Source organism: Theropithecus gelada, chromosome 9, assembly GCF_003255815.1.
Source record: "Theropithecus gelada isolate Dixy chromosome 9, Tgel_1.0, whole genome shotgun sequence".
NCBI classification, from domain to species: Eukaryota; Metazoa; Chordata; class Mammalia; order Primates; family Cercopithecidae; genus Theropithecus; species Theropithecus gelada.
Genome location: NC_037677.1, coordinates 34702278 through 34805465, shown reverse-complemented (window position 1 = coordinate 34805465; position 103188 = coordinate 34702278). Strand labels below are relative to the sequence as shown.

Below are 103188 nucleotides of genomic sequence, written 5' to 3'. Positions count from 1 at the left end.
TTTTACTTTTTACAGTTTTGTTTAGTTTATTTCTTTTCCTCCAACAAACATGTTTTTCTTTTGAAATTAAAAGATCTCTTTAGGGCAGGGCACGGTGGCTCACACCTGTAATTCCAACACTTTGGGAGGCAGAGACAGGTGAATCACTTGAGGCCAGGAGTTCCAGACCAGCCTGGCCAATGTGGTGAAACCCCATCTCTACTAAAAATACAAAAAATTATTTGGGTGTGGTGGTGTGCACCTGTAGTCCCAGCAACTCCGGAGGCTGAATCCCTTGAACCCAGGAGTCAGAGGTTGCAGTGAGCCAAAATCATGCCACTGGGTGACAGAGTGAGACTCCATCTCAAAAAGAGAGAAAAAAGAGAAAAAGAGAGAGAGAGAAAAAAAACCTCTTTAGTTTGAAGAGAAGGCTAGCCACATTCTGTCTACCAGAGAATATTCACTAGAGCCCTGAGATCCTCAGTGGGTTCCAATGAAAACTTATTCATGTTGGCTGCTATGGAGTTAGTTGGTAGTACTCTTCTAAAAGTTTTTAAAGATCCAGAAACAAAACTTAAATTTTTTCATCATTATTTTACATCAAATTATTGACAGAACTATGAAGAGAATTCAGATATGATTTTAAGTCCACAGAGTCTTTAAATACAGAAGCAGCTTTAAAGGTGTACTCTTTGTCCTAAGTTAGTAGTTATTTCTTAGGATCTTTTTCCAAAGTTATAGAAAATTTGAAATAAAAGTGATTTTGGTATAAGCAATTCAGTGGCTTCAGAACATAGGAAAACACCAACTGAACTAGTTTTACTGCTAAGTCTACATGCTTTCAATTATGCTTTGAAAAACTGTTTTAGGATTTTATTTTGTGGTTATTGTTAGCTTTTAAAATAGATCTGGGATGCCAAACTATGTCCAGTGATTCAGATCTATCTCACCCCTGTTTTCGTAGATAAAATTTTATTAGAACACAGTCACACTCTAATTGTATATGTGCTGGCTGTGGCGGTTTTCACATTACAGTGGCAGAGATGAATAGTTGCACAAAGGCTGTATGGCCCACAAAGCTTAAAATATTTACTGTCTGGCCTTCTGTATAAAAAATTTGACACCTGAAGTAGATTATTGAAACTTATAGAATAAAATAACTTATTCTAAAGTTTTCTTCCATATTTATTTAATGCTTTACTTACTTGGCTCCTTTCCCCACTAGATTATTAAGCATTTGTGAGAGCAGAGACTCTGAGTCTTAATCACCATTTTGCCTCGGCCCCTACAATAGTACGTGAGCATAGTGGGTGTTCATAAGTGCTTATCAAATAAATGAATTATATGGAAGAAAAAATAATGTCATCTTTGTATGCTACAGGACAATGGCCAGTGAGTACATCTTTTGTATATTTTATGGTTTGTTTAGAAACATAAGGAAGGAAAGGAATAGCACTGCTGACCTTATTGGTCAGCTTTGCATGTTTGTTTGGTTGTTTTCCCCTAGACTTACCCAATTTGAAATTGTCATCAATAAGTCCTCTACTGCCTAATGAAATTCTTCCACATTTTTTCGTATCCTCAGGTGACAAGCTTTTTCCTTGTGAATTTTTGAAAGATTTGCCAACAAATTTTTCTAGTTTTTTTTTTTTAATTTTTCAAGGTGAAAATAGCTTTAATTTTTTTCTGTTTATAAGAATGATATATAGTCAATATAAAATTCAAATTCCAAAAGAAAAAAGTATAAAACATTCTTTATTCTACCATCCAGAATAGTAACTGTAAAAATTTTTGGTGAGTACCTTGATAATCTTTTCATGTACTTCCCAGTTATCTTGGTTACATCATATGTATGTCATAGCAAAGATAATTAGGAAGTACATGAGATACATGAAATTTAAATATATTCATGAAATGCAAATGTATTTCATGAAATTTAAGTATGTATATATTTAAATGTGGGGAAGTAGTCAAGTAAGTGAAGTATTACATAAATATGGAAGAAAATTTTTGAAGAAGTCATTTTATGTTAGAAGTTTCAATAATCTACTTCAGGGGTCAAATTTTTTATATAAAAGGCCAGATAGTAAATATATACATATTTAAACTTAAACACTTTTACCACCAAAAGGTTATGTCAAATTATAGTTTTGCCTATTTACATCTGACATTGTCTGAAGAACAGAGCCAAATATAAAAATAGGAAGAAATACCTGATGTGAAAGTCTCAGAACGTGTCTTAGTTTGGACTGCTATAATAAAGTACCATAGTCTGGGGGTGGCTTGTAAACATCAGAAATGTATTACAGTTCTGGAGGCTGGAAGTCAGATCAGGTGCTGGACCAGGCTGGAAGCGTGGCTGGGTTCTGATGAGGGCTCCCTTTTGGGTTGCCAGCTATCTTTATAACCTCACACGAAGGATAGAGGGCGAGAGAGCTCTGAAGGGTCCCTTTTGTAAGGGTGCTAATCCCATGCATGCAGGCTCCACCTTCATGATCTAATCACCTCCCAAAGGCCCTGCCTCCCAATACCATCACCTTGGGGGTGAGGATTTCAACACTGGAATTTTTCAGAGATGCAAATGTTCAGTCCTTAATAGGAGGCCACAAAATATTCATCACAAACTGAAAGCTTTTATAAGTATAAGAATTCTTAAAAGTACCAGAGCATAAAAGTTCTATGAGAAAAATCACAATATCTAAAATGATGAGTGACCATATAATATAATACTGTTATTTGCTTGAATTCATTATCTCATTTTAAAATTTTGATCTCATCACAATTCCATGAATAGTTGTACTGTGTAGAGAGTAATATGGCATGTGTTATTTCTCTTTTCCAGATAATAGATTCAGAGCAGTTAAGTAAGTTATCCAAGGTCTCACAGTAAATAAATGGTGGATTTCGAACTAACATTCAGATGCTTATTTTGTAAACTTAATTTTTCTTGATTGCTTACTATTCTAAGCACATTACATGCATTATTTCATTTAAATTCATATTCTTAATCTAGTGTTCATTCTACGATTCTTTGCCTCTCAGAAGAGAACGTTTATTTCAGTAGAAGAGGAGACACTCCAGAAATCATGTGATTTTTGTGAAAAAAATACTGGGAAAGGGTCATGACTCTCTACTTTTCCCTTGAGGACTCTAGTGTGTGTCTCTCAGTGGCTTTTTATTTCTCTCTCCATTTATAGCCAGGATTTACCAAGACCCTCAAATATTTCAGTCCCAGGACCCCTTTACAGTCTTAAAAATAACATTTGGAGAACCCAAAGAGTTTTTGCTTGTTACATATACATAAAATGTAATTATATAACTATATAAGTAGTTACCATATGGAAATTAAAACCAATTTTAAAAATTATTTCTAAGTAACAAAGTTAATATGAATAACATTTTTATGAGAAATAACTTTTCTAAGACAAAAATTTAGTGGCAAGGGTGATATCTGGGGTTTTATTTTTTGTTTTTTGTCTTGAGACAGGGTCTTGCTCTGTTGCCCAGCCTGGAATGTAGTGGTTTGATCATAGCTTACTACAGCCTCAAACTCCTGGGCTCAAGCGATCCTCCCATCTCAGCTTCCTGAGTAGCTGGGACCACAGGCATGTGCCAACACGCCCAGCTAATTTTTTATTAGGGTTGCCCTGGCTGGTCTCAAGCAGTTCTCCTGCCTCAGCCTCCCAAAGTGCTAACATTATACGTGCGAGCCACTCTGCCTAGCCAAAAGCAGTATTTTGTATTTTTTCAAGTCTCTTTAATGTCTGGCTTAATAGAAGATAGCTATGTTCTGGTATCTGCTTCTTCGTTCAACGTGTTGCAACATTCAAATTGTGTAACCTCTGGAAAATTCCACTGTGTACTCATGAGCCAAGGCAGGCAGGGAACATGTTGGTCTGAAAATAGTTCTGTGTTCATGAACCCTCTGAAGGGTCTTGGGGTCCCCATTACCATACCTGGAGAATTCCTGCTCTAGGTAGTAAAAACATGGTGCTGAATGTTGGACAGACAGGACCTCATCTATGCGCTGGAATGGATGAGATTCAAGACAAGAAACAAAGGAAACACTGAATTTACAAAATGGTGCGATACATTCATTACATAAGTTTTTACTGAAACTAATCAAGACCAAAGAACAAAAACTAGACAAGATAATTGCAAATTTTGATAAGTGCTTTTTAAGGATTCAAAGTAGGGCTAAAGAATTAGGTAACATGCGAGGCCTCTGTCAATAGGTGGCGTTTAAGCTGAGACCCAAGTGATCTGAAGGTAGCCATGTAAGGAGGGGAAGGAGCCTGTCCTCTGAACCGGAAAGTAATTTACAGCTGCCTTCAGTGATTTGCTTTATCCGCTGCTCCTCTCACTGGGAAGTCAGCTCCCTGAGGACTGGGTCTTTTGTCTTTCTCATCCGCTGCTATATTCCCAGCACCTATCAGATGCCTGGCACATAGAAGATGCACAGTAAAAGATTTCTGGGTGAGTGGGGCCGAGGAAAGGCCTGGAGAATAATGAGTAAAGGGGAGAGGCACAAAGTGAGGTTAGAGACAGGATTCCAATCACTGGAGGTTTGAGTTTTATTCTGAATGTGCTGGGAAGTACTTAAAGCGGGGGAAAAGGCCTGTTCCTCTTTATATATTCTAGGGTCATTTTTTCAGCTGCCTAGAAAATGGATTGAATGGGAGCAGTGGTGGAAGTGAAAACAGTTCAGCTGTTGTAGGACTTCAGTCGAGCAATGATGGCCTGGACTAAGGTCCAGAAGTGTATTTTTCTGGATATGTTCAATTGGAGATGTTTGTGCAACACCTAAGGGCATATGTCCATTAGGCACCCTGGATATTCTAGCCTGGAATTCAGGGCAGAGGCCAGGGTTGGAGACAAAAAGTTAGGAATCTCATGTCAAGATGCAATTTAAATCCATGGGAATCGGGGCAGTCACATAGGGAGAGGGCGGAAGAGAAATGCAGTCCCAGGGCTACAGTCCCTTCCTTGAGGAACCCAGGCTGGACTGAGGAAAAGGAGCCAAAAAGGGATTCAGGAATGACCAGTGAGTAGCGAAGGCCGCTCCTTGGAAGGCTCTGAAAACATACAGGAGAGGCAATGAGTGCTTGGGGTCGGTTAGGAAGGGAGGCTGTATCTTAAAGGGCCTGAAGGCATAATCCTAGATAGACTACGCCTTAAAGGGCCTGGATGCTCTTCCAGGTGATAGGGTTGGATAGGGCCTTTTATTCCTTATATCAAGGTAGTGAGATGCTCATCGTAGAAAATGATTAAATATGTAAAAACGAGAAGTTAAAATCTCTTCGAAAGGCTGTATTTCGTTATTTTCCTATACATTTTTTTTCCTAGTTAAAACTATATTTCAGGGGGATTTGTTTTGTTTTTGCTTAACACTAAAAGCTTCATGAACATCTTTTTAAGACGGCTAGACAGTATTTCATAATGGAATCAAATAACCAGTCCTTTAATGGTCTGCGTTTAAGTCCTTAGTAGACATCAAATGGCTTTCTGCCAGTTTTCGTTATTTGCTCTAAGATTTCTGCTTTAGGTTGTTTAAAACAGTCATATGGATGCAGCGTCAACAATGGCTGGGGGGAGGGGGTGGAGACCAGGTGGGAGGCCCCCGGAGTCGCCCTGCAGCCTCCTTACCAACATGTCCTCTTCCTCCCGGCCCCCACCCGTCAGCAGGCCGAGCTCAGGAGCTTGTCAACAACACGGGAGGGGGGGCTCGGGTCTCCTTACAGACCTACCCAGTCCCAATTTACATTAAAAGTTGAGCCCAGGAGGTCGAGACTGCAGTGAGCCGTAATCGCGCCACTGCACTTGAGCTTGGTGACAGAGTGAGACCCCATCTCTTAAAAAATTCCAAGTCCGCACCTCCCCCCCACGACGATTCGTTAACCCCTTTTAAGTGTGAGAAGCACTGATGGAGACCGGCGGTTTCAGCTGTGCCGCACATTAGGATCAGCTGGGAGCTGGGCAGCACAGGCCACACCCCACACCAACCAGTCGGAATCCCGGCGACTGCACCAAGCCAGCGGAACCTCTCCAGCCGTGCCCATGTGCGGCCGCTTCCGAGGCCCGGTGCTCTAGGGAAGTGGGGTCGGGGGGAGCCTAACCATGGCCCGCCGAGCTGCGGTGGCTGCGGAACCGGACCCGAAAGGCAGCGTCCCTGGCCGACGTCCTCCCGAGTGAATGCGCCAAACGGGCCTGGCGCAGGGTATGGGCGCCGGACACCGCAGAGCATCCCACAGCACACGCGCTCGCTCCGCCCCGTTCGGCTCCTCGCGTTTGGGGCCGGGCCTACCCTTGGGGCGCAGGCGCGCTGACCGCCGCGGCGGGGGGTCGGCCGCCAGTGACGTCAGGACGCCGTGCGGGTTCCATCCCCCCCACAAGCCCCGGCCCCCAAGTCCCGCGCGGGCCGGCCAGGGGCGGGGCGTAGGGCCAGCTGAGCTATCCCGTCAGACCGCGCCAGTTTGAATGAAAGCTCCACAAGATGGCGGCGGTCGGGGCCGAGGCGCGAGGAGGTGAGGCTGGAGCGCGGCCCCCTCGCCCTCCCCGTTCCCAGGCAAGCTCCCAAGGCCCGGGCGGCAGGGCCGTCCCGCGGGCCAGCCAGACGGCGACGTGGCGGTTCCCCGGCCGCCGCGCCCCCGACTCCGGGACGCACGCTGCGGGCGCCTACCCTCCCCCAGGCCGCTGACCCGCCTCCCTGCCCGGCCGGCTCCCGCCGCGGAGGTGGGCACCGCGCGAGCCCGGGGCGCTTCGGCTGCGGAGCGTGGCCTCTCCGCCCGCTCGGCCCGGCCCCCTTGGCGTCTCCCGTGGTGGCTTCGGGGGTCGGGGCCGCTCCCCGGCGGTCCCCGGCTGGAGATCCCGGGGGCCCGGCTGCGACTGGCTCCTTTGTGGTGGTTCGAGCGCGGCGTGCGGCATGCGCCCGGGCCTTTGAAGTGGGAGGCGGGAAGCGACGCCCGCCGGCGTGAACATGACCTTAATATCAGAGGGGGAGAGGAAATCGGGGCGCCTGTGTGCTAAGGGGATAACCGAGGAACCCCCCCCCCCCACAAGGCGGACACGCTAGGAGGTTGAGTGCCTCGTTGGAGAGTCGCCCAGAAAGTGGGTATTTGAGGTTGCAGCCTCTGGCTTACGGTAACTCTTCCACCCACCGGGAGCTTGGTGTTATTTCTGTGGACGCTGGGGAATTGGGCACCGAGCGCGCGTGGGTGTGGGCGTCGGGGGGTGTTGGTGTCGCGCACGCTTTGAGAGCCTGAAACTTTTCCGTGCGTTCTGGAATGTAAAGGTGTTTTCAAGCTCGCCTCCTCTCCACTTGGATTATGACCTCATTATCCCCGAGTTTTTCTTCCTTGGAGAATGTCAGGGGTTACTGTGAACTAAGCTAGCGGAAGGTGTTTGTGGTGGTCATGAACTATTTAATTTTGTCAGTGAAATATTTTTCTACATTACTGGAGACTTGAGAGATTGTCGTTTTGCTTTTTTTTTAACCACGTGTTTGCAGTTTTTCATGTTCACTTTTTTTTTGTTTAAATTCTCGAAGAGCATTTCCTTTGCGGGTTGTGTTTTGAATCCTCAACTAGATAAAAATGTTTAGGAAAAGCACACAAACACACCTTGGGTAGATACTCAAGAGGAACCACCTTTATACGTGATCCCCTTAGTGAGGTCAGCTTAACACAAAACGTCCTCTAGTTTTTTTAGATGGAAGGGACTTACGGGGTCATTTCTCTCCTATCACTGTCCTACCCCCAAACGACCACTCCAAAGCAATCGGCCTCTTCCCCCACGTTTTCTGGAGGAAAATACCTTTCTCTTTACTGCTTTAGGATGGAGTCGTTTGCAGCCAGTGAGATGGTGGAAATTATGCTTAAGGGTTTCTGACAATGAAGTCTCTGTGTGAGGTGGGGAGGATGAGGAAAGGGTGCAGGAAAAGTTATTGCCGCTAACAAGTGTTCTCCCTTTCCTGAAATTACCTCAAAACATAAAAGGTGATCGCAACTACCTTGGAGAGCTACCAAGTAAAGCTTGAGTTTACTGATAGATTTTGTTTGGTAACACCAGTTTTCTCCATTTTTTTCCAGTGAATGTGACAGCCAGACAGATTGAGACCTCATTAAAGTCACATAGCTCGGTGGCTGAGCGATGGGTAGGGCAGAGGACTTTTGATCCTGTCTAGTGCTTACCATGACACTAGCCCTAACACCAAGTTTGTTCCATTTTCCTAAACGTGTTTGTTAATTTACACTTTAAATTCAGTGTGGTAACATGCTACTTACAGAAATTTGAGGGTCAAATCTTCTGGAACACAATTAGTTTCTGGCTTCTGGAGGGTTGATGATAAGTATGTCTAATTTTCTTTGAGTTTAGTACATGGCTTATGTAAATTGAACACCGTTTTAAAAGTTTGGCTTTAAAAACAATACAGTCAATAAGTATTACAAAATATCAATATACTCTCCATTTTTTTAATAACTCGAGTTTATTCACCTTGGTGATAATATATTGCAGTATGGGTAAAATAATAAGTGGAATTAAAGCTTCATGCAACATTTCAAAGAGAAAACTAACATATGAGTTTGTAACATAGAAATATATTTTAATTAGATTTCAGTTCGTTTTGTCCAGTTAAAAAAAATGAGTTATGTGTTAACGAATTATAATGTTGTTTTAAAGTATATTTTAGATGTGTTTTTAAGAATAAGTGTCCTAGAGATTTACATTTTATTAAAATAGTGATGATAGCCTATGTAGAATACAATGAAAGTAAGAAACACTACCTCTGTTGACCTGCAGCTGCATATAATTTTTAAAAAGCTTACAGACATGAAACATTTTCGAGTGACTTAATGGAAATCAACTGATGTCAGTTAAACATAGTGGAGTAGAAATCCATGAGAAAATCCAAGAACACCAATTTAACGAAATAGTTCCTTAATGTTTAACTTTTTCTTGAAGATGCATAATTGGTTTCTTGTCATAGGAATTTTTAGTCTAAAATTGCCAGTTGAAAGTTGGGGAATAGAGGGTTTTTCTCTTTTTTATTTTAATTGAATAGCTATTTCATTAGTAAAGAATTCTATTTTCTTATTGTAGCTTGGTGTGTGCCTTGCCTAGTTTCACTTGATACTCTTCAGGAATTATGTAGAAAAGAAAAGCTCACATGTAAATCGATTGGAATCACCAAAAGGAATCTAAACAATTATGAGGTGGAATACTTGTGTGACTACAAGGTAGTAAAGGTAAGGCAAATGTCTAGCCCCTTACAAGAGACCTAATCAGACTTCAGTATTTCATATTTCTGTAACGAAAAAAGAACCTTAAAAGTAAGAAAAGCTCTTCTTAATGTTTAAAAAATTCTAAGCCATAATAAATTTATGTGTCCTGTCATCTGTGTTGCCAAATAGCATTGAGAGGATTTTGAAGCTTACAATGTTCTTGCATTAGAATATTTTAGTGCTCGTATTAGTGCTCATATCACTCTACATCCAACTCTTGATTATCTCCGTGTGGGTTACCAGAGCAAATGTTTGATCTCCAATTGTCTTTCGTTTTGTTCCTGGATCATATTTCCCCACTATCACCTGAAATGAACCTACCGTTTCAAACCAATTTTAGTGTTATTGAATCTCAAGAACATCACCATTTGCATTTCCTGCCATCCTGTCAAACTCCAGATTTAGTCAGGTTCTAGGTTATAACAGAATGGCCTGGATTACGAAGTCATTTCCAGCTTTTGTTTAGTACCTTAGAACTTAAGCAAACTCGTTTCACTTCTCTAAGCCTGCCTTTATTGCTCTTAAAAAATGGCAGAGTTGTTCTCTAAAGATATTTTGATCTAAACTTTATATTTTTGAGTAATTCATCTGTCTATAGCCTACCTCTCTTTCCAAGAACTGTTTTGGTCATTAATCTACCAATTCTATTGATAAGTGAATTGGGAATCCTGTTTAAGTCTTTGTTTTCCTCCTTCATCTTCTATATTGAATCAGTCACTAAATCCCATTCTTTCAAGTTCCTTTAGTATCACTGCCTTCCCCGCTCAGTGGGATCTTATGCTTGTGCATTTCACTGGCACTCTCAGCATCCTTCAGCCCCTGAAACAGCCCCAGTCATCTGCCATCTCAGTTTACAACCTATGGACTGACCAATCCAGCTGAGCATATTATACAGTCATGCATATCAGCCCCATTATAACTTATTTCTGTTCTCACACTGCTCAGTTCTACCTGATGAGCTTTTAATCTTGCTTGCTTTTCCCATTCTTGTCAGCAGGTTTTCCAACTTGTATTACTTTTCTGGGTTTCTTACTCTACCCATTTCTTGTTTTCTGCTGAAGACCTCCTACCTCAATGAAAAATAGGATCCTTCATGTGTAAACTCTCAACTTACCTTCACCGCCAGCTGTTCACTTATTCTTACTTCCAGAGGTGTCACCATTTTTCTTTTTTCTTCCTATCTACCCCTTCTAGGACTTTCTTTTTTTTTTTTTTTTTTTTTTTAAAAAAAAGACCCGGAGTCTCGCTCTTGTCGCCCAAGCTGGAGTGCAGTGGTGTGATCTTGGCTCACTGCAACCTCCACCTCCTGGGTTCCAGCGATTCTCCTGTCTCAGCCTCCTGAGTAGCTGGGATCACAGGTACTTGCCACCATGCCCGGCTAATTTTTGTACTTTTTAGTAGAGTTGGGGTTTCACCATGTTGACCAGGCTGGTCTCAAACTCCTGACCTCATGATTTGCCCACCTTAGCCTTCCAAAGTGCTGGTATTACAGGTGTGAGCCACTGCACCCTGCTGCATTTTTTTTTTCTTCTCTGGTGTCTTGTTTATATCAAGCTCTCTTTTTTTACAGATATATCTCAGTCAGTAAACATATTCAGATCTTCCCTAACCTTCAAAGAATCTTCTTTGGCCTTGCCTCTCCACTCATGCAAGTGTTTGTCTTTTTCTACTACTGCATGTCCCATTGACTTTTTTAACGGTTTTGTTGAGATATAATTCACATGCTGTTATACAACTCACCTATTTAAAGTGTACAATTCAAATTTTTTAAACCGGGCACAATGACTCATGCCTGTAATCCTAGCACTTTGGGAGGCCAAGGCAGGCAGATCACTCGAGGTCAGGAGTTCGAAACCAGCCTGGCCAACATAGTAAAACCCTGTCTCTACTAAAAATACAAAAATTAGCCAGGTATGGTGGCGGGCCCCTGTAATCCCAGCTACTCAGGAGGCTGAGGCAGGAGAATTGCTTGAACTCCAGAGGTGGAGGTTGCAGTGAGTTGAGATCATGCCACTGCACTCCAGCGTGGGCGACAGAGCAAGACTCAGTCTCAAAAAAAAAAAAAAAAAAAAAAACCCACAAATTTTCTAGTGTACTTTAGGAGTCAGTTTTAGAACACTTTTCGTTATCCCAAAAAGAAACACTAAACCCCTTAGCTACCACCCCTTACCCCAGATTTCCTCAATTACCCTTCTACCTCCAGCCCTAGGCAACCACTACATCTGTCTGTCCATTTGCGTATTTGGACATTTCATATAAAAGGAGTCATACCATATGTGGTCCTTTGTGATTGGCCCCTTTCAGCATGTTTTCAAGGTTCATCCATGTTGTAAAATATATCAGTATTTCATTCCGTCTTATTGCCAAATAATATTTCATTGTATGGATATAGCACATGTAATTTATTCATCACTTCGTGGACATCTTGAGTTGTTTCCATTTTGGGACTATTATAAATAATGCTGTTCTGAACATTCGTCTACAGGGTTCTGTGTGGACATAAGTTTTCATGGTTCTTGGGTATATACCAAGGAGTAGAATTGCTGGGTCATATGGTGACTCTGTGTTTAACTGTTTGAGGAACTGCCAGACTTTTCCAAAGCACTGCATTTTACGTTTCCACCAGCAGTGTATGAGAGTTTCAGTTCTTCACATCCTGGCAAATACATGATGTTATCTGACTTTTTGATGATAGTTGTCCTAGTGGGTTTGAAGTGGTATCTCATTGTGGTTTTGATTTGTATTTCTCTGACTAATGATACTGAGCATCTTCTCCTGTGCTTATTGGCCATTTGTATATCTTTGGAGAAATGTCTGTTCAGATCCTTTGTGCATTTTAAAAAGTGGATTGTCTGTTTAAAACATTCTTGTAATCATTCTTCACATAGTCTGGATACAAATCTCTTATTAGTATGTGATTTGCAAAAATTTTCTCCCATTCTGTGAGGTGTCTGTCCACTTCCCATTAGCTTTTTAACCCACCTTATTCTGATTTTTGCCCCTCAGTAACTCTTTTAGATGTCAGATTTGAAGACCTTGCATCTTATTCAACTTTTCCCCATTTAACACCATTGGCTACCTTTTCCTCTTTGAAACTCTCATCTTTGGAGAGATTGTCTAGGTTTAAAGTTTACCTCTTTTACAAGTTGTGTGATCTTCAGCAAGTTACTTAGCCTTTCTTTCATTTTCTTCATCTTTGAAACAAGGATCATTATTGTACCATTCTCACAGGGTGTTACTAGCATTAAATGAGTTAATATAGATAGAATGCGTGGAACAAAGGCCGGCATAGTAATTATACTATATGAGCGTTTACTGTGATTATTGTTACCTCTATTCCTACTTCTTTTCCACCTGTTTTTCTTACTGTTCTTTATGAACCTTCTTTACTATCTCTTATCCCTCCCTCCTCTGAAACGTTGATAGTCTTAAAGGCTCTGTTCTTGGCCCTCTGCTCACCTTGTAGTTGCTCTGTAGGCAGCCTCTTTCCCAGTGGTTTCTACTTGTATGTGTTTGGCTCATCATCATTCAATCTTTCTGAGGCCTTGAACCCTTTCTGGGCTTCATTTCGAACTGGATACCCTACAGGTATCCAAGTTCACATTCAAAACGGCACCTGTTTTCCTCCTTCATACCTGCGTTTTGCACTAGTGTTCCCTATCTTGGTTAACGGAAACGTAATTCTCCCACTTACCTAACCTAATGATTGCATATATCTTTAATTCTTCATTTCTTTTTACCCTCTAAATCTAATGGGTTATCATATTATGTTATCTCTGTCTCTTTGTCCTTTCCTGTTCATTCCTGCTGTACTTTCACAGAGAGAATTAGTAATAGTTACTTACGGGTCTGTGCTTACATTAAGGGAGCTACCAAGATTCTTGTACAGAATCCTGAGTTTCATAGTTCAGTTTCAGATCACTTTTGCTGTTTAGTTTCTCCTTAGTCTTTCTCATCAGTTCATCTCTTTTCTTGCTTCGGAATAAGTGACCTTCCTTTGCTCGCTTATGTCCTCAGTACCCCACATACATCCCCCATTTCTTCTGCCTGGCATAGATATTGAATCTCTAAGCCAGCATTAGTTCAGCATACCTCTGCCTTTTTTCTTCTCTTTCTCTTTTTCTTTTACAAATTCAGAGTAGGTGAAGGATCTTATGACCTTGTCCTTTTCTTGTGTGGCCACCTCCACTTAGCTCATGAAAGACACTGTCTCAGTACCATATTCCACCATGCCATTATAGTTGTTCCTTAAACCTAGCTCTGATTGCATTCAAGCCTTGCTTTAGACCTTTTCATGGTTCCCTGTTTACCAGTCTCATCTGAGACACGTTAGCATAGGACCAAGGTTTTTTGTCATCTGGCTACCCGCCGCCTTTCCAGCCTCATCTCTTGTCATCTATCCTATTTTCTGAAATGGAAATATTTATAGATTATTTCATTTAGCTAAGATGTACTGAGCACCTTTATGAGCTAGGTACTGTTCTAAGCATTGAAAACATAGCTCAAAAACAGACACAGCTTGCATTCTAATGCCTTGAACATATGCACTTTTGTGTCCCCTTTCCTTATCTAATTCCCTCTTCAGAATACTACCATTTCTCTTCCCTGCTTCGCAAAATCCTACACAGCCTGCACAGTTCAGTGCAAAGGTCACCACCTATTGTAGAACCACCTGCCGTTTCTCACCTCCAACAAAATTAGTTGATTTATGTTCAGGATTTACAAAGCACCATTCTTGCCATTATTCTAGAACTTGTAACACTTTATGGTCTTATTTGTATCAGATCTTCCCTGCTAAATCATCCACCATTTGAGGGCCAGGACTGTCTCATTGTAGTCCCGGTACAGAACGGGTGTTTAGTCCGTGGTCATTGAATTGAATTGTCTTTTGCTTCGGTCATGTTTCTAGGGCATACATTCACTATTAGACTAGGCCTTCCTGGCTTCATGCTTAGATGATAGCAGCATTCTGTTGACTCGTGTCTCCTGTTTGTTTTTCTCGTAGACTTACTCAACAATTATTTGAGTTTCTTCTGTTTGCCAGGCATTGTGTTAGGCACTGGGAATCAAAAGATTAATAAGAAACTCCCTCACTATAAAGAACTCACAGCCTAGTGAGAAAGTTTGACAAATAGCCCGTTGCAGTGTAGATGTATAAAAAGTGCTGTGGCACACATCATTACAAGATCTGTGGGAGGTGCACCTTGGATAGGTCACAGAAAGCTTCCCAGAAGTGATGTCCAATTGGAGCCTGTCCAAAGATGAGCATTGTAATTGTCTGTGGCTTCTGTCTGGAGAATGAGGTGATAGTAGATGGACGTGGGAAAGAATGAGAGGTGAATGAAGGACTTTTCAGCCATCCTAAGGCAATGGGGAGTTAGTTGGCAGGTTCTAAAGAGAGTGACACATCAGGTTTGTAATTGAGAGAATTTTCTCTCTGCAAAAAAGAAAGGGGATTGATAGAGAGGGGGATAACACGTGCACGGCTGCATGTTCTGAATGGCTGTCATAGTAACCAGGCCAGAAACAGTGGTGCTTGGACTAAAGTATTAATGATGTTAAGGAAAAGTAGGTGTGCGGTTCTTCTGTTCTTTTTTAAAAAATAAGGATGTAAAATGTATGTCTGTGGCTTGTGGTCACAGGGTTGGGTGGGGGTATGGCAGTGAGGGTGCCAGGTCTAGGGAAAATACAGGTTTCTGACTTGGGCAGTGGTTTAGACAATGTTACTGTTCCCCAGGAATACAGGAGTAGGAACTAGATTGGGCTTGGGGACCCATTTCTGGTGGGTTTAAATTCTACTTAAAATGTACTCAACTTTCTTGAGTACTTTCAAAATGTACTTTCTTGAGGACATTTTAAGTGGGACTTAAACCAACTGGAAGTGGGGCTCAAATCAATAGTGAGATCTAACTAGAAACATAGATCCTAAAGTAATTGGCAAAAAGATAGAGAGGGAAGCCTTGGGAGTGGATGCAGTTTCCTATTCATGAACTCAGCTAATATTTACTGGCCATCTACCATGTCCTGCACTAGGAATTGGGAATCTGAGCAATGAGTGATATGAGGGTATGGTCCCTGATACTTTGGAGTTTATTTTTCAGTGAGAGTAGAAATACCTTAAATGCAGTTGGACAAAGTACTTACTGTAGTTGAGGTAAGTGTTGATGTGACAGAAGGATCTCACTTATCCTGGAGAGACTGGGCAGGTATCCCTGAGGAACTGATGTTTCAACTTAGTACTAAAGGAAGAAAGGGATACGTGGGAGGGATTTCGAGGCAGAAGACAACCTGACTTCAAGGAGTAGAAAGAGGGCCTTCAAGGAATAGAGGATATGAGTGGAACAGAGCAAGTAGGAGGGAGCGCGATGAGGCTGGCGGGATGGGCAGGCCCCAGAGAGTGCTGCTCCTCATAGGCTGAGGACAGGATTTTGGACTTCCTCTTAAGGGCGTAGAGTACCATTTAGTAGTTTTAAGCAGGGGAGCGGTGTGCTGAGATGTATGTGTTGAAAACATGACTCTGGCTGTTGTGCCCTGAATGGGTTGAGGGTGGCAAGAGGCGATTGCAGTAGCCCAAGCAAAGCAAATATGAACAGAGAACAAGGACTGAGGATGAGCTCTGAGAAGTAGGTGGGGACACTCGTAGGAAGGACTGTCAGAGACTGAGACACACTGGCAAGAGAGGTAGTCAGAAAATAGGAAGAGTTGGCCGGGCGCAGTGGCTCACGCCTGTAATCCCAGCACTTTGGGAGGCCGAGGCAGGCGGATCATGAGGTCAGGAGATTGAGATCATCCTGGCCAACATGGTGAAACCCCATCTCTACTCAAAATATAAAAATTAGCTTGGTGTGGTGGTGCTTGCCTGTAATCCCAGCTGCTCGGGAAGCTGAGGCATGAGAATCACTTGAACCCAGGAGGTGGAGGTTGCAGTGAGCCGAGTTCGTGCCACTGCACTCCAACCTGATGACAGAGCAAGACTCGGTCTCCAAAAAAAAAAAAAAAAAGGAAAGAAAGAAAATGGGAAGAGTAAATCATGGGAACCAGAGGAAAAGATGATGTCAGCAGGAGAGTATTAAACAGTAGGTCAAAGAACTGGAAAGAATCCACTGGATTTAGTAATGGAGGGTCACTCATTCCCTTAGAGCACCTCTGAGAAGAGCCAAAGGAATGAATTAAAGAATGAACCAGACCGGATGCGGTGGCTTACGCCTGTAATCCCAGCACTTTGGGAGGCTGAGGCAGGTGGATCACCTGAGGTCTGGAGTTTGATTCAGCCTGACCAACATGGAGAAACCCTGTCTCTACTAAAATTACAAAATTAGCCGGACGTGGTGCATGTCTGTAATCCCAGCTACTCGGGAGGCTGAGGCAAGAGAATCGCTTTAATCTGGGAGGTGGAGGTTGCAGTGAGCTGAGATCGCGCCATTGCACTCCAGCCTGGCTACAAGAGTGAAACTCCATCTCAAAAAAAAAAAAAAAAAAAAAAAAATTAACTGGAGGTGAGAAAGTAGAGTTAAGTAGGATGGACAATTCTTCCATGAATCGTAGCTTTCAAGAAAACGAGAGGGCTACATGGGTATAAGGGTGTTTATAATTTTTTTCAAGTTTTTTTGAAAAGACCATTGTGATAGTATTTTTTTTTTAATTTTGAGGAAATACTATGCATGTAGTTTTAAAAAGTGAATGTTATAAAAGGTCAGATACTGACATCTACGCCGTGACCTAGTTTCAGTCTCTCATTCTTAGCAACTTAATATGTCTTTTAGAAATTCCCCACATATACAAGCGTTTATATCTCAGAGGAGGTTTAGTTTTATTTTGCTTTTTAAAAATGGAGCCTGTTTAAATGCTTGTGAGAACCAGCAGAGATACTGAAGAGACAAGAAGAATTGACCAAGGAAGTGCGTCTCTCTTTTCATGTCTGCATCCACCTTCTCTCTAGCTCCATGGCCATGGAAGGCTGGAAGTTAAGGCAGTTAATGCCTGGTGGTTTCCATTTTCTCTTTGCATTAGGAACACAGGTCATACATCACTGAAAATAACACAGGATGTAGGGATGGGAACCTTGAACAAAGTGGAGGAGGTCTGAAATAGCCAACTTGAGAAATGGAAAGAATTCTGTGGGGGGAGTCAAAAGGTTGTTACTATTATAAATTCATGTCAAGGGTCAAGTTGAACTTAAAGGGTGTTAATTGTAGTAGTACTTAGTCTCAATGCAAGGCGATTTTTCTGCAGCATTATTGTTACTACATCACCCCTTCACACAGAATAATTTCTGACAATACGAGTATGTAAGATAGTTCAGTGAAGAACAAGATCCTCTGTACACATTGATGGACATGCACATAGCTTAGTAAGCTAAGCAATAAATATTGCCTATAGCTTTGGTTTCTTAAAGTATACAGGTACTTTTGTGTTTCGAGAACCACCCCTGTGCGGCATGGCACAAAATAATACTGGTCCACATCTGACAGTAGATTGATATTCCTAAAACACTGATTGAACCTAGGGTGGTTAAGAACTAGAATAACATAGAAATCATTATACTACAACCTGTATTTGAGAGATCAGGAAAACAGAGCTCTAAGAAAATACTTTAACAATGTCATGTGGCTCACTTTTTTCAATTCTGTGTCTCTAACCCGGCTGTCACAATTCCTACTCTTACTGGCATGAAAATTCAGTGATTTTCCGTGACTATAATAGTTCTCAGACTATGCTCCTGTGGAACCGTGTGTTTTCATAATCAAATTCCAGTTATTTATTTAGAAACAAGGTCTCACTCTGTTGCCCAAGCTGGAGAGTAGTAGCGGCTGTTCTTGGCTCACTGCAGCCTTGACATCCCAGGCTCAAGCGATCCTCCCATCTTGGCCTCCTGAGCAGCTGAAACCACAGGCAATGTGCCACCACAGGCATGTGCCACCACATGCTGCTAATTTGTAGAGACAAGGTCTCACTATATTGTCCAGGCTGGTCTCCAACTCCTGGGCTCAAGCAATCCTCCTGCCTCAGCCTCCCAAAGTGAGCCACTGTGCCCAGCCAGATTCAGGTTATTTTAACACTGATATTGAATATGATGATTATTTCAAAATTGGTAGAAAAAATTAGCTAGTGGAAAGACACATTTTTTTGTTCTTTGTCTTCCCATATGTTTCTTTTAAAGTTTTGGTGTTTGCTGCCACTTGTTGGCTATAGACAGCAGGTGACAAATACTGAGAAACCATGAATTGCTACCTCCAAGTTTATCAGCTTGTATTTCCTTTAAGAATTCATACAGTTAGTGTTGTGATTTGTATATTGCATACCCTTTGGTATTCGTATTTTTTTGTTATACATTCAGAAACATTTAGTCACAGCCTAAAATACGGTGGGCAGTTGTGCTCATTTGGGGGCTATAAAGAATAAGATTCCATCCCTTCCCGCAAATACCTTAGAGTTTAAATTGGAAATTGGAACAAAAAGGAGTTGGTGGTGATCAGTTCTTGGGTATGGGGACAGGAAAGACTTCATAGAAGAGGTGATATTTACGCTGTTTTAAAAGATGAGACAAGCATTCATTATGCCAATGGGAAAGGCCCTCCTAATTAGGGAGAAGTTTGTGAACAAAGCAGCAGAGGCATCAAAAGGCCTGGCATGTTGTTCATTGTGGCTAGTGTGTGTTGTGTGAATGGGGCCATCATGAAAGATGGAGCCAGAGGCGCATTAGGAAACAGTTCCAGAGTGACTTGCTTTCTGAAAAGAGGAACTTTGAACTTCATTCCCTAGGCAGGGTGGAAACCATTAACAGTTTTTAAGCAAAAAACAACAGTAACTGCTTCTGTGGATTTTTTGTTTTTACAAAAAAACTATAGTAAAGAAGGATAGAGTGTTTGAAGCTGTAAGTCTGGAATAGGGAAACCAGTTGGAAGATTAATGTAAGAATGCAGGCAAGAATTGAGGGCCTGGTGTGACTAACGCTATAGAAATAGAGATCGACAGGAAGAAGTCCATCTCTAAAGAAACTTGGTGATGATTGGATTGAGGAGAAGAAGGAATTGAGATAACCTGGTTTCTGGCTTGTGTGAGTAGGTGGACAGGTAAGATTCACCATGATGAGGAATACAGAAATAATCTGATGTGGAAGGACAGTGGTGAGTTCTGTGTGGTTAGATTGCTTTAAGAAGCATCCGGTAGGCTATTGGATATATTGGGCTACAGATAAAACTTGGAGAGTCATCAGCATATAATTAATAGTTAAAACCATGGGGTGATGAGGTTGTCCAAAGAGATCGTTTATAGTAGGAATTCTCTAAACCTGGAATCTAAATATCCTGAAATTACCCAAAATGTTTTATATGTGGTTTTTGTTAGAGAAAGGTCCATTGCTTTCATCAGATTCTCCAAAGGGATAAACATGTTCATGTGAAAAGGGGTGCCAGACAGGGTCCTGAGTGTCTCCATTGTGTAAGTGATGGGCAGGGGAAGCAGTCTCAGCAAGGAAAATACAGAGGAGCGAGAAGGAAGTCTGAGAAATGGTTAGGTGGTGGCTGTTACCTTAGAGAGGCCAAATAAGAGGGGGTTGAAGAGTCCATGGGTTTGGCAATTAATAGATTTGTAAAATTGTTCCTAACTAACAAGATGGAGTTAAATGTACTTCATGAAGCTCCCCCAGAGGCACCATGGTTTCTGAGAACTTTAAGAACCACTGGCCTACAGTAAAGTTCAAGTGTCTCAGCCAAGTAAGTGTTACGGTTGTCTAAAATTTGCTCTTGCCTTACCATTACAAGTTTTAGCTTGTTTCAACATTCTGAACCTTAAAGCTAGACAGATCCATCTCTTCACTATTTTTTTGATACTTCATGCAAATCTTAGCTTTCAGCTTTTGCCCATGTTTTTCATCTTCCCTGCCATGTTCCCTACTCAATCACTGCTCTCACTCCTTCAGAGTGTAGTGTGTACTGCTTTCTGTCTTCCCTTTTCTTACTGTCTGAGCTGTATTGATTTCCCTCTATATTCTGGTGATAATGTCTTACGTTGCTACTTATTTCACGTTATTGCTGCCTTTTCCCTATGAGATTTTACTCCTAAAGGCTAGTAATATATTTCCCCATACCCCCTAGTGACCAAACTTTCATATACTTATTATAGATACTAAAATACTGGAATGGCTAACTGACATCAAAGATAGTTGGGGGAGATGTCTTTTATTTTTTTTGGATACAGGATCTCACACTGTCACTCGGGCTGGGCTGGAGTGCAGTGGTGTGATCTTGGCTTACTGCAACCTCCGCCTCCCAGGTTCAAGCAATTCTCCTGCCTCAGCCTCCCAAGTAGCTGGGATTACAGGCACCTGCCCGCCACTATGCCCAGCTAATTTTTTGTATTTTTACTAGAAATGGGGTTTCACCATGTTGGCCAGGCTGTTCTTGAACTCCTGACCTCATGATTCACCCGCCTCGGCTGGGTAATGTGATTAAGAAAAAATTCATATGATGTATTCCAAATTACATAGGAGTGATTTATGGATCATTTTTGCCACTGGGATTCCATTTCTATAGGTAATCAAGAGTTGATTACATGTCAGAATAAGATACTGATATAATAAGCTTATGAACGTTTTGGCCTTTATTTGGCATTTTAGCTTATTGAATTTGTTTCTTAAAGTGGTTTTCTGTGTAAAATTATTTTTCAAAGTGGAAATATCTTAATAAAATATGCTTATAAAATATAAGTCTACCAAGTTGACACAGAATCTTACTAATATTTCTATACTAGTCTGCTATACGTATTCATGTTTTATAAGCATATTTCCTGTTCATAAATTCAAGTAGGTACCAATGTGATTAGCATATAAAACTTGTTCATTTAAAATGCAAGTGATTCATGTAAGATTAAATACAATTAATTATTTTGGAAATAACGTCAGTGGCCAGTGTTTTTGATGTTCCTGGATGATTTAACCATTGACTTAAAGCCACCATTTCTGTTTCTTTCATTGTTTACTGGGAATATTTGGCATAACCCGGGCTATGGTAGGAAAAACTGTAGCCAAAAAAAGAAAAAGAGGACTAGGGTTGCATTGCTTTATTCTAGCATCTGAAAAATTTAAAATGTTTAGAATTAAGGGGAGTAGCAAAGTTAGATGCTGCCAGTTGGATCTCGTATCTACTACAGTGTGAACAGATACCCGCCAACAGCAATCCTGAATTGTAGCGGTCACCTGAAAGGAGGAAGAAATCCTTAGGCCTTAATGGGGCTCAATTTGACAAATACTAAAATGTACATCAAAGCTTTTATTTTTTTCCTGGAACCATAATATGTATTTCCACAGAATGCAGTTTTTGTGCATATCCGCACACTATTTAATCACATTTTTTAAGAGAAAAAAACTTTTGACCAATTTTCAAAAGAAAGCAAAGTTCTTTTAATTCACAAGGATTACTGCTTGTTCAATAGAATATAATGAAACAAAACATTAAGATGCAGATAGTGGGGATAAAATAAGCACACTCCTGGGTGGGCGCCTGGTTCCTGCACAGCTGCCTCATGGTGTCCCTCAGCTCAATTTGTGCCTCAGCAACATGGCAGATATCACATGGCTTAGACCTTTAGTCATTAATGCATTATAACTGTTAAAACAACTGTCATGGACATCTGTACTTCATATAAAAACTTTCTTAAAATTCTCAGGGAAAAGCAGTTATCTCAACAAGATTTTTCAGTATCTATGACTTAAAATGATAATGTAACTGTCCAATGCAGTTTAATCCCCTTTTTATTTCAGAAGACATTTTATGATCTAATGTTACCCCTTGGGCATGTGGCTATATATTATTCCAGAAGAAAAAAAAAAATTACTGAGACCACTTCAAAATTTATTAGACACACAAGTGTGTTTTTTATCTTTTATTTTTTACTTTTTTTTTTTTTTTTTTTTTTAACATGGAGTCTCGCTCTTCTGCCCAGGCTGGAGCGCAGTGGCTCACTCACAGTCTTGGCTCACTGCAACCTCCTCCTCCTGGGTTCAGGCGATTCTCCTGCCTCAGCCTCCCAAGTAGCTGGGATTACAGGTGCCTGCCACCACACCCGGCTAATTTTTTGTATTTTTAGTAGAGAGGGTTTCGCCATGTTGGCCAGGCTGGTCTCGCACTCCGGGCCTCAAGTGATTCACCCGCCTCGGCCTCCCAAAGTGCTGGTATTACAGGCATGAGCCACTGCGTCAAGCCTTAACTGCCTTTTTAAAAAGAAACTTAAACATGGCATTTCCTTACCTTAAGGGAGGAAAACAGAGTCACTGGAGTGAAAAGACAAGATACCGTGGTGCCTTGTTGCCAAGGCATTGTGGCCAACAACAGTGTGAGGGATAAATTAGAATAGTTGCTATTAGGTGGCATAAGTGCCTGCTACCTCATCCAGTCATGGTTGAGTCTGAATCAGCATTCTCTAGAAGAGAGCTGTCCGATAGAAATGTAATGCGAGCTGCAGACGCCATTCAGCATCTACTAACCACATTGAACAAAGTAAAAAGAAACAGCTGAAATTGCTTTCAAGAATATATTTGATCCAATATATCCAAATATTATTTAAACCTGTAATCAAGATTTTAAGTTGAGATACTTAATGTTCTTTTTTTTTTTTTTTTTTTGTATAATACTAAGTCTTTAAAATTCAGTGTGATTTTTTTTGCTTTGTTTTTTGTTTGTTTGAGACGGAGTCTTGCACTGTGTCGCCCAGGCTGGAGTGCAGTGGTGCAATCTCAGCTCACTACAACCTCTGCCTCGCAGGTTCAAGCGATTCTCGTGCCTCAGCCTTCCTAGTACTGGGATAACAGGCACGCACCACCACACCCAGCTAATTTTTGTGTTTTTAGTAAAGATGGGGTTTTCCCATGTTGCCCAGGCTGGTCTCGAACTCCTGGGCTCAAGCGATCCATCCACCTTGGCCTCCCAAAGTGCTAGGATTACAGGCATGAGCCACTGTGCCCAGCCTTAGTGTGTATTATATTTTAAGCATATCTCAATTTGGATTGGCTACATTTCAAGTTTTCAGTAGCTACATGTGGCTAGTTATAACTGTATTGGACAGTTCATCTCTAGAACATCCAGAGAATGTGTGCCCATGCTGTTGAGAAATGAGTTCCCTCGTGTCTGGTGTATGATATTAAGTTATGGACATTAAGAATGCCTGAATCTATTGCTGGCCAAGTAAGCCACTAACCTAGGTCATAAAGAGTTAGCTTTGAGACCATCTATTTCCATGATCAAAATAAATACATCTGGGTTTAACCTACATCACCATTTAGTAACATAGTCATAAGTTTCAGTACCTTCATCTTTTTCCAGGTAAAACTCTATAGCCTCTTATCAAATATGTTATGCCACATCTAAATTCCATATTTTATGTAATATAAGGAAAAATATTTTTATTTGTATGATTTATACTTCATGTGTTAGGAACCTGTGACTACATGTTCTGAACTGTTAGTAATAAAAATGGTAATGGATACCTTACTCTTGAAGATTTTTAATTATTTTCGGTAAAACTGGGAAATAGCCATCTGATTTGCATTTTATTTTCTTTTGTATTTTAAGGATATGGAATATTATCTTGTAAAATGGAAAGGATGGCCAGATTCTACAAATACTTGGGAACCTTTGCAAAATCTGAAGTGCCCGTTACTGCTTCAGCAATTCTCTAATGACAAGCATAATTATTTATCTCAGGTAAAGAAAGGCAAAGCAATAACTCCGAAAAACAATAACAAAACTTTGAAACCTGCCATCGCTGAGTACATTGTGAAGAAGGCTAAACAAAGGATAGCTCTGCAGAGATGGCAAGATGAACTCAACAGAAGGAAGAATCATAAAGGAATGATATTTGTTGAAAATACTGTTGATTTAGAGGGCCCACCTTCAGACTTCTATTACATTAACGAATACAAACCAGCTCCTGGAATCAGCTTAGTCAATGAAGCTACCTTTGGTTGTTCGTGCACAGATTGCTTCTTTCAAAAATGTTGTCCTGCTGAAGCTGGAGTTCTTTTGGCTTATAATAAAAACCAACAAATTAAAATCCCACCTGGTACTCCCATCTATGAATGCAACTCAAGGTGTCAGTGTGGACCTGATTGTCCCAATAGGATTGTACAAAAAGGCACACAGTATTCGCTTTGCATTTTTCGAACTAGCAATGGACGTGGCTGGGGTGTGAAGACCCTTGTGAAGATTAAAAGAATGAGTTTTGTCATGGAATATGTTGGAGAGGTATGTATAATTTGCCACGTAGTAAATGATGGGCATGTAAGGTTTATACTTTTGGAAAATTGCCTTTTTATCTCTGTAACAGATACTTGGTACATTTTGAAATTTTCATTTGCAGATATGTAGAAATTTATTTTCTGATTTAGGAGAAGAGTTCACTGGCATGTTTAGAAATAAAAAACTTTTATGTGAACAAAACAATATGTTAAATCGATATAGTCATCTTTCAACAAATACACATTCCTAGTAGTCAAACCTAGCATTTGTAAAATTTAAAATATGACAAATGTTTTTATCCAAAAGTCCTAAGAAGAAACTCAGATGTAACACATGCTGCTTTGAAACTTGAAAGTTTTAATTTACTTCATCTATTTGACCAAATATGGTTAAATGTAGTTGGCAGAACTCTATTTTGGATCAACATGGAAGATACTATATTTGTAAGTATTGTAAAATATACACAAGCATTTGTTGCATCCGTAAGAAAATTAGGCTCTGTGCATCTGTAACTTACTTTTGAATTGTGAAGACCATTCTCAAAACTACCATACAAATACTAGCAAATTTATTTTTATACAAATCATATATCTATGTGTATAGATATATGAATGTAAAAAGTATTTGCCATGTGTCACATACTATTCTAAGCACTTGATGTATTAATTCACTAATCCTCTCCAAAACTCAGTGAGGTAGTACTATTTCTTTTTTGTTTTTTTTTTTCTTGAGAGGTAGTACTGTTATGTCCATTATTATAGAGAAATTGAACACCTTGCCCGAGGTCACACAGGTCACATAGTAATAAGAACCAACATTCAGAGCTCCAAAATCAGTCGTCTTCACCATGACACCACACTGCTTCAAACTGAAGGGTAGGTTGAGCTGTGACTAGAAAGACAGGAGCATGGCTACATATCCGGAGTTGTCAACTCTGGATTTTTTAGTTGGAATTGGGTCACCTATAATTATCTGTGTTCATCTAGAATTCTGAAACTAAACTAGGTGTCTGTTTTGATTCTTATACTTTTAGACAGTGGTAGGTTATTATAAATTATTCAGTATACAAGATCTTACATAATCAAATTATTCTTTTTGTTAACCAGAAGTTTTTAAGTTGCATTCTTAATGAGTGCAGCAGCCAAATTTGGTTGGTAACATAAAGCACTTTAGACACTTTCAGTTTCTTAAGCTGAGCGTGTCATAAAACTGTGTTCTTAAGAGCTGAACTGTGGATGACGATCTTAGACTTACAGAATTGCATGAAAATAATGTATTCTACAAAAACGAAACCTTCCATTCCAAAGTTAACATAGCTTCTCCCCTGTATTTTTAACAATTTTCCATTTGTAACTGCATATAGATAAGTTACAGGAAAAATGTGTCTGGATCATAATTTAGAGCATATACTTGCAGATTTAGTCTTTAACTTTCAATTTTGTCCTGTAGAGAGCTATGGTTGTAGCTTTTTGAACATCCTAATTATAATGAAAGTAATGCAGTGTTTCAACTTACTGCTCAAATCCTGTTTAAAAAGTCATAAATCAACTGGGTACAGTTAATCCCAGCACTTTGGGAGGTCAAGGCTGGAGGCTCACTTGAGCCCAGGAGTTCCAGACCAGTGTGGGCAACAGAGTGAGACCCCACATCTCTACAAAAACTAAATCATTAGTTGGGCATGGTGGTATGTACCTGTGATCCAGCTATTCAGGAGGCTGAGGCAGGAAGATCACTTGATCCCAGGAGTTCAAGGATGCAGGGAGTCATGATGGCACCACTGCATTCTAGCCTGAGTGACAGAGTGAGACCCTGTTTAAAAAAAAAAAAAAGTCATCAATCTTTTGCATTATCATTTTGCTTCCCCTCATTTTCCCACCTCTTTCCATCTGACTCCTAGTGTGAATGTTTGCTTTGATGACACTCGAATTTCTTACTTTTTAAATATTTGTAGGTATTTGCATATTAATAGACATGTAGATGAATGCTTCTTTAGTTCAGTAGCTACGTAATATACTGTAGTTTTTTCTGTTTAGGTAATCACAAGTGAAGAAGCTGAAAGACGGGGACAGTTCTATGACAACAAGGGAATCACGTATCTCTTTGATCTGGACTATGAATCTGATGAATTCACAGTGGATGCGGCTCGATACGGCAATGTGTCTCATTTTGTGAATCACAGCGTAAGAAGACATACGTAAACTTTAGACGCGACTAACAATTCAACCTAGTACTAGTTTCCATAGCTAAAAAATAATTCTCTTTAAACTACATATCCTTTTAACATTTCCAAAATACGTATTTTATAATGAGGGCAGCTTCTGTTAAGTTATGGTATTATTGCTGTACTAGGAAAAGTAAACATTGAGGTGCCTACCGAGTATTAATAGCATGTATTTTGCAAGAGTCTTTACATATGTTACTTCATTTAAACTTTCTAGTAACTTTGTACGGTAGGCATTATTTTCATATTACAATGAGCAGAGCAATTAAGAGGTAAAGTGTCCAAGAATTACACAGAACTGTGTCTTAATGGAAGTTAACACGACTAAATTTTAGGATGTACAAACTAAGGTAAATGTATTTTCTTAAAATGTAAACATGTTACAACTTTTTATAAAATTTAAATATTTGTAGAGTATTTATGTAGGGCTATTTTTCTAAATTATAAATTAGTATTTTTCCTTGCCTTTTAATGTCTGAAAACACTTAGAATATAGCTGGAACTTAACTGCAGAATTCTGGACTCTATAAAAACTATTTCCAAAAATTAGGGAAGTTAATAATTTTGGGTTACCTACTAAGTACTAAGTGGATAACATTAGGCTTGTTAGGTTGACATTATCTTCATTTTGTAGATAATAAGGATAGTGTGTCTCACAAAGTTATATAGCTGAACATATAAAGGAAGGTAGACCATGTTAAACTTTTGATGGATTTCATAGTAAGAAATTAGTGTATGATTAGCAGACACCTTCTGGTCCCTTGTTTGTTGATTAACATTGAAGAATTTTTTTCTTAATGATAAATTCGAGATAGTCTCAAAATAGAGATATTCTATCCAAAGACCATTACACAGTTTTGATTCCTTAGTATGACTCACTACATCTTCTTTCTTGCATATTCCATAAGTTTTACTGTTGTATTCTCAAAACATTGAAGAGTTTGGATCAAAAGTTTAAGCAGTGAAACTCCATACAGTGTAACATTTGATTTCTGTAGTGCAGATTTGATTTTTTAAACACAGTTATTCTAGTTCTTTAAAGTATATGCCTTACTGAAATAGTTACAGGTGAAATAATAATGTAATCTGGGATTTGCATTGAAATTCTCCAGGAAAAAAAGAAACTTGGGACTAGATGACTAAGATTGGCAAGCATGTTACTAATTGTTGAAGCTGCATAGTGGATACATAGGGATTTCTTATTTTCTCTATTTTATACTTGTCTGAAATTTTTATAAGGGAAAACAATCTTTTTAAATGTGCATGCCTCAAAGACCTCTAAGCAATAAGCAACTTAATTTCCAGTGGAACTTAAATCTCTTGGAAAGTAAACATTTTATATGGCATGTAGAAGGGCTTGTTCACACCGTTTTTACTTAAATGGATTCTAATGTTCCTTTTTAGTGTGACCCAAATCTTCAGGTGTTCAATGTTTTCATTGATAACCTCGATACTCGTCTTCCCCGAATAGCATTGTTTTCCACGAGAACGATAAATGCTGGAGAAGAGCTGACTTTTGATTATCAAATGAAAGGTATGCTTTTCAAGTACAGTTTATTTGTTGTCAGTTTCAATATGAAGAATCAAATCCGACTAGGAAGAGACCTTAGATATCTGAAGCAAACTAATACTAAAGATGAAAAGTTGAAGCACTAAGTTGGTCATCCTAAGGTCCAAAGCTAATCCGACAGCTAATACTACAACCCAGGTCTGCCTGACCTTCAGCTGAGGAATGGTTCTACGTCGTGTTTTCTCAGAACTTCCATTTTGGAAACTGATTTATTTATTATAGAATCTTTTCTTAATACTGTACTACTTGTATTTTTTTTTTTTTTTAACTGTGGGCTAAGCATGGTGGCTCCTGCCTATAATCCCACCACGTTAGGCTTGAGCCCAGGAATTCAAGACCAGCCTGGGTAACATGGCGAAACCCTGTCTCTACAAAATATGAAAAAACTAGCCGGGTGTGGTAGCATGTGCCTGTAGTCCCAGCTACTCAGGAGGCTGAGGTGGGAGGATGGCTTAAGACAGGGAGGTTGAAGCTACAGTTGAGACGTGAATAGCACCACTGCACTCCAGCCTGGACGACAGAGACTCTGTCTGGAAAAAAAATATATAAGCCTACAGTTTTGAATTTTTACTAAGAGATGTATATTCAAAAGATAGAAAATATGATTTAAATCACATACAGATTTATTCTACTCCTACTTAAACCTGGCTTTTAAAAAGAACATTTAATTCTATTTGCTTTATTGTGACAGTATAAATGTTTTCTTTAAGAATGACGGCCTTTACATATTGTCATTGCTTAACCTCTTACATACTGTGCTTTTATATACTGTGTGAAATGAGTGTGTATTAGATATTCCCAGTAAGTTTCATCATTTCAGAAATCCTTTCTCACAAATATGGGCTAATAACATAAACTTTACCTATTATTAACCCGCACCATCCTTTCAAGACAATTCATTATGATTTGAATCTGAATATTAACATTTATTTGTAAATATTTCAAAGGGAACTAACTACATTTCCTTGGGAGTTAACTTACTCTAAGGGTCTTGACCATGTAAGTACCCTCTAACACTGATAATAAAGCTAATATGGCCGGGCGCGGTGGCTCAAGCCTGTAATCCCAGCACTTTGGGAGGCCGAGACGGGCGGATCACGAGGTCAGGAGATCGAGACCATCCTGGCTAACACAGTGAAACCCCGTCTCTACTAAAAAATACAAAAAAGCTTAGCCGGGCGAGGTGGCAGGCGCCTGTAGTCCCAGCTACTCGGGAGGCTGAGGCAGGAGAATGGTGTGAACCCGGGAGGCGGAGCTTGCAGTGAGCTGAGATCCGGCCACTGCACTCCAGCCTGGGTGACAGAGCGAGACTCCGTCTCAAAGAAAAAAAAAAAAAAAAAAAAATCTAATATAATAGAAAATTTGAAATTTATTCTAAATTGTCTTAACTCTCTTTCTGTATTTCTTTTTCTGTGTCTTCAGGTTCTGGAGATATATCTTCAGATTCTATTGACCACAGCCCAGCCAAAAAGAGGGTCAGAACAGTATGTAAATGTGGAGCTGTGACTTGCAGAGGTTACCTCAACTGAACTTTTTCAGGAAATAGAGCTGATGATTATAATTTTTCCCCCAATGTTAACATTTTTAAAAATACATATTTGGGACTCTTATTATCAAGATTGTACCTATGTTAATTTACAATTCATGTTTCAAGACATTTGCCAAATGCCTCTGAAGAGAGGGTCACTGGGTCTCATAGATTGATTTGAAGTCTACATATCTATAGTGCTTAGAGACCAAACTAATGGAAGGCAGACTATTTACAGCTTAGTATATGTGTACTTAAGTCTATGTGAACAGAGAAATGCCTCCCGTAGTGTTTGAAAGTGTTAAGCTGATAATGTAATTAACAATTGCTGAGAGATCAAACATTCAGCTTGCCATAAACCTCAAATTTGGAGAAACAGTTAATTTGGGCAAATCCACCAGTTCTGTTTTTGCTACTCTGTTGTCATTCCTGTTTAATATTCACTGTACTTGTATTTGAGACAAATAGGTGATACTGAATTTTATACTGTTTTCTACTTTTTCATTAAAACATTGGCATCTCAATGATACAGAAATTTAAGGTATAAAATTAAATGTAAAAATTAATTTCAGCTTCATTTCATATTTTGAAGCAATCAAGACTGTTGTGATGAGTGTATGTCTGAACCTGTAATTCTTAAAAGACTTCTTAATCTTCTAGAAGAAAAATCTCTGAAGAGCTCTCTCTAGAAGTCCAGAATGGCTGGCCATTATGCTGCTTTGAAAGGACAGGATAATGGGACCAGGACGGTTTTTTGGAGTACCAAGCAAGGGGAATGGAGCACTTTAAGGGCGCCTCTTAGTAACATGAATTGGAAATTTGTGTCGAGTACCTCCGGTCTAAACAGTCTAAACAGTAAAACAAGCTGCCTGGAGAGCACCTGTACCTAATGATACTGTAATGTACATTAACATTACAGCCTCTCAATTTCAGGCAGGTGTAACAGTTCCTTTCCACCAGATTTAATTATTTTTATATTTCCAGCAGGTTCTTCTTAAAAAGTAATCTATATTTTTGAACTGATATTTGTTTTATACATGAATTTTTTTTAGATGTGATAAAGCTAAACTTGGCCAAAGTGTGTGCCTGAATTATTAGACCTTTTTATTAGTCAACCTACAAAGACTAAAATAGAATATATTAGTTTGTAAGGGGGTGGGAGGGTTCCAGCATAGTGTCGAATCTCAATCAGGAAAAACTATGCTTTCATGTCTGATTCTGAGATTTCTCATCGTGTTGTCGAAAATGATAAATGCAGCAAATCTAGCTTTCAGTATTCCTAATTTTACCTAAGCTCATTGCTCCAGGCTTTAATTACCTAAAATAAGCTTGGGTAAAATTGAACCAACTTCAAGAATGCAGCACTTCTTAATCTTTAGCTCTTTCTTGGGAGAAGCTAGACTTTATTCATTATATTGCTATGACAACTTCACTCTTTCATAATATATAGGATAAATTGTTTACATGTTTGGACCCTCAGAATCTGTTAACCAAAATTGCAGAATGGGGGGCCAGGCGTGCGTGGTGGCTCACACCTGTGATCCCAGCACTTTGGGAAGCTGAGGTAGGAGGATCACCTGAGGTCAGGAGTTCAAGACCAGCCTGGCCATCGTGGTGAAACCCTGTCTCTACTGAAAATACAAAAATTAGCCAGGCGTGGTGGCACACGCCTATAGTCCCAACTACTCAGGAGGCTGAGGCAGGAGAATCACTTGAACCCAGGAGGCAGAGGTTGCAGTGAGCCAAGATCACACCACTGCACTCTAGCCTGGGTGACACAGTGAGACTCCGTCTCAAAAAAAAAAAAAAAAATTTTTTTGTTTTTTTTTGCAGAATGTGTCAAGACAAAATACTTTCTTAATGGCATTTGTGTTTTATGAAAAATCAGTCACATAGTGTTAGTGTCAGTGTTAAGAAAGGGTCACAGGTTTACAGGTTGCCCCCAGTGGCCATACTTTGAATTGTGATTCTCACAGGTTTAAAGATGTGATTTTTAAAAAATCAGTGTTTTACCATCTAGTTATTTGATCTTGTCCACTTTTTTTGTGTTTAACAAAAGTGTAAAACTGGAAAGCAAAGAAAAAAAGACTATTTTCAGTAAACATGTAGTTTTGTTTTGTCTTTATTAATAGAATGTAATGGGCCTTTGGGATCTTAAGTACTACTTACGTTACCTTTTTTATTCAGATGCTGAACTTAAGCAGTGAAATAATAGAAACTAAAGGATGTTATTAAGGGGTTTAACTATTTTAATTCAATATTTAGCTATTCATCATTGGTTTCCTGAAGACGTCAGAATTTTTCAGTGTAAGACAACTATCAAAGGTAATCCAGTTTAAAACATAAATCCACTGTACATTTTATATTGATACCATCATTTTCAGGATCTACATAAGAGTATTGTGATACATAATTAATAATCTCAGGGTTTTTTCCCCCATATCTAAAATGTAGACAATACTTGTTTCTCTTTTAGTTCATCAATTTCTCTTAGCAAAATAAATTAGGTTGGGCATTTAATGTTCTATTTACCATGGCTTAGCTTTGTTTCTGTTTTAGTCATTTCCAGTAAGACTATAAAAGGGGCAGAAAAATACTGATATATTCCTCACTATGTGCTAACAAGATTAACCAAAGATTTATATTCAATTCCTTGAAATGTTACTTTCCTTTTAAGATAGCTTATCAGGATTTGATACTACACTTGATCTTGGCCAAAAGGCCAAGGAGTTATGGTTCATGCATTTGAATATTAAAGGACAATTTGACATTTCGCTAGCATAATGTGGATGAATACTTCAGAAGTTTTTGAGCATTATCACTCCCAGGTGCGTAAACATACTACGGTAAGTACTGCCTGGAAATGCAAAGGAATTTTGGAACTCAGAGCTGATATTCGTTAACCAAGTCTTTTATGCCTTTTATATGTATTCATGTGCTTCTAATGAACCTGTCAGGTTGGTGTAAGGTAACAAACTTAGACTGGTAAGATAATGTCAACATGCCAAGATCACCCAGTGAACTTTTTAAAGTATGTAATCTTCAGCTTCAGGCAGTCTTTTAAAAAAATTAGTTTATACTCTTTAAACATTTAAGTCCTGGAACTCCTCTCCAAGATAAATGTGGCTGACTGCTGAGTGTCTTCTGTGATATATCTTGGCATTTTGAAACTTCATGTTTCAGCTGGACACGGTAGCTCATGCCTGTAATCCCAGCACTTCGGGAGGCCGAGGCGGGTGGATCACCAGAGGTCAGGAGTTCAAGACCAATCTGACCAATATGGTAAAACCCTGTCTCTACTGAAAATACAAAAATTAGCCAGGTGTGGTGGCACGCATCTGTAATCCCCGCTACTTGGGAGGCTGAGGCAGGAAAATCACTTGAACTTGGGAGGCAGAGGTTGCAGTGAGCTGATAGGGCCACTGCACTCCAGCCTGAGTGACAGAGCGAGACTCCATCTCAAAAAATAAAAACTTCATGTTTCCTCTTGTAATTTATGATTCTTGAAGTAAAAACCAAGTAGCTGCTACAATTAACCCTGCCCATGTTTATACTCTTTTGGAGAGACATCAGAACATAGCAGTTAAGAGCATGGTCTCTGAAGCCAAACTGCCTGTGTTTGAATTCTGCCTGTGCCTCATAGCTATGTGACCTAACCTCTGTGCCTTTGTCTCCTCATTTGTACATGGGGATTAGAAATGTATCTACCTCAAAGGGAGGTTGTGAAAATTAAAGGAGTTCATATATAGTCTGTAAAAAACTTACGAGCATGATCAGAGTGAGCACCAAATACAATTTCTGGTAATCACTCTGTTTCTTGATCACGTGTCTTGTAGTTGTCTTAGCCCTTAGCCCAATTCATTCAGCCAGCATTTATAATGGCAGACTCTCACATAAAACAAATGTAACAGTATGTAATATTAATGTGATTATAAAATACCAGGAATATACTCAGAGGAATGTTTATAGGCATTTTTTGAACACCCACTTTGGATCACAAGGTACACTGTTAAAACTGTTTTAGTTATCAGCGAATATATACAAATGTGTATGGTTACATCGATACTCTGAGTCTTGTTACCCTAATTAGTCTGGTGGATCCAATACTTTTTGGTCTGATTGCCATGCAGCATCATGATAATGCATATCAAGTGTTTAACTGGCCTGCAAATTGTTTTAAGTGATGTCTGCTTTTGCTTCCATAATCTGTGAAATGTCAGAATAACAAAGTGTTCATGAATATTTGTTAAAACTTGTTAAAAATCCTCATACATAACATAAAGGCCTAACACATTGATGGATTTTGAGAATGAATAACACAGAGGTTTTTTTATTTATTTTTCTGGGGTTGCCCGGGCTGGGCACAATCAGCTCACTGCAGTTTCAACCTCCTGGGCTCAATCTATGCTGCCACCTAAGCCTTTCAAATGGCTAGGACTACAGGTGCTTGCCACCATGCCTGGCTAACATTTTGTAGAGACAGGGTCTCCCTGTGTTGCCCAGGCTGGACTCAAAACCCTGAGCTCAAGCGATTGCCCTGAGCCTCCCAAAGTACTGGGATTGCAGGTATGAGTTACTGTGCCTGGCTGCCATTTAATTCTTGAGCATTTTCTTTTACATCCTAATTGTCCACTTCTAATTTTGCCACCATAGTCACATCAAGGTTAAGTGGTTTAATATCTTTGGGGATAAATAAGGTGCTGATTTTGTCTACAGCCATCAGTTTATCGTAATAGATCCAAGTTTGTCAATTTAAATCAAGCATGTTTATGATCAAAGATATGATCTATCATGCTGAATGTTCCATGTGTACTTCAGGAGATATATTCTGCTGTTTTGGAGTGGAGTGTTCTATAAATGTCAATTTAATCCAGTCAGCTTATGATTTTCAGTTCTATATTCTTACTGATTAATGTATATATACTAGTTCTAAGGAGGGATGTTAATCCCTAACTGTAATTGTGCATTAGTTTGTCTCTTTTCAGCTGTTTTAGCTTCATAAATTTTTGGAGCTGTTAGGTGCATATACATTTAGGATTATTTTGTCTTCTTGGTGAACTAGACCTTTTATCATTAGGAAACTGTCTGTATAACCACTCCATCTTTAATCGTGTACATGGTTTTTTTTCCGTCACTTGAGTTTCTTTATAGACAGCAGATCATCGGGTTATGTTGGTTTTTTTCCCCATGTCTCTTGTCATTGATGTGCTTAGACCACTTACATTTAGTATAATCATTGAGCTGTACAGGTTTAGTTCTACCATTTTTTTTTTTTTTTTTTTGAGATAGAGTTTTGCTCTTGTTGCCTAGCCTGGAGTGCAATGGCACAATCTCAGCTCACTGAACCACCACCTCCTGTGTTCAAGTGATTCTCCTGCCTGAGCCTCCTGAGAAGCTGGGATTATAGGCATGAGCCACTGTGCCTTGCCTTTTTTTTTTCCAACAGGGTCTTGCTCTGTCACCCAGTCTACTGGAGGTACAGTGGCACAGTCACGGTTCACTGCAGCCTCAATCTCCTGGGCTCAAGTGATCCTCTCACCTCAGCCTCCAGAGTAGCCCACCATCACGCCTGGCTTTTTTTTTTTTTTGTAAGTAGAGACACATCTCACTGTTGGCCAGGCTGGTCTCGAACTCCTGAGCTCAAGCGATTGCCCACCTCAAAGTGCTGGGATTACAGGTGTGAGCCACCACACCAAACCAGATTATTTGAACATTTTTAAGTATTATATTTTCTCTATTGTAATACTGACTATCATCTCTCTGCAGGTTTTTTAGTGGTTGCTCTAGGTTGAAGCGCTTTGAATTCTTAGATATCTAAGAGTGAGCATTTTCTTTTTTTGACTGCTATACTCTCACCAGTTGCCAGCTTCTCATATAAATATTGTAAATCCTCTCGTTTAGGTAACTCAGCTTCTGGAGTTGAGGGAACTTCAAAATCAGAAGAGCTCTGGGAATCCACATTTGTGCTAAGATTTAGCAAACTTTTTTCCTCAGGTATATGTTTCTCACTGCTTAGAGTAATTGGTTCTCCAGTACTAGGAACTGTTGTTACATCTTGAACTCTGCTTTTCAAATCAGAACAAGTATCCTTTGGGCAAATTACATTTTGTTCCATTAGAGAGGCAGGAATATTCTCTTTGATTGTTGGTCTGTAGGAAGTAATATCCCCACTGTTTCTCTCTTGGGAGGATAACAAAACAGTATCAGATTGGCTGTCCCAGCCTTGACTTCCTTGTTCTGTTATGTGTGTTGACTGGGAAGAATTCTGGGAGGAGATGTGAGTTGATTCTCCATCAGAATCACTGAAAAGCTTCGGTGACTGAGATCCCCCTGCCTCTATGGAGGAAGGGAAGTTTTCCAAGTTCTCATCTGTGATTTCATCATTTCTTTTAAAGAATACTTCCCACTGGGGTACATTCCCATCAGCCTTTTGCTGGTGAAGTACAGAGCCCAGATCTCCTTGCAGTGAAGCTGGGATTCCTAATTCTTCTTCACTTTCACTGTTGGATTCTTCACAATCTACAAAGTTTGTGAAACGAGAGCTCTGCGTACTCTCTGTTCTGCAGCATCCTGGAGTTTGTCTCAGTTTTTCGGGCTGCTTTTCTGATACTGCAGTCATTGAAAATACCTCAGGTTGAAGAGTTTCCTGGTATGGAAGTTTGTGCCTTAAAGGTATTGGCAGAGGATCATCAAAGAGATAGTCATCTTCTTCCTCTGTGGGACAAACAAAACAGGTTTATAGGAAACAAGGCAAAGGGAGCCAATTTGTACCTACACTTTTAATTCTTGGAATTGCAAGGAATAGGGAGGCCACTCTTCTTCAAAGGGAAAAGATATTCTTGGGATACACTGAATAATTTAATTACCATCTTTCAATTTTTTTATAATGCCAGACTATCAGTGGAGAATATAGAGCAGTCACTCTGCTCTATATATAAGCCTGGCTGATCATTACAATCATATGCAAAACTTTAAAAAATAAAAACCACACAGGTTTCTGTATCTCATTCCAGACCTACTGAATCCCTAAAAGACAGGACCAAATAATTTGATTTTTGTGTTAAGTTCTACAGCTGATTTCTGTTCATCAGCCAGGTTTGCAAAGCCTGTGTGCTCTGCAAATAGTAGATGCTCAGTGGGTTGTGCCTTAAAGGTATTGGCAGAGGATCATCAAAGAGATAGTCATGGGAAAATTAAATGGCTTTTTATTAAGGTTTTTCTCTTTTATGAGCATCTTATTGACATGCTTTATGCACAAAGTTGCGACAGGTTAAATCAACTTTAAAGCAAAATACTGAATAATCAACATGTGTCAAGAACTTAAAATTCAAAATTAAGCATGCTGTGTCAACAAATGTTCTTAAAATGAAAAAAGCCTTACTTGGAAAAACAAATATTTTCCGTCCTCTAACGGTATCTAGCCTAGGAAGGAAATTAAATGCATCTGAAACTACTGTGTATGGCAACTTCGTGTTCTACTGCTGAATCTGGTTTTATAATAATCCACTTAAATGATGTGGCTAAACACTGCATTTTTAAGACACTAATATAATGGACCATAGAGACCATCATCCAGCTCCCACCTTCCCAGTGTAAAGCTAGGCCCAGAGAAAAGGGTATGCCAATACATAGGACCCAACCTCATTCTTAAAGTCCAGTGTTATGACTTGTAACTGATCTTAGGGCTTAAGGTCACTAAGGTATCTAATGACTATATTTGGAATCATCCGAGACTATAGGATATAGATTTTAAGCCAAAGATTAAATGTATGTTTTAGGTCCCTCACTACTATGCCAAAGTTGTTTTTTATGTTTCACACAATCACAGTTCAACCTTGACCTCCCAGGCTCAGGAGATCCACCCCCATGCCCAGCTAATTTTTTTTTTAGAGACAGTGTTTCCCCTTGGTGCCCAGGCTAGTCTTGAACTCCTGCACTCACTGAAGAAATCCACCTTGGCCTCCCAAAGTGCTAGAATTAGAGGCATGAGCCACTTTGCCTGGCCCCAAATTACCTTTTTATGAAATATTTTTGTATGATCTCTAAGTTGAACTGTTCTGCATTCCAAATCAGTGACTGTGCCTGATCCCAAGAAACATTTATCAAAAACAAGTGTGGATTGGGTAGATGCATAAAAGGCACAAAAGATTAAAGGAAGAAAGGACTTTTGCTTCCAGGTAAGATAGAGTAACAGAGACTAGATTTAACCTCCCACTTGAAATAACAAAAAATCAGACTACCTCTCAAAATGGACATTGAGCAATTAAGGACAATGACGTGTGAGAAACAAGACACAGATGAGTCCTTTGATTGCCTGACTCACTGCTTCGTAACAGATTCCAGTCAGGGAGGGAACATCTGGTTAGAGCCCATGGACATCCCTGAATTGAGATGGAACCTGAACGTTGAAGAAATCAAGGTACCTGGAATTTACAGAGCAGAAGACCAGAGAGGAGAGTGCTGCACAGAAACTCTGAAAAGCTGCAGAGGAGTCCCTACCAAGTGTTCAGTGTACTGAGCAGCATGTGCTTGTCAGGAAACTACCAGAAGACAGGCAACGAATCAAACAAAAAGAAAGTGCCCAGAACTCACTGTGCCAGGAACAGTGCCTGGTCCTGGTCCCAACAGCCAGAGTGGAAAACCTCATGATCCATGGGCATTTGTAAAAGAACCAAGAAGAGCCTTGCCTCAGTAGTGGGGAAAATTAACTATACACTAAATGTTACTCTGGTCCTGCATAACAAAGGTAAAAGACATGAAAAGATCAAACTATAAACATGCTAACCACATGCCAGAACAAAGCTCAAGAATGATTTTAGAAATCCAAAATTATGCAGGACCTAAAAAGGTAAAATTCAGAATGTACGGCATTCAAAAACAAATTATCAGAAATTCAAGAAGCAGGAAAATACAATCAAAACTGACTGTGAAATTACATACCATGGGAGTCAATTTTCATGATCTTGGATCAAACAATAGTTTCTTAAAGATATGATACCAAAGCACAAGCAATAAAAGAAAAAAAAGGCAAATTCGACTTAAAACCTTTACACTTCAAGACACCATCAAGAAGGTGAAAAGACAAGTCTGAGAGAAAATATTTCCTAATCATATTAGATAAAGGACTGATACCAGACTATTTAACTCTTAAAACTCAATATGAAGGTCAATAATCCAGTTGAAATAGGGGCAAAAGATAGGAATAGACATTTCACCAAAAGTTACATAAATGGCCTATAAGCACATGAAAAAAAGCTCGACATTAGTCATTAGAGAAATGCAAATCAAAACTGCAGGGTACCACCGTACACACACTAGGACAGCTATACTCAAAAACAAGTCTTAGCTAGTATGTGAAGAAACTGGAATCTTTACATATTGCTGGAGGGAATGTAAAATGTATTCAGTTTGGAACTGTTTGGCAGTTCCTTGAAGTGTTAAAACAGATTGACATATGTTATGAACTGAATGTTTCCTGTCAAAATTCATATGTGGAAGCCCTAAAGCCAGTGTGGCTGTTACCTGGAGATGGACCTCTAAGGAAATCATTAAGGTTAAACCTTCATAAGGCTGGACCTTTGATCTGATAAGATTAGTATCCTTAAAAGATACGTCAGCTCGCATGTATGCTCTCCCGGCCACCCCACGGGCATGCACTGCAAAAAGGCCATGTGAGCACAAAAGAGATGGCAGCCACCTGTAATCCAAGAGAAGAGGCCTCAGAATGAAACCTGCCTTGCCAACACCTTCATCTTCCAGCCTTCAGAACTGTGAGAAATACTACCTGTGGTTTTCTCTCATGGAGTTTCGCTCTTGTCACCCAGGCTGCAGTGCAGTGGTGCAGTCTTGGCTCACTGTAACCTCTGCCTCCTGGGTTCAAGCAATTCTCCTGCCTGAGCCTCCCAAGTAGCCGGGATTATAGGCACTCAGTATCATGAACAGCTAATTTTTTTTTTTTTTTGAGACAGAGTCTTGCTCTGTTGCCCAGGCTGGAGTGCCGTGGCGCAATCTCGGCTCACTGTAACCTCCACCTCCAGGGTTCAAGCGATTCTTCTGCCTCAGCCTCCTGAGTAGCTGGGACTACAGGTGCGTGCCACCATGCCTAAGTTTTGTAACTTTGGTAGAGATGGGGTTTCAACATAGTGGCCAGGCTGGTCTCAAACTCCTGACCTCATGATCTACCCACCTCAGCCTCCCAAAGTGCTGGGATTATAGGCGTGAGCCACTGCGCCTGGCCTAACTTATTTTTTAAATTATTTTATTTTTTATTTTTTATTTTTTTAAGCAGAGACAGGTTTTCACCATGTTGGCCAGGCTGGTCTTGAACTCCTGATCTCAGGTGATCCATCTGCCGTGGCCTCTCCAAGTGCTGGGATTATAGGCGTGAGCCACCATGCCTGGCCTGCTTAAGCTACCTAGTATGTGTTATTTTGTTAGGGCAGCCCAAGCAAACTGTGACTCCAAAATTCTACCCCCTACAAGAAATAAAACCCGAGAGAAAGATACGTAAAGACTTGTACACAAATTTTCATAGCATTATTATTTAAAAAGGGGAAGCAACCCAGATATCCATCAACTGGTGAGTGGATAAACAAAATGTCATGTGCCTGTACAATTGAATACTGGTTGGCAATAAAAAGTATGAAGTACTGATACATGCCACAGTATAGATGTACCTTGAAAACATGCTAAGTAAAAGCCAGGCACAAAATAGCACATGGTGTATGCTTTTTTTTTTTTTTTGAGATGGAGTCTAGCTCTGTCAGCCACACTGGAGTGCAGTGGCGTAATCTCACTGCGAGGTCCGCCTCCTGGGTTCACACCATTCTGCCTCAGCCTCCTGAGTAGCTGGGACTACAGGCGCCTGCCAACACACCTGGCTAATTTTTTGTGTTTTTAGTACAGACGGGGTTTCACCGTGTTACCCAGGATGGTCTCGATCTCTCTGTCCTCATGATCCACCCTCCTCGGCCTCCCAAAGTGCTGCGATTACAGGCGTGAGCCACTGTGCCCAGCCGTATGAGTTATCTTATATGAAATGTCCAGAAAACACAAATCTATAGAGACAAACTCTAGATTAGTGGTGGCCTAAGGCTGGGAATAGTAATGGGGAGTGACTGGAAAGTTTCTTTTTTGGGTAATAAAAATGTTCCAAAATTAGATAGTGGAGATGATTGTACAATTCCATTATACTAACAGTCGTGGAATTGTTCACCTATACAGGATGAATTTATGGTATATCGATTATACTTCAATAATGCTTAAAAGATAATTTTGTATTGTGGAGTTTATAATAGATGGAGAACGTATGATGATAACAGCACAGACTGGGAGAAGAGGAATGGAAATACACTGCTGTAACATTCCTATGCCATACTTGGAATAATGTATCATTTATCTTTTCACTCTGATATGTTAAAGATGTATACAGTCAGTCCTTTGTATCCACAGGTTCCACATCTGTGGATTTGACTGACCACAGATCAAACATATTTGGAAAAAAGCAAAAATTAAAATACAAAACACAAAAATTGATACAGTATAACAACTATTTACCAAGCATTTACACTGTATTTAAAGTATAAGTATTCTAGAGATGATTTCAAATATAAGGGAGGATATGTGTAGGTTATATGCAAATGTAACACCATTTAATATGACTTGAACATATGCAGATTTTGGTACTCTTTGGCGAGGGGGTCCTGGAACCAATCCCCCAAGGATACTAACTGCGTTAGAAGCCACTCAAATAAGAAATCAATGAGTTACACAGCCAATAAGCCAACAACAGATTAAATACAATCAATCAGTAATTACTTGATCCGAAAGAAGGCCAAAGAATAAAGAACAAATAGCTAAGAGGATAAATTTAAACCTGACCATATCAGTGGGTACAATAAAACTAAGTGGTCTAAGCACTGCAGTTAAAGGCCAGAAATTACCAGATTGGCCATAAAAACAAGATCAAACAACATACTTATGAGAAACCCACTTTAAATATAAAGACAAGTTAAAAGTGCAGAGTTGGAAAAAGATACATCAAGCCAATACTAATGAGAAGAAATTCAAATGGCTCTGGTAAAGTAGATTGTAGAACTTAAGAATATTACCAGGGAATAGACTCATTTCTTAAAGGTATCAATCCCTCAAAAGGATATAACAATGTTAAACTTATGTATACCTATTAATAGTGCCTCAAACAGATGAAGCAAATGCCAGTAGAACTAATCAAGGCAAAATAGGCAAGTCCACAATTACAACTGGAAATTTCAACACCCCCCTCTGGCAATAATTGATAGAACAAGAATGTAGAAGACCTGAACAACACTGTGAACCTAATTGACATTTATAGAACACTTCATCGAACAACAGTAGTACATATATTTTTTTAAAGTACACATTAAACATTTACCAGGTTTAATTTGCTCCACAATTGATGGTCCATAAATATTCTGGACCATAAATCTCAATAAAAGTACAAAGCCAGGCGTGGTGGCTCACGCCTATAATCCCAACACTTTGGGAGGCAGATGGATCACCTGAGGTCAGGAGTTCAAGACCAGCCTGGCCAACATGACAAAACCCCATCTCTACTAAAAATACAAAACATTAGCCAGGTGTGGTACCACGGGCCTGTAAATCCAGCTATTTGGAGGCTGACACAGGAGAACCACTTGAACCTGGGAAGCTGAGGTTGGAATGAGCCAAGATTGAGCCACTGCATTCCAGCCTGGGCGACAGTGAGAATCTGTCTCAGAAAAAAAGTCATACGAAGTATGTTCTCTGACCACAATAACATTAAATTAGATAACAACAGAATGATCTCTGGAAAGTTCTCCAAAATTCAGAAACTAGTAACAAATTTCTAAGTAACCCATGTGTCAAAAGAAAAATTAGAAAATGTTTTGAATGAAAATGAAAAGACAAATTTGTGGGATGCTGCTAAAGAGGGAAAAGTATAGCACTAAATGCCTACATTAGAAAATAAGGTCTCAACGAACTCAGCTTCTGTATTAAGAAACGTAAAGAGCAAATAACATTCCAAATAAGCAGATGAAATAAAGATCAGAGTGGAATTCAGTGAAATGGGAAACTACACCCTGCCAAAAAAAAAAAAAAAAAAGGAAAATAAAACCAAAAACTTATTTGAGAAGATCAGTAAAACTGGTAAACTTCTAGCTAGACTAATCAAGAAAAAAATGAGAGAAGACACAAAGTAATATCAGGAGTAAGAGGGTTAATATCAGTAGATTCTACAGATACTAAAATAATATTAAAAAGTTTATGCCAAAAAATTAAGCAACATGGATAAGACAGATTCTTCGACAAATTCAAGTTACCAAAGTTTACTCAAGAAAAAAAATAACCTGAATAGTCCTATGCCTATTAAATCACATTTGTAGTTAAAAAAAAAAAAAAGCCTTCCCACAAAGAAAACTCCTGTCCCACCCAGATGGCTTCACTGGTAAATTCTACCAGTCATTGAAGAAAGAGAAAATGCCAATCCTTGAAAAATTTTTCCAGAGACTGAGAATAAAGAAACCTCACAACAATGAGGCCAGCAGTATCCTGATACCAAAACCACACAATTACAAGGAAAAGAAAAGACAATACTCCAGACCAATAGCCCTTCTGAACGTAAATGAGAAAACTGTTACCATAATACTTAAGGATAATATGTCAAGACTAAGAGGGATTAGAGAACTGCAAGTTTGGTTTAATACTCAAAAATCCATGTATGTCACCATATTAACAGAGTATAAAGAAAAACAATAGGATCATCTCAATAAATACAGAAAAAGTGTTAGACAAAACCCCTTATCCATTGTTGATATCCATCCACCTACCAAGAACAAAAAGGAAGTAATTCTGCCTGACACAAAGCCTATACTTATCATTATACTTAATGGTGAAAGAATGAATGCTTTCCCCTTGAGATGGGGAACAAGGCAGTGACACCCGCTCTTGCCACTTGTTTCACATTGTAGTGGTAGTCTAGACAAAAAAGAGAAAAACACCCTGGCTGAAAAGGAAGAAGCAAAATTGTCTATATACACAAATAACATTGATAATCTATGTAGAAAATGCAATGGAATCCACAAAAAAGGCACTAGAACGATATGTGAGATTAGCAAGGTTACAGGATACAAGATCAAAATACAAAAATCAGTTGCACAGGTTGCATATCCCTAATCCAAAAGTCTGACACCTGAACTACAAAGGAAATCCTTATTGCAGCATTTTAGATTTTCTGATTAAAGAGGCCCAACCATCAAAGGCAAAGGCAAATGTTCCAAAATTCAAAAAAGTCCAAAATCCAAAACACTTCTGATCCCAAGCATTTTGACTAAGGGAAACTCAGCCTATATTTCTATATACTAACAACAATCAATCAGGAATTGAAACTTAAAAAATAATACCATGTGCAACAGTATCCCCAAAAATGAAATACTTGGGGATTCATTTACACAGACCTGTACACTGAAAATCATAAAACACTGCTGCGAGAAATTAGAGAAGACTTAAATAAATTGAGAGGTATATCACGTTCATGGATCTGAAAAATTCGATATTGTTAAGATGCCAATTCTTCCCAAATTGATCAACAGATTTAAAACAATCCTCATCAAAACCTCAGGAGGGACATTTTTGTACAAATTGGCATATGATTCTAAAATTCATATGGAAATGCAGAGGACCTAGGATAACGAAAACAACTTTGAAAATGAACAAAACTGGCTGGGCATGGTGGCTCACGCCTGTAATCCCAGCACTTTGGGAGGCTGAGGCGGGCAGATCACGAGGTCAAGAGACCGAGGCCAGCCTGGCCAGCATGGTGAAACCACGTCTCTACTAAAAATACAAAAATCAGCTGGGCATGGTGGCACACACCTGTAGTCCCAGCTACTCGGGAGGCTGAGGCTGGAGAATCACTTGAACGTGGGAGGCAGAGGTTGCAGTGAGCCGAGATCGTGCCACTGCACTCCAGCCTGGCAACAGAGAGAGACTCCATTTCAAAAAAACAAAAAAAAAAAAGGAAAAAGGAACAAAGTTGGAGAACTTAAATCATCTGACTTCAAGATTTACAAAGCTACAGTAATCGAGATAGGCGATATTGTTTTCAAGATAGAGATTATGGAACGTAACAGAGAATCCAGAAATAAACCTCCACATTTGTAAAATGACTCAACAAAAGTGCTGAAGCAATTCAGTGAATAAAGATAGTGTTTCCAACAAATGGTTTAAGAACATTTGGATATCCATACACAGACACACACACACACACAAAATTACCTTGGATCTACATTTGAACCATATTTTTAAAAACAAAAATGAATCACAGATCTAAATGTACAACCTAAAACTGTGATAACTTCTAGCAGAAAACACAGGAGAAAATCTTTATGCCTTTGGATCAAAGATTTCTTAGATATGATACAGAAAAAAGTAAAACTTAATAAATTCACTTGATCAAAATTTAACATTTCTGCTCTTCAAAATACTCTGCTAAAAAGATTGAAAAGATTACCTACAGAGTAGAAGAAAATATTTCTATACACCTCATATATTTTTTTTAAAAACTTGTATCCAGAAACGTAGGCAAACTTAGTAACACGATGAGTGCAGTGGCTCACGCAGGTAATTCCAGCACTTTAGGAGGCCAAGGTATGCAGATTGCTTGAGCTTAGGAGTCTGAGACTAGCCTGGGCAACATAGTGTAACCCCATCTCTACAAAAAATATAAAAATTAGCCAGGCATGGTGGCATATGCCTGTACTACTTGGGAGGCTGAGGTGGGAGGATCACTTGAGCTTGGGAGGTTGAGGTTGCAGTGAGCTATGATAGTGCCAGCCTGGGTGACAGCAAGACTCTGTCTCAAAACAAAACCCAACAATTTAAAAAGATTTGAATAGACAGTTGACCAGTGAAGATACATGGATGGCAAATAGGCACCTTAAAAGATACACAACCTTGCTAGTCATTAGAGAAATGCACATTAAAACCACAAAGAGCTATCACTGCACACCTATTAGGATATTTAAAATTAAAAAGTCTAACCATACCAAGTATTGGCAATGATGTGGAGCAACCAGAACTCTCATACACTTCTGCTGGGAACACAAAATGGTCAAACCACTTTGGAAAACATTTTGGCAGTTTCTTAAAGATAGAGCTACCATATGACCCATTCTTAGGTGTGAAAACCTATGTCCATACAAAAGTTTGTACATGAATGTTCATAGCAGCTTTCTTTATAATAAGAAAGACACTGGAAACAACCCAAAAGTACATCAACAGGTGAATGGATCAGCAACTTGTAGTATATCCTTGAGGTGGACTACTACTCATCAAAAGAGAGTGAACTACTGATACACGCAACAACATGAATGAATCTCTGATGTGCTAAGTAAAATAACCCAGACATACTATATGATTCTATTTATATGAAACTCTAGAACATGCAGACTATAATGACAGAAGGCAGATCAGTGGCTGCCTTGGCATGGGTGAGAACAGGAGGGAATGACAAAGGGGCATAAGAAAACTTGGTGATAATCTCACTATCTTAATTGTAGTCATGGTTTCTCAAGTGTATGCATATGCAAAAAAATTTATCAAATTGTGCGCCTTAAATGTGCAGTTTTTATCAGTTATGCCTCAGGAAAGCTGTTTTTTTTAAAAAAAACTAAGTAAATTTCTGAGGATTAGAGGATGCATTACATAATAGAGTTAACATTTGAAATTCATGGAACAGTTTTTCTAAAACCTTTTAATTGTTGAAACAAAAACAAATGTGCTTTTCTTCAGGCACCAGTAATAGACTTACTTTATCAGTCTTGGAATTGTCATCTAAATGTTTTAAAATTAGATTCTCCATGAGCAGAAATGTAGAAGCAAGAGATGAGAGACCGCCCTAGATTAGAATCCCAGGCCCATCACTTGCTTCTTGCTAGTCCTTAGGGACTTAAGTCTCTAAACTTCAGTTTCGTCATAATTAGAACTGGGATGGTACCCCTTGTAAGTTGGTTTAGAGGCTTAGCTATAGCATAGGTAAAGGACCTAGCACAATACCTGCTATTAATAGGTGTTCAAAAAATAGTATCATCTTTATCTCGTGAGTTTTGGTCAAGTATTTACTGCACGGCAGAGTAACTGACTTTCCACCAAAGGAATGAAAATCAAGAATCCTAACCATGAAATAGGGCTGCTGGAAAGCCCCAGAGCTTTGCTCAGAATCTAACATTCTGATTTCCACTACAGAGCCTACCTCTGTCCTTCACTAGAAAAATCAATGTAGCAATGAAAGAAGGTACAAGGTATAGGGGAAAATCCTTCTGTATAAACACTACTGATCAATTTGATCAGAAATGATAAGAAAAGTCTCCATTATCAGCATTTACTAGTATCTTAAGAAAATGTCCAAGGATAACAAACCAGCCTCTCTTTATGGCCTCTACTGATCTTGGGGCGTATTTCCAGAAAGCTGAGAACACCACACACGATGGCACAGTTTTCACCACTTGTTTTAACCCAGGGAAGGAGAGCAGACTCAGACTCTTGGTTTTACAGGCTGAAGACAGGAGGGCAAAGTACTTCCTGAGACCATGTGACAAGTCTGACCTGTGGTGGGTCCCGGGTCCACTCTGCCCAAGGCGACTTCCCCCAGACCCAAGCTGCTTGGAAAGCAGTGTTTGCGGGGAGCCCACCCCTCTAAACCCAGGACCATTTTTCTTACCTGAGTCTCGGTGGATTGTTCTAGCTCTCTTCAGTTTTCCCAGTGGTTTATACTTTGGCTCCATACTTTGGGAAGACCGGCATAAAGGCTTTAAGCTGAAATGAATCAGAATATTTGATTTTTCCTTTTGGGGAAGTTGTTAGAAGGTAGGCATCATTGATAGTGTTACAAATTTTTTTTGTTTTTATTTTTTTGTTTTTTTATTTCTTGGATCCCTGTGTTTTTAACAAAATCTTGACCATAAGGGAAATCAAACAACTACTCTGGAGGATTGAAAAGCAGTTCTAAACTGATTTCGTAGTTAAAAATCACTTCGATGTAATAAAGTGGTAAATATAAGCACTTAAATGCAACCTGGTAGGTGTGTATCTTATTATTACATCAGTAGACTAAGGCAAAACTTAAGATCTAATGCAAAAAAAAAGATGCAAAAAGAGCAGGTCCCTATCCTGAAAACCATTAATACAGTGGCATCCTCTGGCATTCAGGATACAGTATAACTAGCTGCTTCCCGTAGGGTTTTACTTATTTCTCACAGGAATCTCCGCAAATTTATCTTGTCATTCTAGGTCCTTAGGCTGAAAGCTAAGGCAAAGTGGAGATAAGATACAAAAAGGCAGAAAAATAAGATTTGAAGATGTCCCACCCCTTTTGAAGGCCTCACTGCCAACGGCCGCCTCCTGGCAGATTCTGGGAAGCCTTTAGGATGATCTACAACATACCATTTGAACAGGGCCATGAAGTGCCCAACCTGAAACTTATTTACAGCCACCCCCATTTTACATCCCTGCCCCTGTTTCCACAGCTGTTCTCTGGATCCATCCCCTTCAACCTTTCCAGGAGTTCCCATCCATTACTGTGTCTCTTTACAGTCATTTCAGCTATTCTTCTGGGTTAACTTTTCAAAGTAAGGTCGTCTTCCCCCACCTACCTACACCAGAATTGTCTGCTAGAAATGGAGGATTGGGGCTGGGCACGGTGGCTCACGCCTGGAATCCCGGCACTTTGGGAGGCCGAGGTGAGTGTATCATTTGAGGTCAGGAATTCAAGACCAGTCTGGCCAACATGGTGAGACCCTATCTCTACTACAAATACAAAAATTAGCCAGGCCTGGTGGTGGGCGCCTATAATCCCAACTACTCACAAGGCTGAGGCAGGAGAATCGCTTGAACCCAGGAGGCGGAGTTTGCAGTGAGCCGAGGTTGCACCACTGCACTCCAACCTGGGTGACAGAGCCAGAATCTGTCTCAAAAAAAAAAAAAAAAAAAGGCAGGGTGAGGAATATGCATTTTAACAAGCACCTCGGCCGGGCGCGGTGGCTCACACGTGTAATCCCAGCACTTTGGGAGGCCAGGGCAGGCGGATCACGAGGTCAGGAGATTGAGACCATCCTGGCTAACACGGTGAAACCCTGTCTACAAAAAATACACAAAATTAGGCTGGCGTGGTGACGGGCACCTGTAGTCCCAGCTACTCGGGAGGCTGAGGCAGGAGAATGGCGTGAACCCGGGAGGCGGAGCTTGCAGTGAGCTGAGATCGGGCCACTGTACTCCAGCCTGAGCGACAGAGCCAAAACTCCGTCTCAAAAAAAAACAAAAACAAAAACAAGCACCTTAAGTGATTCCTGAACACGTCCAAGTATATATGTATTCAAGTTTAGTTCTACAGACATATTGAAGTCTCAGCTGTTTTAAGATCAAGCCTTCTGATTGTTGCCTCCTGTTGCCATCTTGTCTCTAACTTTCCCTTCACTGTCAAACTTTTTATACAGTCTGTCCTCAGTATTTTCCATTTCCTCACTTTTTACCCATTTCTCAACTAAAATCTGGCTTGTAACTCACAAGTCCACTGAAATTGCTCTCACTGAGCACACACAAATGACCTAATTACCAAGGAAACAGGACACCTGGTAGTCACCATATTATTTAACTTCTCAAGACACTCCATGGGCACCCTCTGCTTACCCTTCCCTTTGCTCTCATCCTGCTGTCTGGGCCACTCTCTCCATCTCAGTCCAGCTCCTCCTCCTCCACTTCTCCCTTAAATGTGCTGCCCAGGGTTCTGGCCTCAGCTCTGTGATCCCTCCTCCCACTCCTGGTGACTTCTTCTGTCCTCATGGTTTCAGTTCTCACCTGCACTGCCAACTCCAAATCTGTGTCTCCAACCCAGACCTCTCTCCAGAGATTGTCCATCCTCCTCTCCATCGACATCTGCAAGCCTGATCCTGTTATGTCCTCATCGGGGTCTGCGAGGCAGATTCCCTGACAAGGGGCCTCGTTCCTTCTGCACCCATCGAGCTTGTGTGCTGCCTTTGCACCTGGCCTCTCCATGAGACTGGAGCTCTGCTAGGACAGGGGGTGTCTCAGGCAACCTGGAACCCAAGCTCCATTCCCACCATATGGCTGGCACTAAAGAAATCATTTCATGGGCCGGGTGCAATGGCTCATGCCTGTAATCCCAACACTTTGGGAGGCTGAGACAGGTAGATCACTTGAGCTCGGGAGTTCAAGACCAGCCTGGTCAACATGGCAAAACCCCATCTCTACTAAAAATACAAAAATTAGACAGGTGTGGTGGTGTGCACCTGTAGTCCCAGCTACTCGGGAGGCTGAGGCAGGAGAATTGCTTGAACCCAGGAGGTGGAGGTTGCAGTGAGCCGAGGTCATGCCACTGCACTCCAGCCTTGGTGACAGCATGAGACCCTGTCTCAAAAAAAAAATTAAATAAATAAATCATTAATGAATGCATAAATGAAACCCAAAGAAGAGGTAAGAAAATGGTAATACTGTAGTAAAAGACATCTGTGAATACTATTGCACCTCTCCTTTGGCTTCAGTTATCCATTCAGTAGACACTTGACGACCTACCTGGCATGGTGCTAGGTGCTTTTCTTATACTATCTCCCTATATTATCTCTTTCTTTTTTGAGAAGCCCAACAAGTAGGCATCAATATTCTCATTTTGCTGATTCAGAATGACTAGCTCGGAGAAGTGATCTGGCCAAGCTGACACTGCACTGTTAATTAATGGTGGAGCTGGGTTGCAACCCAGGAGAAGCCGACAACACTACCTATACCTTCTGCCACATTGTTGAACTAAAGGAAACACTACAGGAAGAAATGGAAATGAGTATCAGTTCAGAAATGTCGCAACAGAAACAGATTCTAGATTTGGAAACATTCAGACAAACTCTCCTTTGTGTCCTAGCCAAGAGCCACAAAGGGAGACAGACACCAAGTCCCACAACCAATGACTACTCACATTTCGACAACTTTATCCATAGTTGTGCCAACTGGAATGACATTTGGATATGCGTTCACAGGACAGACGTAGCTCAAGAAATCTTTAATCTAGAAAAAGGAAAATCACATGGATCAACGATCTCTATAATAAAACAGGTTGTTAGGGGAGATAAAGGGAAGCTGGGGAAGGAGAAGCAGAACTCTCTTATGGTTGTGGTTCTCAATGCTGGCTGCACGTGGGGATCACCAGGGACCTCTTGGGGAAAAAAAAATCCAATACCCAGGCCTCACTCCCAAACATCTCCTGAACACTGAGTACTAGTGGGCCTAGAAATCAGTACATTTAAATGTTCCCCAGGTCATTTTGATCCACAGTAAGAGCTGAGAATCACTAATGGGACTCAAAGTTTGTTTGTTTTTTTTTTTTTTTAATATATTGCTTTCCTTGTCCAAGAAGGTCAGTTGCTTATGTTTAACAAATCCCCTTTCAAATGAGAATTTATCTGGGCATTAAGTATAATATACACACACAAAAAAAAAACAAGGTCTTAGAATTGCATTTCTTAGCTGGGCACAGCGGTACATGTCTGTGGTACCAGCTACTCAAGGCTGAGGCAGGAGGATTGCTTAAGCCCAGGGATTTGAGGCCAGCCTGGGCAACACAGAGAGACCCCATCTCTAAAAACGAACAACAAAAGAATTGCACTTATTTACTTCTACAAATAATCATTAACGATGCCAAGAGTATTACACCTTTGAGGTTACTTGATTTGTTCAAATGGTTCATTCTCATTGGGCAGAACACCATGCATTGGTCACTGATTCCAGGGAAGGAACCAAACACTGCCCATTGTATCTTGGTGTCAGAGTCACCAAGGAAAACACAATGCAGTCAAGCACTGGATGGAGCAATGCTTCACTTACTGAGAACGGACCAAGCCAGATCAAGTCCAACAATGTGCACTGGTCCTCAGTGACCAGCATGTCTCTCCCTGCAGCCAACACAGGGCTACCTGCCTACATGCAACCCTCTCCTGCCACACAGGAAGGAGCCCCCAGCATGCTGTCTGAAATAAGGACAGCTGGGGTGTGCCTAAGGGCCATTGACACACAGGCTTAAGTAGAACAAAGGGACACACATCAAGTACAAAGCAGAGAAAGATGTTTCCACACAAGGCACTGAGCTGCCGCAGGCTGTGTGCTCACGCTGTCGGGAGCGCTCCTCTCTCCCTCTCCCCCTTTCTCAATAAGGAAGTGTTCCATTCTTATGTGGCCAGTGAGGGTTGAAAGACTGTGCACATAGACTGCCTGTCCCAATGATTAATTCTAAACAAACAATTACATGCAAAAACTTCATGAATACCTTGATTTTTTGCAAAGTTCAGAATGCTAAAGAGAGGAACTCTGTCACTATTCCTCAAAACATCTCTACAACCTAGAGGAACTTCAGCTTTGTCTCTTATTAGACCTTGGTGAGCTTGTGATCTCGGTCAAGTTAGAACCTAATGGTTCTAATTTTAGATTCTTCATTTAAAAGTATAAATGAGATTATGCATGTAAAGTGCTTAGCTTGGTACCTGGTGAAAAAAATAAAATCATCCATTACTAAGTTGATAATGACAACACAAAGACTTTTATGCCCTTCTGCAAATGGACAGACTAGAACCCAATGTAATTATTAGTATACCACCAAATTGAAAGAGGCAGGAACCCAAGAACTGCCAATAACTCCACATAAAAATAAAAGGGCTACTTTAAGACAGGGGAAAGGCAGGAAGATCTGTTCTTTAGATATTTTTCACAAACAGTATCTTTTGTACCTTCACAGTAGGCATGCAAATAGAAAGCATTACCTGCCCGCCCAACACCTATTTGATTTGCACGAAGTTGAGGCTGGTAGAAATCAGAGACTTTTGAAGGGAATAAAGGATTAAAAAAAAAAAAATTAAAGTCAAGCCTTTACCAGAAATGGTTCACTACTAATTCTCAGAGATGAAGTGGCCCCAAGGAGATAAGAGACACCCAATAAAGGAGCACCCCCTCTCACTTATACAAGTTGACTCCCTTTTATCAAATGCCTGCCTTAAAATAAGGCATCAATACAGCCAATTCTCTTTATTTGCAGTAGTTATATTCTATAAAGTCACCATAAATGCTGAATTAGCAAATACTGAACCATTGCTGCTAGGGGTTCCTGCCATCCTTCGGTGACATCGTTTTCATCAGCCAGTTAATATATAAGCTTGTTTTATGTGTGTTTCTGTTGAAAGACACCTCATTTAATAGATACTTTGATTCATTAACACTGAACTCATGGCCAATAGCCCTATAACTCATTCCTATCTAACATACATATTTTCTCTAGAAGCCATGTTACAGTCTTCCCGTGCTTAGGAACACTGGATAGGACTTCAGTACTATGATTGGTCACCACTTTAAATAAGATCACCAACAAAAAGCACCAAAACATGAAAAACATGGCACTGAATAGATGGCAAAAAGGACACTTTTGATATGGTTTGGCCGTGTACCTATCCAAATCTCATCTCGAACTGTAGTTTCCATCCCCATGTGTTGTGGGATGGACCAGTGGGAGGCAATTGAATCATGGGGGCGGCTACCTCCGTACTGTTCTAATGATAGTTCTCATGAGATCGGATGGTTTTATAAGGGGCTTTCCCCCACCTTCACTCTGCACTTCTTGCTGCCACCAAGTGAAGAAGGATGTGTTTACTATGATTGTAAATTTCCTGAGGCCTCCCCGGCCCTGCAGAACTGTGAGTCAATTTAACCTCTTTCCTTTATAAATTACCCAGTCTCGGGCATGTCCTTAGAGCAGCAGGAGAACAGACTGATACACTTGTTGACAGAATAAGAGCTGAAAGAAGGCAGAGCGTTTCCTTGTTCTACCTGAGCTGAGAATGTGCACATCAGGTGACTCAAATTTTTCACCACTCTCCACAAGTCCACGAATGATCACAAAAGCACTGTAAATATTGATACTGCAGTTACAGGTCAGTTTCAGCGAGTAGGCCAACACATAAAAATAGAATCCATGAGGCCAGGCACAGTGGCTTACACATGTAACCCAGCACTTCGCGAGGCCAAGGCAGGCAGGTTACCTGACATCAGGAGTTCAAAACCAGCCTGGTCAACATGATAAAACCCTGTCTCTGCTAAAAATATGAAAATTTTAGCTGGGCATAGTGGTGGGCACCTGTAGTCCCAGCTACTCAGGAGGCTGAGGCAGGAGAATCACCTGAACCCAGGAGGCAGAGGTTGCAGTGAGCCAAGAACACACCACTGCACTCCAACCTGGGCAACAGAGTAAAACACTGTCTCAACCAAAAAAGAAAAAAGAAAAAAAAGATCCGTGAATAATGAGGATCAAATGCATTTAGGAAAAAAAAAACTAAAAGGAAATGAAACTTAGGTAGAAACAGAGATGCTTCTGAGAGTCAGGGGACTACTGTCAACCACCAAGGCTGCAGAACACTGAGCAATAAGGGTTATGAGTACATGGGATCCTCTTACCTCACTGTAGGAGGAGTGAAAAGAAAAACAAGCTCTGTATGAACTCTCTCCAGTCCTAAAGGGAAATGAAAACACAAAATAAAAAGATCACTGAGCAAAACTAGAACTAAGCGAAGCTGGCCCTTCTCATTTAGGCTATTCTAGCATGAAACTACCCTAATGGGCTTGCTTCAGCAGCACGTGTCCTGAAATCACCCTAAATCAGGAATTTCTTCTTGGGATAGCAGGGAACTTTTTCCAGAAGTGGAAACCTGTTGTAGACCACGTGTGGTGGCTCACGCCTATAATCCCAGCACTTTGGGAGGCCGAGGCACGCAGATTGCCTGAGCTCAGGAGTTCGAGACCAGCCTAGCCAACATGGTGAAACTCTTGTCTCTACCGAAAATACAAAAAGTTAGCTGGGCATGCTGGTAGCACATGACTGTAATCCCAGCTACTAGTGAGGTTGAGGCAGGAGAATCACTTGAACACGGAGGCAGCGGCTGCAGTGAGCTGAGATCACACCACTTCACTCCAGCCTGGATGACAGAGTGAGATTCTGTCTCCAAAAAAGAAGAGAGAGAGAAGGGAGGGAGGGAGGGAGGGAGGAAGGAACCTGTTGCAGATATTCTGAACAGCCAAAGTTAAAGAAATGTTGCTGGCCGGGCGCGGTGGCTCAAGCCTGTAATCCCAGCACTTTGGGAGGCCGAGACGGGTGGATCACGAGGTCAGGAGATCGAGACCATCCTGGCTAACACGGTGAAACCCCGTCTCTACTAAAAAATACAAAAAACTAGCCGGGTGAGGTGGCGGGCGCCTGTAGTCCCAGCTACTCAGGAGGCTGAGGCAGGAGAATGGCGTGAACCCGGGAGGCGGAGCTTGCAGTGAGCGGAGATCCGGCCACTGCACTCCAGCCTGGGCGACAGAGCGAGACTCCGTCTCAAAAAAAAAAAAAAAAAAAAGAAATGTTGCTAAAATATTAAGATCATTACAGTCACTCCTCTACTCCACCAAGGGTTCTGTTCTCTATGACATCAGTTTCTTCCTCTTAGCCAAGCACTCAGATGGGAGGGAAGGAGGGAGGGAGGGGAGGGAAGAGAGAAAGGGAGGGAGGGGAGAAAGGGAGGAAGGGGAGAAAGGAAGGGAGGGGAGGAGGGGGAGGAGGGGAAGGAGGGGGAAGGACCTGTTGCAGATATTCTAAACAACCAAAGTTAAGGAAATGTTGCTAAAATATTGTGATCATTATGGTCACTACTCCACCAAGGGTTCTGTTCTGTATGACATCAGTTTCTTACTCTCAGCCAAGCACTCAGATGCCTTCAGTCTCCAACCATCTCACCAACCTACCCAGAGGGAACCTCAGGATACACTAGCTGATGGGTGTGTAACTGGGTTGGAAGCAGCATCCCCTCCGTTTAAATAAAGTTTAAATTTAAGAAATTAATTATAATATGTAATTATATTCTTGGGCTTAGGCTAGACTGCACTTAAATTAAATCAGACAATTTACTCAAAGTGTCTCTCAGAAGACCTATGACATTGCTTTCTTACCTCACAATTACATTTGTTTTTCTGCTTCTTTCTCCAAACCACATGGTGGATGGCTTAATACTGATTATGTGGAGTGGAATTCTATTTCTGGAAGTAATTCCACAGGGTAATTTGCTCCACTCAAAATATTCCTCTGCCTAAAAAAGATAAAAAGCATAGAAAAACAGTTCTACATTTTCTACAAATCTGTTGTAGGCAGTCTCAAAAACAAAAGTAGAAAAGTTTCCAGACATTAAAAAAAAAAAAAAGTAGACATGAAGAAACAATCAGATAATTCCAAATGGGGGAATATTCTGCAAAACAACTGGGCTGGACTCTTCAAAACCACCAATGTGAAGACAAAGAAGCAAAAGGCTGGACAAACCATCTATATCAAAGGACACCCTTTAGGCCTGACTGAACACAATGCATGACCCTCAGATAAATCCTGGATGCCCGTGTTCTCCAATTTCCACAAGCTATAAAGGGCACTATGGGAAGAACTGGGACATCTAAACATGGACTGTGTAACAGCTAATAGTACCGTATCAACACAAAATGTCCTGAGGAAGGGAATTGTGTTGTGGTTATACAGGAGAATGTTCTTCTTCTCAAGAGCCACAGGCTGAAGGATTCGAGGTGACGTACCATGGAGTCTGTAACTTTACTCTCAAGTGGTTTGGAGTGGGGAGCTGGTTATACATACATAGACAGAGGAAGAGAGGTGCAAAGTGTTGACAACCCAGTAAATCCAAACTAAGGGTGTATGGTGTTCCTTGTATCAGTCTTTTTGTTTTTTTTTTAAGACAGAGTCTCGCTTTGTCCCTCAGGCTGGAGGGTGATGGTGCCATCTCAGCTCACTAAAACCTCTGCCTCCTGGGTTTAAGCAATTCTCATGTCTCATCCTCCCAAGTAGCTGAAATTATAGGCACACACCACCATACCCAGCTAAATTTTCTATTTTTAGTTACAGGGTTTCACCATGTTGGCTGGGCTGGTCTCGAACTCCTGACCTCAAGAGATCTGCCCGCTTTGGCCTCCTAAACTGCTGGAATTACAGGCGAGAGACACTGGGCCCAGACCCTTGTACCAGGCTTACAACTTTACTGTTTAAAAAGTTTTCAGGGCTGGGTGCAGTGGCTCATGCCTATAATCCCAGCACTTTGGGAGGCTGAGGCAGGTAGATCACTTGAGGTCAGGAGTTTGAGAACAGCCTGACCAACATGGTGAAACCCCATCTCTACTAAAAATACAAAATTAACCAGGCATGGTGGCACATGCCTGTAATCCCAGCTACTTGGGAGGCTGAGGCGGGAGAATCACTTGAACCCGGGAGGTGGAGGTTGCAGTGAGCCCACATTGCGTCACTGCACTCCATTGCACTCTGTTGCGCCTGGCAACAGAGTGAAACTCCATCTCAAAAAAAAAAAAAAAAATTTGTAATAATAAAAAGATTCCAGCCTGGGCAATATAGTGGGATTCTGTCTCTACAAAAAAATTTAAAAATTAGCCGGGTGGGTGGTACACGCCCGCAGTCCCAGCTATTCAGGAGGTTGAGGCAGGAAGACCACTTGAGCCTGGGGGGTCGAGGCTACAGTGAGCCATGATTGCACAACCGCACTTCAGCCTGGGTGACAGAGCAACTCTGTCTAAAATAAATTCATTAATTCAAATTAAAAAGTTTTCAAAATAAATTTGGAGGGAAAAAACTAACAAATTCATGTGTTTTCAAAAGGTTGAAAAATAATGGGACAACTTTTCCAAAGGCATTATTTTTAAATCCAGAACTTTCCAAACCATTAACATTCCATCTCACTCAAATTTCTTTGGGCTGCCTCTGGTACTGTTTCTTAGGAAGCTGCACATGAGAGTTAAGACTGGACTCTACGAGCTCTGGACTTACCTGTTAGTATTCTTAAAGGGTATGTGACCTAAAACAATCTTTTAAGCAGATAGAAATAGCATCTTAAAGAAAGTAGCCCTGACAGCAAAGGAATTACTAATTAAGCTACTTTCTGGGATATGAGAAAATTCACAGCAAAACGAAATTTGCCAATTAAAAGATTTATGGGGCAAGGGGCCCAATACTATGAGTCCAACAGTAAAAGGGACAAAAAAGTTTATGTTTTATTTATTTACTTGAGATGGGGTTTCACTCTGTCACCTAGGCTGGGGTGCAGTGGCACAATCTTGGCTCACTGCAACCTCCACCTCCCAGACTCAAGCAATTCTCCCACCTCAGCTTCCTAAGTATCTGGATACAGGCGTGCACCACCAACCCAGCTTTTTTCTTTTTTTTTTTTTTTTGTAGAGACGGGGTTTCACCACATTGCTCAGGCTGGTCTCGAACTCCTAGACTCAAGTGATCTGCCTGCGTTGGCCTCCCAAAGTGCTGGGATTACAGGTGTGAGCCACTATGCTCTGCCTAAGTTTATGGGGTTTTTTTTTTTTTTTGGTTGGTTGTTAGTTTTTTTGAGGCAGGGTCTTGCTCGGTCACCCAGGCTGGAGGGCAATGGTGCCATCTTGGTTCACTGCAACCTCCAACTCCCAGGTTCAGGTGATTCTCATGCCTCAGCCTCCCTAGTAGCTAGGGCTACAGGCACGTGCCACCATGCCCGGCTAATTTTTGTATTTTTAGTAGAGACGGGGTTTTGCCACGCTGGCCAGGCTGGTTTCGAACTCCTGACCTCAAGTGATCCACTTGTCTCAGCCTCTCAAAAAGTGCTAGGATTACAGGCATGAGCTGAGCCACTGCACCCGGCCGGTTTGTTTTATGTATGCATTTTTATCCATCTAAGAATCCACGGGACGTGTGTGTATATGTGAACATTTATGTGTATTTATATGAGCATATGCACACAAAATGAAGAAATAAATCACTGAATGCAACACAGAATATGCAGCTTATCAATCAGCAAAAATAATTTACACTGCAGCTTTCACAGTGGCCTAAAGGAAAACATTCCAGGCTGTGGATCAGAATTCTCTCATTTGAAATTATGCTTTATCATAAGGGCTAAGCAACTTTAGGCTTTTGGCTGATGGAGCCATTAGTACTACCACCATAGTGATCCAAATGAATAAATGCAATGTTTAGTTAAATTACACAGGATTTAATGCTAAGGTATTTTAAAATTTAGAGAAAAATAATGATCACTCAAACCACTACATTTAAAGATCACTAATTAGCCTTAATAACTGTAATTGAAACAACATTTTTTAAAGCAAATTCAAAATGAAAGTCTTGTACTCAGCATTTGACAAGAGAAGGATGTTTTGTGTTGGCATTAGAAAACAAATGAGGCCAGGCGTGGTGGCTCATGCCTGTAATCCCGCACTTTGGGAGGCTAAGGTGGGTAGTCACGAGGTTAGGAGTTTGAGAACAGCCTGGCCAACATGGTGAAACTCGGTCTCTACTAAAAATACAAAAATTAGCTGGGTGTGGTGGCGGAAGCCTCTAATCTCAGCTACTCGGGACTCGGGAGGCTGAGGCAAGAGAATTGCTTGAATCTGGGAGGCGGAGGTTGCAGTGAGCCGAGATGGTGCCACTGCACTCCACCCTGGGTGACAGAGTGAGACTCTTATCTCAAAAAAAAAAAAAGAAAAAACAAAAAAGACAACAAATGACATGTGACTTGCAAAGACACTGGAAACATCCATTTGAAATAGGACCATCAAGACACGAAACTATTTTAAAGTGTGAAAAAACTTATGTCTAGATATTTATCTGAAACAAGTAGAAGAAAAAATTTATAAACATGCTCATGTCATGAGTCTCAAAAATAAGCAGCACAGGATGGGCACAGTGGCTCACGCCTGTAATCCCCACACTCTAGAAGGCCAAGGAGAGCAGATCACTTGAGATCAGGAGTTCAAGACCAGCCTGGCCAACATGGCAAAACCCCGTCTCTACTAAAAATACAAAAATTAGCCAAGCTTACTGGTGCATGCCTGTAATCCCAGCTACATAGGAGGCCGAGGCAGGAGAATCATTTAAACCTAGGAGGCGGAGGCTGCAATGAGCCAAGAGTGAGCCACTGCACTCCAGTCTGGGCAACAGAGTGAGAATGTCTCAAAATATATAAATACATACATAAATAGCACAAATGTTTAAGTTATAAGCTATAACATATTACTGATTTCATTACAAATAAATTTGAATTATCAAATGTGTATGAATAGATTCCATTAGAAAACTATAAAGATCCCAGCACTTTGGGAGGCCGAGGCGGGCGGATCACGAGGTCAGGAGATCGAGACCATCCTGGCTAACACGGTGAAACCCTGTCTCTACTAAAAATAACAAAAAATTAGCTGGGCGTGGTGGCGGACGCCTGTAGTCCCAGCTACTCAGGAAGCTGAGGCAGGAGGATGGTGTGAACTCGGGAGGCAGAGCGTGCAGTGAACCAAGATCACACCACTGGACTCCAGCCTGGGCGACAGAGGGAGACTCCGTCTCAAAAAAAAGAAAAAAAAAGAAAACTATAAAGATCTGTGGCTATTTACTAATGATGACAAGTATGGTCATGGAATATGGTAATGTACAGTTACATGACCTTGAGCTAACAACTTAGGATTGCAGCCTCAGGTTTCACATTTGTAAAGCGAAGAGCCTATAAATGGAGGTCCTGACCTTTCTTCTTTCTCACAGATTACGCAAACAATACGAGAGGAACCACTTACACACGTACCTTGGGATGCCGGCATGCATGGATCTGAGTGTTGCGGTCCGTTGTGAGGTGATGAAGGATGTCAGGCATGTTCCTAAACATGTCTAGCTTATTCACATGAACCTAAGGCAAACAATATGTACATGCAAATTATTTGAAATGTATTTCCTATAAATTGTTCAAGGTTAATCATTCAGGGCAAAACACCCAGTTAGTGAATTAACCCTCTCTTCTTTCTTGAAAAGCCGTTTTTGGCTATTTCAGTACGCTCTGGTATTCTGCCAGGATGTCAACAGGCACAAGGCCAACTGGCCAGGATCACTGCCATCACTGATGGCAATGAAAAATTATGGAGACTCTGCTCAGGGATGTCATTTAATGATGTTAATACTGTCCTTCGGTCCGTCAAGAGAAATTCAATTAATATTCCTTGTACACCTACTGTGTGTCGAGCTTTATTCTAAATACTGGGAATAAAGCAGTAATCCACACAGACAAAAACAATCAAGAATCATCTACCCTTGGCCAGGCGCCAGGGCTCATGCCTGCATTCCCAGCACTTTGGGAGGCGGAGGTCGGTGGATCACTTGAGGTCAGTTGTTCAAGACCAGCCTGGCCAACATGGTGAAGCCCCATCTCTATTAAAAATACAAAAATTAGCCAGGTGTGGTGGCACAGGCCTGTAATCCGAGCTACTCGGGAGGCTGAGGCAAGAGAATCACTTGAAGGAGGTAGAGGTAGCAGTGAACTGAGACCATGCCACTGCACTCCAGCCTTGGCAACAGAGCAAGACAGTCTCCAAAAAAAAAAAAAAAAAAAAAAAAAAAAAAAGGATCATCTATCCTTAAAGGCATATACATGACATGCAACAGATGAGCATGTACTGCAAACAATCCACTCCCGTATCTCCTCGTTCAAATTTATTTCTTTTTTTTGAGACGGAGTCTTGCTCTGTCGCCCAGGCTGGAGTGCAGTGGCGTGATCTCGGCTTCCATCTGTCACTGTTTGCAGTTATTTGGGGGCAAGGAGGAGGAGGAAAGGTGAGCTAGGAGGATGGAAGGGAGCAACAGAAAAGAATGAACAGGCTGGGAGCAGTGGCTCATGCCTATAATCCCAGCACTTGGGGAGGCCGAAGCAGGCGGATCACTTGAGGTCAGGAGTTCAAGACCAGCCTGGTCAACATGGCAAAACCCCATCTCTATTAAAAATACAAAAATTAGCCAGGCTTGGTGGCTCATGCCTATAATCCCAGCTACTCAGGAGGCTGAGCCAGTAGAATCGCTTGAACCCAGGAGGTGCAGGTTGCAGTGAGCTGAGATCACGTCACTGCACTCTAGCCTGGGTGACATAGCAAGATTCCCTCTCAAAAAAAAAAAAAAAAGAATGAACAGTCACCGTACCTGGACTCCTAATTCTTCACTAAGGTTGGTGAACAAATATTCATAGCCATAAGCCGCTTTGCAGTTCAGCCACACAACATGGTACGGGCTCCGAGTGATCCAGCTTCGAACCAGCTCTAAGATTCCACTTAAACACTCCTCCTAGACAGGATTTTAAAGAGACATTTAACAGGGGGAGAGCCTCACAGAGCCTTTTCCTTCCCGACATTCCCAGGTACTCACGCCTACGGGGACAGTTAGGATCTGACCTGTCACCCTACAAACTGCCTACTAAAAACACTAGTACACCCAGATGAGAACCCTGTTCCTCCAGGCAGACTTACCCGACTTGGAATTTGGTAAAATCTCGGATCGCAGAAAGTAGTATCTAAATATACACTTTGGATGTCTTTGACTCTGAAAAGAAGAAAAAATATTGATGTGAGCCATCCAATGTGATATAAATTATGTGTAACTTTTTTTGTGTTTTGAGACGGAGTCTCGCTCTGTTGCCCAGGCTGAAGTGCAGTGGCACCAGGTCTGCTCACTGCCACCTCCTCCACCTGCTGGGTTCAAGCAATTCTCCCACCTCAGCCTCCCAAGTATCTGGGATCACGGGTGTGCGCCACCACACCTGGCTAATATTTATATTTTTTAGTAGAGATGGGGTTTCACCATGTTGACCAGACTGGTCTTGAACTTCTGGTCTCAAGTGATCCACCCACCTCAGCCTCCCAAAGGGCTGGGATTACAGGCGTGAGCCACCGCACCCGGCCAGAACAAAACTTTATTCAGTCACACACACAAGAACTGTACAAGGAGCCAGGCACAGTGGCTCATGCCTGTAATCCCAGCACTTTGGGAGGCCAAGGTGGGCAGATCACCTGAGGTCAGGAGTTCAAGACCAGCCTGGCCAACATGGCAAAACTCCATCTCTATTAAAAATACAAAATTAGCTGGGCATGGTGGCGCACACCTGTTATCTCAGCTACTTGGGAGGCTGAGACAGGAGAATCACTTGAACTCTGGAGGCAGAGCCTGCAGTAAGCCAGGATTGCACTACTACCCTCCAGCCTGGGCAACAGAGCAAGACTCTGTCTCACCAAAAAAAAAAAAAAAAAATGCCTATACAAGGCCCAGTACCTGCCCCCCGAGTGCAGAAGCTCCATTCTAGCAACTTCGCCTTGTGCCAATCTGAAGTCTCCCGTGTACAAGACAGTTCCATTATTGCCCTGAAATAAAAACCTGAAAAAGAAATATATCCCAGTGACTTCTGAGTCTCATGTAAAATCCCAATAAAGCAAACACATGTGAGATGCATAGTAAATGCTTCCTGCAAACATATGCATTATAATACAATGGTAATGGAATCTCATGGTAATTAGAATCACACCAGGCACTTAGCTGTTACCTCTTCCCTCGGGTAGAAAATAACAGAGTGGAGATGCTACCCAGTTTGTAATAGATGTTCCCTGTGATATGTTAGCACTTTCAATTATAAGTTGAGATCATTCTTGCTCATGGAGAAATACATGTGATGATAAAATACCAGGTCACTGGGGAAACAGCTGCTGAAGACTTCCATTTATTTATTTTTATTTTTATATTTATTTTGAGACAAGAGTCTTGCTCTGACCCCAGGCTGGAATGCAGTGGCGCAATCTTGGCTCACTGCAACTTCCGCCTCCTGGGCTCAAGCAATTCTCTGCCTCAGCCTCCCCAGTAGCTGGGACTACAGGGGTGTGCCACCACACCCGGCTAATGTTTATAGTTTTTGTAGAGACAGGGTTTCACCTGCCACAGCCTCCCAAAGTGCTGGGATTACAGGTGTGAGCCACCACACCTGGCCATGAAGACTTCCATTTTATAAGAAATGTTTCAAATCTGATCTCCCCTCTGTCCCCCTAGTTCAATCTGGGAACAAATGTGTTTTAAATGGCTAGAAAAATAATCAAATCTCCCTATATGTGTTATTTCTTTCTTTTTTGTTTGTTTCTTTGTTTTAAAAAAAAAAAAAAAAAAAAAAGACGGCTCTCACTCTGCCACGCTGGCTGCAGTACACTGAAGCGATCATGGCTCACTGCAGCCTCCAATCCCAAACTCAAGCAATCCTCCCGCCTCAGCCTCCCAAAGCACTGGGATTACAGACATGTGCCAATGCGCCCAGCCCCCTATTAATTTTAGACCCTAAAAATGTATTTCTACAAATACAATATGTATCTACATATAATAAAATGACAAAATAAATGAGTCCCCTTACATAACTGATCCCGGGCAGTGACCAGCTGGTAAGAGAGTCACAACAATCTCTTCCTTCTAAAAAGAAAATAAAGAAAAAAAAGTAATGGAAAGCAGTTATCATTAGGACCTAGCTCAACAAAGCCCTCCTTCGTAGAACACATTTATGTACTTTTTAACAATGTGTCTTTTCTCCCAATTTCCTCACTCTCCAAATCCTAGAAACAAGTGGAATCCTTGTCCACTCAACAGAGTTGCCATGGGACTGAGCAATTTCACCACTAGTTATAGAAGCAACATAAGTGAAAACCGATGGCCACACAAAAATGTGTGCCTGGCTGTTCAGAGCAGCATTCTTCATACTAGTCAAAAGGTGGAACCAGTTCAAATGTCTATCAACTGATGAATGAATCAGGAAAATGTGGTCTAGTCATACAATGAAATATTATTTGGCCATAAAAAGAACTGACACATGCTACAACATGGATGACCCTTGAAAACATCGTTGGTGAAAGAAGTCAGATATGAAATGAACACATGTTGTATGATTCCACTCATACGAAATATTCAGATTAGGTGAACCCATGGAGACAGAGAGTTGAATACAGTAGTGGTTGCCAGGGGGTTGGGGAAGAATAGGGAGGGAATGCAATCGGTACAGGCTTTCTCCCTTGGGTTGCTGAAAATATTCTGAAATTGACTGTGGTGATGGATACACAATTCTGTGACTTTGACTTCTATCTGAATAAAGCTATTTAATTTTTTTTTTTTTTTCTTTTGAGATGGAGTCTCACTCTGTCGCCCAGGCTGGAGTCCAATAGTGTGATCCTGGCTCACTGCAACCTCCGCCTCCTGGGTTCAAGCAATTCTCCTGCCTCAGCTTCCCCAGTGGCTGGGATTATAGGCGCCTGCCATCACGCTTGGCTAATTTTTTGTATTTTTAGTAGAGATGGGGTTTCACCATATTCGTCAGGCTAGTCTTGAACTCTTGACCTCAAGTGATATGTCCACCTTGGCCTCCCAAAGTGCTGGGATTACAGGTGAGAGCCACCACACCCGGCCACTTTTGAACGATTTTTAAAGCCTGAGCCAGGTGCGGTGGCTCACGCCTGTAATTCCAATACTTTGGGAGGCCGAGGTGAGCAAATCCCTTGAGGTCAGGAGTTCAAGACCAGTCTGGCCAACACGGTGAAACCCTGTGTCTACTAAAAATACAAAAATTAGCTGGGCGTGGTGGTGGGCACCTGTAATCCCAGCTACTCAGGAGGCTGAGGCAAGAGAAATCGCTTAAACCCAGGAGGTGGAGGTTACAGTGAGCCAAGATGGCCCTACTGCACTCCAGCCTGGGTGACAGAGTGAGGCTCAGTCTCAAAAAAAAAAAAACCTTTAAAAGCCTGGACGAGGCCTGGTCCTGATTCACACTGCACGTCATACTGTTTGGCAAGGGCAAGACCTGTGGGCACTACTGCCTCTCCAGCCATCAGTAAGTGGGGAGAGCTCTGCACACACCAGGTCACTGCGCGGTGACAGTGACTCCTCACGGAAGTCTCCATTCATTCTCGAGGACCCTTTCAAATGGGTCTCCCCCTGGTTGGAGCTGGATAAACAATGCACAAAAGTCATGGCACACACAAAGAAACATAAAAAATCAAAGTGGGGGCAAGACTGCTCAAAAGTCTGCCTGCTGTCGGCCCCCAGCTTTAGGGAATGCCTTTCACCAATATCCCTGATTGTGACAAGGCCACAAACCAATCACAGTATTCCTCGGAAAAGCAGTTTGCAGAGTCCAGGATGGCATTTACAAAGGTTCACCTATCCTTTATTTCTTGTTTTTTCCTTTTTAATCCTCCCTAAAGTGGCTCTGTGGTCCTCCCTCAGGATAATTTGATGGGAGGAATACCTCAACTTCAACTGTCTGATCTTCTCCAAAGAAGAAATACCTGAAAAAGTCAGTTTCTGTTCAGATCATACTCAAACAACACAAGACACCCTCTAAGTTAAACATGGCAAAGCAGTGTGCTATAATCAAGCTACAAAACCAGTATTAACCAAAATAGGAAAATACCTACCAGCTGTAAGGTTTTAAAAAAAAAGGGGTGGGGGGGGGTATGTCTATAGTCCTACTTATTCAAACCATACATTCACAAAAGTACTACTTCAAAATTTAATGATGAAAAATAAATTTTTCCCACTTGGCAGTGCCCCTTTTCTGAATAAGGAATCAGAAAAAAAGTACAATATACATGAATTTGCTGCAAAAATATTAATCACCATTTTAAATTCTGAACATTATAAAACTCAGTAAATGTGACAATAACATCATGTAGTAATATCAACACCAGGGTTCCCATCATTAGCATGTAATAAGGAATAAATGTGACAAAAAATAAGCCATGCCCAATCCTTTACAACATGGGAAATAAATACATCACTGTTAAGGACTGAATGTTCATGTCCTTCCCCAAAAGTCCTATGTTGAAATCCTAACCCCCAAAGTGGTTTTATTAGCAGGCCTCTGGGAGGTGATTAGTTGTTGCGCATATAAGCCTTGTGAATGACATCAGTGCCCTTATAAAAGACGCCCAGGGAGCTCGTTTGCCCCTTTACCTTGGAAGGACACAGGGAAAAGACAGCATCTAAGAACCAGGAAGTGACCAGGCACAGTGACTCACGCCTGTCATCCCAGCACTTTGGGAGGCCAATGCAGGTGGATCACTTGAGGTCAGGAGTTCAAGACGAGTCTGGCCAACATGGTGAAACCCCGTCTCTACTAAAAATATAATAATTAGCTGGGCTCTGGTCGTGGTGGCAGGCGCCTGTAATCCCAGCTACTAGAGAGGCTGAGGCAGGAGAATCGCTTGAACTCAGGAGGTGGAGGTTGCAGTGAGTCAAGATCACGCCACTGCATTCCAGCCTGGGTGACAGTGAGACTCCGTCTCAAAAAAAAAAAAAAGAACCAGGAAATGAGCCCTCACACCAGACACGAAATCTGCTGGAGACTGGATCTTGGATTTCCAGTCTCTAGAACCTTCAGTGACAAGTGTCTATTGTATAAGCCACTCAGTCTATGGTAGTTTTGTGAGTCCAGCCCAAATGGAGTGACACAATCTCAAATGGATTTTTTTGCCCCTAAAACCCCACTCAATTATTAGATTTTTATTTATGGTTACATAAGCATTCAAAATCAAAGAGAAAGATTGAGGGCATAGCTGAGGGGGAGAGCATCTGACTACAAAATCAAAGAGAAAGATAAACAATCATTTTAGCACTATTTTTTTAATCAATATTTAATATTTAGTTACCTCTCCTGATGCTTCATCCACTAAAGATATCTGGGTAGGAGTCTCGATTTCAATAGATATCTGTAAAAATAAAATAAGAGACCATGTATATACCAGTTTTTCATGGCTTTATATGCCTTTGCTATCTGAAACACAGAAACGGGGCAAAGAGAACTTTCAGACTCTCTATATAAACAATTCTGATTACACTGTAATAAACATTTTAACAGTTACAAAAAAATTGTAAAGCCAAAATAATACCTGTCTTGAGGCAGATTTGGCAATATGTAGTAAATGCCTTGTAAATGCATATAATCCTCTGACACAATTCTATTTCCATGAATTCATTTTTTCCTCCATCTTCCCATCCCTACCACTCCCATTCCCCTCTCCCTCTGAATTTTGAGTCTTTGTAAAAACGTGGTCATGTGTGCTAAGTTTTGTGCCTCAGAACACAGTCTGCGTGAGTCCATGACATGGACACTTCATACACTGTTTTTTGTTGTTGTTGTTTCTCAGACAGAGTCTCGTTCTGTCACCCAGGCTGGAGTGCAGTGGTGTGGTCTCAGCTCACTGCAACCACCGCCTCCCAGGTTCATGCGATTCTCCTGCCTCAGTCTCCCAGGTAGCTGGGATGACAGGCACCCGCTACTACGCAAGGCTGATTTTTTGTATTTTTAGTAGAGACAGGGTTTTGCCATGTTGGCCAGGCTGGTCTCGAACTCCTGACCTCAGGATCACCTGAGGATTGAGTTCCTGACCTCAGGATCACCCGCCTCAGCTTTGCATAGTACTGGGATTACAGGCGTGAGCCACTGCACCCAGCCTCATGCACTGGTTCTAAGTGCTACAGAATGCTCCCTGATACATTTCCCCTGTCATCAGAACAGAGACTACTAGCACATAAGAGGCATTCAGTAAGTATCTGATGAATAGATGAATGTGATTTTTCATCTTTTTAGTCCACTAATGTCCTAAAACTTACAGTGTCTAAGGTTTGGGTGTTAAAATATTTTTGCATTTCTGGAATAAAACATCTTATTAGATGTGCTATTTAATACTGCCAGATTCAGTTACCATCTTTATGAGGATTCCTACATTTTCATGTATGAAATGGCTTTTTCAACATTTATTCCTTTTGAGATAGGGTCTCGCTCTGTCACCCAGGCTGGGGTGCAGTGGCATGACCTCAGCTCGCTGCAACCTCTGCCTCCCAGGTTCAAGCAATTCTCCAGCTTCACCCTCCTGAGCAGCTGGGACTACAGGCACCCACCACCATGCCTGGCTAATGTTTTGTAGTAGAGATGGGGTTTCACCATATTGGCCAGAGTGGTCTCAAACTCCTGACTTCAGGTGATCCCCCCGCCTTAACCTCCCAAAGCACTGGGATTACAGGTGTGAGCCACTGCGCCCAGCCTCTTTTCTAATATATCTATTTAATGCTATCAATTTCTCTTCAAGGACAAATTTAACTGTGCTCCACACATTCTGACATACGTTTCCATTGTCCATCAGCTCCTTTATTTATTTTTGAGACAGGCTCTCGCTGTGTTAGCCAGTCTGGAGTGCAATGGCGCAATCACAGCTCACTATAGCCTCAAACTTCGGGGCTCAAGTGATTTTTCTGCCTCAGCCTTCTGAGTGGCTGGGACTGCAGGCACGCAGTACTATACCAGGCTAATTTTTAAGGGTTTTTTTTTTTTTTTTTTGCAGACATGCGATTTTGTGGTATTGCCCAGGCTGGTTTCGAACTCCTGGACTCACACAATTGTCCCACCTTGGCCTCCTGAAGTGCTAGGACTACACACGTGAGCCCCCAAGCCTAGCTATATCAGTTCTACATGTTGTATAGTTTTGTTTTTTTTTTGTTTGTTTTTTTTTTTAAGACAGAGTCTCTGTCGCCCAGGCTGGAGTGCAGTGGCGCGATCTTGGCTCACTGCAAGTTCCGCCTCCCAGGTTCACGCCATTCTCCTGCCTCAGCCTCCAGAGTAGCTGGGACTACAGGAGCCCGCCAACAGGCTAGGCTAATTTTTTGTATTTTTAGTGGAGAAGGGGTTTCACCGTGTTAGCCAGGATGGTCTCAATCTCCTGACCTCGTGATCTGCCCACCTCGGCCTCCCAAAGTGCTGGGATTACAGGCGTGAACCACCACGCCTGGCCAGTTCTACATATTGCATGTTTTCTTTATTGTACAATTTCCTTTTTAACCAAACGGTCAGTTATTGTATGCATTTAGTTTCCACGTGTATGGGAAGATTTTAGCTGTCCCTTTGTTTCTGATCTCCAACATCATTGTATTCTTTCGTGACACAGTACATGGTTAGTTTTTGTAAATGTCATGAGCACCCCCAAAAAATACGATTTTCTTCCTTGCCTTTAAAGTTCTGTTAGTCCACATTTACAAATTTTCTGCATCTTATTTCCTGTCTCCTCCTCCTTTCAGCATCTGGGAGGGACATGTTAAGCTCTCTAGTGACAACTGTTGATTTCCTATTTCTCGCCCTGATTCTGCAGTGGCCTTGTTTGTACTATGTCAACTCATCTAAGCTGGAACTATTTCCTAGAACCCCTATCCATGTTGTTGCCCACAGTAAACACTCGGAAGGCAGATGTGAACTAGCAGGCTTTTTTTAATGCTCTGAAGGGCACCAGAAATGGTAACAGCTCATGAACATTGTTGACCTTCTGACTTAACTCAGAGACTGGGGCAGCACCGCAGCAACACCAGCTTCTGCTGGGTGCCTGTGTGCAGCTCCTCCGAGTCCTGGGGAAGGTGCAGGTGCCTCAGAGCCAAAGCGGGAGACCAGCACTGTTGAGGCCGGAGGAAGTGAGAGACAGAAGTGGGTTTTGGTCTGTCCTGCTGGGCTCTAGTGGGCCATTCTGCCTTCCAGTTTGTCTCTGCTCCCCTCTGCTTCTCTTCCAGCTTTCCTTCCTGACTGCTGGCCAGGCTGACCTGTAGCAACTTCAAGCTGAATGCCAGAAACAACAGGAACAGCCTTGCTGTTGTGACTGCTCTGCAGAGGGAGGACAAATCCCCTTCCCAATCAAAGGTCAGACGTTGAGGTGGATGATACCATGCACACAAACACACGTGCACACACTGTGTGTGTGCATACTCACACACGCATGCACATACACGCGAGCACACACACGGCAGAGAATAAGAAAACTTCAGTCACATCGCAGGACTTTCGGGGAGGGCAGCGCAGTCCCTGAGCTGGGGACAGAAATGTTTCCTGTGGCTTGAGAGAAAGTAGGAGCAATTAGCCCTGGTTTCCACTGTGGCGTGGGGTGGGCCTGGACTTGCCTGGTTTGAACTTCAACTCGGTGCTGAGGCAGGCATGGCCTTTTTGTCAGCTTGCCCAAATGTGGGCAGGAGGGAGGCACTGGCTGTAAGCAGTTTAAGAGCAAACAGAGGCCTGGCACAGTGGCTCACACCTGTAATCCCAGAACTTTGGGAGGCCAAGGTGGGAGAATTACCTGAGGTCAGGAGTTCAAGACCAGTCTCGACAACATGGCGAAACCCCGTCTCTTCTAAAAAATACAAAAATTAGCCAGGCATGGTGGTTCAGGCCTGGAATCCCAGCTACTAGGGAGGCCGAGGCAGCGAGAATTGCTTGAACTCATTAGGCGGAGTTTGCAGTGAGCTGAGATCACACCACTGCACTCCAGCCTGGGGAACAGGGTGCGACTATCTCAAAAAAAAAAAAAAAAAAGAGTAAACAGACTCTTCGTGACACTGGGACAAACTGCTCTGCCAACTCCCACAACGATTTAAGACCTAATCCACATAACGAACCCACATTCTGTTAACTCATTGTGGTTCTCCTCAGATCAAGCACTGGGTGACAGATTCTCGCACTTTCTACTTCAGTTGGAGGTTATTTTGTCAACTGCACATACATCCGTATGACCCACGGTTCCTTTTAACAGTAACACCCTCTTCAAACCTTATCTTTCTTTGCCTTCCAGTCTACTTTCTGGTATTAAAAACTGCCACTCTGACATTTTTGTCTTCTAATTGGTTAGTAATTTTTTCCCTTTTTCTTCCCCCCAAATTTCAAATTTCAACCCGTATTTATCCTTCTGTTTTATCTATGTCTCTTGTAGACTAATACTGACGAATTTGTCTAATTTTTTTGTTTGTTTTTGAAGATGGAGTCTCGCTCTGCCACCCAGGCTGGAGTGCAGGGGCATAATCTCGGCTCACTGCAACTTCCACCTCCCGGGTTCAAGCGATTCTCTTGCTTCGGCATCCCAAGGAGCTGGGATTACAGGCACAGTCCCCACCACGCCCAATTTTTTGTATTTTTAGTAGACATGGGGTTTTGCCCTGTTGGCCAGGCTGGTCTCCAACTGACCTCAGGTGATCCGCCTACTACGGCCTCCCAAAGTGCTGGGATTACAAGCATGAGCCACTGGGTTCAGCCGGATTTGTCTAATTTTTTTAACTTAAACTGAGAATTTGTCTTTTGATCAAAGATAGAATTAAATTCTCTCCTATATATAGTAATCACTGTTACAATCAGACTTTTTCTGCCTTCTTTGCATTTTCTGTGCACTAGACTTTTTTCTCCCCTTGATTCCCCTTGACTACTTGGACAGATGCGTTCTATTCTGCCAGACCGAAAGTTACCCATTCTATCTGTATTCTTCTAGCTGTCATCCCTTCCTTATTATAGCCTGTAATTTATGTTTATTTTTCTTGTTCTATCCCACAATTTAAATAAAAGGATTTAGCAACTATGTTAATGAACACTTTACACTCTAAAATATTAAAATGTGGCCAGGTGTGGTGGCTCACACCTGTAATTCCAAAACTTTGGGAGGCTAAGGTGGGTGGATCACCTGAAGTCAGGAGTTTGAGAGCAGCCTGACCAACATGGTGAAACCCCGTCCCTACTAAAAACACAAATATTAGCCGGGCATAGTGGCGGAATTCTGCAATCCCAGCTACTCGGGAGGCTGAGGCAGGAGAATTGCCTGAACCCAGGAGGCAGAGGTTGCAGTGAGCCGAGTCTGAGCCACTGCACTCCAGCCTGGGCAATAGAGTGAGACTCCATCTCAAAAAAAAAAAAAAAAGAAAAGAAAATATTAAAATGCATCTTAGCAAGAGGGTCAATGAGATTAAAGAAACAAAACTAAAGACCTAGATCTCACTCTTGAGGAACAAAGAAAACATATTAACAACCACCAAATGTTGACTTCTACCATACTGCTCAATGCCAACAGACTTAATTTTTTTTTTTTTTTTTTAAAGATGGAGTCTCACTCTATCGCCCAGGCTGCAGTGCAGTGGTGTGATCTCGGCTCAACGCAACCATTGCTTCCTGGGTTCAAGCAATTACCCTGCCTCGGCCTCCTGAGTAGCTGGGACTACAGGTGTGTGCTACCACACCTGGCCAAATTTTTTATTTTTAGTAGAGACAGGGTTTCACCATGTTGGCCAGGCTGATCATGAACTCCTGACCTCACGTGATCCGCCCGCCAAGGCCTCCCAAAGTGCTGGGATTACAGGTGTAAGCCACCCTTCTGGCCAGAGACTCAATATTCTAATTGATGTGGGTAACTGCAGTATATGACAAACTGAGGCAATGTTTTTGTCAATCTACCTCTAAAAATACTTCCCACTTAAAAAAAATTAAGTTATTCAAAAAATAAAACTTACAATTCGTTTCTCCCAAAATCTGTATTTCGGGCTAGTTAACAACAACTCCTTAGTCACAGGTGAACAGTATAGATAAACCTTCAAGCTGAAAGGAAAAAAGAAAAAACTTTCAGTACAATCCAATATGAGCCATCTTGGTGACTAATCTATTTCATCATACATCTAATAGTTTCATTTGAGACCAGCCTGACCAACATGGTGAAACCCCATTCCTACTAAAAACACAAATATTAGCCAGGCATGGTGATGAAATCTATTTCATCATACATCTAATAGTTCAGAAATTACGCTGGCACAGAATCTGTTAGAGTCACTCCAACATACCTATGCCCACCATTTCAGTGCCATCGAGAGCACAAGGTGGGGGTGGAAATACGGTGTCTCTGGACTACCTCCAACAGCGGTCCCTCAGCACTGTTACTTGGAAATACACACTTGTATATGATCAGGTGTGTCTGGAAAGATACTGCCACACGTTACACTACCTCTGGAAAAGGTGTGTTGGGAACAGAAACTTCTGCTTTTTACTGTATAAGTTTATTTATTTATTTATTTTTTGAGACAGAGTCTCGCTCTGTCACCGAGGCCGGAGTGCAACTGCAATGGCGTGATCTTGGCTCACTGCAACCTCCACCTCCCAGGTTCAAGCGATTCTCCTGCCTCAGCCTCCACAATAGATGGGATTACAGGCGCGCGCCATGATGCCCGACTAATTTTTTTTGTAGAGATGGGGTTTCACCATATTGGCCAGGCTGGTCTCGAACTCCTCACCTCGGGTGATCCGCCCACCTCGGTCTCCCAACATGATGGGATTACAGGGAGAGCCACTGCACCCAGCCTATTCTTTTTTTTTGTAATGAACAGAAACTAATTTCATAATAAACTTTTTTCTTTTTTTTTTTTTTTTTTTTGAGACGGAGTCTTGATCCATCACCCAGGCTAGAGTGCAGTGGCGCGATTTCGGCTCACTGCAACCTTCTGCCTCCTGGGTTCAAGCGATTCTCCTGCCTTAGCCTCCCGAGTAGCTAGGACGACATGCACGCCACTATGCCCAGCTAACTTTTTGTATTTTTAATAGAAACAGGGTTTCACCGCGTTGGCCAGGCTGGTCTCGATACCCTGACCTCTACTGATCCACCCACCTCAGCCTCCCAAAGTGATGGGATTACGGGCATGAGCCACCGCGCCCAGCCCATAATAAACTTTTAAAACTTAATGCTATCATTTAGAGGTTAGGAATATAGTCGAAGGTAGATTGTATTTTCCAGAGATGGCCATACAACGATATACCCCATCCGTACATGCTCTCCTTACAAAATAGATACTAAAATTCCTCCACTGACCAGAGTATGTTCCCTCCCCTCGAACCTGGGCAATTTTCTGTAATTACCTTCACCACAGAATGTGGTGGAAGTAATCTCATGGGTTTTGAGGTTAGATCGCCAAGCAATATGACTTCCTCCAGGCTCTCTCGTAGGACATACACTTTTAAACCCTGAGTCTCCATTTAACACGTCTGGCTATCCTGATGGACTCACACTAAAGAGATTTTTTTAGGGGGAGGGGAGCTTACTGTCACCCAGGCTGCAATGCAAGCAATCCGCCCACCTCAGCAGCCTGAGCACCTGGGACTACAGCACACGCCACCACACCTGGCTAATTTTTCATATTTTCTGTAGAGAAAAGATCTCCCTATGTTGCCCAGGATGGTTTCAAACTCCTAGGCTCAGGTCATCCTCCCACCTCGGCTTCCCAAAGTGCTGGGATTATAAGCCTAAACCACCATGCCTGGCCTAAAGAGACTTTTAGAGATAGAGATGCCTCACACCTGTAATCCCAGCACTTTGGGAGGCCAAGGCGGACAGATCACTTCAAGTCAGGAGTTCGAGACCAGCCTGACCAACATGGTGAAACCTCATCTCTACTAAAAATACAAAAATTATTTGGGCTTGACGGCACGTGTCTGTAGTTCTAGCTGCTTGGGAGGCCGAGGCAGGAGAACTGCTTGAACCTGGGAGGCAGAGATTGCAGTGAGCCAACATCATGCCACTGTACTCCAAACTAGGCAACAAGTGAGGCTCTGTTTCAAAAAACAAAAAAGACACGCCAAACAGTTCTAGTCCCTAGCTATGTGAGTCTTCCCAGCCCAGGTATCAAAAGACATGGATAAGGGAATCTTCAGATCTTACGGGGCTGACATTATCTGAAGACTCTGCTCACTGATGTTTGATACCTGGGCTGGGAAACCATCCCTGCTCTACCCTGTCAATCCCTGACCCACAGAAACTGAGCAGTAAGACATGATCAGTGCTAAGTCACTCCATCTTGAAGTAATTTGTTACACAGCAGCGGATGACTGATACATAGGCTCTACAATCAGACAGACCTGGCTGGAATCCTGGTCCTGCCACTTACTGGCTGTGTGACATTGGGCAACTAATTTAACCTCTCTGGTTCCTCAGTCTCCTGTAAAATAGAAATAATAGTAGTATCTATTCAAAAGGTTATCAAGAAGCTCTAATGAAAATGTCAAGTGCAAGAGGGCAGAGCCTTGCATCTGTGTGGCTCACTAATGCATTCTCCACCTCCAGTACAATGCCCGACACGTCACAGGCAACCAGAAAAAATTATTGAGGCCAGGAGTGGTGGCTCATGCCTGTAATCCCAACACTTTGGGAGGCTAAGGCAGGCAGATCACTTGAGATCAGGAGTTCAAGACCAGCCTGGCCAACACGGTAAAACCCCTCTCTACCAAAAATACAGAAAGTAGCCGGGTGTGGTGGCGGGTGCCTTTAATCCCAGCTACTCGGGTAGCTGAGGCAAAAGAATCACTTGAATCCAGGAGGCAGAAGTTGCAGTGAGCTAAGATCGTGCCACTGCACTCCAGCCTGGGCGACAAGAGTGAGACCCTGTCGCAAAAGTCAATAAATAAATAGAAATAAAATAATAAAAAATTATTGGCCAGGCGCAAAGGCTCATGCCTATAATCCCAGTGCTTTGGGACGCCAAGATGGGAGGATCACTTGAAGCCAGGAGTTAACGACCAGCCTGGGCAACATGGTAAAACTCTGTCTCTACAAAAAAAAAAAAAAAAAAAATTGTTGAACTGAGAAATACACAGTCCCCAGATACAGTAAGTATTCAGTAAATATTGGCTATCATTATCAAGAAGACAGACTATTGCTATCAATGAGCAGAAAAGTCTGACATCCACTGGCCCTTTTCAAATATGTATCTTGAGAATTGGGAATTTAGATATAGCCAATGGCTGCAAGAAAAGCATCTAATAGTTCAGCTTTAAGAAAAAAATCCAGTATTATATGATCCTTTACAATGGAACAGCCATTCTCTCTCATATACTCTTACAGAAATAACACGGAATGAGTTATTGCTGTACCCAGCGGCATAGATAAATCACACAAATACAATGTTAAGTAAAGTAAAACAATTATAAAAGGGTCTATTTGGGACCAAGTGCCAGTGGCTCACATCTATAATGCCAGCCCTTTGGGAGACTGAGGCAGGAGGATCACTTGAGGCCAGGAGTTCAAGACCAGCCTGGGCGACATAGCAAAACTCCCTCTCTGGTTTTTTTTTAAGCAGTGTATTTGGTAGGAATATATATATATATATATATATATCTCAAGTTCACAAACAGCCAAAGCTAACCCATGATGACAAAAGTCAGAATAGAGGTTACCTTTGGGAGGAGGTAGGAGGGGTCTGGGATATTGGTACTGTCCTGTTTCTTAATCTGAGTGAAGCTACACAGATGCGTTCACTTTGTAAATGACTATATGCTTGGATGTATGTACTTTTCTGTACAGTTGTTATCTCTCAATTAAAATGTTTGCTTAAAAACATACACACACACACAAATAAGTAGCAAAATAAATTACCTGCACTCCAACCTTCTTTTCAAGGTAGGGGCTCTTAATCCTTTCATGTGATCTAAAAACAAAAGAACCAACACTCATCAATATGTTCTTTTTCCAGAGGATTTCTTAGCCCAAGGGAAACAGTTGTCTTCTATTTCAGCTTCAAGAGAAAACCCACGAGGTTTGCTTTTATAAGAATTGAATCACATGGGCTATGGACTCTTTCTTCTGCAAGTGAAGAATCCTTTTCAGAACAGGACGGGCTGCCCATTTCTAAGCCATCCAAATCTATTTAAAAGGAGAGTGATTCCCTGCATCATAGGCCAGACTTTAAATCACTCTGGGAAGCCACAGAAGAATGAGAACTGCTTCTAGCCCTCCACTCTTTTACATCATTTCAATCCAACCATCCTTCGAGCCACGCTCTATGTAACCCATTCACTTCCTGCCACTTAAATCAGTCTATCTAGAAATTCAAGCTCGTGTCCATGGAATTTGCTAGGAAATCACTCAGGCTCAGAATAAGTGTATTGTCATCTTCTCATCCTACTGTGATGGATTCAAAGGAGAGTATTACTATCCACGAAGACTTGCTCCACAGCCCTCCACATTAACAGACACAGACAACAGAAAGGTAGCAATTAGACCATTACATTCAGCATATCATGCATTCCAGTATATTCTGAATCTTTAGCAAGTAAAGGCCTAGACAACAATGATCAAACAGCTCTAAATTGTTTAGCTAAACCAGCTGGACACGGTAGCTCACACCTGTAATCCCAGCACTTTGGGAGGCCAAGACAGGTGGATCACCTGAGGTCAGAAGTTCGAGACCAACCTGGCCAACATGGTGAAACCCCATCTCTACTAAAAATACAAAAACTAGCCATGCATAGTAGCACACACCTATAATCCCAGCTACTTGGGAGGCTGAGGCAGGAGAATCACTTGAATATGGGAGGTGGAGGTTGCAGTGAGCCAAGATCATACCACTGCACTTCAGCCTGGGCAACAGAGTGAGACTTCATCTCAAAAACAAACAGACAGGTGCAGTGGCTCACGCCTGTAACCCCAGCACTTTGGGAGGCCGAGGCAGGCGGATCACCTGAGGTCATGAGTTCGAGACCAGCATGACCAATATGGAGATACCCTGTCTCTACTAAAAATACAAAATTAGCCGGGCATGCTGGTGCATGACTGTAATCCCAGCTACTTGGGAGGCTGAGATAGGAGAATCGCTTGAACCCGGAAGGCAGAGGTTGCGGTGGGCCGAGATTGCACCATTGCACTCCAGCCTGGGCAACAAGAGTGAAACTCCATCTCAAAAATAAATAAATAAATAAATAACAAAAACCAACAACAAAAAAAACAATAAATTGTTTAGCTAAACCAAACCACTTCTAATTACCACGAGCACCACCACACACACACACAAGCACACCCTCAATGTATATGTGGCCATCATTAGACCCAATGAAAGCAGAGCAGTCACCGCACCTCACTTGGCAGCCCTAGATTGTACACCTGCCTCCGGGAGAGTCCACCTGTCTCCCAGTGGGTAAATTCCCTCAAGGGATACCTGGTCCAGTCTTCAAGGGCCTTATGGGTATATCTCTGGGCAGGACTCTCCGTAATTGGAGTTTCCAAAGAGTTTGTGCCATGGCAAAGAGGAGGCTCAATCCAGACTCTGCTTCCTGCTCCCACACTGACTAAGCAGGCAGCACCCTGCATGGGGCATCATAGTCCCCCATCCTCACCACCCTGAGGCCCCTTCCAACTGGTGGTCAGAAGAACTGGTTGGGTTTGCTTTGTGCTGCTGCAGCTGCACCCAGGTCTGCTTCTCCAGCGAGGTTTTCCTTTTCCTTGGCCACAATAAATTATCTTAAGCTGCCACCTCATGGGGATTTCCCCAACCCTGGGCCATTATCTCAGGTCTCAGGTCTCAGGTGTCCTCTCATCTTCCAGAACTTACTGATGCTTAGTAAAGCCCACCCTGCACACAGCATTGGCTTCCAGATGGCGCACAAATAAGCATCAGGTGGGTCCATAGCCTACTCCGAATGATATCAAAGTTTGATATGGGGCTGGGTGTGGTAGCTCACACCTGTCATTCCAGCACTTTGGGAGGCTGAGGCGGGTGGTTCACCTCCGCCCAGGAGTTTGATACCAGCCTGGGCAACATGGGGAAACCCCGTCTCTATAAAAAACACAAAAATTAGTCAAGCATGATGGTGCATGCCTGTAATCCCAGCTACTCAGGTGGGAGTACTTGCTGAGGTGAGGGGATTGCTTGCATCCAGGAGGTGAAGGCTGCTGTGAGCCAAGATCGCACCACTGTACTCCAGCCTGGGTGACAGAGTGAAACCCTGTAAAAAAAAAAAAAAAAAAAAAAAAAAAAATGATGTGGATGGGTTTCCATGCTTTTTTTCTAGCAAAAGAGTCCATACAGTTTCTCATGCTTGAGCTGCTAACACAAGATACCATAGATACCATAGTTGGCCTTCACACCAACCCTGTGAGGAAAGGCAGTGTTTTGGTTGCCTTAAACACCAGAAAGGTATTTCTCACAGTTCAGGAAGCTGGGAAGTCCAAGATCAAGGTGCGGGGCAATTTGGTTTCTGGGGAGGGCACTTTTCCAAACTTACAGACAGCTGCCTTCTCACTGTGCACTCACATGGCTTTCCTTGGCATGGATGTATGAGGACAGAGCGCCCTCTCTCTTCCTCCTCTTGTAAGGGCACTAATCCTATCAGAGTAGGACACCACGGTATGACCTCACTTAAATTTATTTTGCTCCTAAAAGCCAGCCCCAAATACAGTCACTTTGGGGGTTAGGGCTTCAACACAGGAATTTTGTGGAGATAGTCCATATCAATCAAAGAAGCCTGTGTCTCAAAAAGGTTAAAAGCCAACAGAAGGCAACGTGAGAAACCTCCAAAAGCGGAAGTTGAGTTTTTGCCCTTGATGAGTTTATGTCCTGGTTGAGTAAGCAGATCCACATGTCGTTACAGAACAGAAAAAGTTGTTATAGACTGTTCAACTGTAGGGAAGAGTCCATTTCTTCCTTAATGCACAAACTTATAGTGATGATTTCACAAATTCCTTTAGATGCATTATTTCTCCAAACTCAGTAGTCCTAAACACAAAGTGCAAGTTTCTGAAGTATACTTTAATCCTGGCTGGCCCATTTTGAGTTCAGAGACTCCAGTGCGACTCTACACAAAAAGCAGAAATAGGCACATCCTCGTCCAGCAGTAGATTCTCAATGAAAAACAAAACCAGAAATGTGTCAGGCACAGTGGCTCACACCTGTAATCATAACACTTTGGGAGGCTGAGGTGGGTGGATCTACCTGAGGCCAGAAGTTCGAGACCAGCCAGGCCAACATGGTGAAACGCCATCTCTACTAAAAATACAAAAATTAGCTGGGTGTGGTGGTGCGTGCCTGTAATTCCAGCTACATGGGAGGCTGAGGCACAAGAATCACTTGAACCCAGCAGGCAGAGGTTGCAGTGAACGGAGATGACACCACTGCACTCCAGCCTGGTGACAGAGACTCCATCTCAAAGTAATAATAATAAAAATACAAAAATTAGCCAGGCATGGTGGCTCACTCCAGTAGTCCCAGCTACTTGAGCAGAGAGCATGTGCCACTGTCCTCCAGCCTGGGTGACAAAGGGAGACCCTGTCTCAAAAAAAAAAAAAAAAAAAAAGAAGAAGAAAAGAAAGAGACGCTCAAAGAGGTGCATGATGCTAATATGGCAACGCATGAGAAAAGGTCCAGATTTTCCTCATTAAGCAGAAATCACTAGTGGCTTTGTGGGAAAAAAAGCAGACACATTTCCCAGAAGCAGTAACTTCAACAATTTATAGTCCAAGTGATTGATTCCACACCCAAGACAATATAGCTGGCCTTCCCACCAACCCTGTGAGGAAAGGCTGTACTTGGATACCTGTAATTTACTTTAAAACCCTTTCCCACTGCGCATGTGCAGATAGGTTTGTTACACTGATTGACTCCACAGGGTAGTTGGAGCTTCCTGCTCCAGCACTCTGCAAGGCCACACAGCAGAAGGCAGCAACTCCAGTGATTCCGTTTATCATTTTCTCCAATTAACACTAATGGCTGAGCTAATTAGCACAATGCACATTAAAACTGTTTTCACTGGTAAGTCACTTATTAGAGCAACAGAAGTGAAAATGAACAACGGTTGTGAAATTAGCGGTATTTAAACTCTGGAAATTAGCTCCAATCTCTGCCTGGCGTATCTAGCCTCGAGCTTATATCATTAACAGCGACACTCTAACCTTAATCCCTAAATCGGTCCAGCTGTGAAAGGATCCAGCTGTGAAATCATAGTAGCTTTTCTGGTTGCCTGATACCATTTAGAAGGGAAACATCCCCCCATCCTAACCCAGAACGAAGCATTCGTAGTGGATGCGGACAGAACATCCAAAGGCCAGGGAGCTTGCACTTCGTGGAGCTATCAGGCGGATTGTTTCACAGTTGTGTGTGTGTCTGAGTCAGCCTGCTTGCTGACCAATGTTTGAGGGTGTGCTCAAATGGATCTGAAACTTGTTTTCTTCATACACGGTAGCGAGGCTCTGGGGGAAGAACTAACCCTCGCCAATCTCTGACCATCGGCCACCAGCAGAGCTACCAAGTGAACCTACTAGCAGCGCTTGACCAAGCCGGCCCGGGGCGCAACTGGCAGGCGCCGTTACGCCGCGTTGACCAGATCCAAAAATGGACGAAGCCTTTGAGAGGCTGAAGAGCCCGACTGGGACAAGGTGTGTGCTGGCCGCCCCCTCGCTGGTCTCCCACAGGCTGCAGCTCCTTGCTCCAGGACCGGCCCCCTCCTGTCCTCTCTCCAGCCCCCAGCGCCCCAGGAACAGGCGACGCGCAGCGCTCACTCACCCTTGTGGCAGTGGGACAGGAAGTAGGCGCGGGCCCTAAGGTTCTCCCTGTCGAAACGGTCTATGGAGATAGTTGGATACTCGGCCATCTGCCCCTCGAAGGAACTCATATCGCCGCGGATCCCAACGTCCCGGACCCCAAAACTGCAGCTGAAGCCCAGGCCAGCCCTGACCGCGCTGCCACTTCCGGGAAGCCGCGCGCCTCCTCGCCATTGGGCTGCCGAACGCAGCCACGTCCAATCAGAGAAGTCCGGAGACCCGGGGCGACGCCAAGGAGCATCCGGTCGGGTCCCAGGCGCCGACTGCCTGGGTTTAAATCACCCGCGCTACGCAGCATGCGGTGGGCCCTGAGCCCCGCCCAGTGCAAGGCTCATTCCTGCCAAAGAAACACAGGTGTTGCTCTGGTAAGGCGTTGCCCGTGTCTGTGCAGGTGCAGTCGCGGGAAGGGAAACGGAAACTCCCAGCGCAGGTAGCCCCAGCCAACTAGGCGAGTAGGCTGCGGAGCTGCGCTTAGAAATCATTCTTCGTTCCGCTTCCTGCTTGTCTACTGCTGGCCTGAAATCCGAATTCAGTTCCCCTCTCTCTCTTCTGTTCCCAATTTCTAACCTTGTGGGATAACCGTGAGGATTGTATGAGAAACTTTGTAACTGACTCATGGTAGATTCAGTAACTATTGATTCCCTCTTCCGTTTTTATAATCTACAAACTGAGGAAGTCATCCCTGTGTGGTCTTGGGGCAAATAAGATCCCAATAATGTCTTCGCTGCTGGCCTCTGCCCTGGTCCCCACCTTTTTGAGCTATACTTTTAGGAAGTTAGAATGATGTATTAAAAAAAAAAAAAAAAAAGATGGGAGGAAAGGTTGTTAAAATTTTGGTTGTTAAAATTTTTTAACCAAAGCAACTTTATGAAAAGGTTTGTTAAAGTACTGTATTAAAATTCACCAAATAATCATTTATTGTGCTTCTTCCTATCAAATTTCCTTAGTATAATTAAACACAATCCAGAACACTTTTACTTTATTTTATGTATTTATTGAGTTGGGGTCTAGTTCTATCGCCCAGGCTGGAGTGCAGTGGTGCCATCTCGGCTCACTGCAACCTCTGCTTCCTGGGTTCAGGCGATTCTCCTGCCTCAGCCTCCAGAGTAGCTGGGACTACAGGCATGTGCCACCACGCCTGGCTCATTTTTGTATTTTTAGCAGAGACGGGGTTTCACCACGTTGACCAGGCCGGTCTCCAGCTCCTGGCCTCATGCGATCCGCTCACCTCGGCCTCCCAAAGTGCTGGGTTACAGGCGTCAGCCACTGTACCCGGCCTTCCGGGCCTCCATAACACTTGAAGTCCCGGTTTGTGCACAGCATGGTGACAAACCTTCGGGTAGCATTGAATCTATCTGGGGACAACATGTTTGCAGAATACGGCAAATAAATGCTTCCACAGAGATGCAAAGTAACATGAGAATAAATCCAGGAACAAAGATTTCTGATCAGGGAAGTCAGGAATCAGAATGCCATTCCAGCCCAGCGCAGTGGCTTATGCCTGTAATCCCAGCACTTTGGAAAGCTGAGGTGGGCAGATCACCAAAGTCAGTAGTTCAAGACCAGCCTGGACAACATGGTGAAACCCCATCTGTACTAAAAAGAAAAAAAAGCGGCCAAGCATGGTGGCACATATCTGTAATTCCAGCTACTCGGGAGGCCAAGGCAGGATAATCACTTGAGGCGGAGTTTGCAGTAAGGCTAGATCACGGCAGTGCACTCCAGCCTGGGCAACAGAGACTCTGTCTCAAAAAACAAAACAGAATGACATCCCTAGTGAATGTCAGCTTGTTCCTGTAGTCATGATACTCAGAGTTCTATTCAAAAACGGATTCCCATGAAATCTTGAGGAGGGGGAGGAGGGGTGACATGGAAAGGTATACACAACATAATCACTAATTTAGGTAAAGTATCCTGCTAGTATACTACTGGCAACAACTTTGATGGTTTGTCTTAGAACACATGGGAACAACTGCCCTGGCAGGGTTATGGAGACCTAACAACAAATTCTGCTGAGTCTAGTGTCTGAAGAATCTCGTGGTGGAGCTCCAGGAAAGGCAGTTTAAGATAATGCTCGTGATCTTATTTATCTGCTCACTTATTTATCTCCTCCTCTTTCCACAATGGATACAGTACAAACAAAGGGAAATAGTCACGACAAAGGGAAAGACAGGATAGAAAATAAGCAAGATAGGTAAGCATAGCCCAGACCATACCTAGCGAATCAGAAACTCTTGGAGAGTGGGGCCTGGCAGTTTACAGTTTAACACACCCTCTAGGTGATTCTGGTGGATCCTAAAGTTTGAGAACCACTGGATTCAAGTCTAAAAATAAACTCAGGGTTGGCGTGGTGGCTCATGCCTGTAATCCCAACACTTTGGGAGACCAACGCAAGCGGATCACCCGAGGTCAGGAGTTCGAGACCAGCCTGACCAACATGGGAAAACCCCCGTCTCTACTAAAAATAAAAAAATTAGCCAGGCTAATTGCAGGTGGCGGGGGCCTGTAATTCCAGCTACTCAGGAGGCTGACGCAGGAGAATCGCTTGCACCCAGGAGGCGGAGGTTGCAGTGAGCCAAGATTGCACCATTGCACTCCAGCCTGGACAACAAGAGTGAAACTCCATCTAAAAAAAATTAAAATTAAAAAATAAAAATAAAAAATAAATTTAAAAAACCACAACACTCAGGAAGTCTGGGGCAGGAATTCAGGTAGGAAGCTGCTGCAATACTGCAGGAAATGTGATGGTGAGGCTTAATTCATTCAGCAAGTCATTCACTGACCATATACTGTGTATCAGACACTGTTCTAGACACTAAAGATACAGTAGTGAGCAAAGTAGACAAACAATGTGGCCCATCCTGGTGGCTCCTGCCTGTAATCTCAGCACTTTGGGAGGCCAAGGCAGGCGGATCACTTGAGGCCAGGAGTTCAAGACCAACATGACAAAACCCCATCTCTACTAAAGATGCAAAAAAATGTAGGCGGGTGTGGTGGTGTGCCTACAATAACAGCTACTTGGGAGCTGAGGCACAAAAATCACTTGAACCCGGAGGCAGAGGTTGCAGCGAACCAAGATGGCGCCACTGCACTCCAGCCTGGATGACAAAAGAGACAGGTCTCAAAATAAATAAATTAAAAAGCAGACAAAAATCCCTGTGGATGTGGGAGTGTACATTCTAATGGAAGTATTTACTGTCTACCATTTATGTAGTTCCAGATGTTATCAGTGTTTTATACTTATTATTTCATCCTCATATCCTACCTGTCCATCAGGCAGGTACACTTTCTGTCCTCATTTGCCAGTTGAGGAAACGGAGGTTAAGTAGCTCGTCCAGGGTCATGTTGCTAGTAAGTAGAGCTCAGATTTAAATCCAAGAAGGCCACCACACGTTTAGACACTGTGCTCTCTGACAACACACTGCTAGCCGCCATGCCATGCTGCCTCCACACCATTGGAGGGGCAGTGATGAAATATACTCCTTCAAAATATATCCCTTTAGCACCTACTGTGTGCTAGGCACTGTTAGGCCAGTGTGGCTGCAGCAGAATGATCCAGGGCTACAGAGGAAGGAGGGAGGTTGTTGGGAGCAAATCTTGCAGAACTTTGCTCACCCTGTATAGTCTCTGGTTTTCACTCTCCATAAGACGGGAAGCCATTGCAAGGCTGTGAGCAGAGGACTGACATAATTTGACTTAGGTTTTTTTGTTTTGTTTTGTTTTGTTTTGTTTGAGATGGAGTCTCCCTCTATGCCCAGCCTGGAGTTCAGTGATGTAGTCTCTGCTCACTGCCACCTCCACCTTCTGGGTTCAAGCGATTCTCCTGCCTCGGCCTCCCAGGTTGCTGGGACTACAGGCACGCGACACCACTCCCAGCTAGTTCTTTTGTATTTTTAGTAGAGGCGGGGTTGCACCATATTGGCCAGGCTGGTCTCAAACGCCTGACCTTGTGATCCACCCACCTCAGCCTTTCAAAGTGCTGGGATTACAGGCGTGAGCCACCGCGCCCGGCCTTGACTTAGGTTTTAAATGGACTGCATTGACTGTTGTGTTGACAACAGACTATAGAGGGGGCACAGAGAGCTGTTGGGAATGGTTGTAATTACCAGAAAAGAGAAAAATGATGATGTCTTGAGTAGAAGCTATAAAGCCAGCAGGTTGCACTGATGGATATGGAAAGAGAGGGCTCTAGGCCTCATCTACTGAAAGACATGGAGAAGGAGCAGGGCTTTTGTTTTGACAGGGAGGTGTTTGGGGAGGTTGTTTTGGACAACCAAGTGGATGTTGAATATACATTGATATGCAGATCTAAAGTTCAGAGAAGGACGGGCTGAAGAGATAAATTTGGGAGTTGTAGGTAAGTAGTTTTTTTTAGTTTTACTAAGTATTGCCTTTGTCTTAGTATGACTCATTTATTTAGAAGTTTACATAATTTAATTTGTAATATGGCTTGTGTTTTTGTTTTTGTTTTGTTTTGGGCAGGTGCCCGAGGCCCTTGTCATCTTCACTGATTCCAGCTCATGGCTTGTATTTAACAACTGGCTCAAAAAAATTCCTAAAAATTTACTTACTGAGTCTCCAGAGCTCTAATGAGCTGGCTCCAGCACACAGCTGCTCCTTTCTTTCATTCAGCAATTTTACAAGTCCTGATGGCTCTACCTTCAAAACATGTATCTTGGCGGGGCGCGGTGTCTCAGGCCTGTAATCCCAGCACTTTGGGAGGCCAAGGCGGGCGGATCACGAGGTCAGGAGATGGAGACCATCCTGGCTAACACGGTGAAACCCCGTCTCTACTAAAAATACAAAAAATTAGCCGGGCGTGGTGGCAGGTGCCTGTAGTCCCAGCTACTCGGGAGGCTGAGGCAGGAGAATGGCGTAAACCTGGGAGGTGGAGCTTGCAATGAGCCGAGATCGCGCCACTGCACTCCAGCCTGGGGGACAGAGCGAGACTCGTCTCAAAACAAAAACATGTATCTTGAATCTGATTACTTTTCGCTAAAATAGTACTGTAATATAGTAATAGGTAATGCTAGAAAAAATAATTAAAGCTATAGATACCATTTATTGTAGGTTTACTGATTGTCAGGCACTATGGCGACTCTCTGGATTGGTTCATTCGCGGCAAATGGATAGGAGATATCTACTATCAGGAACTACAAACGGCAGTAGTCTCCATGCTGTGATTAGCTTTCATAGGGAATTGTATCTGGGATTCAAGAAGCAGAAAGTAACCCATTTCGCCCTCCGTATCTGCTCAGGGGTAACCCCTGGCAGCGATCCTACGTGAGACCTACGTTGGCACAGTGAGCTAGGCCGGCACCCGCTCCAGCCCTCGCGCGTGCGCATAAAAGCCTATTCCCGGGGGCGGGGCCTGAGCGAGCTGGGCGGGGCCTGAAGGAGCCGGAAACTCCTGCAGCTCCACCGCGTTACTAAGAGACGCGAGGGTCACAGAGGCCACAACACTTGGCCTCTCGCTGGCCCTGCCCTAGGATCCCGAATAGAGAACGCGAGCACCGCCACGCCCGCCTGTGAGCTCCCGGGCGCCCCCGGCCTCTCCAGCTCGGCGGAGCGAGGATAACCGGAGAGCCGGACCCAGGGGTGGGTGGATGCGTCGCTGGAGGCGGGGGCCCTGCCCGCCAACCCCTGCGCCCCGGCCGTAGCCCCACCCCGGAAGTCCTTGCTTCGCCTTCTCCGCCCCGCAGTTCTCTAGTGTCTCTTGAGGTTTGCCCAGATGATCCCGTGGTTTTCATGTGTCTTCCGTGTTTTTCAGGGAAGCGGGTCACTATTTGGCCGTCCCAGAATCTCAGAGTCCGGTTCTCCCGGAAGTTTCCGGGCTGCCCCGGACCCCATTGGCTTTAGGAGCCGCGACTCCGAGGGTTCTGATTTGGACCCTAAATTTTGGAATACTGTGCTTTGTCCATCCTAGCCTTCTTAGGCAGATTTCACCTCCCACACATTGAGTAATTTATGGCAGAAAGGAAGTTGGAGGGATGGGGACTGCAGGTTAGCTGTGGGGGCCGGAAGGGAGCGGCTTTGTGCTGCACATATGCAGGTTGCACTCCCGGAGCAGGGACCGCCAGGCGTGCTTTGGGAACCGCTTTTGTCTTTCAAATGAACGCCCAGCGACAGCGGACGGGAGTTCCAGGACCTTAGAGACCGTCTAATGCTTCTCTTTCAGTTAAGGAAACAGGCCGAGGCGTGTTCATGGCCTTGCCTAAGGTTACGTGCTGATTACAGGGCTACTCCTGCTGCCTTTTAGAAACAGAAACCTAACAGGAGAAAAAAAAACGGACTATAAGGGCGGCTGATGCCCTTGAAGTTTTAATACTACTAAAAGTAAACGCACTTTTCAGAGTGGAAGGGAAGTGAAAAAGGAATTTGGGTGGCTGGCTACATCAGAAGCTTCTGTTACAACTTTAGATTGTCAGGGATTTCAGATGGTGGGTTTTTAAAATAACAAGCTCGAGGCCGGGCGTGGTGGCTCACGCCTGTAATCCCAGCACTTTGGGAGCCTGACGCAGGCGGGTCACGTAAGGTCAGGAGTTCGAGACTAGCCTGACCAACATGGAAAAACCCCGTCTCTACTAAAAATACAAAAAAATTAGACGGGCGTGGTGGCGCATACCTGAAATCTCAGCTAGAGGGGAGGCTGAGGCAGGAGAATCGCTTTAACTCGGGAGGCAGAGGTTGCGTTGAGCCAAGATTGCCCCATTGCACTCCAGCCTGGGCAACAAGAGCAAAACTGTCTCAAAAAAATAATAAAGAACATAACATGCTCCTCTATTGAACCATGGGGTTATGTCCCAGTAAACCCATGGTAGGTCGAAAATGCATTTAATGCACCTAGCCAAACTTAAACGTCCTCAGAACACTTACCTTGCCTGCAGTTGGGCAACATCGTCTAACACAAAGGCTATTTTATAATAAAGTGTTGACTATGTCATGTAACTTACTGAATACTGCATTCTGAATGGAAAACAGAATGGTTGTATGGGTACTCGAATTACACTTTCTACTGAATGCATGTTGCTTGTGCACCATGGTAAAGTGGAGATGCGAGTTGAACCTTTCTGTGGGACCATCCATATGCATATAAACTCTGTTTCATGTAATTCAGTTTTACAAACCAGAAACTCAGGCATTGCTGTTTCCTTTTTGTGGAGATACAACTTGGTATTTTAGACATCAAATGTATTTGTATTTTATTTATTTATTTGAGATGGAGCCTTGCTCTGTTGCCCAGGCTGGAGTGCAGTGGTGTGATCTCGGCTCACTGCAAGCTCCACCTCCCAGGTTCACATCATTCTCCTGCCTCAGCCTCTGGAGTAGCTGGGACTACAGGGGACCGCCACCACGCCCCGCTAATTTTTTTTTTTTTTTTTTTTTTAGTAGAGACGGGGTTTCACCATGTTAGCCAGGATGGACTCGATCTCCTGACCTCATGATCCGCCCACCTCGGCCTCCCAAAGTGTTGGGATTACAGGCGTCAGCCACCGTGTCCAGCCCCGAGACGGGGTTTCACCATGTTGGCCAGGCTGGTCTCGAACTCCTGACCTCAGGTGATCCAGCTGCCTCGGCTTCCCAAAATGCTGGGATTACAGGCGTGAGCCTCCGCGCCTGGCCCAAATGTTTACTTTTATTTAATTTTAAATTATTTTTTTCTTGAGGCAGGGTCTCACTCGTCTCCCAGGCTGAAGTGCAGTGACTCCATCACAGCTGACTGTGGCCTCAACCTTGGGAGCTCAAACAATCCACCCACCGTAGCGTCCCCAGCAGCTGAGACTACAGGCATGGGACACCACACCCAGCTAATTTTATTTTTTGTAGAGACAGGGTCTCACTATGTTGCCCAGGCTGGTCTTGAACTCTTGGACTCAAATGATTCTCCCTCCTCGGTCTCAGAAAGAGCTGGGGTTACAGGTGTGAGCCACTGCATCCAGCCATTGAATGTATTTTTTATCAATTCTTTTTTTGGCACAACTGCCAGTAAAGAAACCACTCAGTCTGCAGGTGCTGAGTGCCAGCAGAATTAGTACCGCCACTGAATTTCCTATAGAATTACTGAAAAATCTATCAAGGAATTGTAAGTTGATCTTTCCTAATTTTAGTTTCATTTTGTGTTTTTAATAAAATGAAAGGCCAAAAAAAAAAAAAAAAAGAATTTCCACCACCACCACTTATATAGCATAGTTACGGTAGTCACTAGAGTTCCTATTATGGTGAAATTTACATTCATATTCTCTTTAAGTATTTTGGGAAAATAAAATTTTGAAATGCTTAATAATAACTGGAAGATGTCTATTTCTACTGAGAAAAGTGGTGATTTTCTCCAAAGTCCAATTGAATACAGCATATTTTCTGCTCATCTATTAAATGTAGCATTTTTATGTATAGTTGCTGTAATTTTCTGAGCTGAAAGTGACAAAAGGTTACATAGATGGCATTCAAGAAAATATGTTTTGAATGAATATGAGCAAAAAGTCAAGCCTAAAGCAAAGAGGGCTTGGATAAGACAAAGATTCAGATTGTATCACTGCATGTGCTTCATCTCTAAAAGTCCTGTAAGTAATACAGTCACTAAATTCATATAAAAATATGACTAATTTTGAAAGGGTTTTTGTTTTTATTTATTTGTTTATTTGTTTTTCAGACAGAGTCTCGCTCTGTCACCCAGGCTGGAGTGCAGTGGCACCATCTCGGCTCACTGCAACCTCCACCTCCTGGGTTCAAGCAGTTTTCTGCCTCAGCCTCCCCAGTAGCTGGTACTACAGATGCCCGCTACCTACCATGCCCAGCTAATTATTTTTAGTAGACACGGGGTTTCACCATATTGGCCAGGCTGGTCTTGTACTCCTGACCTTGTGATCCACCCACCTCAGCCTCCCAGAGTGCTGGGATTACAGGCGTGAGCCAGTCCGTTCCTGTCCTGAAAGTATTTTAATACAGTGAGTTCACTAACTTTTTTTTTTTTTTAGACAGAGTTTCACTTTTGTTGCCCAGGCTGGAGTGCAATGGCACGATCTGGGCTCTCTGCAACCTCTGCCTCCCAGGTTCAAGCAATTCTCCTACCTCAGTCTCCTGATTAGCTGGGATTACAGGCATGCGCTACCACACCCAGCTAATTTTGTATTTTTCGTAGAGATGGGGTTTCTCCATGTTGGTCGAGGTGGTCTCAAACTTCCGACCTCAGGTGATGCACCCGCCTCAGCCTCCCAAAGCGCTAGGATTACAGGGGTGAGCCACCACGCCTGGCCTAACTTTTTTCTTTAATATTTCTTAGAACCTTTTTCCTGTGTAACATATCTATATTGCTGTGTAATATATCATATTATATATATGAATGGATTCTTGGGCTGTATCACATGTCCAACTCACCTCTTTGTCATAGCTGGTATATTGCTAGTATATTGTGCAACAGTGGAGTAGCGAACTTCCCACTAGAATGAATGGCATTAAAGGACAAAGGTTTCACTGAAGCATGGCTTATTTATTGTTTTGCCAAGTGTTCCAAATTTTACATAAATTCGTATAATACTATAAAACTGAACCCGGTGCGGTGGTTTACGCCTGTAATCGCAGCACTGTGGGAGGCCGATGTACACGAATCATTTGAAGCCAGGAGTTCGAGACCAGCCTGCAAAACATCCCATTTAGCATCTCTACTAAAAATATAAAAATGTGGCCGGGCGTGATGGCTCATGCCTGTAATCCCAGCACTTTGGGAGGCCAAGGTGGGCGGATCACGAAGTCAGGAGATCAAGACCATCCTGGTTAACACGGTGAAACCCCATCTCTACTAAAAATACAAAAAATTAGCCAGGCATGGTAGTGGGCACCTGTAGTTCCAGCTACTCGGGAGGCTGAGGCAGGAGAATGGTGTGAACCCGGGAGGTGGAACTTGCAGTGAGCCAAAATCACACCACTGCACTCCAGCCTGGGCAACAGAGCGAGATAACGTCTCAAAAGAAAAAAAGAAAAGAAAAGAAAAAAGAAAAAAATATATATATATAAATTAGCTGGGTGGGGTGGTACGCATCTGTAGTCCCAGCTACTCAGGAGGCTGAGGCAGGAGAATCGCTTGAACTCAGGAGGCCACAGTGAGCCAAGCTGACACCACTGCACTCCAGCCTGGGCAATGCAGTGAGACTCCATTTCAAAAAAAAAAAAAGAATTGCCTTAAAATGCAACATGGGTCTGAGCCTAAGTCAATAACTAAAGATCAAAAGTTTTTAAGAAGTCAACATACTGACAAAACTCTGATTTTCTTTGATCTGATCAATGTACATGTCGGTATGCACATTGGAAAAAATGCAAACAGTAATACTAATGCTACTGAAATAATTTCTTTTATCAGGGTAAGAACTGTGTGACTCATGCCTTCATTTAAATCTGGAGCTAAGTTCAAACAACTCTGGGAATTATGATTTCAGAATGCAGTGGGCCCAGCGCGGTGGCTCATGCCTGTAATCCCAGCATTTTGGGAGGCCGAGGTGGGTGGATCACGAGGTCAAGAGATCGAGACCATCCTGGCCAAAAGGGTGAAACCTCATCTACTAAAATACAAAAATCAGCTGGGCATGGTGGTGCGTGCCTGTAGTCCCAGCTACTCAGGAGGCTAAGGCAGGAGAATCACTTGAACCTGGGAGGCGAAGGATGCAGTGAACAGAGTTCACGCCACTGCACTATAGCCTGGTGACAGAGCGAGACTATGTCTCAAAAAAAAAAAAAAAAATACAACGTAAACACTATAATCTTTACAATGTTAAGTAATTCAACACAAATCTAAATAGGAAGAGCATTAGACCAACTTTCTTATTTTTCATAGAAAAGAGTCCATTGGTACTTGTGACTTAGCCTCCTAACAGTCTTCATTATCTTTTTTTACTAACCACTAAGGGAACATTTAGGCTACATCTTTCATACTGAAGAAATACATGTCTGAAATTCAGCAAGTCTGTCCATTTTATTTCCATTTCCTGTTTTTCACCTATTAAATCCAAGTAAAGCTAAATTTATGTCCTGTGAAAGCATTTATTGTAAGATCTTTTTAAATAAAACTTTTAAGTCTATGTTAATTCATCATGTATTTAGCATAATTTTTACCCAGTATGAAGGATGGATATTTCTAACTGATGTGATGCTTATTTTGACTTTTCCTTTATATATATATATATATATTTTTTTTTTTTTTTTTTGGAGCCAGAGTCTCAGTCTGTTACCCAGGCTGGAGTGCAATGGAGCAGTATTGGCTCCCTGCAACCTCCACCTCCTGGGTTTCAAGCAATTCTCAAACCTTAGCCTCCCAAGTAGCAAGGATTGCAGGCAGCTTCCACCATGCCCAGTTAATTTTTTTTTCTTTTTTGAGAAGGAGTTTCGCTCATGTTGCCCAGGCTGGAGTGCAATGGTATGATCTCAGCTCACTGCAACCTCCACCTCCCAGGTTCAAGCGATTCTCCTGACTCAGCCTCCCAAGTAGCTGAGATTACAGGCATGTGCCACCACGCCTGGCTAATTTTGCATTTTTAGTAGAGATGGGGTTTCACCATGTTGGCCAGGCTAGTCTTGAACTCCTGACCTCAGGTCTCCTCACCTCAGTCTCCCAAAGTGCTAGGATTACAGGCCTGAGCCACCATGTCCAGCCTTTCCTTGTTATACTTTAATGTATTTCTTGGCCTTTTTAACATAATGAGCATTTGTCATTGTGACTGAAAAAAATTCAAAAAATATTAATTTATTTACAGGATCTGACTTTAATGTGTTTCAGCCAATAGAAATATATTTTAATAGAAGAATGGATTCAAGGAATCATAGTGAAAATTCTGGACACTTTATTTCAGTTAAATGACTGATATATTTTGTTAATAAAATAAGTAGCTGAGAAAACAAGTACAAGATTATGCCTTTGAAAAACTTGTTATGGAAATTTGGTGAATAGATGATTACATGAACTAAAATCATATATCTGACTTTCCAAGACTATTAGTGACCTCCTACACTGTTTTTAAATCCATGATCTCAGTACCACGACAGCCACACGGTGTGCATGGAATCTGTGTTAGTCCATCTTCTCACATTGGTTCATCAAAAAATCAGGTATGGCAGGGCTCGGTGGCTCACGCCTGTAATCCAAGCACTTTGGGAGGCCGAGGCGGAGCAGGTCACAAGGTCAGGAGATCGAGACCATCCTGGCTAACACGGTGAAACCCCGTCTTTACTAAAAATACAAAAAATTACCCGGGCACGGTGGCGGATGCCTGTAGTCCTAGCTACTTGGGAGGCTGAGGCAGGAGAATGGTGTGAACCCGGGAGGCGGAGCTTGCAGTGAGCCGAGATCAGGCCACTGCACTCCAGCCTGGGTGTCAGAGCGAGACTCCGTCTCAAAAAAAAAAAAAAAAAAAAGAATAAACCATTCCCTCCCCGAAACAAGAAAGGGAAGAGAGTGAGAAGATGGATCTTACCTTACCGTATTAAGAGAGAGAGAGAGAGAGATGCAGTTTTGAACACAGGTAAATGGAATGGTGGTGGATATTTTGACAATTTATTGAGCATGTTTTCAGAAATGTGCAAACTATTACCTGGAACTCCAGTATTTGTATACAGCTTTTAAAACATCACTCCGTAACGCCAACTCTGACTGTGATTTTATTGATAAAGAAATAAATAGACTTTTATGTATCTTTCAGGTACTTGGGGTTTTTTGTTTGTTTGTTACAGTTTTATCCCCACAAAATGGAACATGAATCCTTCTTAATCTTGGAATTGTGTGTTTAAAAACTAATATATTTAATGGGATTCTCAACTCTAAGTATAATTTTTAAGTGGTAGTTTTGTTTATTCTTAAAGGGAATTTCAAAACTGTCATTATTACATTATCTATTAATGTTGTTTTAACATCTTTCAGATATTCTTGGTAATAAGGCCTCTGTAACCATGGCTAGTTCTGACGTAAAACCAAAATCAGTAAGTCGTGCCAAAAAATGGTCAGAAGAGATAGAAAATCTGTACAGATTTCAACAAGCAGGATATCGGGATGAAACCGAATATAAACAAGTGAAACAAGTTTCTGTGGTAAGATTTATGCCTCTACAAACCTCAACTAGAAGTGCGTTTCTCAGATGCTGAAAAGTATTTTATGAACAACCAGAGAATAACTGAAGGGAATTCTACTCCAACTCTCTCATTTTATTTATTTTATTTTATTTTATTCTATTTTTTGAGACAGAGTCTCATTCTGTCACCCAGGCTGGAGTGCAGTGACGCAATCTCCGCTCACTCCACCTCTGAGGTTCAAGGGATTCTCCTGCCTCAGCCAAGTAGCTGGGATCACAGGTGTGCACCATCACGCCTGGCTAATTTTTGTATTTTTGTAGAGACAGGATTTTGCCATGTTGGCCAGGCTAGTCTTGAACTCCTGACTTCAAGTGATCCACGCGCTTCAGCCTCCCAGAGTGCTGGGATTACAGGCAATAGCCATGACACCCAGCCAGACTTTCTCATCTTATTGAGGGGGAGAGGCCCAGAAGAATGATTTGCAGGCAGAGTGAGGGAAGAGGTGGTCATTCAGCTGGGCACATTCAGAATTTTCTATGTTTTATTGAGCAACTGTGCTCTGCTAAATGAATCTTTTATGGTAGACCACAAAAAAAGAATCTTTTTTCCTCACTCAGGTGATTTTATTATCAGATAATCAGTTTGTGGGATAACTATTATTTCCCTCCTTTTACTTTTTATTTTAACCATGAATTAGAAAGAGATTAAAATTGTTTTTTTGTTTGTTTGTTTGTGGCGATTATACCTTATAAACAAAAGTGTTGAAACAACTGGTGACTTTGGTAGTATATCCCAGACTTTTCTGAGAGAGTAGAGATCTAGCTTTCCTTTACGAAGGCTAGACCAAAGTCTAGATTTGGCTCCCGTTTATACTGTGTGGTTCTTCTTATTTATTCTGTTGACTACTAAGACACTTCTTTTTTTTCTCCCAGGCTGGAGTGCACTGGCGCAATCTCGGCTCACTGCAACCTCCGCCTCCCGGGTTCAAGTGACTCTTAAGAGACATGTTGTTTACAAATTCAGTTCACCCCTGAACAACACAGGGACTAGGGGGTTCAGTGCTTCATGCTGTCAAAAATGTGTGTATAAGTTTTGACTCCCCAAAACAACTACTAGTAACCTAGTGTTAACAGAAGGACTTGCCCATATGGTAAACAATTGATCAACCCAGAAATACACTAATATCTTAATATATTTTATGCATTAATGACAAACCTTTTTCTTAATTTTATTTTATATTTCTAGTCTGTGTAGTTTGCAAAATTTTTCTAATCGTTGCAAATCTCAAAAAAAATTTCAACATATTTTTTGAAAAAATCCATGTATAAATGGACTCCCCAAGTTCAAACTTGCGTTGGTCAAGGGTCAACTGTATTGTAAAATATGACATAGTATTAATAAATATATTTTAATTTTTAGATTTGGGATTATAACAGTGTTTATTAACTTGGTTTATTTTTCATTATTTTTTACTAACTTGTCATTTTTCAGAGACTAATGTGTAGGTTTTACAAATCCCTATAAGCTCTTGTTTCTTTTTCTTTTATTCTATTCTTTGACCTGTACTTAAAAATTCCTTTAAAAGTACATAGGAAGCTGGGAACGGTGGCTCACACCTGAAATCCCAGCACTTTGGGAGGCTGAGGTAGGCAGATCACTTGAGGTCAGGAGTTCGAGACCAGCCTGGTCAACATGGTAAAACCCCATCTCTACTAAAAATGCAAAAATTAGCTGGGCATGGTGGCAGGCACCTGTAGTCCCAGCTACTCAGGAGGCTGAGGCAGGAGAATCACTTCAGCCTGGGAGGTGGAGGTTGCAGTGAGCCAAGATCACACCATCGCACTCCAGCCTGGGCAACAAAGCGAGATTCCATCTCAAATAAATAAATTAATTAATTTAATTAAAAATTTAAAAGTACATAGGAAAAATAATGGAGGCAATACAGAATTAAAATGTTATTGCCTCTTTAATAGACATTAATTTAGCAGACATTATTGGGGTTAACAATAAAATTCAAAATACTAATCAAGTGAAGATTGATTACTGTGCCTTCCATATATCTGTCTTCTCAACCATTATACTCTATCCCCATTGCCAACGATAATTTTCATTACTGTATCATCTAAGGCCTTTAAATAGATAAAACAGAAGCATTATCATTGTTATGCTGTTTAAAATAAGCTTTGGGCCGGGCATGGTGGCTCACACCTGTAATCCCAGCACTTTGGGAGGCCGAGGCAGGTGGATCATCTGGGGTTGGGAGTTTTAGACCAACCTGACCAACATGGAGAAACCCTATCTCTACTAAAAATACAAAATTAGCGAGGCGTGGTGGTGCATGCCTATAATCCTAGCTACTCGGGAGGCTGAGGCAGGAGAATTGCTTGAAACCAGGAGGTGGAGGTTGTAGTGAGCTGAGATCACACCATTGCACTCCAGCCTGGGCAACAAGAGTGAAACTCCATCTCAATAAATAAATAAATAAATAAATAAGCTTCATACCCTGCCTTAAGATTGGGATGCCCCTAAAGATATACAGGCCTCAGACTCATAGGTGGCCAGGTTTGGTGGCTTACGCCTCTAAGCCCAGTGCTTTGGGAGGCTGAGGCTGAAGGACTGCTTGAGGCCAGGATTTCAAGACCAACCTGGGCAACACAGACCCCATCTCTACAAAAAATTTTTTTAATTAGCCAGGCATGGTGGAGTGTCTCTGTAGTCCCAGCTACTGGGAGGCTCAGGCAGGAGGACTGCTTGAGTGCAGGAGATAGAGGCTGCAATGAGCTGTGATCACATCACTGCACACCAGCCCACCAGCCTGGGAGAGAGAGCAGGACCCTGTCTCAAAAAAAAAAAAAAAAGAAAAGAAAGAAAAGAAAATTGTCACAAAAATTAAATGTAATCACATGTTTGAAGTGCCTGACATTATAGTGCTCATAATTTGTTGGGCCGGGCACAGTGGCTCACGCCTGTAATCCCAGCACTTTGGGAGGCAGAGGCGGGCAGATCACCTGCAGTCAGGAGTTAGAGACCAGCCTGGCCAACATGATGAAACCCTGTCTCTACTAAAAAATACAAAAAATTAGCCGGGCATAGTGCTGCACACCTGTAATCCCAGCTACTAGGGAGGCTGAGACAGGAGAATAACTTGAACCTGGGAGGTGGAGGTTGCAGTAAGCTGAGATCATGCCACTGCACTCCAGCCTGGGCGACAGAGTGAGACTCCCCCACAAAAAAATTGTTAACTGAAGGAACAAGTGTTAGTAAATTATAACTTTTACTAATCTCATCATCTTAGAGTCTAAAATAAGTAACAAGAACAATAAAACCTTACACAAATCAAAGTATATGTGCCTTAACAAAAAGAAGCACAGGGGTTTAGAGGAAAACAAAATCACTTCCTTCCAGGGACAGTCCTCAGAGAGGGCTTCATGTCCCCAGAGACATTTGCAGTGGGTCTTTAGGGATCGATAGGATGGTGGCTGAAGGCTTGCTTTGGGTGGGATGTTTCTCCTAGTGTGCAGTGGTTTGAGGGTTTGAGAGAAGTTTTTTGTTACCTGGTGGTAAAGTGCTTGCTGACCTTCCCTCCTGAGGAGAAAGTCCTTGAACTTGAAGATCTCATTCCATTTCACCACAGGCAAGAAGGTTTCCCAGATCAAATGAAAATGATCAAGTTGAAAGTCAAGAAGAAAAAAAAGTTCAGAGATGCCAAGGGGCATCAAAAGGAAAAATGTCTAGAAGTCAACAAGCATAGGACCAACCTAGCTGTCCTAAGGATTATCTCATATAAAGTAGCTTAGCTCCAGATGTTCAGAAGAGGCAGTGGTTGTATTGTTTTCTCACTGGATCAGACGGTTTTCAGAGAATCTGCTCCTGGCACCGGGGGGAAGAGGGCTGTAATGGAGTCTTGAGAACACCTCCTTTCCCTGCCAAAGGTATTGGAAGCCACACAGGCAGGCCTGGCCTCAGTGGTGAAAAGGACTGCTGGTGTTCTGTAATGTATGTCAGAGGGCCTGCCAAGGCTTCTCAGATACGCTGTTACCTATTCTCGCTAATTCATAAGTAAATGAGATGACACAAAACATGAAGATGTGTTATTAGACAATAAAAGACTTGTGGACACAGATGGTATATTCATCTCCTCTTCCTACTGAAAGCTGAGATTTATTCATGGGGAACAGAAAAGGTGCAGGGCTGCCTGTATAGATGGTGTTGATAGTGGGATTTGGAGTGAAGGTGCAGGGCTGCCTGCACAGACGGTGTTGAAGAGCGGGATTTGGAGTGAAGGTGCAGGGCTGCCTGTATAGACGGTGTTGAAGAGCGGGATTTGGAGTGAAGGTGCAGGGCTGCCTGTATAGACGGTGTTGAAGAGCGGGATTTGGTTTTCTACAACCCAGATAATGAGGTTTTGGTCATGATCAAGTGCATCTCACGAACTCTGAAAGGAACATATTTGACAGTAGCAAAATACATTAACCTCCCCAGGAAAGGATGACATTGAAGAGGAAGTGGGGAGACAGATCTCCAAATTAGATCAAGCCAAATGATAGAGTACGCAAACCAATATGGTATACAAGAAGGAATGGTAGGAGATGGCTGGGAACAGTGGCTCACACCTGTAATCCCAACATTTTGGAAAGCTGAGACAGGAGGATCACTTGAGCCCAGGAGTTTGAGACCAACCTGGGCAACATATAATAATAATAATAATAATAATAATAATAATAATAATAGTAAAGAATGGTAGGAGAAATTTAAAAAAGATTTTTGACACTTTGGGAGGCCAAGGTGGGAGGATTGCTTGAGGCTAGGAGTTTGAGACCAGCCTGGGCAACATAGTGACACCCTGTCTCTACAAAAAAAAAAAAAAATAGAAAACTTATCTGGGCATAATAGTGCAAAGCTGTAGTTCTAACTACTCAGGAGGCAGAGGCTGGAGGATCCCCTGAGCCCAGGAGGTTGAGGCTGTAGTTAGCTATGATTGCACCACTGCACTCCAGCCTGGGAGAAAAGAGTGAGACCCTGTTTCAAAAAAAAAAAAAAAAAATGGATTTCAAGGTGAACTTGAAATTGGGGCAGAAGGAAATGCATGTACAACTTTGGATAGTTCTTGACTTGCTTGCTTTATTCACTGTGTAGTCATCAACAATCAGCAGGCACTGCTTTCAAAATGGAGCCTGGGCTTACCCCTAATTTCTTCCTGTGGTATTAATTTTAGAAGTTAGAATGTTTGAGATCTTCTGTAAACATAAGATAAATGAACTTTCAATTACTTTGAATGTTTTCTCTTACCTTGGCCACAGTATTGAAATTTAAATCTATAAACTGAAGCTGGGTGCAGTGGCTCAGGCCTGTAATTCCAGCACTTGGGAGGCCGAGCTTGGAGGATCACTTGACTCCAGCAGTTCAAGGCCAGCCTAGGCAATGTAGCAAGACTCTGTCTCCAAAATAAAGTAAAATGAAATAAACCTAGAAATTGGGCTCTAGAGAAAAGCACTGGATTAGTCATCTTTTTTTGTTGTTGTTTTTTGAGACAGGGTCGCCCAGGCTGGAGTGCAGTGGCACCATCTAGGGTCACTGCAACCTCTGCCTCCAGAGTCCAAACGATTCTCCTGCCTCAGCCCCCTGAGTAGCTGGGATTGTAGGCACCTACCAACATGCCTGGCTAATTTTTGTATTTTTAGTAGAGACAGGGTTTCACCATGTTGGCCAGATTGGTCTTGAACTCCTGACCTCAATTGATCTACCTGCCTCAGCCTCCCAACGTGCTGGGATTACAGGCATGAGCTACTGCACTGGGCCTGAATTAGTTATCTTACAGCATAAGGCTGCAATGTAAGATGTGTCTTGTGAGTATAATACTTTAAAAGCTGAAGCATTTTAAAATCTAATCTTATACTTTGTTGGTGTAAGTCATACTTTTTAACTATTTGACAGTAAAATATGAGATAAAAATCAGCCCTGCACTATAACATTTGTACTCTGGTTCTTGGTGTGCAGGTAGATCGTTGGCCAGAGACAGGATATGTGAAGAAACTTCAGAGAAGGGACAATACGTTCTATTACTACAACAAACAAAGGGAATGTGATGACAAGGAAGTCCACAAAGTGAAAATTTATGCTTACTAGCCTGTCTTCTTTGTATTACTTGTCAATTATACTTTAAGAATTCATCATTTCCTTCTACATCGTGTAAATGTTTGTCATTTTAAGAAATAATTCAAAATGCAATCTTCAGTTTATTATTTTGTGAAACACAAAAGCCATGAGAATTAGCATCTGTTAATCACCTTGTCCTGTTCTAAGAACTGGCTGCAAATGCATTAAAGTTGTACTTTCTTGGTCCTGCTCTTTTTGTCCATTTTGTTTTGTTTTGAGACAGAGTCTCGCTCTGTTGCCCAGGCTGGAGTGCAGGGGTGCAATCTCGGTTAACTGCAACCTTTGCCTCCCGGGTTCAAGCGCATGAGGAAAAAAAAAAAACCAAACAATAAAACAAATTCCTGCTAGTGCTGCTGGTGGGACAAATACCTGCTAGTGCTGCTTGGTTCACATGCTTGGACATTAAAGATGCATTCTTCTGCATCAGATTAGCCCCTGTAAGCCGAGACATTTGCCTTTGAGTGAGGCCCATCTCAGTGTACCTGGACTAAGACTTCCCTAAGGATTTAAAAACTCCCCAACTATCTTTGAAGAAGCACTAGCCTCAGACTTAAAGGCTTTCACGCCACCTAGTGACAGATGTGTCTTAATGCAATTCGTAGATAATTCATTGCTATCCACACCCATCAGAAAAGAATGTATCCAAGGAATGAAGAGCCTCCTTTGAGGGCTGTGGAAAGCTGGCTATAGAGTATCTAAGGAAAAGGCACAGATCTGTAGCCAAGGATTCTGGTATCTTGGCTTTTACATCTCCCAAGGCCGCATGAGCTTAGGCAGGAGGAAAACAGACTGTCTGTAGCATTCCTCTGCCAGACACAGGGCGGCAAGTCCAGGAATTCCTATGGTCTGCTGGTTTCTGCCGCATGTGGATCCCCAAGTACTGGCTCCTAGCAAAACCTTTATATGCGGCATCGAAAGCAGGGGAAAAGGAGCTCCTCCTCCGGGAAAAAGAACAGGATATGGCTTTCAAGAAAAGCAAGAAGGCCTTAATCCAGGCACCAGCACTAGGGCTGCCAGACATGACAAAGCCCTTTGACCTGTGTGTTCATGAAAGAAAGAGGATGGCCACAGGAGTCTTGGTGCAAATGCTAGTGTCATGGTAGCGACCTGTAACATATCTGTCCCAACAACTGGACTTGGTGGCCGCAGGATGGCTGCCCTGTTTCAAGGCGTTGGCTGCCACTGCTCTGTTAGCTGAGAATGCTAACAAGCTCACTTTTGGACAGAAGTTAATAATTCGGGTGCCCCATACAGTTGTCACCTTAATGGAACAGAGAGAACACCATTGGCTCTCTAACCCTAGAATGCTGAGATACCAAGGGCTCCTATGTGAAAATCCACACATCACCTTAGAGACTGCGAACACCCTAAATCCAGCCACACTGCTGCCCATAGAATATGCAGAGCATGGGAAGCCCCCGTTGAGTGCCCCACGGTATCATTGTCATGTAGAAACAATAGATGAAGTACTTTCAAGCCGGCAAGACCTAAAAGACCAGCCCCTAAAGGACCTGGACATAGAGTATTGCACTGATGGAAGTAGTTTCATATCCTAAGGTATCAGAAAGGCGGGATAGGCAGCAGTCACATTCAGCTCAGTGGCCAAGGCCCGCCCCCTACCGGTAGGAACCTCAGCGCAGAAGGCAGAACTAACAACTGTCAACAACAGTGCTACTTCTAGCAAAGGGAAAGTCAGTGAATATCTATACTGACTCAGGATATGCTTTTGCCACCTTGCATGCTCATGAAGCCATTTGCAAAGAAAGAGGACTGTTAACTACTGAAGAAAAAGAAATAAAGAACAAAAAGGAAATAGAGCCGCTCCTAGAGGCTGTATAGGCTCCAAAGGAAGCAGCAATCATCCACTGTAAGGGACGTCAAACAGGAGAAAGTGATGAGGCTACAGGAAACAGAAAAGCAGACAAGGAAGCAAAAAGGACTGCAAGGGCACAAATAACAAAGAAGGAAGAGATTTATGCTATGCCCATATTAGAACCTCCCCTTGCAGAGACTCCTAACTACTCATCCAATGAGAAAGCGTGGTTCACGCAGGGAAATGGGAGTCATCAAAAAGGAGG

General features: G+C 42.3%; 3 protein-coding genes across 17 annotated transcripts; 2 read left to right on the top strand and 1 right to left on the bottom strand.

The window, feature by feature from the left end:
- Positions 1-6347: 6347 nt before the first annotated feature.
- On the top strand, positions 6348-31607 carry SUV39H2 (suppressor of variegation 3-9 homolog 2). Of its 6 annotated transcripts, none has more exons than XM_025396321.1 (6): positions 6348-6503; positions 9079-9224; positions 23828-24499; positions 26527-26673; positions 28119-28248; positions 29707-31607. In XM_025396321.1, the coding sequence occupies exons 1-6, from the start codon at positions 6473-6475 to the stop codon at positions 29811-29813; spliced, it is 1233 nt and encodes a 410-aa protein (XP_025252106.1). In that variant the 5' UTR covers positions 6348-6472; the 3' UTR covers positions 29814-31607. The 6 variants fall into 6 exon arrangements, with proteins under 6 accessions (XP_025252106.1, XP_025252107.1, XP_025252111.1 ...); XM_025396326.1 differs by having other exon boundaries at positions 6368-6503; positions 23828-23959; XM_025396327.1 differs by having other exon boundaries at positions 6450-6544; positions 23828-23959.
- Positions 24546-82397, bottom strand: DCLRE1C (DNA cross-link repair 1C). 10 transcript variants are annotated; one of them, XM_025396317.1, is made up of 16 exons: positions 81867-82397; positions 76967-77021; positions 75457-75538; positions 73071-73155; positions 70085-70416; positions 67424-67483; positions 64144-64199; positions 63027-63128; positions 62228-62300; positions 61905-62045; positions 60526-60627; positions 55856-55992; positions 54326-54380; positions 50811-50899; positions 47550-47644; positions 31917-36526 (listed from the first exon to the last, which is right to left on the bottom strand). In XM_025396317.1, coding segments are annotated over exons 7-16 (1704 nt in total). In that variant the 5' UTR covers positions 64146-64199; positions 67424-67483; positions 70085-70416; positions 73071-73155; positions 75457-75538; positions 76967-77021; positions 81867-82397; the 3' UTR covers positions 31917-35618. The 10 variants fall into 10 exon arrangements, with proteins under 10 accessions (XP_025252096.1, XP_025252105.1, XP_025252102.1 ...); XM_025396318.1 differs by lacking the exon at positions 75457-75538 and adding an exon at positions 73395-73525 and having other exon boundaries at positions 76970-77021; XM_025396311.1 differs by lacking the exons at positions 70085-70416; positions 75457-75538 and adding an exon at positions 24546-26302 and having other exon boundaries at positions 35916-36526; positions 76970-77021.
- Positions 82398-87326: 4929 nt separating this feature from the next.
- On the top strand, positions 87327-101300 carry MEIG1 (meiosis/spermiogenesis associated 1). The gene is made up of 3 exons (XM_025396330.1): positions 87327-87502; positions 94806-94972; positions 100952-101300. The coding sequence occupies exons 2-3, from the start codon at positions 94835-94837 to the stop codon at positions 101078-101080; spliced, it is 267 nt and encodes an 88-aa protein (XP_025252115.1). The 5' UTR covers positions 87327-87502; positions 94806-94834; the 3' UTR covers positions 101081-101300.
- Positions 101301-103188: the final 1888 nt, after the last annotated feature.

What these genes read in the sequence shown, in the direction of transcription:
- MEIG1 (XM_025396330.1), top strand. Translation starts at nt 94,835, where the DNA reads ATGGCTAGTTCTGACGTAAAACCAAAATCAGTAAGTCGTGCCAAAAAA. An exon ending in AAGTGAAACAAGTTTCTGTG is followed by an intron (nt 94,973 to 100,951) that starts GTAAGATTTATG and finishes CTTGGTGTGCAG; the next exon opens with GTAGATCGTTGGCCAGAGAC.
- DCLRE1C (XM_025396310.1), bottom strand. Translation starts at nt 81,975, where the DNA reads ATGAGTTCCTTCGAGGGGCAGATGGCCGAGTATCCAACTATCTCCATA. An exon ending in CTTCTGCACTCGGGGGGCAG is followed by an intron (nt 62,301 to 63,026) that starts GTACTGGGCCTT and finishes TCTTCTTTTCAG; the next exon opens with AGTCAAAGACATCCAAAGTG. An exon ending in GTGAAGAATTAGGAGTCCAG is followed by an intron (nt 60,628 to 61,904) that starts GTACGGTGACTG and finishes TGTTTGCCTTAG; the next exon opens with GTTCATGTGAATAAGCTAGA.
- SUV39H2 (XM_025396321.1), top strand. Translation starts at nt 6,473, where the DNA reads ATGGCGGCGGTCGGGGCCGAGGCGCGAGGAG. An exon ending in GTGACTACAAGGTAGTAAAG is followed by an intron (nt 9,225 to 23,827) that starts GTAAGGCAAATG and finishes TTGTATTTTAAG; the next exon opens with GATATGGAATATTATCTTGT. An exon ending in TTTTGATTATCAAATGAAAG is followed by an intron (nt 28,249 to 29,706) that starts GTATGCTTTTCA and finishes CTGTGTCTTCAG; the next exon opens with GTTCTGGAGATATATCTTCA.